Below are 144179 nucleotides of genomic sequence, written 5' to 3'. Positions count from 1 at the left end.
GCGCCGTGCCTCTGTCATAGCTCTGCCGAAGCCAAATAAATCTGCAGAAGACCCCAAGTCATACAGACCAATCTCGTTGCTCTGTGTCCCATTTAAGATCTTGGAGTGGATGATCCATAGCCGCATCGAGCCAGTGGTGGAATCCCAGCTCCCACGGGAACAAGCTGGTGTCCGTCGTGGAAGATCAACAGCAGACCAGGTAACACTGCTCTGCCAGGACATCGAGGACAGCTTCCAGGCCAATGAGAAAGCTGGGGTAGTGTATTTGGATCTGACTGCTGCATATGACACTGTGTGGCTCCGGGGACTCCACCTGAAGCTGCTGAGGACAATACCGGACCGCCACATGGTGAAGTTCATCATGGAGACACTTTCCAACCGTAGCTTTATCCTCCAGACCAGCAGTGGCCAGTGCAGTAGGCTCAGAAGACTGAAGAATGGGGTACCGCAGGGGTCTGTTCTCTCGCCGATGCTGTTCAATGTTTACATCCACGACCTACCTGATACAACATCCAGAAAGTATGGCTACGCAGACGATCTTGCCATCATGCTGAGCCGACCAACGTGGAAGGCGATGGAAGAGGGTCTTAACGAAGACATGGGCACACTAGTAGCATACCTCCGAAGGTGGCGCCTACAGCTCAGCGTCGGGAAAACAGTCGCAGAGAAGCTAGGAGGGAACTTGAGGTGCGCATCGACAACAAATGTCTGGAGGTCCAGCAAGCCCCGAAGTATCTTGGAGTGCGTCTGGATCGGACATTGTCCTTTAAAAAACACCTGGAAGAAGTCAAGGCCAAGGTGACATCCAGGGTCGCGCTGATCCGCCGCCTCGCTGGAACAACCTGGGGAGCCTCCGCTAAGACGCTGCGAATATCCACTCAAGCCCTGGTCTTCTCTGTAGCGGAATACTGCGCCCCAGTCTGGAGCAGAAGCCCTCATGCGAAAAAGGTCGACGTGGCTATCAATACCTCCCTCAGAATAATAACTGGATGCTTAAAGCCTACCCCTGTGTCCCTCTTGCCAGTCCTCGCGGGAATAGCACCGGCCGGCCTCCGACGGGAGGCTGCCACCCTCGCCCTGGCCAGGAAGGCACAAAAGTATGACTGGCACATCCTGCACAACACCACAATAACTCCAGCACCTCCAAACAGACTCAAGTCCCGCCACCCCTACAAGATAGCAGCTCAAGAGATGCTCAACTCCACCTCTGAGGACATCTCCAGAGATGCATGGTTGGCAGCAGCTTGGAAGCAGGAGTGGGAGTCAGCCGGGCCCTCCCGAATCCACCGTTACATCTGGGACCCAGGAGATGGCACCATTGGAGGAGACGAACTACCACGCCGGCAGTGGACCACTCTGAACCGTCTACGAACTCGGGTCAGTCGCTTTAAAACCTCTATGAAGACGTGGGGCTTGGCGGACAGTGCGGCATGCGAGTGCGGTGACCCTGAGCAGACCGCTGTCCATATAATCACCATCTGCCCCTTATATAGACCACCCTCGGAAGCCAGCCTCTTCGACCTAGGACCAGAGATGCGGGCATGGCTACACGACACCGAGTTGGAAACGGTATATGATGAGATCTCAAATGTCACGTAGAGCTGTTGAGGCATGGACCGGTGATATACAAGTAAAGATTGTCCATTGGAGTTAGAGCGACATCATGTTTTAATGGCGAGGGATGCGTTGCCATGGCAACGCCAAATTATGTAACATTAGATTTGACGTAGAGCAATGTCAACCATCTTGTGAAGTTTGGTGGCGTTCTGAGCATGTCAGTTGGAGCTATGACATCATCGTGTTCCATGGCGAGGGATCGCCTAGCATCGAGCGAACGCAAACTTTGGCTCCAAATCACGGCTACGCCGTGCGAAAGAAAAAAAGTTCCGTGATATCGTTTTCTCGCCCGTGTCTCGAGACGCTACCCGACGAATTTGGAGTCATACGGATAAAGTCCCTAGGAGGAGATAGTTATAGTATGGAGGACGAAAAACGCGACCTAAACAAGAGACGTTGCCAGGGCCGCCCCTTCAGCACGAGACCCTTCAGCACGCCTTCGGCCAGGTGGTGAGTATTGATGGCGCCCAGCTACACCCAAACGCAGCACTCACTCACCCACACTTTACGTGGTTAGGGACAGGCTGTATCGTGTAAGACGTGACACACAGACAGGAGAGATAAATACCCAGTTGTTGGTGCCAAAAAGCCGTCGGCTTATTATAACCCCATGTCAGGTCACATAGGGTACGACAAATCACTACACCGGATAATGGCCCGATTTTATTGGCCCGGGCATTCGCGCAGATGTGAAGCGGTGGTGTGCATCTTGCCGTGAATGTCAGCTGGTTAACCAGCCGGCCATCCCCAGAGAGCCTTTGCGCCCGTTACCATTGATTGAGGTGCCTTTTGAGAGTTGGTATGGACCTCATCGGGCCATTAGACCAGAGTGCACGGGGATATCGCTTTGTACTAGTCCTAGTGGATTATGCAACACGATATCCTGAAGCAGTGCCGCTGCGTAATATCTCTGCAAAGAGCGTCGCGCAGGCACTGTTTCACATTATCTCCCGAGTCGGGATCCCGAAAGAGATCCTGACCTACCAGGGCACACAGTTTATGTCACGCACACTACGCGAGCTGTATGAACTACTGGGCGTCCATTCAATACGGACTAGTGTTTACCATCCGCAGACCGACGGCCTGGTGGAACGGTTTAACAAAACACTAAAGAACATGGTTCGTAAGTCCGTTCACGAAGATAGTCGTAATTGGGATAAAAGGCTAGATCCTATGTTGTTTGCAGTGCGGGAGGTGCCCCAGTCCTCCACAGGATTTTCTCCCTTTGAGCTGTTATTTGGTAGGAAGCCCCGGGGTGTTTTGGACCTAGTTAAGGAAAACTGGGAGGAGGGTCCAAGCACCAGTAAAAACGAAATACAGTACATTATGGACATGCGAGCAAAACTCCACTCACTGGGGCAGATATCACGGGAGAATTTGCTCCAGGCTCAGGAACGTCAGCAGCGCCTGTACAACAGAGGGTCGAAACTGAGACAATTTTCACCGGGAGATAAAGTGCTTGTATTACTCCCATCCTCTAGCTCTAAACTACTCGCCAAGTGGCAAGGACCCTTCGTGGTCACACGACGAGTGGGGGATGTAGATTATGAGGTGGTGTGTTCTGACAGGGGGGGAGCAACAGAGATTTACCACCTTAACCTCCTGAAAGCATGGAGGGAGGTGGCGTCTGTTTCTCTGGCCACCACGGTGATTGAGAGAGATGAGTTGGGACCGGAGGTCATTAAAAGCAACAAATTAGCCCCGGTCTGTTGTGGCGACAATCTCTCATCGGGCCAGAGAGCAGACGTTGCTTCGTTGCAAAGGCAGTTTGCCGACGTGTTCTCTCCGCTACCAGGGCGCACCTCTCTCATACACCACCGCATAGAAACGCCCCTGGGCGTGGCCATTCGTTCACGGCCCTATCGGCTGCCTGAACACAAGAGGAAAATTGTTCAGGCGGAGCTTCAGGCTAAGCTAGAGATGAGAGTGATAGAAGAGTCCACCAGTGACTGGTGTTGCCCCGTCGTCAATCCGGTTCTGTGTGGACTACCGCAGGGTGAACGAGGTGTCCAAATTCAATGCTTATCCAATGCCCCGGGTCGACGAACTCCTGGATCGGCTAGGCACTGCTCGCTTTTACACAATGCTGGATTTAACCAAGGGCTATTGGCAGATTCCCCTTTCTCCAGAGTCTAAGGAAAAAACGGCCTTCTCCACTCCGTATGGTTTATACCAATTAATCACACTTCCTTTCGGGTTGTTCGGAGCTCCAGCCACCTTCCAGCGGCTCATGGACCGGGTTCTGCGTCCCTACTCTGCATATGCTGCTGCTTACTTGGATGATGTCATCATTCACAGTGAGACATGAGAGCAGCATATGCAGCAAGTGGGGGCAGTGCTCGAGTCCCTGAGGCAGGCGGAGCTCACGGCCAACCCGAAGAAGTGTGCGGTTGGACGGAGGGAGGTACGGTACCTGGGGTACCACTTGGGCGGCGGGCAGGTGCGGCCACAGGTAGAGAAAACAACCGCCATTTCAGCCTGTCTGGCGCCCAAGACGAAAAAAGAGGTCAGGAGGTTCATGGGGCTGGCCGGCTACTACAGGCGGTTCATCCCGTCCTTTTCGGAGCTGACCAGTCCCCTGACCGACCTGACCCGAAAGGGTGCTTCAGATCCGGTCCAGTGGACGGAGCGGTGTCAGCTAGCGTTTGAGAGGGTTAAAAAAGCCCTCTGTGATAAGCCGCTTCTGTATTCTCCTGACTTCTCTCTCCCTTTTGTGTTGCAGACCGACGCCTCGAACAGTGGGCCGGGGGCCGTTTTGTCCCAGCAAGTAGAGGGGGTCAACCGCCCCGTACTGTACATTAGCCGTAAGCTCGCCCAGAGGGAGGTGAACTACAGTACGGTGGAAAAGGAGTGCCTCGCCATTCGGTGGGCGGTCGGCGCCTACCTCCTGGGGCGTCCTTTCACCCACTGGTCGGACCATGCCCTGCTCCAGTGGCTCCACCGCATGAAGGATGCCAACGCTCGGATCACTCGGTGGTATCTGGCGTTACAGCCTTTCAACTTCAAGGTGATCCACAGGCCGGGTAACCGGATGGTCGTGGCTGATTTCCTCTCTTGCTCAGCGGAGGGGGGGGGGGGGGGGGGAGAGTCAGCTTGCGGCCGGCGGGATCCCGGCCTGAGTCGGGCGGTGGGGGTATGTGGCAGCGAGGTGTGGTTAGGGCGCCGGCTGCTGGAGTGAAGGGAGTGGCTCGGCCGGAGGCCAGACAGCTGATCGGAATCAGGTAATCAGTGCCGGAATAAAAGCATGTCGTAACCTGGTTTTGGGCTGTTTTTGCAGTAGGCGGGATCCTGGAAGGTCGCCAAAGGACCTGTGAAGGTTCCCACACGGGCAACGTTGGAGACCCGTGTATACTTTGTTTGGAGCTAATAAACGCCTGTGATAAACCAACCTGCTCTTTCCGTCCCTATTTGAACCCTGTGTGAGCGGAGAGGCTCACAGAAACAAAGTAGGCTACTTTGCAAATATAATTCCTGTTTATTATTATCAACACAGTTACTTGTTTATACAGTGAGGTACATGGTAAATGTGCATGTATGTCGTTCAGTATGCGTTTACAGGTGAATGCGTCTGCATTTCCTGCCAAATACTAGCCTCAAAAAGATTAAAATATAATGAATGCAAATAAATTACTTCTACTAATAATAATAATCATAATCAATTCAATAATATAAACTTATATTATTTTATTATAATATAGTTGTAATATAGTCAAGACAAAACATGCTTATGACATGCTCAAAAACTGATGTTTCTTAAATCTGTATTCAAATGTAGTTCCCTCTGTCAGCAATGTATCAACAACTACACACATTTCTATCAGTATTTCTCTGTGTTGTTGTTGACATGATGATGACTGCAGGAGTTAAGGGGAGAGGCTGAGCGTCACCATGAAATGTGCAAATTGACATAAAAATGAATAAAAGGGGAAAACATGCTCCATGTCTTTTAGGCTGTGAACGTTAACTGTTATGTAAGCCAATAGACAGACAGTGTATCACTCTTCCTCCTGTACGTTAGCAGATAAAAGGCATCACATACTTGAATGAATGGTAAATAAAGAATGCTGGAAATAACTGCATCTCCATTAGCCTGTATGCTCTGCAGAGACTGCCTTCCTCGTGTCGTGAAGCAGCTGATGTTTTAATATGACAATTGGCAATTTGACTTATACAACATTCGCAAGTTGTACATTTGACTCATACAATAACCCTCCTTCAAGTGATGCTCTAGTTTCTTCATGTTTTGTTTGTTTTCCCTCTTGTCTTTTCGCCGACATCTCTTCACCTGCACTAGTGGCCGTATCAAAGCCGTGATTGGTCAGATGTGGATTCATTGCAACCAGAGTTGGGTGTAACGCGTTACTTTGTAACGCGTTACTGTAATAATATTACTTTGTCGGTAACGGAGTAGTGTAACGCGCTACTTTTATAATCCAGTAATCACACTACAGTTACTAACATTTCCCCGACACGCGTTACTTCGTTACTTTCTAAAATCAGTCATAATCAAACCTCAACAAACACCTGCAAAGAACACATGCTAGGTGAAGCTAACGCACATAGCTGTTGTTTATTTATATCACACACACGTAGTTCTTCTTATCTGTTTTCCGGTTGTTGCTTGTTTTGAATGACGAATACACACTACCGCTGCCTGCTGGTAAGGAGAGTTATTGCCACTCACGCATGCGCAGTTCGTACGTGCTCGGCTGAAGTCTGGCTCCAGTGCAACACATGGCCAACACGCAGGAGAACACGCTGACGCAACAGCGTGAGCAGAGATAGACTGCGCAAAATATACAGATAGCAGGAGACAGAGGACAGCCACGGTCAGATAGCAGGAGACAGAGGACAGCCACGGTCAGATAGCAGGAGACAGAGGACAGCCACGGTCAGATAGCAGGGGACAGAGGACAGCCACGGTCAGATAGCAGGAGACAGAGGACAGCCACGGTCAGATAGCAGGAGACAGAGGACAGCCACGGTCAGATAGCAGGGGACAGAGGACAGCCACGGTCAGATAGCAGGAGACAGAGGACAGCCACGGTCAGATAGCAGGAGACAGAGGACTGCCATGGTCAGATAGGAAAACATTCAGGAGCTATCTGGATCAGTCTTATGCGACAATGGACTTTAGCAGTCTGCGTGATCTGCCTGTAGGGAGGGGCGGGCCGGCCCTGCGAGTAAAGTAACGAGTGAAGTAACGAGTAAAGTAACAAATTACTTTATGTAGATAGTAACGAAGTAGTGTAATATATTACTTTTTTTTAAAGTAATATGTAATATGTAATATATTACTTTTTTTTAGTAACGACCCCATCTCTGATTGCAACGGTGTCGGGTTACAGACGTGCTCCCCTTATCACCTCTCACTCTTGCCCCTTTCACACCAACGCGTTTTCAGCTCCGGCTCGGAGCTGGAGCCTGAAAAGTGCAGTTTTTTCCTGTTCACACCGCAGCGGCGCCGCCTCTTAGCTCCGGAATCCGGTTCACTTCAAGCTCCAAAAAATTGTCGATCGAGAGCAGGGGTGCCCACACTTTTTTGGCTGGTGAGCTACTTTTGAAATGACCAGCTCACCGAGGTCTACCAACCAAAAATAAAATCCCAAATTGCAAGGGTTGCTGAATAACACGTTTTATTTATACATGGGATAACTACAATAGGGCTGCGATGTAAACGACTAATTTGATAACCGATTAATCTATCGATTAATGAAACGATTAATCGACTATTCGGACTATTATGCCTTGCACAATTTCTCAAACGCTCTTATTTAGCCATCAACTTTTAGATGTAGCTTGAGGTTGTTTTAGGCATGTGGAAACTAACAATGAAGACAATAAAGATGAATACTTGTTTCAAAAATACACATATTATTAAATTAACTTAACAAATTGTGAACAAAATTAACATTGCTTTTTATTTAAATTAAATAAATGGTTTGTTTGTTTGTAGCCTTTATTTAACCAGGTGAAAGCCCCTTGAGATCAAAAGATCTCTTTTTCAAGGGTGACCTGCAAAAAATATATATATATTTCACATCAAAAGAAACAACAATGTTTTAACAAATCGTATTAAATAATGTGATGACAGAACTGTAAACAGAATAGCTGAAACGTTAACAAAATAAAGAGTAACTCTGTTACCTCTCATCATTAACCCATGTTTATATAATTGAGTTAACTCGTGTGTTGCTGCTAGCATACATAACACCTGACGTGAAAACGTTACTCGTGGATGGGGCGACAGAGCTACTAGAAAGACAGTCGAACCCGGTGCATTCCTCCGTCTGAATATGGTGCACTTTTGCTAAATGTTTAGACAAATTGCTCGTGTTACCGCCCTTACATGATAAACTCTTATTGCACTATTGGCAACGAGCATTGTCCACCTCAAGACGGGTAACATTTAACCACACCTTGGAGCGCCTCTCTCCGCCATCTCCTCCATGTGTTGCTGCATGTAGCAGCTGCGTGTGTGTAAACGGCCCCGCCCCCTCGCACACAGACGGGGGAGAGAGATCTCGTCTGGATTGGAAAGATCAAAAATACACCGACCATAGACGCATTTTTTTGTCTTTTTGCATATTAGAAACGAGTTGGCGACACTAACGGCCCGTCCACACTACAGCTTCAAAAAAAGCTTAGAGCTGGGCTTGTCTGAAGCTCGACCAACAACCAATCACATGAATCTCCCGCCTCTGACACACAAGCAGCGGTTTGATTGGCTAGAGCTCGTACTGGCATATGATTTGATTGGCTGACGCTTCCACCGAAAGCTTCAGAAGCTTCAAAAGTTGAACATTGCTCAACTCTTGCAGCCTGAAACGCCAGGAAAGCTCCGCTCTTCTTCCCACAATGCAGTTCGGTGAAAAGTGACGTCACTCCATTCAAAGTGAATGGGCAGACGCGTTGGAAACCGTTTTTGAAGCTGTCGAAGCTGTAGTGTGGACGGGCCGTAAGACTGCGATATAATGTTTTTGTAGCAATAATACATGACCTTTCTCTTTCTCAACTCGCTACTCGGAGGGAAGTCGCTGTCGTATGCCTTTGATACACTCCGATAATGCACGTTACCTTTTTTGGCAGAGCGACCAAATAAGGCAAATAACCTTTGAATGTGACATCACAAACAAATATTCTTCCTCCCATTCTGGGTGGAAGTGGTATGTTTTTAGCTTTTTGCTCGGTCCCGCACTCCTTTTGTTGTTTGTCTCTTGTTTGTCTCTTTAACTTAATTTGAGTTTTCCCGACACTTGACTGATTTTGTATCGACTGGAAAGCGATAGGTTGCTTTTTCTGTCAATCAAGTAAACTCCTGAATTAAGTGGCAGGGAGGCCAAGGGAGGAGGGATCAAAACCAGTTTTGTCTATTTTAACGGAGCTGGATTTTCTTTTTTATGAATGACTCACGATCTACCAGCATTCCCCCGACGTACTGGGCACCTCTGGTCTAGAGGCAAGAGCTTCGGAGCTAAGAGGTGGCGTCGCTTACGTCGCGTGCAGGAAACTAAACCCACCTCCCCTGAACATGGCAGACTGTCATGCCTGCCTACAAGCAGTAGTGCCTATAAACACACTTTATAAAGTCAGGCAACACTAACCAGGCTTCGTGTGATTCTGTTTATTTGTACCTTACTTTGACCATCCCATATTTGGTTTGTCAAACAGATCACATGGTGTAGTCCTAAACGATAGCTGGGGATTCTGGGTAGTGTAGTGTCTTCTGCCATCCTTTACTCCGAAAAAATATTTGTTTCTCCGAATCGAAGGGGAAAAATACAAAAGCATTGCACACAATTTAAACCAATCAATGTTGTGTAATTAACAAGGATAATCTGGTGTTTTTTAGTCGATGAGTAGTGCAGATATCACTGTAAAATCCATCGACAGTAAGAGGAATACTTACTTCCGGGTGTACAATTCTCCGTTATCCAATGGGAATGGACGCTCACATTGCCTTTAAGGGCAGCCGACACAAACGAATGCCGTGCTTCCATGAGCGTCAAATCCCGCCGCAGATGGGAATACGTCTGTCCGTCCTGGGAGAGGGATCCCTCCTCTGTTGCTCTCCCTGAGGTTTCTCCCATTTTCCCTTTAAACTGGGTTTTCTTTGGAAGTTTTTCCTTGTATGATGTGAGGGTTTAAGGACAGAGGGTGTCGTATTGTCATACTGATATTCTGTACACACTGTGAAGACCACTGAGACAAATGTAACATTTGTGATATTGGGCTATATAAATAAACATTGATTGATTGATTGAATACATTGCAATCAGTTGAAAGCTATTTGCGTCCCTTTATGAAGCTGAAGGAGCCTAGGAGCGTCACAACTGCACGCCACGGACACTGACCAAACGTCGCTCCTGGACGATTATGGAGTGAGAGTGTGTTGACCAAATAAGTAGGGTAATTTTTTTTAGACTTCCATACCATCACATTTATATTTGCAACCACTGTAGTCGCTCCCTGCTGGCTGTAAAGCTGCATTCACATGATAAGTAATTTTCTCTCAGCTCACCGCTACGTGAGAACAATCATACAACACATTCCCTCAGCGTTGGCCATGCCACAGGGAGCCAGGGTGAACTGGTACACTCATTTCTACCAGTCCATTCAATATCTCAACAGACACATGTTTTTTATAGTCTAATGTTGGCCAGGGGCTTGTGAAAAAGGGTGTCAGTGTCAGTATGTTGTCTGTGATATGTTTATGTGCAAACTGTGTACATGTAGTGTAAGTTAAATCTTATCTTATCTTATCTTAACTCATGTGAATATGCTATTTTCTTTTTACGTGAACTATGTTGTATTTATGATTTTTAATCTGGTGTGCAAGTGCAGGATGGAGTCCAAAGCAAATGTCCTCGTAAGCACAATAAAGTGTATGGCAGCGTTGACTCTGGGTAAAGGATGTTGACCGTGATACATCGACATGCTGATTGCACAGGGCTGGGGAACTCTGGTCCATCTGAACTTTGAGCTCTGCGACAGTTCTAACCGGTGCGCTTTGGCCCAGTCAACTCTCCGTAGAAACACAACGGCAATGTGAGCGCAGGGAAGTTTCACTGCTAATTGAGTGAACTTTAGATATGCACTTTATCATTAGAATAAATATACTGTAGCTGTAGATATTTAGTTTGTTTGCATTGGCTTGACTTTCTAAACGTTAAACAACAGGGCTCGCCTCGTCCTCATTGCCCCTGATGAGGTGCCCATGAGCAACTGATTTGTTCCTGTACAGTTTAGCTGCTGGTGGCTAACAGATTATGCCTGCTTGTGGTGGGCTGCTTTCATGTGTGCATTTCTGTGGGAGTGAAGCAAAAATCACAACGTGTCTATTTCAGAACAACAGAAACACATTTTATTTGATTACTCTTTAATCAGACACATGTATGAATGGTAATGAGAGCATTTTGTGAATGTCTGCAGCACCAGGTGCAGCGTCATAATTAAACATGTGAAGCAGGTGGGAGCTGGTGAGTCACGCAGAACGTTCTGTGTGTACAGCGCTGAATTAGAAAATGTAAAAATGTTTGATGGAGGACATTTAGTGCAGTTCAGGATGATGGGGACTCTCCCTCTCTTCCTGTCCCTCTGTCTCTCCGGCTTTTCTGGCTCTCTGCCTTGACACAATTACACTTCAGCTCCTATCAGCTCCCAGGATGCTCCACTGCACCCCAGGAATGGAGACACACACACACACACACACACACACACACACACACACACACACACACACACACACACACACACACACACACACACACACACACACACACACACACACACACACACACACACACACACACACACACACACACACACACACACACACACACACACACACACACACACACACACACACACACACACACACACACACACACATCACCAGATTCATTCTCTTTTTGCTAAGACATACCATGGCAGAATTTAGATTTGATATTTATTAGATGCTCTGTGATTCTTCCAACTGAAAATAGATTTCTGAATGTACACTGCATGCTTTCAGTGCTTTATGAAAACAGTGATAACCTTTGCAGCAGTTTCAACTACACAAATCTGATTTAGATTAAATCAAACTTTGATGATTCGTACTGGGACTTTGGAATTGATGTAATGAAAACACATCTCGTCATGAGCAATTAATGATCATTTTCATTGGCAGTCATCTAAACAAACAGATTGGATTCAGAATGTCACAAACTAAAACAACTATTTACAGTCATTTCTGACCCAGCGCTAGATATATATACAGAGGGGCAAACAAGTATTTAGTCAGCCACCAATTGTGCAAGTTCTCCCACTTAAAAAGATGAGAGAGGCCTGTAATTTTCATCCGAGGTATACCTCAACTATGAGAGACAGAATGAGAAAATCACATTGTCTGATTTTTAAAGAATTTATTTGCAAATTATGGTGGAAAATAAGTATTTAGTCAATAACAAAAATGTATCTCAATACTTTGTTATATACCCTTTGTTGGCAATGACAGAGGTCAAACATGTTCTGTAAGTCACAAGGTTTTCTCACACTGTTGCTGGTATTTTGGCCCATTCCTCCATGCAGATCTCCTCTAGAGCAGTGATGTTTTGGGGCTGTCGCTGGGCAACACGGACTTTCAACTCCCTCCAAAGATTTTCTATGGGGTTGATATCTGGAGACTGGCTAGGCCACTCCAGGACCTTGAAAGGCTTCTTACGAAGCCACTCCTTCGTTGCCCGGGCGGTGTGTTTGGGATAATTGTCATGCTGAAAGACCCAGCCACGTTTCATCTTCAATGCCCTTGCTGATGGAAGGAGGTTGTCACTCAAAATCTCACGATACATGGCCCCATTCATTCTTTCCTTTACACGGATCAGTCGTCCTGGTCCCTTTGCAGAAACACAGCCCCAAAGCATGATGTTTCCACCCCCATGTTTCACAGTAGGTATGGTATTCTTTGGATGCAACTCAGCATTCTTTCTCCTCCAAACACGTCTAGTTGAGTTTTTACCAAAAAGTTCTATTTTGGTTTCATCTGACCATATGACATTCTCCCAATCCTCTTCTGGATCATCTAAATGCTCTCTAGCAGACTTCAGACGGGCCTGGACATGTACTGGCTTAAGCAGGGGGACACGTCTGGCACTGCAGGATTTGAGTCCCTGGCGGCGTAGTGTGTTACTGATGGTAGCCTTTGTTACTTTGGTCCCAGCTCTCTGCAGGTCATTGACTCGGTCCCCCGTGGGGTTCTGGGATCTTTGCTCACCGGTCTTATGATCATGTTGACCCCACGGGGTGAGATCTTGCGTGGAGCCCCAGATCGAGGGAGATTATCAGTGGTCTTGTATGTCTTCCATTTTCTAACAATTGCTCCCACAGTTGATTTATTCACACCAAGCTGCTTACCTGTTGCAGATTCAGTCTTCCCAGCCTGGTGCAGGTCTACAATTTAGTTTCTGGTGTCCTTTGACAGCTCTTTGGTCTTGGCCATAGTAGAGTTTGGAGTGTGACTGTTTGAGGTTGTGGACAGGTGTGTTCTATACTGATAACGAGTTCAAACAGGTGCCATTAATACAGTTAACGAGTGGAGGACAGAGGAGGCTCTTAAAGAAGAAGTTACAGGTCTGTGAGAGCCAGAAATCTTGTTTGTTTGTTTGTTGGTGACCAAATACTTATTTTACCGAGGAATTTACCAATTAATTCATTAAAAATCCTACAAAGTGATTTCCTGGATTCTTTCCCCTCATTCTGTCTCTCATAGTTGAAGTGTACCTAGGATGAAAAGTACAGGCCTCTCTCATCTTTTTAAGTGGGAGAACTTGCACAATTGGTGGCTGACTAAATACTTTTTTGCCCCACTGTATATATATATATATACATATATATATACAAATATACATATATAACTATACCCATAGGCATATATACGTATATACAGATATACATACATATATAACATACATATATGCACATATACCTATATACAAATATACATATATACCTATATACCTATATACATATATATATATAACATACATATATATATATATATATACCTACTTACATACATAACTTACATACAGTACATATATACCTGTATACATATATCAAATACATATACATATATACACATATACGTCAGGGTTTCCGCTAGGATTTTTTCTCGCCGGTCAAATGTCCGGGCAGAATTTATTTTACCGGACAAATTTGAAACTTACCGGTCATATTTCAATAATAATAATAATAGTTGTGTAGCAGAGTTTCCGTAAGCAGGTAATTTACCGGACTATGAGCGGATATGCTGATGTTTAAAACTCAGTTCACGGGGCTCATTTTTATATTGCTTCAGTTTATAATCGTAACAGATCGAAAAAATTCAGATACATTTTTCAATAAATGATTCCACAAACAACAAACAACATAATTATTACATTCAAACAAACTACTTGTAGTAGATAACGTACATTATTCAGAAGTTTACATCAACTTTGAATAATAACACGGGAGAAACGGAGCCTCTCTTTTCCCCTCTCCCTCCCTCTCTCTCCTGACAGCCCGTCAGTTTCTCATGCAGCTCCTGCAGCTCGCTAAACAGAGGGCGGGGCTTCAGGTGATTATGCAGAGCTGCGTGTCTCGGTCAGACTCAGCAGCTGATCTGATCTCTCTCTCGCGTCCGGTTAAACTTCACTCGCGTTTATGTCCATATCGATCAGATCCAGCTCTCCTGATCGGCCTTTATAGAGAGCACCGATCAAACTATTAAGAGTGAATATCGGCCGAGTAATATTATACATTTTACCAGCTAAAAAACGGTAATTACCGGCTAACGGAAACCCTGATATACCTATATACATATATACTTATATACATATATAACTATATACATAAATACATATACACATATAACTATATGCACACATACAGACATATAAGTATATATACCTTCATTGTCACAAGTTAGACACTTCTATTATTGTTTGTTTGGTGGCTCATCTAAACTCTCCTGTCATTTCAGATGCCGCCTTCCTCCAGGCCCTTGTAATCAGCTCATTTCCCTCACCTGGTCTCCCCAGCCCTTCTCCTCACCTGTTACTCATTCCCTCATCACTCCACAGTATTTATACCACCTCACTTGTCCTTTGCCAGATTGTCTTGTCATTTCCACCAAGCTCTCCAGTGAGTGTTGTGCTCTAGCCTAGATTTTTGTCCTGCCCGGTTTTTGATCCCTGCCTGTCTGTTTACGGATCTCGAGTTCCTGCCTGCTCCCTGTCTGGTTTTGGTTGCCTGTCTGACGGATTTCCTGGTTTTGACCCTGCCTGTCCCTAACCTGAATAAACTGAACATTGCTATACACTGGTTGTATCTGAGTCGTGCTATTGGGTTCTGATATGTACCTGTGATCGTGACAGTACAATCTGGCCAACATGAACCCAGCCGACTCAGCAACAGAACCGCCTACGCACGATATCATGTTACAACGCCACGAGCAGCAGCTTACCTTCATGGCTGAAGCTATGCAGGAGATGGCCGCTCGTCACGAACGGACCTTTGTGAATCTCCGTGATCATCTTCAGAACCTTCCTGCTACGGTCCAAAGTCCGGAACTAACTCCAGCTTCCGCTGTTCGAATCCAGAATCCTCCGGCATCGGATGCATCGGACGCTACTCTGAAGCCCCAGGTTCGTGCAGACCATTCCTGGTCCAATGTTCCCTCGCCTTCGAGCTTCAGCCTTCCGCCTTCCCAACAGAAAGATCCCGGGTGGCGTATGTTGTCTCTCTTCTCATGGGCAAAGCTAAAGACTGGGGTACCACCGAATGGGAGAGACAATCCTCTGCATGCTCGTCTGTAAGCTTATTCTCCGATGAACTGCGTAAAGTCTTTGATCACGCTACACCCGGAAGAGAGGTCGCTCGGGGACTGTTTAACCTGGCGCAAGGAGGGAGATCTGTGTCCGATTACTCCATCGAGTTTCGTACCATAGCCGCCGAGAGTAACTGGAATGCTTCTTCACTTCTCGATGCCTTCTACAACGGTCTGTCGGATCGCCTTAAAGACGAACTGGCAGCTCGGGACCTTCCTGCTGATTTAGATGAGCTGGTGGCTCTCTCCATCCGCATTGACTGCCGTCTGCGGGAGCGGAGGAGAGAGAGGGTTTCCCCCCCCCCCCCCCCTCAGCGCATGCTACTGAACAGGTGAGAGGAGGATTTTCTAACTCTTCTGAACCAATGCAGCTGGGGCGGACCCGGCTCTCCGAGGCAGAACGACAGCGCCGCCTGCGGGACAACTGCTGTCTTTAGGGTCATCTTGCCTTCTCTTGTCCTGTAAAAGACAGGGCTCACCAGTCATCCAGAGGGCGCTGGTGAGCTGAATTATGAATATAGAAATGCCCTCTCGACCCCTAACCCATGCTCAGCTGAGCTGCTCGGGGAAAATGCACACTGTCGCAGTTCTTATTGACTCTGGTGCTGATGCCAGTCTTTTGGACATAACACTGGCCTTTCAGATGGGACTTGGTCGGGAGGCTTTGGAGAAGCTTTGGAGAAGCTGACTCAATGCTACAGCTCTAGATGGTCGTCTTCTCTGCAGAGTGACACACCGTTCAACTCCAGTTCAAATGAGCATGTCAGGTAATCGCAGCGAAACACTCTCTTTTCACCTTATCCATGCACCACATCAGCCTGTCATTTTGGGGTTTCCTTGGTTAAGGAGGCATAATCCTCATATAGATTGGGATTCAGGGACTATTAGAGAGTGGAGTGCTCATTCTCATGCTGTCTGCTTAAGATCTAGTTCCTCAATTGATTCCAGTCAGCCGAGGATCTCTGAGTGTGAAGACCTTTCCGGTGTTCCCAAGGATTACTGGGACCTTAAAGAGGCCTTTAACAAAGTTCGGGCCACCTCACTCCCGCCTCATCGTGCTAATGACTGTCCTATTGACCTGTTACCTGGTACTTCTCCTCCTAGAGGTCGACTTTTTTCTTTATCGGCTCCTGAAACTAAGTCAATGGAGAAGTATATCAATGACTCTTTGGATGCATGGCTTATCCGGCCTTCATCATCTCCTGCTGGTGCAGGGTTTTTCTTCGTGGGTAAGAAGGATAAGACTCTGCGCCCATGCATTGACTACAGAGGACTCAATAACATCACTGTCAAGAACAGGTACCCCCTTCCACTTGTTTCCTCTGCATTTGAACTGTTACAAGGCGCTACTATTTTTACCAAGCTGTACCTACGTAATGCGTACCATTTGGTGAGAATCAGGGAGGGGGACGAGTGGAAGACGGGATTTAACACTCCTAGTGGATATTATGAGTATTTAGTCATGCCTTTTGGACTCACCAATGCACCTGCAGTCTTCCAGGGGTTGGTGAATGATGTTCTGCGGGATCTTCTCAATATCTGTGTTTTTGTATACCTGGATGACATTTTGATTTTTTCCAAGTCAAAACAGGAGCATGTGGTCCATGTTCGCCTAGTCCTCCAGAGGCTCTTGGAGAACCACCTCTTTGTCAAGGCCGAGAAGTGTGTGTTCCACACCACAGAAGTCCCTTTCCTGGGATTTGTGGTCTCCACCGGAAAAATCAAGATGGATCCTGAAAAGACCAAGGCGGTCACTGACTGGCCACGCCCTTCAACACGCAAGGAGCTCCAACGCTTTCTGGGTTTTGCCAACTTCTACCGGAGGTTCATTCGAAACTACAGTTTGGTGGCAGCCCCTCTCACAGCTCTCACCTCTCAGAACATTCCCTTCCGGTGGTCCTCGGTGGACGAAGGGGCTTTTGGTGAGTTAAAGTCACGCTTCACCTCTGCTCCCATTTTGATTTTTCCAGACTCTACTCTGCAGTTTACTGTAGAGGTAGATGCGTCGGACACTGGAGTTGGGGCAGTTCTTTCTCAACGTTCGGCCGAGGATCAGAAGATGCACCCGTGTGCCTTCTTCTCTCAGAAGCTGTCCCCAGCAGAAAGAAATTATGACATTGGAAATCGAGAACTGTTGGCAGTGAAACTTGCCCTGGAAGAATGGAGACACTGGTTGGAGGGAGCAGAGCAGCCTTTTGTGGTCTGGACGGATCACAACAATGTGGAGTACATCCGTTCAGCTAAGCGGCTGAACTCTCGTCAAGCCAGGTGGGCTCTGTTTTTCACACGCTTTGATTTTTCTCTTTCATACAGGTTCTAAGAACATCAAACCTGACGCCCTGTCTCGCCAGTTCCAGCCAGTAAGCTCTCCATCTCATTCTGAGAATATCATCGCTTCTACATGTGTCATTGGTCTGGTGACCTGGGAGGTGGAGGATTAGGTCAAGCGCTCTCATGCTGAACACCCAGCCCCAAGCCCTCCTGTTAACCGTCTGTTTGTTCCTGCCACTCTCCGTACCCAGGTTCTCCAGTGGGGTCATAACTCCCGCCTGGCTTGTCACTCAGGAGTGAGACGGTCCCTAGCCCTGATTCAACAGCGATTTTGGTGGTCTTCCATGGAGAAGGATGCCAAGGAATTCATTGCTGCTTGCCTAGTCTGCTCCCAAAATAAGACCTCACGCCAAGCTCCCTCCGCTCCTCTTCATCCCTCTTCATCAATACCCATCAGAAGCCTGGTGACTGTGGTCATGTGACCTGACAGAGCCTATGTAGCTGAGGGAATGATGTCGGTTAGCAGAGGTGAGAGTAGAAGTAACCTCTATAAGTGGCTGTAAGGGACTACAATACTAAGTACAGTGATTTTTGGAAACTTTCACACCTCAGCCTCCATGTGAAGAGGGTATCTCTGTGGTTTGTTCTCTGCTCCTCTTCTGCACCAGGAAGCTTTGTCAGTAAAAGAAAACTCTAAACAAACAGTTCTTCATGCTGTGTTAAGAAAGATCATTCAGGAAAAATCTTTAAGACAAATGTTTACTAAAGTAATACATCGAATCAGTAGGAAAGTCATTTTCTCATAGACTTCTATACAAGTGAGTTCTCCTTGCAACCAGAGGAGGGGCCCCTGGGGGCCCTTTGACAGAATGCAGGTCGAAGGGAAGGGATTCTTCACATTTTAAGGTTGCGGTCCAATAGTCCATTTAGCTTAGGAACCTTCCTAACCGAGTGAAATGACCCGGAAGTACGTCAGTAGCAGCCATGATCAGTGCCGTTCCAATTCTCTAGATCAGGGGTGTCAAACTCAAATACACAGTGGGCCAAAATAAAAAAATGGGTACTAGTCGAGGGCCGGACTGGTTCAATGTTTATTGCAAAACGTATTGAAATGAACTTATTGCACATATTAAACCTGGAACCAACAAAGCTTAAATTATTGCCTTTAAAAACAACATTAAACATTAAATCATCAGTTGCATTAATTTCTTATGGCTCTACCTGCAGCTTTTCCCGAGTCATTTCTTATGATTTCATTTCTCCACAGGCCAACAACAGCTTCAAAAAAACTATTTCCCTCAAAGAAAAAACAAACATGCCCTGTTGTTGTGAGAGAAAGTGCAGAAGGAAACATCCATTGAAATTCAGTGTGCTGCTCTGTGATGCTAGTTTAAGCCAGAGACTTGGCATCTCATCTTGGGTGCAAGTTCATCAATGTTTGTCAATCCTCAGGATGGAGTGAAGGTGTGCGTGCAATATACCGGCAGGCCAGATCTAATAGTAATTCGAAATTATCCTGCGGGCCGAAATTAAATCCACCAAGGGCCTGATTTGGCCCCCGGGCCTTGAGTTTGACACATGTGCTCTAGATAAGAAAGGAGGTTTCAAACTTCCTTTATAACCTCCTTTAGCTTAGGAACCACTGGACCTCCCTTGACGAAAGGAGAGGAGAAAATGCTGCCCCACAATGCATTGCAGCCGCAGCATTTGCCGTCACTCAACAGTCGGCCGTTCACGGAAACAACCGATTATGACCCAGAAATTATATCATGAAAGTTACGGTGCTTATTAAGCATTTTAAAACATAGGTGGTAAGTTGCCAAAGTGCTTTGTTCTGAACGTTCTCTTATAATCAAAGAGAGAAATATGAACGTTAGTTTTTACTGAAATGATCAAATAAAGTCAACATTTCACAGTCTTTACTGAGCTGTGTGGAGTTTGTTCAACTTCTAAAAGATGTTTGAATGGTGATATACACAGTGATAGATGTTAAGGACTAACGTTTATAATAAATACATTTGTTTTGATTTAAGATCTTTAGTTCATACAATCATACGTATTGGGATCATTTGTATTAATGTGGACCGGAGGGAGAGGGGGACGAGCAGAAGTTTCACTTTCCTTTTTTATTTCAATTCCAACTTTGGTCCTGAAGAATATGTTTCTCTGTTGTTCATAAAGCAAAGCAGCAGCATCAGAGCACGGTGCAGAGTCTCTAGAGGAGTTCACAGTAGTCCCTCGTTCTTATTAAACATCCATGTTGTAGTCCGCTGTATAGAAAACTGTAGTTTCCATGGTTACCCCACAGCAGCAAACGCACATTCAGGACGTCCGCTGGCGCATCATAAACACGTCGGATAGTGAAAGTGCAGTCGATTCTCTAAAGTACCGCAGTCTCTTCTCCTAAGTCCTTTTGAATTCTCCTGTCCACTATCCCTTAACCCCGTGACCTTTCACTCAGAGGTCAAGGGATAGAAGATTTATCTACAAACGGATTTGTCTACAAACTCACAGATTGATGCTAACTCGTCGTTGCAGTGTGTGTCTAAATCTTCATTTTCTCCCCTCCTCCACTTCTTTCTCTCCTTCTTACCCTCCTTTTATTCTCTCCCACACACTCCTCCTCTTCCTCATCCTTCACCATGTGCTGTGGTCATTCAGGAGTTAATGATGTCTGTGCTAATGTGATCTAGGCCAAGGGCGCAATGGAGACACGCACACACACACACAAACAGTAGGTCAATAGTGCAAGAGGGTCAGACAGATGGTCAAGTTAACAGCAGGGGAATTTAAACCATAATGTGTGAGCGCCCCACACACACACACACACACACACACACACACACACACACACACACACACACACACACACACACACACACACACACACACACACACACAATCACACATTAAACTTGTGAGAAATTTGTTTTATAATTTAAAACAAATCCAATTATATTGTTTAGTCTCTATCTATCCCATAATAACTAAACTCCACCATTGGCCTAGCTCGACCCATCGACATCCTCTCTCTCCTCCTATCCATCATCCATCCATCTGTTCAGGGATCAGTTCATATGGAAATGGCCGATTGTCAGACAAACACTCAAACAGACATGGTGTATTCAGGAGTGTTCTGTACAGGCACACACGTGGGGGACTCTTTCTTCAGGTTTAAAAACCACTGTATTTACAATGCCTGCAAACAATACAAACATACTTATGTAGTGTTTTAAACAACTAGTTCAGTAACTATGCTGCTGCTACGCGGGAGTTACCATTGCTTCACTATTCTCTATTCAAGTATCACTCATATGAAACGGGTCTCAGGTCCACTCTGTGTTAGGAACCTTGACTCAACAGTTTAGAGGACTCAAATGCACGACCCAGAGACAAAAAAGGTTTGAAGAAAAATAATCTTTACTTGCAAAAACAAAATCACTCTTTTAGAGGAAATAACAAAATGACAAAAGTAAAGCGCTCACTATATTTTAGAAGCAAATGGCTTTGTGAAAACTAAAAGTCCTTTATTGGGATGAACCGATGTTTCTCCTGAGTCTGTGGCTCTGAACATTGTGAGTTATTTATGCAGCAGTTCCATTCAATTCATTCAGTTCCATTCAATCGTCAGATGAGAATCAGTCACGTTAGAATCAACTGATTAAAATTGAATTAAGTTAGCCATGCAAAGAGTCATTTCATTTTCAATTATCAGACTAATTCTAATGTTGGCAGAAAACTGTGTTAGTGTAAACACCCATCATTCATAGTGAAAGGGAATGAGACATGTTTTCAACACAACAGAAACATATTGAACAGCACAGTACTGACACGTTACTCAGGGGAGAGTTCACAGTGCTTTGAGGTGCACTCGAGATGAAGCACACACACACACACACACACACACACACACACACACACACACACACACACACACACACACGTGCATACACACACTTAGATTTGTAATTACATGTTATTGTTGCCGTGTATGATTCATGAAAAATATATATTTTCAATGATTGCACACAAAGTACAATGTACATTTACTCAAGTACTGTACTTAAGTACATATTTGAGATACTTGTACATTACCTGATTATTTGTATTATATAATACTAACACTTGTACTCTACTACATTTTGGAAGCAGATGTTGTACTTTTTTACTCCACTACATATATTTGACAGATCTATTTACTAGTTACTTTATAAATTCAGATTCTGACACACAACACTTACTAAAATACTAACACTTTTAAAATAGTTAGTTTGAACCATCCAACATAACATTTAAGTAAAATCACGAGTGTTAGCAGGAAACTTTTTGGCAGCAAACAAGAAGACGTTTTTTCCTCAGAAATATTTCTCAGTTCCAGCTTCTCAAATGTAGATTTGCTGCTTTTGCCTTACAATGCAATCAGCACTACTAATACTTTAAGTACATTTTTCTACTCGCACTTAAATACTTTTACTTAAGTACCATTCTTGATGCAGTACTTTGACTTGAAATTGAGTATTTGTTTCTGTGCGGTATTAGTACTTTTACTGTAGCAGAGTCCTTCTATCTATACGGCGCTGTACTGTAGTAAAGAGTCTGAATACTTTGTGTCCTCTGCAGGCTGGGGGCAGGAAGCTTCGTGGTGTCACCACAGCGCCCCCTGCTGGCCCCCACAGGATATGTCTGTGTCCAGCACGAGAGAAAGCCAGACAGGAGGGGGTCAGAGAGGGGTTCAGCTCCCAGATGAGATAAGGTCAATATAATGTACCATTCATTATATTACAACACAGAATACCTTTACTTCCCATAATGCACTATGATTGTGTGTCTTTTGCAGACCCTTGCCTTTAACAGTGCCTTTCTTCTCTTCATACAGTCTATGTTCCTAACACATACTCCTGTTTGAACAGCAGAGGGCGGCAGAGTATATGAAACATCATGTCCAACAAAAGGCAGGGTTCGTGTAAGAAAAACCTTGTGAGAACACACACTTTTATTACATACTTATATGAGTGAAACATATCTCACGTTATAGCTTTACATTTCAGTATAAACGTATCTTCATGTATCTGAGAAATGTATTACTACAACAGTATTTTGTTAACATATGATATATGTTATAGTATATGCTATATCACTGTACTCTCTTTCCTTTCTGTCATTTAGAAGAATTTACTCCTTTCATTTAAATAAGTTTAAAGAACGACTAAAAGTAGTTATTTAAGTAATACTGATTTACATCAGTTTTGATTTGACTCAACTGTTAACTGAAAATACTGAACAGAATGTTAGGGGAACACACAGACGTCTGGAATATGAGACGTCTCTGTCTGCTCTCTGTCACTTTTCAAATGTACATTTTCTTTATGCTAAATGTCTGTCTTTAGTCACTTTTACTGTTTCTTTATTACTTTTCACAACAAGTCATGCTAACATGCACACTCTGAAGCAATTCCACATTTGTAGAGTCTCACAGAATCAATGCTACTTTCTTAAAAATGGTCAAACACAAGGTGAGGATCATCGACCACTGGATATTGCCACTAACATGTTGTCACTAAAAATGATGAATGTATTAACATGCAACACACATAGAAAGGAAACATATGCATCTCTAAGTTAATAACATATATATCATTTACATGTAATAAATAAGAATTACACCTGTACTAAGTTAAAGAGATATTGCACCAAACGTTTGAACAAGTGATAGTCTTAAATGATCCAGGTCCTGTCTTCACGCTGCCTGACAGATACACAGCGAGGACATGTGATCCCAACAGATGAGTGTACTCGTCCTCCTGACAGCAACCACACCTCCAAGAGACCTTGACAGGCCTGAGATCAGCTTGTCCTCTGTACTGACTGGAGGGTAAGGCTGCTCTTTGTGTTGAGTCATCTGATGAAAGACCAAAGCAACAGTCCATCTGTCAACACTCTGATACCCAGTCTGTGACCAAGCACATTTACTACAGATGTAAATCCTTAGCTCACAAATAAATGATTGTGTTTAAAAGAAGGTCCAGTGATTTCCCAGCAGGACGGTGAGATGAAGTCAAACTGAAGTGGTGTGTGTTGGTGCTGATGAAGGAGCAGTGTGGCTTGGTAATGGGGTGTAATGGTTTCTTTGGACACTGGAGCTCCATGGCGGAGAGGAAGTGTCGGGTATACAGCAGACATTCTGGGTTTCATGTGAACGCTGTTTGAAGGAAAGGAACATTTTTAACAACTGCATCAAACTGATAAAAAACACTGGATCATTCAGTGTCTTAATAAGTCAGTGCTTCAGTTTATTGTGGCTTTGCAGTAACCGTCATGAGTGCTCACAGTTGATCTCAGCTTCATTTGTCAGACACAGTCCCTTCACATTTACACTTGGTATTAACAGGATCTGAAGACTTTATCCAGACGATGACCTCTGATCTATCGTCTTTGTTTTTCTTTATAAGAACGTGGTCATTGGCCTACTTGATTACACTTATCTTCTAGATGTGGTCAGGTGTAAATAAGGTAATAGAATGGGAGGCAACACGGGGATGTTAGCCTGTGCAGACCGTTCACATGCAAACAAACACAACACCCTACAGGTGAGGGAAGCCCCCAAAGCAGAACCACCCCTTTAAGAACATTGATGTGAGTGTGGCCAACTGAAGCTGTTCTGAGTGCAAGATGAGGAGGTGGAGTATGATCAGTGAGCAGCTGAAGTCAAATGTTAGACTTTAACACCAGATCATAACCTAACCAGTCTTACAAATATAACACTATACTGTGCACGTTAATAGTTGAAAAGAATGTAAACCCATCCTCATACTAACTGTTCATCTCCTGCTTATAGCACATAACACATACTATCAATCTACTGGGAAGTAACGGCACCACATGCAGTCACATGACTTCTGACGATGCCTGCTGTTCACGTTCACCCGCAGGTATATAATGCCTGCATTCTGTCACTTAACTTCATGAACACTGACAACGTTTTTGGAATTGCTAACAACTTAAAATACGCTAGCTAGCTATCTCCTAACTAGTGAGCAACCTACAGCAGCGGTAAATCATCTGCCTAATCGTAGCTAAAGCACACAATACTGTTGACATGTCAGAACGTAAATTCTATGCACTTTACACGCTCAAATGTAAAGAACTGTCAAGTTTCTCTCATTGGTAAAGACTAGCAACAACTAAACAGCTGATAACACACAACTCGTGTGAGTATCTCTGTGTGTACCTCTCATGTTCCTGTCAATGTGTATGCATGCATGTAAAACTGTAAGCAGTGAGCACTGAATAGTACTCTGCGTCTTTTCTTGTTGTAAATACTGTCTCTAGGAGAGCTAGTTAGCTGTTACACTGAAACAGATTTCACACAGCTGTATTAGGTTGGTTGAACACAATAATATTAAGTTGAACCTAATATTTTGTATTTAAAGTTAATATTATTGCTTTTAACTAACCTAATACAGTTATGTGAAATCTGTTGACATATTACATTTCATTAAAGTCAATGTTTCAGTTTTCTCAGTGTGGCAGCTTCTCAGTGTCTCGCAAGCCTGGGGGCTCACTGGACCGAAGTTGAATCCCCCTGGGCCTAAGAATCCAGGATTTTTGTATTTTGTAATTTGTATTTTTAACTGAACACAAGTAGCAACTCTGAAACTCATGGTGTAGTTTGTGTAAAGCTGGTTGAAAGAAAGCGACAGTGTCACAGTGAGTATGAAGAGTGTCTCCTTCTGAACAGCACACGGGGGTTTGTACAAGTTGGAGCGTTTGAACCAGGTACCAGGAATAGCGGAGGACAAGAGCCGGGGCGCAGGTGAGATTTTTTAAATGGGGGGGACGAAACAGAGAAATAATTTTCCCGATATTTACTTACTATTTGTTTTATTATGTGTTTTACAATCATAACATTAACCCCTGGGTGGGCACATCAGAATTATCTAAGATGATTTAATTACAACGATCATATGAACAAATGTATATATTGAAAAAAATAATTAAAAAAAATAGGGGGAAGGATCAGCATCCCCCCCGTCCCCCCCACTATCTGCGCACCTGGACAAGAGTAACCAACAGTTTAATGTGGTTCTGATGTGAGCTGCAGGGCACCCGATGACCACACAGCTGCGGATTCAAGTGTTGCGCTCTTTAGCCCCCCAGGAGGGGAACTGAACATTCAAACGGACATGTCATTAACAACAGTCTGTGTACATGTGGATATGCTTTATAGTCTCAAGACATTGAATACTATAAAGGGGAACAAATCCCATTATAAAATAGGCTAGTCATTTGGAATGCATCTCCTTGAAAAGTTTCTATACAACCTTCATTGCTCGAGCATATACCAGCTAAAAAGGCTCCATTGGACAAATGACTTGTCAAAGGGCTCATAACATGTAACAATGCGGCATGTACAGTGGTACAGTGTTACAGTGTTACAGTGGTACAGTGGTACAGTGGTACAGTGTTACAGTGGTACAGTGGTACAGTGGTACAGTGGTACAGTGTTACAGTGTTACAGTGGTACAGTGGTACAGTGTTACAGTGTTACAGTGGTACAGTGTTACAGTGGTACAGTGGTACAGTGGTACAGTGGTACAGTGGTACAGTGGTACAGTGTTACAGTGGTACAGTGTTACAGTGGTACAGTGGTACAGTGTTACAGTGTTACAGTGGTACAGTGTTACAGTGGTACAGTGGTACAGTGTTACAGTGGTACAGTGTTACAGTGGTACAGTGGTACAGTGTTACAGTGGTACAGTGGTACAGTGTTACAGTGGTACAGTGTTACAGTGGTACAGTGGTACAGTGGTACAGTGGTACAGTGTTACAGTGGTACAGTGGTACAGTGGTACAGTGGTACAGTGGTACAGTGGTACAGTGGTACAGTGGTACAGTGGTACAGTGGTACAGTGGTACAGTGGTACAGTGTTACAGTGGTACAGTGGTACAGTGTTAAATGAGGTTTACTGGTCGGGCCACCACAGAAATAGTCTCATTCAGGTAACACTCGGAATCAAAAGTTTATTTCCCTTTTAGATTTAATGATTCATAACAAAATATTAGAATGTTCTAAATACAGTTTGTAAAATGTGACATGTCTGTAGCACATGATGTACGCAGCAGAGTACATACGTGTGTGTGTGTGTGTGTGTGTGTGTGTGTGTGTGTGTGTGTGTGTGTGTGTGTGTGTGTGTGTGTGTGTGTGTGTGTGTGTGTGTGTGTGTGTGTGTGTGTGTGTGTGCCTCTTGTTTTGACAGCAGAGAGAGCAGGGCTGGTTGTGAAGTCTCCTATCTTGTAATCAGGACACAGACACGTACAATAATATTGAAACAGTACACACACAACCGCATGGAGGATGTTACACACACATTCACACAATAGTTATGCAGAAAGGAAACACCCACACACACGAACACAAGCACTCAGTGAAGATGTAAGTCAGCAGTCTCTCTGTCCCCCTTCAGTCTGAAGCTGGTCCAATGTCTCTCTCCCTGTGTGTGTTCCTCCCTCCACCTCTTCATCCCTCTCTCCTGTAATGAGAGAGAAAAATGGATCAGATCCAAAAAGAGAAAAGTTAAACCAGATGTGTCCTGAGTGAATGGGGAACTTGTATTGCTCCCTGTTTCTGAATATTATAAACAAGCTGTTAAAGAGAAACGAGCTGCGCTGTACAAGTTGATCACATGTCCGTCTGCAGTGCCATATAACACAACGCAGCTGGGCCCTCAGCATGAGTCAGGACTGAATGGATGGATGGCTCGAAAAGAGGCTGGGATTAAAAATGATTTTTTGATTTAGCCAGGTGTGCATGGGTCTTACTGTTGAAGCTGCAGACAATGTTATAACTGGGAAATCATTCTTTAAATGACTTCAATCATTTCCTATAGGCTTTATATTTACATATAACCTGCAACACATCAAGTACAAGGTTCAAATAATCATTCATCTGAAAATCCACTATAGTGTTTAAGCCATTTTTATAGTTCCAGTCGTGTTGTCCATTGTAGTGGAGAACAAATAAAGATTGAATAAAGACATGAAACAAACAGATGAAGACAAATGTCTCTGGAAAGGCATCGTCTGAGTAGAATCTGATCCTCCTCAGAGATCTGAATCATCATCATCATCGTCACATGAGGAAGTTGCTGAGTCTCTGTAACAATGTCTGCTTTGATTAGAAACCCTTGATCACCACGCCCAGCAGCACGGCGTAATGCTACTGTGGCTCTGTCCACTTTGGTCCAGACTGAAGTGTTTCAACAAAAATGTAATTTAATTAAAATAACATTTCAACAAGTGAATTTGGAATGTATACCGACCTTCACTAAGAATGTAGTGATCGCTCGACTTTTCCTCTGACACCACAATAAGGAATACGTTTGAGGAGTTTTCAGATGATCCTACGGTGGCCGACTCGACTCTTGGTGTTTGGTTCGTGCAGCTTTTAGTACACGCTGCGCATGTTTCCTCAAGTTTGTGGAGATGTTTTGTCGTCTCGTGTTTTGGCACATTTGTGTTAATTTGTGTTTTCTAATGGAAATATTTTACAACACGCCACTTTTACTTTTGGTACTTTAAATATATTTTGATGCTAATACTTTTCTACTTTTACTTGAGTAACATTTTGATTGCAGGACTTTTACTTGTAAAAGAGTATTCCTACACTCTGGTACTTCTATTCTACACAAGAACAATATCTACTACTACTTTTACTAAAGTACCAGATCCAAGTACTACTTCCATCTTTACCCTTGCTCTTCTTCTATGCCAGTTCTGTGTCTGACCTCTTCCCAGCCCCCCCCCCCCCCCTCTCTCGTTCACTGGTCTCAAGTGGGTTTCTGCATGGGGGGGGGTCAGATCAGCATCAGATTACATTGTAAACAATAGTCCTCTGTTCCTTCTCTCCTTTTTCATGCCCTCCTTAGCCTCCTCCTCTTTTATCCCTCTGGCATCCTCACCTCCATTCCCCACACAGTAACCTACCTCCCCACCCCCCAGCTAACACACCTCACTCTGTTCCCTCTCAGTTCTCGTCCCTCAGGATTTCATCTCAAGTCTTCAGTGGTGGCACAGGGTTATGAGAATCACTTCTGTTTGACCTCTACAGGGTAAACACTGTTTAGTGTTGGAACTATCTATGTTTAGGCAGACCGTGATACATGATGTCATAAAGTAAACCAGAGCAGCTGCATAACTCATTTTGTGATCTAAACTTATGCATACACGATATTAGGACTAAAACAAATCCTGTATTCCATTGGCTATAACAATCCCACACACACACACACACACACACACACACACACACACACACACACACACACACACACACACACACACACACACACACACACACACACACACACACACACACACACACACACACACACACACACACACACACACACACACACACACACACACACACACACACACACACACACACACACACACACACACACACACACACACACACACACACACACACACACACACACACACACACACGTAAGCCCCCTTATCATCCTCAAGGATCTTTCTTAGCACATTCTGCCACCAACGCCATCCGCTAATACTGCTGTCACGAAAAGGTGCGTTTTTATATAGCACTTTCTTTCTGAGCAAACGGACTCAGCTCTGTGAAGCCATTGTGTTCTGCATAAAACAGTTTGTAATTGTGTCTGGTCTGTGGTTGTCATTTACCGTAGCTGTGCCTTGGTACTGCAGGCCAGGAGGGGGCACATGCATAGTTAAGTATGCATGTTCTTGCCACACAAAGTTAAATTGAAGCTGTGTTATAAAGTGATGTGACAGTTAATAAACCAGTTCAGCCTTTAAGTCTTAAAGTAAAGAAACAAACATTCCCAATATTTCAACCAACATAATCTAGACTAGATCAATTTATATTCAGTTAAATGCCTAATACAGTTATGTGTAATCTGTTGACATAATACATTTAATTGAAGTCAATGTTTCAGTTTTTTCATTCTTAAGTACTTCCCACTTCTGCTAAAAACTTAGGAAGCTAAAAAAGTCTTGTTTGTGGTTCTCTACTCTCCTCATCTCCTCTGAGCTGAATCTAGATCCTTCCGTATATAGGCCTGTCCCAGATTAGAAACTGAACTGGGTCAGTTCTTCCAGGGCTGGACCCGCTGCAGGGACAGCGTCCAATAAAAGCCTGTCCTCTGTGAGGAAGTGTGCTGAGAGTACAGAGAGAAGTTCATTCTCTCTTATTTTACTTATCACTTTCAGTTCTTGTCAGGTATATGCAGAGGTGGAAGAAGTACTGAGATCTTGTACTTGAGTAAAAGTAGAAGTACCAGAGTGTAGGAATACTCTGTTACAGTAAAAGTCCTGCATTCAAAATGTTCCTCAAGTAAAAGTAGAAAAGTATTCTCATCTAAATATAGTGAAAGACAGTGAAAGTAGTCGTTGTGCAGATTGGTCCATTTCAGAATAATATATATATATGTTTTATAATGATTGATCATGAAAGTGTTCTCAAAGCTGGTGAAGGTGCAGCTAGTCTGAATGGCTTTGGAGACTGCAGTCTGATACTGTCTGATTTAACACTTGATTTCTCCAGATCTGTAAAGTAAGAAGTACAAAGTAACACAACTTGAAATACTTAAGTAAAGTACAAGTCTCTCACAATTGTACTGAAGAACAGTGCTTGAGTAAATACACTAAGTTACTGTACACCACTGTGCTTATGTTAGACCTGCACAAATCAGTGTTTAATATGACAAATGGACATAATTACATCGTGTAAAGTAACCAGAGTAATTCACTTCTCAGTTTCAGTCAGCTCTAGTTCTCATTCATCTCATTATTACAATTATATTCATCGAGTGGAGATCAAATGAGTCCAAATGAATGCTACATGTTCTCGATGTCTTCAGGATGTGTAACGTGTTTTCTGAATAAAATAATGACCACTGCGTTTTAAGACCCATTCATAAATGTATAGGTCACCAGAGGTGAAAAGTAACTAAGTACATTTACTCAAGTACTGTACTTAAAGGTGGGGTAGCTAAGTTTGAGAAACCGGCTCGAGATACACTTGTTATATTCCATGGAATGCTCTTAACATCCGATAGCAATGAATATCTGAAGTGCTTTGACAAAAAATCCATAAAGAAATGTCATCTGTGGAAGCCGTGGTACTGTAGAAAGCACGACCAATCATCTGAGCCGGCCCGGCTAAAATAACTGGATGGCCTACCTGCCTGTCAGCCTTCCATCTGGGCACACACTTATCTCGTGCCCTCATTGGTCATGTGCGCGTTGGTGTGTGTTGGAGGAGGGGCTCTGTAAGGAAGTGGCAGATTTTCTCCGGTTGTGTATTTTCAAATTCTAGCGCACTTGAGCTGGTTTCTCTAAAATTACCTACCCCACCTTTAAGTACAATTTTGAGGTACTTTACTTGAGTATTTCTATTTTATGCTACTTAATGCTTCTATTCATCTACATTTAAAAGGGAAATAATATAATTGGACTCTTTAACATTTATAAACAGCTTTAGCTAATTTATGGCGGGACGCGGCAAGGGTGCGGCGAGGCTGTGAGTCTGTGTGTGAGCACGCATGGTGTCATTTGCTGGTTGCGAACGCCACTGTAACACATAATCACTGATGTTCCGCTGTAACGGTGGTGGACTCATCAGAACAGAGTGGGCGAGCTGACCAATCAGAGCACAGTGGGCTCACAGGGAGGGGGGGGCAGGAGCTCCAACAAGGCATTTAGGACAGAGAGTGAATACACAGACTAAGAGATGCTGGATGAGAAACCAATGTGAGTTTGGAACATTGAGCAATATAAATCTATTCTAGTAGACCTCAACAATGGAATTATGATCAGTAGAAATGGCCATGTCATGGGACCTTTAAGTACATTTTGCTGATAAAACTTTTGTATTTTTACTTAAGATTTTTACAATAATGTATACTTTTCCTTAAGTAAAGCATCTGAGAGCACTTCCACCACTGAGGGTCCCATGTTTAAGGGATTTACTGCACAGTGTGCTGCAGACTAAGGCGTTGCACGGTGGATGTATACCCCTTGAATCAAACTGTTGTCCTTACACCAGGAGGACCGGGGGGAGTGTTCTGAGTGGTGATGAAGGTGCGGGTCACTGGAAGGCAGCGCGAACCGTCCGGTCACTGAGCGGCTGCGTGGGCCGGAAGTTGTCCCCCAACATCCCATCATTCCCTTCTTGCAGCTCCGCCCCTTTGAAATGGGATCGCAGCCTCCGAAACTCCTCGATCTGAGGAGGGAAGATTTTATTTATTATTAAGAGGCCAACATGTTGTCACAGCTCCAGATATCAAGGCTCCACACTACAGATCAATGTGGTCAAAGGATCTGAGTTTGCATACCAAAGGATTCCCCAAAACCTCAAACATCCCATACAAGTACGGAAGCCCTGAGAGGCAAGTAAGGTAAAACAGAATCTGATAAACCTTGATGTGTGTGATTCTCCCCTGTGTTTAAAGAACAGGTAAATACATGTGTTAAAACAGCCTGAAAAAAAGGGTTATGTGTAAAAACAAGTGTGTGTTGTTATAGACTCATATCCATTTTGTTACTAGAGGCTGAAGTTGACTTTCTCCATACAATAAATATAAATTAGCTTACATATTACTTTCATAAAAATAAATTAGAATGATTATCCAACGATTTTAACATAGGCAAGGCAAGGCAAGTTTATTTATATAGCACTTTTCAACACAAGGCAATTCAAAGTGCTTTACAAAAAACGAAAGACATTAAGAAAATGGCATTTAAAATCAGTCATTAAAAAGAAAAGCTAATAAAAACATAGGACATCATATATGCCACTCAGGGCTTCCATATACAGTGTTTTAAGCTTGTACAGTGCTTTGGAACAGTCTGGTCTCTACAAAACAAGACAATATGGTTTCCTCAGCTCACCACTTCTGCCCTTTGGCTTTCCATAGATACACAGGATCATTGGAGTACTCTATTACCTCATTCACACCAACGGTGTTTCAGGGCCAGTTCGGAGCTGGAGCTTGAAAAGCACCGGGTTTTCCTGTTCACACCGCAGCGGAGCAGCCTCTTAGCTCCGGAATCCGGTTAGTTTCAAGCACCAAATAATTGTCCGGCTGGAGCAAAAGCACCGCATGCATCACGCTTACGTCGAGGCGGGGGCAGGGGCGGGATCAACTCCTGAACAACAACAAAAAGCCCGCGTTTTATCCCGTTTATACACAACGATGGAGAAACTTAACAAGCAGCAGTCCATTAGGTCCACTGAAGATACCAGCTACCTGCTGGGAATCTGGTCTTCCGAAGAGGTACAGAGGAAGCTGGAGCACAATCGGCCATTGTTGTTGTTGTCGGTGTGAGCTGTGAGGGGTTTCCGCGCGGTTTGGCTTTATGAAGCAGGCACGCAAATGGTTACGTCATGACGCAAACGATGACGCAGCACCAGATGGACTCTGGGCGGTGGGAAAAGAGCCGGAGCTAAACCGAAGAACCGGTTCTCAACCTGAAAAGCTCTAGCACAGAGCTTGAACCGGAGTTGCGTTGGTGTGAATGAGGTATCTATGGCGCTTTTCCACTGCAGGACCTAGCACGGCTTAGTACGGTATAGTTAGGCCTTGGTAGGCCAGGCTCACTTTATGCTGCGTTTCCAGTACAGTTTAGGAACTGGGGTAGTAACTATAGTAACGCAGTGTAGGCGGGGCGATCGGTTGTTCGGTGGGCGGAGCGATGCTGCGTAAACCTGCCGTGACGTCATCTTCAATGCGAACAAAAACATCAGCCGTTAGCTGTTAGCACTCAGAGCTCACAGATCCTCTTATCTGTTCAGAAACTAGACACAAGTTAAACAAGTACAAACCACAGACTCATGGCGAATACAGTCGCTGGTTTATTTATGTCTGTAGGCCGTTGTTGTGAGTGTGGATGGAGCATATACAACGTTAGCTTAGCCTGATCGATCCAATCTTCATTCAGAAAACACGCATTTTAAATGATTTTTCGCCTGCTGTCTTGTCTGCAGACCGGTATCAGTATGTTGTTATTTCGGCATCATTTTGAAACGTGTATTACAATTAAATCATGGTAAAATATGTTAATGTTGTTGTTTTTTCTGTAGCCCCGGACAATTCTCCCTCAATAATAATACATTAATCGTGCTTTACGTGAACCTCATCATGACACAAGAGAGGACGGCAGGACTGTAATTGCCCGTGTTCAGTGAATGCAACAGAGGCAAGACACCAGACTAATCAGAGAGTTGCATGGAAATAAACGTGTGCTTGTGTCATTCAAGCTCGGTTCTGGCCCCGTCTCAGGTCGGTTAAATTAAATCCTTGCTTCCCTCACTTGCGTCGTTTCCCTGCATCTAGTCCCTCCCACCAGGGAAGCATGGAGGGACACAAGGAAACCACGAGAAGCAGGGAAATGAGTTTTAAGAGCAATGGGATGTCCTTTCCTCCGGAGCGTCACGTGAAGCGACGTCCGTTTGTGATGACGCCGCACAGCTGTTCGTCTGACTCTGACAGCAGCCAGCTCTGTCCCCGTTATTTTCACAAACACCCCTGCCACACATTTACCGACACAAACATTTGTATCATCTGTTGTAGACCCCAATAAATAAAATAAAATAAGAACTCATTCTCAAAAAAGATAAACGCCATTCTTAAAATGTATAAACTGTGGTGACCACTGTATTACATAATTCAATCTCGGAACTGTGGGGTAGGGGCATTGTTTCCACACGGACATATGTGTTGCTACCTATATATGTTGTGTGCCCTCCTGGCTCTCTCTCTTGTCGTCCCGGGCTGCGACTTGACAACACCTGCATTTCTGCTGCTCATTAAAGCCAGCTTTGTACCTCCATTGCACCGCCTCCTACTCCCTATCTCTCGGCACTACATTGGTGACCCTGACAACGTCTCGTGAAGTTTCCGGGACGGACCCGAACATGGCGAAAAGTGCTGTTTTTGTCGTTATGCCGGAGATTGTTGGAGACGTCCGTGGCTGCCACCGGCACGCGGACTGAGGCTCGGTGCGCCCCCAGCGGAATGGCTGAGGACGTCTCTCGCCATTCCCGCATCGTCTCGGCACTGGAAGACAGCGAGCCTTCCAACTACATGGTGACGATGCACGACCTGCTGGGTAAGAACCCGACTTCTACCACATGGGGCCGTTTCTTCTGGACGTGCGACTGCACGTCCAGGCTGCACTAGCTAACGACAACTAGCAGCTGACCACGTTAGCTAACGACGGCTAGCAGCTACCGATGGCTGCCAGCTAGCAGCTAATGGCAACAGCTAACGGCTAGCTGCTAACGGCTAGCTGCTAACGGCTATCGACCCTTTTGAGCTTTTCCCTGGTGCCTGAGAGGAGGTTCGGCCATGCCTGGTCAGCCTCGTGTGGACCCTCTCGCCTTTTCACCACCTCGACCGCGGCTTCAGACGTCGCCCATGCCTTCATCGGCCCGTGGGTTGCGCACTTCTGGACCCCGTCTCGCCTCGACTCTTCGGTTTCAGACGTCGCCCATGCCTTCATCGGCCCGTGGGTGGCGCGCTTCGTGACCCTGTCTGGCCTTTTCCCTCGCCTCTGCAGTTTCGGACGTCGCCCATGCCTTCATCGGCCCGTGGGTGGCGCGCTTCGGGACCCTGCCTGGCCTCTCCTCTTACCGCGGCTCACGGTTCGCCTCAACGGCGGCTTCGGGCGGCGCCCCGTCTGGCCTCTTCCTTGTCCACGGCTCCTTCCTCCCGGGGATGCTGCTCCTGCCCCCCGGGAACCCTGATCCTTCCTCCCGAGTACTTCGTGCCCACCGCCGCTGTGCCCTCGCCTACGGCCGGGCAGCGCTCCTTCCTGCTGGGGACCACCGGGTTATTCACGCCCGTCGCGGCTCAGCGACCTGGCTTTCTCCGACTGGCGGGTGAGTTCTTCGTTCGCCACGACGCCTACTGCGGCTCCCTTACGACGGTCCGCTCCGGCCCGCCTCCCACCCCCGGTTTGTTTGTGTGGATATGTAGTACATTAACATTTGAATAGCACTTAATGACTGACTGAATGGAAATGACTATAAATGAAAATGTAAAACGAAAAAAGCGATCATGAAAATGTTTCCAATAAATGAATAAAATGATTTTTGTTGTTCAGATATATCACATATTTGTAACTAAATGATACATTAATTGAAACAAAACACAGTATAGACTGAGGAGTGACTCTCGTGAGTTTCATAAGAGATACACAGTAAGGGGGCGGAGCGAGTATCTGAGGATTTCATCGGAGGATGGTCTGGTGGTTCCTCGGTTATCGCTCCTCCATTATCACTCCTCGATCCTCCGGCAGAAATAAGAGCCATGGGACGCTACTCAAGATGGCACAGACAAATCAACTTCCGGTGATACCGATGACCGAGGACCGAGGAAATGAAAATAGTCGACCTGAGACGCAGCCTCTGTGTGTGTGGCAATAGAATGAAGTCCGGCCCATCTACTTCCGCCCCATGAGACCTTATTTCTGAAAAATTATGTAATGAAGTCAATGGAGAGAGAAAACGTATCTTTCGATCCCGTTTGAATTGTGCCATGAATTACACATATGATGTTTGTCAATCTTAAGAAATAATTTCCTTACAAAAAGTTACAGTTTGTCTTAAGACTGTTGAAATATAAGACTATGAAAAATACGCAACTAGAAAGACTACAAATCCCAGAGTCGCGTACATTACCGTTACACATTACACTTGTGTTACTCACCAAAACCTTGTAAAGCCGGTCCCGCATGCTGGCTCTTACGGAACCGACTAACTCCCCTTTTGTGTATGTGCAGTTCTCAACATGGCCAGACATGTAGTGATTTTCACCTCTCTTAATACTTTTCACTTCATTCTGAAAGAAAGAGGTGAAATGTGCTAACGTGACGGCCATCTTGGTGTTGGTGACGTATGCAAGACCAGAGTTGTAGTTCATTGAGCGCTTCACACAAAAAAATGTGTTACTTCACAGTTTTACGACAAACATCATATGTGTAATTCGTTGCACAATTCAAACGGGATGAAAAGATAATCTTTCTCTCCCCATTGACTTCAATACATGATTTTTCCGAAATAAGGTCCCATGGAGGTCCACCGGAAAGGGAGGGACTTCGCCACTCTATAGCGCATTTAGAGAGAGAGAGAGGGAGAGAGGGAGAGAGGGGGAGAGGGGGACCGGTGCCATCAGGGACCGTGTTGTTAGCATCTGGTTAGCTAGCTGCACTAATGGACATAAGGACCTGTTTGTTCCACAACAAGCTGGAGGAGAGTCCTCTCCTCTCAGACTGAGAGACTCAGGTGAGCTCAAGGACTCTCTGAGTGTTTAGATAGTTAACTTTAGTCTACAGGGTTCGCACGGTCATTGAAAACCTGGAAAATCATGGAAATTCAAAATGCAAATTCCAAGCCCTGGAAAACAATATTTTTCCCAAAGTTTTGGTAAAGTCATGGAAATGTAACTAAAGTTGCGTCAAATATAATTTACATTTGATCTAATCGCCGAAATAATCTGCGGTCGCAAGCTGTTATGTGCCATCATGACGCGCATGGTGTTATTTTTTAATATATGAAGCGCGAGCTCGAGTCTTCCTGCCTGTCGGCTGAACTCTGCTGCTCCGGGATGAGGGTCTAACTCCAGCAGCTACATTACCTACGGGTGCGTTCGTTAACAGTAACTGTGCGGTCCGGAGTCACTGTTGCACAGACTGGATGGCTGGTGAACAGCTGTTAGAACGGGCCGTTCAGGTGTTCAGAGCAGAGCTCCCTGTCGGAGCGGCAGAGCATGTTCTATTTCGTATATGGCTTCGCCCTCTAAGGCTATTGCTATTGGGTAATCCCCCTGCGCCCCCGTGCAGCACTGAAAACTTGTAGTCCACGCCCACCCGCAAGGTGGGCCCCACCCTCGGGCCTCCTTCCGGTATAAATAGGAAGGAGGCCCGGCAATCTGGTCCCTCTTTTCTTCAGCAAACCAGCACAGTTACTGAAGCACAGCATCCGTGATTGTCCCTCATGTGGCTCTGGGTTCATAATGAGTTATGACCAGCAGAGATAAAAAGTAGTATGCAAATCCTGCCTGGGGTCAGATTACGCGTACGCGGCTCTAAACCAGCAGGTAGCATGCACACACTTCGCCCGTCTCCCCTCGGGCGACAGGAAGCGGAGAGCGGACGCTCTTGCTGCTGCGGCCGAGGAGGACGATTGGCTTACGAGCCGTGGACAGGACCTCGTGTCCCTGGGGCCGAGTGCCGGGCAGGAGTCCGAAGAAAAGCAACTCCTGCCCCGCCTCCCTCCACGGTTCACTGTGCGGTTCTCCCCTCCCTCCTCTCCTCCGGACGGGGGAGACAGAGTCCGAGCAGGGTGCCAGCTTGGCGGCCGAACATGCTTTCCCCCTCTCCGTCACCACAGCGCGGCGGCGAATAACATCGCGCTGCTCTCCAACTCGGTGGTGACACTGGTAGAGCGGTCCACCACCGAGGCAGAGGAAATCAGCAAGGTGGCCAGCACGGCGCTCATTCTGTGCGCGTCCGTTGCTGTCTCCCAGGCGAGGATTTCCGCGTGGGTGACACAGATCCAGCGCCACCTCTGGCGGAAGCAGGCGTCTGTTACGGAGACGGCCAGAAAAGTGCTACTGGACGCTCCAATCAGCCCGGACAGGCTGGTCGGACCCCAGTTCCACGCCATGGTGGAGTCCATGAAGACGGCCGCGGAACAGGCGGACGGCATTCGCCAGCATGTAGGCTACAGCTGGCGCCAGCCTGCTGAGTGCCCACAGCGGCACCAACGCCCGCAGCAGCTGCGGCGTCCACGCCGGCCACAGGAGGCCGCAAGCGGAGAGACGCCCACAGCAACCGTCTCGGCATCAGACTCGCCCTTCTGCGGCTGCAGGGGCTCCGTCCCATGTCTCCGCTCCCCCACCACCCCAGAGACAGGGTCTCCCGGTGGCGAGTCAAAGGGGAGTGAGGCTCCCCCGCTCCTGGTCTGCTCCGCGAGAGCCTCCGAGGAAGCAGAGCCGGTAATTAAGCCAGCTGCCACTCATCTGTTGATTATGTAGACAGCAGGGCTCCCAATCCAATCCAATCCACTTTATTTGTATAGCACAGTTTAAAAACAGAGGGTTTGCCAAAGTGCTTCACAATGAACATAACATTATAATAAAATATAATATTACACGAATAGATAAAAAAAGCACACAAGAATAAAAACAAGGCACATAAAGGCCATGGACAGACAGTGAAAGCATACAAATAGGTATGACATAGCTCAGCTCAGACTGACTGGTAAGCGAGGGAAAATAGGTGGGTTTTTAGGCGGGACTTAAAAGCTTCAAGAGTGGGCGACAATTTAACATGAGGGGGCAGGTCGTTCCAGAGCCTGGGGGCTACCGATGAGAACGCTCGGTCTCCCCTGGTCTTTTTCTTTGTTTTTGGGACTATCAGCCGCAGCTGATCAGCCGATCTCCCTGCAGAAGCCTGCTGGTTTTAACCTATCGGTTAATTAACTGCAGAGCTCGCTTATTAAGCCGGCTGCCACTAATCTGTTGATTAAGTAGACACCAGGGCTCGCGGCAGAAGCCTGCCGGTTTTAACCTCGGTTAATAACCTGCAGAGCTCGCGGCATTCCTCTGTCCGTGATACGCCTCCTACACACGGTCATAATAAACCCATGAGCGCCGTTATAACGCCTCGTGTGGACAGCACTGCACACACCTCCATCCATCCATCCCCTGAGCGTGTACGCGCCTCATGATGAGAGCCGGAGTGAGACGCAGCGTGTGGAGGCCCCCGCGCAGCCCTTTCAGTCCAAGCACACCTTGGGTTGCCTCACGGGCAGCGCAGGAATGCATACTTCCACGTACCCATCATCCCGAAACACAGGAAATAGCGTTTGGATAATTCCTGGCTCCTCGCATTTTTTGTGTATAGAAGGCTGGAGCCGCTACACAGAGGAGGGATGAGAGTGTGTTTTCATCTGGACGACCTGCTATTTGCTGGCTCGCTCCAGGGAGGAAGTCGCTTTACAGACGTTACATTCGTATCGCATCTGTCAAAGCCTGGGTTTCATAATGAATTGGAAGAAAAGCTGTCCTCTTCCCTCTCAGACAATCGTTTATCTGATAGTGGAATTAAACTCAGCCAGCAGAGCCCAGCTCTCGCGGGAGTGAGTGGAGAAACTGACCCCCTGATCCCACCGGAAGCGTCTGCGACCTCCTCCTGCATCACAACCCACCAGGCGCGTTTCAAAACGTTGCGGAAGCGGGGCGTCGTGTGTGCAGCCTCGCAGTTGTTGGATGAACGTTCCACTTCCTGCCTGCGCTGCGCCGCGTCAAAAATAGGATTCATCCTATATTTTAGAAATTCCTTGCGGCGAGGAGCTTCTGGGACGCTTCGAGCCGCGGCGCAGCATGGCGCAGTGGGTCTGGTGGAATAGCACCCATTGACTAGAGTGGCCGCGATCGCTAAAAACGCTGCAGCCGCAGCGCAGCGCAGCGCAGACGCTCCTGGTGGGATTAGGGGGTAACAGCTCTCCTCTGGCGTGTCACAAACCCGCACAGCCCTCTCCATGAATCAGCTGCTCGGCGTTGGCGTCAGCTGGTCACGTGGGGATTCCCCTGGGTCTCCCCCACAGGTGGAGTCTCCAGAGGTGGTTCATTCGTTGCAGAAGCCTGTTGTTTTAACCTATTGGTTTATAAACTGCAGAGCTCGCGGCATTCCTCTGTCCCAGATATGCCTCCTACACACAGTCATAATAAATCCACGAGCACCGTTATAACGCCTCGTGTGGACAGCACTGCACACACCACTACTCATCCCCTGGGTGTGTACACGCCTCATGATGAGAGCCAGAGTGAAATGCAGCGTGTGGAGATTCCCTCGCAGCCCTTTCGCCTCAAGAAGCGCGAGCGGAGAGGGCAAGGCTCGTCACCATGACGACCATTACAGCATATCTCAGACTAGACCATGTGCCCTGTTTGACAAACCACGTTTTTTTCATCATTCATTCCAATGGCTGGCGTCTATGTCATGTGATCTTCAAATTTCTCCCTGCAGAAAAAAAAAACATAGCCGAACTTCGTTTTATTCTCGGTGGAAAATGCCTATTTTAAAGTTAGTTTGGCCATTAAAATGTGTTTTGATGTCATTTGATGCGAGAAATATGAGTTGTTATTTCAGATTATGTGTGCAGTGGATGTACATGATCTTTAGTTTGCTAGTTATTACGAAGATTACTTCAGGAAATGGTGTCCATAGAACGTTTTCATTGTTACCAAGGTGGTTGCTCGGGACGCTGCTATCGATATTATTTCTGTTATGTTGTGTAACTGTTTAATGGTGTTATCTTTATTGCTACCCCCTTCCCCGTCAATGTATAGTGTTGGTCCACAGTGCAAACGTATTAGTTTAACAAAATCCCCATCTAAAGATACGTTATTTTCCCCTGTGCAATTCCAGTCTCACATCTCACAGCACATCGTCATAAACAAATACCGGAAACAGACCGAAAACATTTTCAAAAAATAAAATAATACTTTATTCCGAGTGTGCTTGCTTTTCTCTTTGAAAGTCATCACATAACGGCATTGTAATACACGGTTCGGCTGCATTACATATTACATATCTGCCGTAGTTCTCTATTTATAGAGCCCTGATGAGAAGACTTCTAGACAACTGAGGAACTGCCGCCAACACTGAATACGTGACGTGGATCATAAATGTATCAGTAGTTAAACAACATCTTACATTTCTTTTCACACAATATGTCTCCTTGCAGTATCAACACTAATAAGATGGGCTGTATTTAAACCATAAAGGTGCACAGCTGATTTAACCTAGTGGTTAAAGCATGTTATTGAATTTCATTATTTTTATTATTAGATATTAATAGGATCCCTATAAAGTATATTCATTACTCGTTATTCTCAGCTAATAGTTAATTAAAGACTGTATATAATGACTATTTTGCACATCCCTTTCAATATTTAAAGATTTTCTAAGGTTTATTGACATATCATATTCACAAACGGTGTAGTTATGCATTGAATGAAAAACTTGGGTCGCAGGTTCCTCAATAGTGCATTACAAGACATCTATCAATATTTGTGCATACCTCCATCAATGTTAACTATGTTGAAGCACTTATTTTAACTGATATTATACATATGTATTATACTCTTATAAGATGTATGTAGTTATTTAATCTCCGACCTTGTCAGGTATTGAACAATCAATAAATAAAGAACACAGAATTGTTAAATATAAAACACAGAATTTGTGTGATTATACTAAATGATGTAAATAAACACCACTGCATATTTACAACTGTTACAGATGTAACGCAAATGTTTCCAACTTGGGATCAATAAAGTATATCTAATCTTAAGCTGATCGATGGCTACTGCCATATTTGCAAAATTTGCCTCTGAACCTTGACAAGTGCATGTTTCAGGCTTATCAATTAATGTAATGTAATGTTATCAATTAACAACAGGAGGGGTCACAAACATAAGACCAGCTGTTAAATAAAGCTCTTCTGACCTTAGCTGGCATGTGGGTATATATATTAATGCTGCCCATTATAAGCACAAGCAATTTTCACCCATTTATCAATTATATGTTTTAAATTTGAGTGTTTCCTGTCCCCTAAACCTCCAGGGATGTACACAGTTTAATACTGGCAACTTCTTATTATGGGAAATACGAAAACGTCTTTTAAAACTACTACTCCCAGTAGAGACGTGCCAGAACATGCCAGAACATGTTGCAAAACACAATAGCCAGCATGTGTAGTTCTGGGGACGCGGTGGACCCGTTCAAATCCAGTTTTGGACAGTCTGCTGTGGTTCCATCCCGTTTCAAGTGCTGTTCGACACTCTGCGTAACCCTCGGAGCACACTCTCCAATCACAGAGCTTGAGGACTATCACGGGGTTTGTCAAGCGAAAGCGGAGAGAATACTTACTTCCCGGTGTAATATTCTCTAAAGCAAATGAGCTGCTCCGACCCTCGGTCCTGACGGACACCAACTTGTGTTTATTAATCAAACAAATATATAAACACAAGGATAATAATGTGTTATTGTTGAGTAAATGGAGAATTGCACAGGGGAAAATAACGTAGGCTATCTATGCCACAATTTTAGATGCGGATTTTGTTAAACTAATACGTTTGCGTTGTGGACCAACACTATTCTTTCACACACAGTGACGTCACGAGCTACCCACAATGCAACACGCGCCATATATATATAAATACGCCATTTTCCTGGAGGTGCAAATATCCTGGAAGTGCAAATATAAACAGCTAGCTAACGTAGCCAGGCAGAGCGCACTCGGTTTTTTCTCTGAATTAACGACCGAAGAAATTGCTGCATGTCTTCGGATTACATATCTGGACTTGAGGGTGCTCTAGGTCATTACCAGCGTAAACTAGAGCTGTGTGGGTTGTCGGATTGCCCTTACAGACTGCCTGCAGATGTATGGAAAAACGACCCTCGAAAGTGGCCTTCGTCGATTTTGGCTGCATCTACGTCTAATTTCTGGAAACACCAGGTGAATACCCCACTTGTCACAATGATATTATCATGCCATTGCATATATTTGGTATTTTAGAGTTGACAATAGGGATGTCCCGATCACCTTTTTTTGCACCCGATCCGATTCGGATCATTTGATTTTGACAATCTGCCGATACCGATTGTTCCCGATCCGATCTTTATGCAATGCATTAAGAGAGAAAAAAGGTAACAGATAACGGCTGGTCATCCAACGTGATGAATTCAGCTATCTTGGCTGTTATTGTGTTGGCCTTTTCACTGTTCTGGGGCAGTTTCTCTTTCCTTTTAAAAGTCTCTGAAAGTGTCGGTTGTTTCAGTGCCGTTACCTGAGTGGCCGCTGTGTACTCGCTGTGTTGTTGTTGGTGTTTGTTTCTCAGGTAGCGTATTAGATTGGTCGTGTTGAACGTAGCTCTGTTCTTTCCACCATGCAGAACCTCTGCCTTGCAAACATTGCATCTGGCTGTTACACTGCCTTCACTTTAAATTTTATAATACTTCCAAACTCCTGACATTTTCTCTGTCCCGACTCCCGAGTCACCAGCTGAACGTAGCCTCTCGTTAGCTTACTGCTACTATTAGACACTGCGCCCACTCTGTTGCCAGATTTCAGAGAAATAAGCAACCAGGTCTATGAAAACAAGCCCAAAGAAAGCAACACATACATGATGTTGTGTAATTTTAAACCAAAACTAAGTCCTCAGGATGACTTTAAGACGTGAACATGGTCATTTTTGTTTTGTAACATTAAATAATTTAAAAAAAAATTATAAAAAAAAATAAATAATCCCGATCCCCGATTTTTTTCTCCCGATCCCCGATTTTTTTAAATCGGGACATCTCTAGTTGACAAGATATTGATTAAGGCAATAGACTATGATATTCAATACAGGAAGCTTAGCAACACCTAGACGGTGTACGGCTGCCTGCTTGCACCTCGCGTAAAACGGCGGATACCAGAAGTACGGTGTCGCCCTCGGCCCAATACCCGTATGTGTGTGTGAAAGAATACATTGACGGGGAAGGGGGTAGCAATAAACATAACACCATTAAACAGTTACACAACATAACATAAATAATATCAATAGCAGCGTCCCTAGCAACAAGTAACAAGTAGTTAATAATAATAAAAAACATTAAGAAAAAGGCATTTTAAACAGTCATTAAAAAGCAACACAATCTACCTGCATTGCATTACTCTAAACGTGTAATAATGTGCTTTAACCAGTAGGTGGTTTGCGTTAAAAAGCTGTCAAGTTTACAGTGTTAACAAAATAAAATATACTGCTGTTTCTGGTTTAGTTTATGACGGATATATTTTGTTATTGTTTTGATATTTGTAACACAAAAGCGATGGAAAAAAACCCACAGCAACACAGAAAAGATGGTCTTAACATGACCCGGCGGTCTAGTAGTTAATAACAAACAATAATATCAAAACAAAATATTACTACTAACTTTATTGTGAAATTCGAACTGAACGGTAAAAGAATAGTTTCCGGTCTATTCTCAGCCCGATCTCTGTAGATAAATAAAAATAAAGAACTACGACAGATGTGTAATATATTTAATGCAGCCGAACCATTTATTCCGATGCATTCATGTGATGATTTTCAAAGAGTAAAGCAAGCACTGCTGAATAAAGTATGATTTTATCTTTTACGAAACTTTTTTTTTCATATTGAATGCAGTGGAGGTCAACCAATCACAGAGCTTGAGAACTAATTACGGGGTTTGTCAAACAGAGCACATGGTGTAGTCCTAAACGATAGCTGGGGATTCTGCGTAGTGTAGTGTCTTCTGCCATCCTTTACTCCGAAAAAATATTTGTTTCTCCGAATTGAAGGGGAAAAATACAAAAGCATTGCACACAATTTAAACCAATCAATGTTGTGTAATTAACAAGGATAATCTGGTGTTTTTTAGTCGATGAGTAGTGCAGATATCACTGTAAAATCAATCGACAGTGATATCTGGGAATAATTAGGGAATAATTTTGTCTTTACTTAAGATATTTGACCTTTCGGCCTGTTGACATTTACGACGAAGCCTAAGTCTGTTATCTGTCTTAAGGAATGGGAAGTCTCAGCTATTGCTGACATTATCAGTTTTATGACCGGTCAACTCTCGGTCACAAGAGCCATAGAGTCAGATAAGTGATTCAGTGTCTCCAGGTGTTCACGTATACCTTCCCCCAATATGCTGATTATCTCTCTGTAAACTAGTTTAAAAGGTCTATCAAGAGATAGGCTGATCAGAATTGACATGACAACCCACCCGCGCAGTCAGAACCTTTTGCTGCTGTGACTTGTGATATGAATTCTCCGGCCGATGCTTGTAATAAACTACCAGTGTTTGACATCAGAACTCCTACTCGTAGAATACTTACTTGTGTACAATTCTCCGTTATCCAATGGGAATGGACGCTCACATTGCCTTTAAGGGCAGCCGACACAAACGAATGCCGTGCTTCCATAAGCGTCAAATCCAGCCGCAGATGGGAATACATTGCAATCAGTTGAAAGCTATTTGCGTCCCTTTATGAAGCTGAAGGAGCCTAGGAGCGTCACAACTGCACGCCACGGACACTGACCAAACGTCGCTATTGGACGATTATGGAGTGAGAGTGTGTTGGCCAGGGAGGAGTACGATCTGCGCAGCTTCTGAACGCAGCCAGGCGGCTGATGTTCTGGGCGCGCACACACGTTGCTCTCCATCAGAGCAATGTATATTCCCGACGAAATTAACAGAGGGGCTCGCAGAACGCAGCAGCCGTTGTATGCGAGGAGTATGGAGACTCAGACCTGTGACACGCACACTGGCGCCTCAGTGGGATTTGGCTTTGGTGTTGCGCGCACTAAAGCAAAGCCCCATTTGAACCTGACCAGGTTCCCCTTAAACTGTTGTCAGCCAAAGTAGTACTGCTTTTGGCTCTATCAGAGAAAAGGGTGAGTGATTTGTCTGCTCTCTCTGTGGCTCCGTCATGCCTCCGGATCCAAGGAGATGGCAGTTCAGCTGTTTTACGCCCTAACCCGGCTTCATGCCTCAGGTCATCACAACTCTTCTAGGTCAAGAGTGATCACCCTGGCTGGCTTATTCCCCCCTCCTTACAGGTCGGAGGAAGAAGCCACGTCTCATCTCCTCTGTCCTGTGCGCGCGCTGTCTTGCTATGTGGCGCGCACAGCGGCCTGGCGCCGTTCTCAGCGCCTGTTTGTGCACTAAAGAGAGCGCTCGATCTGGCAGCCTCTGTCTGCACAACGGCTGTCACACTGGCTGTGTGAGGCGGTCTCACAGGCGTATGTCTCCTCTGGGGTGGAGCCCCCGGAGAACATCAATGCGCACTCCAGAGGAATTTCCTCCTCCATGGCTTTGCACGGAGGAATGTCAGTGGAAGATATTTGCACGGCTGCATCTTGGTCTTCCTCCTGTTCATTTATTCATTTTTATTTGAGAAATGTCTCCCATTCCTCTCAGACACACCCTGTACTGGGTGTCCTGACGTCGGAGTGAGTGACGTCAGGGAGCCAGCTGTGCGCCTCTCTCTTGCCTCTCGGCACACAGAGAGCGGCCCTTTCCCCCTCTTATAGGAGGGATGTTCCCCTCCCGCAGTGCTTCTCAAAGTGTGGTCGGCGGACCACTGGTGGTCCGTGAGCGCCCCCGAGTGGTCCGTGAGTATATTGGTAACATTTCACATAAATTAATTAATTTGAGTTTTTCCGCACTCTCCGCAAAGGAGCGAGCTTAAGTTTCACTTTAAATTGCATGATATTACGGAGCCCCTAAAGGGACATGAAAAAAAAAAGTCAGGATAACGGGTTAGTATCTCGTGCGCACGAGAAACGAATCCGTTATCCTGACTTTATTTTTTTTTGAGAAAGTTACCGATGCACCTAGGAGGAAGTTGAACACGAGACAACCATGTCATTGCAGACTGTTATGTTTACGTGGGGAAATGACAGTGCATACATTATTTGAGATATATTTTGAAGTGAGACTTAATTTTATGGACATTTCGGCCAGGGGTGTAGAGCTATTGGTTTAAGCACCGGATTGGCAAAAAACAGGAGAGTCTGTAAACCAGTCTGCTTTGATCTATGAATTAATGACACACACACACACACACACACACACACACACACACACACACACACACACACACACACACACACACACACACACACACACACACACACACACACACACACACACACACACACACACACACACACACACACACACACACACACACACACACACACACACACACACACACACACACACACACACACACACACACACACACACACACACACACACACACACACACACACACACACACACACACACACACACACACACACACACACACACACACACACACACACACACACACACACACACACACACACACACACACACACACACACACACACACACACACACACACACACACACACACACACACACACACACACACACACACACACACACACACACACACACACACACACACACACACACACACACACACACACACACACACACACACACACACACACACACGCGCGCCGGTACCGAAGTGGGCCGCCCGTTGACAGTTTACGTGGGCTGGGCTGGGTGCGAGTCCCGGGGCTGATTTGTAGTCCCAGTCCGCCCATGATTTATAGCTGTTCAATGAAGGTAAACACAGTGTAGGCGGTACGTAAAAGCTCTTTGAGCTCTGGTTCTGCTCTTCTCTGAGTTACACCTCCCGCTGCCTCCTGGAGTGACCACACACCCCTGGCCGAAATGTCCTTAAAGTGAAGTCTAAGTACGATATATATCTCAAATAATGTATGCACTGTCATTTCCCCACGTAAACATAACAGTCTGCAATGACATGGTTGTCTCGTGTTCCACTTCCTCCTTGGTGCATCGGTAACTTTCTCAAAAAAAAATAAAGTCAGGATAACGGATTCGTTTCTCGTGCGCACGAGATACTAACCCGTTATCCTGACTTTTTTTTTTCTCCCTCTGTTTTTTTTTCTTTTTTCTTCATGTCCCTTTAGGGGCTCCGTATGATATAGCCCAGCGCAACACCTTCATCACACATGCTGCCACTTGTTTGTCCCATTTTCAAGCAATTTGTAATCTGTTCTAGAAAAACGATGGGATTTTGGATATTTGTGGAGTTAGGTGGTCCGCGAGTGTTTTTTTATTGGTTAAGTGGTCCTTATATGAAAAAGTTTGAGAAAACACTGCCTTAGAGGGCTGCGCCATTTACTCATAGAAGCTGGGGTTACAGTAGGTAACCTCAGATGTGCACTGAAAAGTTTTTTTGTCGCATTATTATTTAAGGAATCGTTGAGCTAGCTAACTAGCATACATTGTCACTATCTGCTAGCGTTAGCTTTAGGCTTCGTTTTCTGATAGTCTTTTTCATAGGCTATAAACAGAGGTCGTATAAGTATAGATCTTGTACTTGAGTAAAAGTAGAAGTACTCAGATCTTGTACTTGAGTAAAAGTAGAAGTACTCAGATCTTGTACTTGATTAAAAGTAGAAGTACTCAGATATTGTACTGGAGTAAAAGTAGAAGTACTCAGATATTGTACTAGAGTAAAAGTAGAAGTACCAGAGTGTAGGAATACTCTGTTACGGTAAAAGTCCTGCATTCAAAATGTTCCTCAAGTAAAAGTAGAAAAGTATTATCATCAAAATATAGTTCAGTCAGACAACTCACGTGTTCCTTTAACATGTTTATTAGAAGCAGCATATAGTTGAGTTTGGCAACTAGGCTCGGGCATCATCACTCCATAGATATACATAGCACGATGAGTGATGATTAAATAACTAACCCCCGAGCCTACAGGTGGAAGCTGGGGTGGAAGCTGGGGTGGTGGTGGGGCAGGCAAGCAGCAGCGACGTAGAGGTAGCTGCAGCAATAGCAGCAGCAAGCAATGCATGGAGAGAGATCTGGCAGGTTAAATAGAGCGGCATATTAAGGAGACTCTGTTTGGTTGGTTGTAGAGTGGCAAGGGGGCGTATGCAAATACGAATGCAGCATAAGTGCTCGAGTTGACTGCCTGAACTAGCTCGCAGGCTTCGCTTTCGTAGTCGTTGTGCAGATTGGTCCATTTCAGAATAATATATATGATATGTTTTATAATGATTGATCATTAAAGTGTTCTCATAGCTGGTGAAGGTGCAGCTAGTTTGAATGACTTTGTATACTGCAGGGTAGCTTGTGGATTTACTCCAGGTGGAACTAAAGTCTGATTTAACACTTGATTATATTTCACATCATTCATCCAGATCTGTGAAGAAACTAAAGGGATTAAATACAATTTACCTCTGAACTGTAGAGGAGAAGAACAAAGTAGCAAAAACATTGAAATACTTAAAGTACAAGTATCTCAAAAATGTTACCCAAGTATAGTACTTGAGTTTATGAACTTGGTTACTTTACACCTCTGGCTATAAAGATAGAAAGACTAAGCCTTGCACAGAGGCATGAAAATACATTTTCAAAATGCTCAACAGTGCTGCAAAAATTATAAACTGACTCCTACACAATTAAAATAAATGCTTTTAAAAATAATAATAATAATAATACATTTGATTTATATAGCACACTTTAAAGACAAACGTCATCTCAAGGTGCTTCACAAAGCTATAAGGAAAAATAAGTAAAAAGATATCTAAAGGAGCATATTGGATAAATATATATATTTATATTAGATGTGACTCTTTAGCGTTTCTGTTATTATTACTTGCTGCTTTAGTTGTTCTGACTGCTAAAATCCTCTGTTATTCCTCATTTTAAAGCCGATATTCCGGGGGGCTCGGATGCTTGTCACCTTTTTCATACCTGATGAGTTTGCCTCCCTGACTACAGTTGCTTTAGCGTGTAGAAGCTAGTAAGCCTGCTATTTGATTTGTTTTAGATAGGCACTACAGGTTTCATATGCAGACCTTATTTTCCTGTTCCATGTTAAAATAAAACATTTTCAGATGGTACCACTGAGAAAGAGTAATTTTTTTCGGTCATGGAAAATTAGGTAAAGATCATGGAGAAGTCATTGAAAATCATTGGTGAAAAAGTGTATGAACCCTGAGTCTAAGTTATCTCAGTGGGTCTCAAACGGTTTGGTCACAAATTATTCAAAAGATTATTTCCGCGGCACACCTAGATCATTATAGTTATAAAATAAGAGAATAAAGGAAAAACAGTTATGAAATACTATATGGCAGTAAAACAAGAATACAGTTTAAAAGGGGAGTGATTTGTAAAATATCCATAAAGAAATATCTGCTTACAGTTCTGTTTCATATGGGTGTTGAGAGATGTATCCATAGATCTCTTAATGTTGCTCTCAAAGTGCACCAGATTGATGCATTTAACTTAAATATTTTTAAAAAAATCTTCCCGGGGGGGGGGTGAGGAGGAGGAGGAGAGGAGGTGAGGTCCCTCCTAGAGGAGGTGAGGTCCGCCTATATCCGTGAGCTGATTATCGAGCGTTCATTGTAACAGTCACGGGTGTACTGTGTGTGTGTGCGTGTGGGGAGTGTTGCGGTAGAAAATTCCACTGTAGCGCCGCGGCCGCCGCCACTGAGGGCTAAGCCCCGAATGTTTTCAGGTCCAGGCGACGCCCCTGGTTGTAGCTCCCTTGCCAGCGATTCTCTCTGACCATTCAGCACTCAGCAGTCGAGAGTGTTTACGTCACTAGTTTAGCATATTCAGCCCGGTTGTTGGCCCGGTAAGAACCTCGAATTTTGAGGGCCAGAATAAAGATGAAAAAGTAGCCCTGAACCGGAACTACCCCTAGTGGAAAAGCAAAAAAAAGTGTGCGTGCTGCAGTGGAAAAGCGCCATATGTCTTCAAATATGTTCTCTACTAACAGTTAGAGTGTGAGAAGCTCAGCTGATAAAGCTCTCAGTTACCTGGCTGCGCAACAATGAGAAGATTGAGACCCGTGTGGAGGCCCTGATGGCAGATACATACTCTAATGATGTTGTTGTAATGGCGTGTAATAATATATGATTACCTGAAGACAGCTGACACTGTGTAAACTTTCAGTACTCTCAGCAATCGTTCCTGCTGATTTCAGCTCCTAAAAGCACTACATTGCATACGGAAGGTCTTTACCTAGCTTTACAACCACACACATAAAAACAAAGACTATAACCCCTGTGTTGTGCAATATCACTAATGTATAATAGACATGAGCTGTACAGTGTAAATCTCCCCTCTGTGGGACGAATAAAGGTATTCTGATTTTAAACATTTCTGTGACATTTAGAATAGCCTCTGACTTCCTGTTCCTGTGTTAACCACGCAGCAGATGCTATCGATCCGCTTTACTGTATCACAGGGCCAGGCAGGAACACACATGACAACAGTGTGCTGTCAAGCTGCCGGATTAAAGAAGGGGGGTTTATATCCCACTGTCAAACACCTGTTAGCATAGAAACACTTAAATACCTGCATGCACACACATGCTGTGCACATACACTCTTTAACGGTCAATAACAGGCAGATGTTGGGGGGGTTTGGTGTAGGTAAACAGGACCTGCGGTTTGAAAGCTCTTCTGCTGTTGTTGGTATCTACCTGTGGGACCATGGCACTAACATGATACAGACACACACTTGCACTACTGCCGATATGAAAAATAATAATAATGTCCACTGAGTCATTTTAATGTGGGAAAATGTATGTCAAATGAAAATTGAATTTACATTGAAATAATGCACAAATGTAAAATAAAGCTACATTTTTTGCATTTACATTTTCAAAATAGATTTTATATTAGAATATTGTCTATGTAGCAAATGAAATCTTTTCATAATGAAAAGTCAAATGCTGTTTTCATTTTGTTATTGTTAGAAAATTGTATACAATTTTAACTAATATTGACATAAAAAGAAAGTCAAGTTACATTTTCTTTGCATTACATTTTCCAAATTTGATTTAATATTTGAATATTGTCTGCTTTTCAGCATGGAATATTGCACTTTAAATTTCAATTTTATTCACATAACATTTACAAAATGTATATTTGAAAGACAAATGTAACATACATGACACATTTGATGTCATTGTGGAATTAAATTTGAATTTTCAAGTTAATATTAACTTCGAGCTTCCATACGGAAGTTTATCAACAGCAGAGAAAAAACGAATGATGTTGTGTGCTTCTTTTGGTTATGTTAGTTTTGCCTAATGTGGATGGAATTAAACAATTGTTTTATTTAAATGATGTTTCCGCCCAAAATATGGCTCCCGATTTAGAGGGAGAGAAGCCCCTGTAATGTTTAGAGCAGTGGTTTTCAAAGTGTGAGGCGCGCCTCCCCGGGGGGTGCCAGAGAGCTTCAGGGGAGGCGCAGCGTGAGAAAAAAATAAGAAACAGTGAAATGTAGCTAGTTAACTTCAGCTAAATGTATGCGAGCGGCAACATGGATCGATTTTTAGTGAAGCTACCTAAAGTGAGAGAGGAGACAGCGTCTGGCATAAAACGTCACTTGCACACTTTTGGCTGTCTGTGGAAACCGAGTTCCCCCACCTCGCCAAAAAGGCTGTAACAGTGCTCATTCCCTTCACCTCCACCTACCTGTGTGAGTGCGGCTTTTCCGCATTGACTTTGATCAAAAGCAAGTACCGGTCAAGCAGGGGCGGATCTACCGGGGTGGCTAAAGATAGCCTTGCCACCCCAGCTTTGTTTTGAAATAAAAGTTGTGGCTCATCGGACATTTATGAGAGAAAATCCCTAATGTCCGAGTGCAAGTGAATGCCCGACAAGACGCGAGCCTTGTAACCCATCCCCCGGCCCTGGCGTGAGCGTGGAAATGTGATTGTCGGCGATTTAATTTGAACGCAAAGCGAGAAGCATTCGGACCCCAAGTAGACGGAAGGAATGAGGTATTTGCGGTCTACAATGACAGAGAAGAGACTGTCAAGTTTGGCTGTACTCAGCATTGAATCAAAACGCACTAAAGCTGTAGATCTTAATAAGTTTGTGAGGCGTTATGCTGAACAAGATGGTAATCGCCGCAGTCAGCTGTTATAGGCATGCCAACTTGATGCTCTGCTCACGGATGACTCGATGAGCATAAAAACTGTCAAAGGTTCCATGTCATGCTTTTCCGGTTATTACCCGTCCCCTTGTGTATAGTGACCGCCGGAGCCTTGGCGGCGGGTGCGGTATCGGCGCAACAGCGCTGTGAAAGTCCACGGCCTACCTATGCCAGAGCCAGTGGCGCACCGAAGGCAGCAGCCCACCAACAGCAGCGGCCCACCAGGAAAAGTCCCGAATCTCCCGATGGCCAACACACACACACACACACACACACACACACACACACACACACACACACACACACACAACACACACACACACACACACACACACACACACCACACACACACACACACACACACACACACACACACACACACACACACCACACACACACACACACACACCAGCACACACCCACACACACACACACACCACACACACACACACACACACACACACACACACACACACACACACCACACACACACACCACACACACACACACACACACACACACACACACACACACCACACACACACACACACACACACACACACACACACACACACACACACACACAACACACACACACACACACACACACACACACACACACACACACACACACACACACACACACTCACACACACTCACACACACTCACACACACTCACACACACTCACACACACTCACACACACTCACAACAGCGTTGCAGTCGGGAAGAAAAGCAATGTGGAGCGGCATCTCACCACTTGATAAGGAGTTTAACCGTGACACTTTTCGAAATCCCGTTTGTGTCCCCCCACTTTACAAATAGGCCTATGTTTATTATTATTTTGAACGCAAGCCGTCATCGCCACGGAGGAGCACACAGCCTCTGTGAGCGAGCGAGACAGAGAGAGAGAGAGCGAGAGAGAGAGCATACCTTTATCTATTTAATATAGATGTAAAAAATAAAGTAAGAAATCATTCCAATGTGTACTATAGGACAGTAAAAAAAAAAACAGTTTAAAAGGGGAGTGATTAGTAAAATATGCATAAATAAAAAGAAAGAATGCTAACTAGGTAACATAAGATAAGAATAAACAAGTTTAAATTATTTTGTATTGGTTGTGATCATATTCTAAAGATGTTTGGATTATTAAAAAGTATACAGCTCCCTTTCATCTGAGTGCTGAGAGCTGTATCCATAAATTCATTTTGTGCTCAAAGTGCACCAGATTGATGCATTTCACTTCAACATTTAAAAAAACATCTGAAAACGGGTCCCACAGACCCAAACAGCACACAAAGGTTAAAGGTCAGCATATCATAATGTTAAAATGTGCTACATATATACACTGCAAAAAAACTGAAAAAGAGGAGTAAAAGTAGCTCACGACTTGTTTTATTTTTTGAAAGTAACCCTCATCCTAAAAAAGGTTGGAGACCCCTGTTATAGAACGATACATTTGACCAATTTAAGTTTGGCCTACCATTTTATTGGAGCAATGAGGAACAGGTGGGGCTTGAAAAGGCCCACCCGTTCAAAGCAGGGAATGACAGAAAAAGTTTGAGAACCACTGGCTTAAACCAAAGTGGTAATATTTCAAATGGCTCTTAAATACACGCAATATAGTCATCGTAATGTTTGTTTCTGTGAGTTTCATTTTCCCTTTATGTAGCACATGTCCTGTTTCAGTTGAATCAGTGTGGCTAAATAAAAGACTCACATAATTAGGGATGCCCCAATCGATCGGCCGCCGATCGTTATCGGCCGATATTCACTCTTAGTGTGATCGGTGCTCTCTATAAAGGCCTACCCCTGGAACAACCTGAGCTAGTTATAACAAGCCGTGTAGGACAGAGTGAATACACATAGTTTACAGAGATGCTGTGTGAGAAACCAATGTGAGTTTGGAAAATTGCACAATATAAATCTATTCTAGTAGACCTCAACAATGGAATTATGATCAGTAGAAATGGCTAAGACATGGAACCTTTAAGATGATGACCTTACGCATGTAGATATATATAAAAAATATATATAAAAAACGGTTTTAAGTCCTGAGAAATTGATGAGAGGATTAACATCATCAGCCTTAGAAGAACCTGCTGGAAAGAGTCAGGCAGGGGCTGAGTTACAGCCAGGGGCCACAGCTCACTGGCAGGCAGGGGGTATAAAGGTTTCCTGTACTCTACTGAATGGACTGATCCTCAGGTTCATTGGATCTGTGTGGTATGAAAGCTTGCTGGGCTCTGATTGTATCTATACCTGTGATGTGATGCAGGAAGAGAGAGAACAGTGGTTTAAAGCACCTCTTTTCACCCTCTGTCTGAAACCATAGCCCAGTCTGCTCTGGTTAGTTAGCTGGCCGACTCTGTTGTAATTGGTCACTAGTCTTGGATGTTAGTAGAAAGCAATAATATTAAGTTTAAAGAGAGTCCACTTAATGATTGTTTTCAACTAACTTTTTGTGACATTTTGGACATAATGCATTTAATTAAAGTCAACGGTTCAGTCTTTTCAGTGTAACACAAGTGCTGACAGGAATATATTTGATCACAACGGAGTCGGCCAGCTAACCAATCAGAGCAGACTGGGCTCTGGTTTCAGACAGAGGGTGAAAAGAGGTGCTGCAGCACAGGCAATATGAGAAGAATAAATAGATTTTTGAACATTAGAGCATGGAGACATGTCCCAGTAGAGACACTAAATACTAATATACACCTGAACATCAGCAGGAGAGGACTCTTTAAAGTAGAGATACTACATACTGATATACACCTGAACATCAGCCGGAGAGGACTCTTTAAAGAAGAGACACTACATACTGATATACACCTGAACATCAGCAGGAGAGGACTCTTTAAAGTAGAGACACTACATACTGATATACACCTGAACATCAGCAGGAGAGGACTCTTTAAAGTAGAGACACTACATACTGATATACACCTGAACATCAGCAGGAGAGGACTCTTTAAAGTAGAGACACTACATACTGATATACACCTGAACATCAGCAGGAGAGGACTCTTTAAAGTAGAGACACTATATACACCTGAACATCAGCAGGAGAGGACTCTTTAAAGTAGAGCCACTACATACTGATATACACCTGAACATCAGCAGGAGAGGACTCTTTAAAGTAGAGACAATACATACTGATATACACCTGAACATCAGCAGGAGAGGACTCTTTAAAGTAGAGACAATACATACTGATATACACCTGAACATCAGCAGGAGAGGACTCTTTAAAGTAGAGACACTACATACTGATATACACCTGAACATCAGCAGGAGAGGACTCTTTAAAGTAGAGACTCTACATACTGATATACACCTGATACATCAGCAGGAGAGGACTCTTTAAAGTAGAGACACTACATACTGATATACACCTGAACATCAGCAGGAGAGGACTCTTTAAAGTAGAGACACTACATACTGATATACACCTGAACATCAGCAGGAGAGGACTCTTTAAAGTAGAGACACTGCATACTGATATACACCTGCACATCAGCAGGAGAGGACTCTTTAAAGTGGAGACACTACATACTGATATACACCTGAACATCAGCAGGAGATGACTCTTTAAAGTAGAGACACTACATACTGATATACACCTGAACATCAGCAGGAGAGGACTCTTTAAAGTAGAGACACTACATACTGATATACACCTGAACATCAGCAGGAGAGGACTCTTTAAAGTAGAGACACTACATACTGATATACACCTGAACATCAGCAGGAGAGGACTCTTTAAAGTAGAGACACTACATACTGATATACACCTCATAACTCAAAGACCGCACCTACAGGGTTACTTGGAGAGGGTCCGAGTCCGACCCTTGTCAATTAAATACAGGGGTCCCTCAGTGCTCTGTTCTTGGTCCCCTCCTCTTCTCCTTGTACACAAACTCGCTCTGATCAGTCATTAGCCCGCATTCTATTTCATACCACTGCTACGCTGACGACACCCAATTAATTCTGTCCTTTCCCCGCTCAGAGACCCAGGTCGTTGCACGCATCTCTGCTTGTCTAGCTGACATCTCTCAGTGGATGTCTGATCATCACCTCAAGCTCAACCTTGACAAAACTGAACTGCTTTTCCTTCCGGGAAAAGATTGTCCCACTCTTGACCTAACAATCAACATTGGCACCTCTGTTGTTTCCCCGACCCAGACTGCAAGGACTCTGGGTGTGACCCTGGATAACAACCTGTCCTTCACTGCAAACATCGCTGCTACAACCCGCTGCTGCAGATACACGCTTTACAACATCAGGAGGATGCGTCCCCAGCTGACCCAGAGAGCCACACAGGTTCTGGTCCAGGCTCTCGTCATCTCACGCCTAGACTACTGCAACTCCCTCCTGGCTGGTCACCTGCATGTGCCATCTGACCTCTGCAGCTCATCCAGAATGCAGCTGCTCGCCTGGTCTTCAACCTTCCTAAATTCTCCCACACCACTCCGCTCCTCCGCTCCCTCCACTGGCTTCCGGTAACTGCTAGAATCCACTTCAAGACAATGGTAATTAAGTACCATGCTGCGAATGGATCTGGCCCTTCCTACATCCAGGACATGGTTAAACCGTACACCCCAGCACGTGCACTCCGCTCTGCATCAACCAAACGGCTCGCTGCACCATCGCTGCGAAGGGGACCCAAGTTCCCATCAGCAAAAACACGTGGGTTTGCTATCCTGGCTCCAAGATGGTGGAATGAGCTCCCATTGACATCAGGACAGCAGATAGCTTACACACCTTCCGGTGCAGACTGAAAACTCATCTCTTTCGACTCCACTTCGAGCGATAGAACTATTAACAAAGCACTTATATACTAATAAAGGGCTGGCTTAGCTAAAGCCAGTTGAGTAGCACTTGAAATGTTTTTGCTCTATGAAGCCTGATGTACTTATATGATTCTGTTTTCTTCAAGTTTGTATTTTGTTGGTCGAACGCACTTATTGTAAGTCGCTTTGGATAAAAGCGTCAGCTAAATGCAATGTAATGTAATGTCATGTAATATACACCTGAACATCAGCAGGAGAGGACTCTTTAAAGCAGAGTCACTACATACTGATATACACCTGAACATCAGCAGGAGAGGACTCTTTAAAGCAGAGTCACTACATACTGATATACACCTGAACATCAGCAGGAGAGGACTCTTTAAAGTAGAGACCCTACATACTGATATACACCTGAACATCAGCAGGAGAGGACTCTTTAAAGTAGAGACCCTACATACTGATATACACCTGAACATCAGCAGGAGAGGACTCTTTAAAGTAGAGACACTAAATACTGATATACACCTGAACATCAGCAGGATAGGACTCTTTAAAGTAGAGACACTACATACTGATATACACCTGAACATCAGCAGGATAGGACTCTTTAAAGTAGAGACACTACATACTGATATACACCTGAACATCAGCTGGAGAGGACTCTTTAAAGTAGAGACACTACATACTGATATACACCTGTGTTGTGACTCGACAGATATGTTAGGTTTGCCTTTGTGTGTTTCCCGCCCGTGAGATTGCTTGGCCCTGCCCTGATTGTTTTCACCTGTGCCCATCCCCCTCACCTATATATAGCCCTGGTGTTCCTTTGTCAGTTCGTTATGTTTCATGTCGTGAGCACCCAGGCCTTTTGACTCCTGATACTTACCTTGGGATTTAGACCTTTTGTCAAGTGAGTTTTTGTGTTGCTGTACAACTTTGTTTTGGCTTTTTATCTACTTTCTATTTTTTGTGAAAGTACGATTTAGTTTGTGATTAAAGGAATGGTATGCTCATGACACTCTTTTTTTTAAATTATCATCCGATAAAACAGACCAGTCTCTGCCAGTCTCTCTCTTTTTTTTTTTAATCCGATGACATTATCAGTGATTTTAAACTGATTATATACGGAAATAACATCAACACTGTGGGCGCCGCCATTTCCCGGACGTGACGTAATCCATGCGTTTGGTTTTCGAAGACACGTTGATCTCCATGTTATTTACTGTAGTTTCTCTCTTCAAATATGCCTCACTGTATCGCCAAATATTGCCATAATTCGGATAGGAACAATCCACGGAATGCTCGGTTCCATCTGTTGCCAAAAGGTAAGCATAAGAAGTACATTCGGAGGCAGTGGCTAGCGAAATGTGGCCGGCCCGAACCGAGAGATTTACAGGCTCATGTATGCAGCGAACATTTCACATTTCCGGACGACTACTCTGAGAGTATGATAAAACATAACATGGGATTTAAAGAACAACCATTACTCAATGGAGATGCAGTACCATCGGTCTTTCTGGTGTCATCACCGACCAGGACACCAGTTCGGCCAGTTGAGAAATCGCCCTCTGCAAGTGTGAAGCGACGGAGGAGCAGAAGTAGTGCTCGGAGTAAGAATAAGGTATGTTATAGCGCATTTCCATTGCAGCGGCTAGCCCCGTTTTAACGTCCAGGCCAGGACAGTTTTTGGTGGCCTTTCCATAAAGCGTAGTACCGGCTAGTGTGTATTTCCCCCCAGTTTTTCCGGCCCCATAAAATCGTGATTCTATGGCCAGGGACAACGAAGCTGAGTATGCTAAACTAGAGAGGGAATCGCTAGCAAGGGTGGTACTACATGCATACATATAGTATCTTATATCATCTTCCCATTATACACACATGCATTTCCAAACATCTGGACTACCTATGTTGCAAATGTATTATCTTTTCAATTTACACACGGCATCTATTGCACGTCTGTCCGTCCTGGGAGAGGGATCCCTCCTCTGTTGCTCTCCCTGAGGTTTCTCCCATGTTCCCTTTAAACTGTGGGTTTTCTCCGGAAGTTTTTCCTTGTACGATGTGAGGGTCTACGGACAGAGGGTGTCGTATTGTCATACTGATATGTATGGCTGAATTCCCCCATCCAATCTCTTCACATTGGTCAAAACTTGTTCCTCTGCTGACGAGTCCGAACTGAAATACCCCACCATGTTTCCGTGTGTTGACAAAGTGAACGCATGGATGACGTCACGACCATCACGTGACTACTGAAAATGGCAAACATGGCGGCGGCCAGACGGAATATACAGGTCTTGATCAAAAAGAGCTATAAAATCATTATTTACCGGGGAATATCGCTGATTTCTTCAGGGTATGGTTTAAACATAACGTTTCACTAAATACTGAAGTTTTGATTAATTATCTAATGAGTGGACCATTCCTTTAAAGAACATTCTATTTTTGGACATCTGTCTCCGAATCCTGCTTTTGGGTCCTGCGTCCTGTATCTCGGTTCATAACAACCTGAACATCAGCAGGAGAGGACTCTTTAAAGTAGAGACACTACATACTGATATACACCTGAACATCAGCAGGAGAGGACTCTTTAAAGTAGAGACACTATATACTGATATACACCTGAACATCAGCAGGAGAGGACTCTTTAAAGTAGAGACACTACACACTGATATACACCTGAACATCAACAGGAGAGAACTCTTTAAAGTAGAGACACTACATACTGATATACACCTGAACATCAGCAGGAGAGGACTCTTTAAAGTAGAGACACTACATACTGATATACACCTGAACATCAGCAGGAGAGGACTCTTTAAAGTGCTGCATAACTTATTCTGAATAGCTTCATGTGTTCTCATGATGGGTTTATAAAACTCCAGAACAAGAATTAACGTGCAACAATTGTTTTCCTTGTCTTGATCAAATGATCAAATGAACCGAACGACAGGTGTGAATCAATGATGCTGGACCATTGATGATTTAAATTAAAAATATACATTTCGATGCTTTTAGAACTATGTATTTTTGAAACCATACTATCTTGTGATAACCTGGCACCCTCATTACCCACAATGCAACCCTACCAACAACAGTTCTGATGGAGTTGTGGGTGTCATGCTGTATAGCCTCCAGCTGACAGAAGTGGGTCTACAGCAGTCTGGTGGACTTTCTGACTCCACACTTATTTCTTCATGTTTCAGACTGAAGTCTTCAGACTGACAACACACACATACACGCTACATACCTGGAGCTGGGAGATGGTGAGGGGGTAGCGGTAGAGGATCCAGGTCACATTTTCACTACAGGGTGGAGTGGTCAGAGACCCTTCATACACCCAGTAGTCTCTCAGCAAAGGGTCTGAGGGTGAATTCAAAGTGTGTTAGTGAAGGCTGCCCATAGAAACAGGCAGGTATAAGAAAAACATGGCTGCCAAAGAGAAGCGGTGATGCCAGCAGTGTGGAGGAACTGGAGAGTTCTAGTTCATGTTCAAAAAGCATATTGTGTCCTTGTAAAGAAAACATGTTATTCTTGATTTTGTTCAAATTGTTTAGGAACATAACAGTACATTTCAAATATATATATGTATGGATAGATGTCCAAAGCAGCATTTACTCTCATGTACTAAACAAACACCGTTCTCGAAATGACGAGATAATCTTATATATGCACACTGATCAGATGGTCCAGTCAAAGGCTGGTAGAGTGGGTGCTTCACTGCATACTTTACATACTTTGTATATGATATCATATAGGGGATTCTGATGGTCCATTTGATTAAAGTAGGCCAGGTTGGTATAATAGCAGATTCCTTAGGCTCTGCGGCCACACAAATCCATGATTAAACCATGTGTGAGCTCTCTCTGATCTGTCCTGTTTCTGCGTATGCAAAGTCAAACAAACTGGTGACGTATAACAGAGGTGTAACTGAGCCACACATCTGTCAACAGTGACTGACTGAACTCAAACGCTCCACAAGGTCAACCAAACAAGAGCCAAATGCAATATTTTCAGGAAGGACCTCACGCTTCAATATGTATGTATCTGTTCATGTTTGAGTCTGATTACTTTAGATTGAGATGAGTTAGGACAGTTCTATCTGAGCTAATTGCAAAGTATTTTATAATTATATTGTTATGTTGTAATATGTCACTATTGCTGCGCATTTTTTTGCAATTATCATAGTCTATAATAAGTCCAATAGTCTATAATGTGATTAAAGTTTGTTTTAGAGTCAAATAAAATGTTTTGCAGTGTTGTATGTGTTGTTCTTTTATTATTATTTTAACTTTATTTAATTTAAACAATAACCACTAGATGTACTTATCATCCCATTGTAATGTTTCACAACCATTACAATTATAAAAACATTAAGATCCTTGCAAAAACATCTTTAGTAAATGAGCAGTGATTATGATGTAATATAATTAGGGCTGTCAAACGATTACAATTTTTAATCAGATCAATCACAGCTTAAAAATTAATTAATCATGATTAATCACCATTCGAACTATGTCCAAAATATGCCATTTATTTATGTATATTGTTGTGGGAATGGAAAGATAAATGAAAGAAGGCGGATATATCCATTTAACATAAAGTATCTATGTTTATTATAACATTTTTCTGCATGTCAAAATGAAAGACAGCCCACACACCTATCAATCATCAAACCGTGGGGTCTTAATTCATTACGTGTTGATTTCTATCAACGGGGGAGTACTTCAGGAAAGTCGACAGAGGGGGGGGGGGGCTAGTGGAGTACATCGTGACCACAGAGTGTGAACGTTGTGATCAGCTGTTTTAGCGCAGTTCTCCAGTGAAGGGGGGAGTCTCCCTCCGCAGCCGGTTGGCGTAGTTTTGGCACAGTTCCGTTGTACAGACCGACGTTAACAGCAGCCCTGTCTGTGCACACGGAGACCGACTCTGTCGTCCGGTGATCTAACCGCCTTCTGGAAAAGCTTCACAAGTACGTCGGTACGCAAATGCGCTTTGTGACACAAGTGACGGTACGCATTTCAGATTACGCACATAACCTGCGTACCAGTTATGTGCACCCCTGTACCAGAGCCATATTATTACTATTATATGGCTCTGCCCTGTACTACAGCAAAAGTATTCTGCGTCGGGACTTCCTGCAACAACACCACGCCGTTTTCAAAGATGTTCTATTGAGAAGACGATCACTACGTGACAAAAGTTTTCAAAACCGTGGCTACCGAAATCAATCTTACTAACTGCTGTCTGTGCAATTTACTCCGCGCGAGTTGGCAGACTTTATTTTGCTTACTTTAACATCATTTTTCATGGTGGGGCTAAGCCATTTCTTGGTATGGGTGTAGCCTACCCCAGCCATACCCTGGCGCTGCCACTGGTGGCACGTATGGGGCGGGCCATTCTTCACATGCGTTAAATATTTTAACGCAATTAATTCAAAAAATGTATTACCGCCGTTAACGCGATAATTTTGACAGCACTAAATATAATACCTATAAAGTCATTATAAAATGCTTTACAATGTGTGATGAATATTTAGAAATGCCTATAAGCAAAGTTGCACAGGACATCGAGCTCATTGCGGCTCATTATCAGTACGTTTATAACCCGGTATGGACACAAGAGTCAGAGGGTAACTGATAACACTAGTAATACAGTGTACGCTGGCATAAAGAATGAAACAGTGGACAGAATGATGGTGATCCAGCAGGCTACAACTATAGCTATATTATAAGTTGTTGTTCTTTCAGAATGTCTAATATATTGATTACACGTTGAAATCTGTGTGTTTCTGCTCACCGGGTAACAGAGTGTTGGGGTTGAAGCAGGGGATGATCTTGCTCTTCTCCTGGCGGTAACAACAGAATGATTGTATTCATGCATCGTTGGTGAAGTGATTATTAATCATCTGACCTGATGATGTCAGACCCCTGCTCACCTTGTACTGCAGGTCCTGCAGAACCTCGGTGATGGCCTTCAGACCCAGGTGCTCCTTACCGATCTGATGAACAACATGTGAGGGTTCAGAGGCCTGAGACTTATCAATGTGCCTTCTGAAGATGACAATAACAGAGGTAAATACTTCAAAGTTCAAGGAAGATTTCAGTTTATATCCGTACAGGAAGTAAACAGGAAATGGAACCCTAAGGAGCTGTGGCTTTGGGGGGTCAGGGCTGTCTGCGGGGGGAGAGGGGGTGTCTACTAACTGAAACGTTGACTTTAATTAACTGTAATTTGTCAACAAAATACACACAACTGTATTAGGTTAGTTAAAAGCAATCATAAGTTTAAATAAAAAATATTAGGTTAAACTTAATATTATTGCTTTCTACAAACCTAATGTGTAATTTGTTGACAAAATAAAGTTGATTACAGTAAAGTCAACGGTTCAGTTTTTCTTAGAGGAAGCTGTTTGTAAGAGAGGGGTCGCCTTCTTTGAACCACGATGTAAACATGTTTATTTCTGCTGTAAAGTTGGTCATTTCAACATGGGGGTCGATGGCAATTGCTCCCTTCTGCAGACTGCTCCTACTGGCCACTAGATGAACTGCAGTTTGAGGCACTGCCCCAGAGTTTGCTGCTTGGTGCAAAACGCGTTACAACGGCCTAAAGAACCTTCATTAGGACAAACGAGCTACACTATAAGAAACATCTTCAATAACACATGCCCAGAGTTTACAAAAGATGCGGCATAAAATAAATGCATACAATTTCTTTTTTACGTGCAGCTTTTTTTATTTCCAGTGATTCCTTTATGCAGATTATTTTTTTTGCCGCATTTTTGAAAGTGTATACGTGTTTCTCGACTCGGGCCACTGTAGTGTGGTTGCCCTTGTCGGCCTCCGCACAATGGGGATATCTCCTCTGATCCTATGTGAAAGATTACCTGCACAAACAGAGCTATGATGACGACTCCATTCTTCTTCCCAAGAGCATCCTCCAGAGAGTTGAACAGAGTGCTGTTCCAGTGAATCAGATGGAGCTGCAGACACACACACACACACACACACACAAACGCAGACACACAAGACAACCTGTGTTTGAGAGGTTGTTGTGAACAGATGTAGAGAACAGAATTGAGGGCTCTTATGTCAACCTCATGTGAACATGGAGAAAGTAGTGCTAACTTCTGCCCTGAAACCCTGAATATCCCAGTCCACAGATCAGTCATGTGTCAGCTCAAAAGCTGTCATATTTATCTTACTGGAACATAGAAACAGTGAGATCATTCATTTACTTTAATTCATTATTATGTTTCTTATTGAGCAATAAATGTGTGGTTTTCAAAAGAGTTCAAAAGCTATCTTAATAACAGAGGTCAACACTTCAACGTTTAAGGAATATTTAAGTTTATACCTGCTGTATCTGTACAGGAAGTGGAACTGGGCTATCTAAATATGGAGTGTTGACTTGTACTTGGAGAGGTCCCAGTTCACCTCCTTTGAGCAAGGCATCGGACACCCCCCCACCCCAAAACCTACATCCAGGATAATGGCATATCATTTCCTCTTTATTGTTTACAGATATATGGATTGGCGCAACTAAATATAAAGGTTCCCACACACACGCAAACTCACAGAAACACGGATGTTAGAAGTGTTATTTGTTAGAGAACATTAAACACGGTCTGTTCAAGGACTCTGCAATGATAACACTATGTTATTTGAAGGACGAATGTCAATGCCAGAAGTCTCTCTGTGTGTGTGTGTGTGTGTGTGTGTGTGTGTGTGTGTGTGTGTGTGTGTGTGTGTGTGTGTGTGTGTGTGTGTGTGTGTGTGTGTGTGTGTGTGTGTGTGTGTGTGTGTGTGTGTGTGTGTGTGTGTGTGTGTGTGTGTGTGTGTGTGTGTGTGTGTGTGTGTGTGTGTGTGTGTGTGTGTGTGTGTGTGTGTGTGTGTGTACCTCCATAGGGAAAGCCTTGAAGTTGACAGTGTGTTCGGATCCTCTCTGGTTCTCTTTGCCCCAGTGGAATCGAACCTCATGAAGCTCATACTCATGATCACTAGGCAACGGACCACCGGTAACCACTGACAACAGCACAGGAAACCCAGGGCATCGTGGGCAAGCACAAACAGGAAGTATAAAACAGGTCAGAGTAAAAATGAAAGTGAGAAAACGTGCACTGAAAAAACTGAAACATTGACTTTAATTAAATGTATTATGTCAAAATATGTCACACTACTGCTGTTTCCCAATAGACCTTAACCAACTAACTTATTATTTCTTCTTCTAAACTGTCACCTGTGTCTTAGACCCAATTCCATCCAAGCTGTTTAAAGAAATGTTACCCCTAATTAGCACATCTATAATACCATTTCTTAAATATGTCATTATTGTAAGGCAATGCACCACAGTCATTTAAGTAAGTTGTAATTAAACCTCTCCTTCAAAAATCTAACCTTGACCCTGAGGTTATGGCCAACTGTCATGTCTCGGAAACTATTATGAAAGTGTATTCTTTACATTAGTTTTATCATGTCCCTTTGTCCTGTGCTTTCTGTTTATTTGGAAAAGTAATTCTCCCTCTCGTTTCAGGACTCCATGCTCCCCGCCCCTATGTGTCTCCTGCGTTCGTGATTGTTTACCCCGCCCTGATTGTTTCCACCTGTGCCCCTCACCTTGTGTATATATTGTGTTAGTCCCCACCTGTCCAGTGCCAGTTCGTTTCTCATTCATTACTAAGTTCAAGCCTGCTCCATGGTCGTAATCTGTTTTTCATGCTCCTGATTATAGCATTTAGTTTTTCCTCGAAAGAGTGATTTTGTGTTTCCTGTTTCATTACTGTGTTAAGTCCAGTAAAGTCTTTATTTTTGAAAACCAGTCTGACTCTGAGTTGTGCATTTGAGTTCATGCCTCTGAGTTCACCCCTTGACACCAACTATAGACCAATATCTAACCTTCCCTTAATATCTAAAATCCTTGAGAAAGTAGGCCCAACAGCTGTGCGAATACATACATAAGAATCAATTACCTGAGAAATGTCAATAAGGCTTTAGAATCCGTCACAGCACAGAGACAGCACTAGTGAAAGTCACAAATGACCTTCTCATTGTATCTGAAAAATGACTTTGTTCGATTCTGATACTGTTATGGCGCGTTTCCACTGCAGGCCTCGCTCGGTTTGGTTAGGCCTTATTAGGCCCGGCTCACTTTAATGCTGCGCTTCCATTACAGTTTAGGAACTGGGGTAGTTACTATAGTAATGCAGTGTAGGCGGAGCCGTGACGTCATCTTCAATGAGCGCCCCAAAAAACAACACAGCCGTTAGCTCTTAGCACTCAGAGCTCACAGCTCCTCATATCTGTTCAGAAACTAGACAGAAGTTAAACAAGTACAAACCACAGACTGCCTGTGTCATGGCGAATACAGTCGCTGGTTTATTTATGTCTGTACGCCGTTGTTGTGAGTGTGGACGGTCGGAGCATATATAACGTTAGCTTAGCCAAGCTCCATTTAGAAAACATGCATTTTAAAAGGGTTTTTCGCCTGCCGTCTGTCTGCAGACTTGTCAAAGCATTAATTAATGGTTTTTACTAACCGGTATCAGTATGTTGTTACTTCGGCATCATTTTGAAACGTGTATTACAATTAAATCACGGTCAAATATGTTCATCTTGTTGTAGTTGTAGCTCCCTTGCCAGCGATTCTCTCTCTAGTTTAGAAAACTCAGCCTGACTCAGCCTGGTTGTTCCTTGCCCTAGAACCACGATTTAGTCGGACGAGAAAAAAGGTGAAAAAGTAGCCCCAGGCCAAAACTAGGCCAAGTGGAAGCGCAACCAAAAATGGGCCCCGCACGGCTCGGCACGCTTAAAGCGAGCTACCCGCTGCAGTGGAAACGCGCCATTAGACCTGAGTGCTGCTTTAGATACCATTGACCACAACATCTTACTACAGAGATTAGAACAGTCAATTGGCTAAAAGGGTACTGCACTAAACTGGTTAAGGTCATATCTCTCAGAACGGCTTCTGTTTGTATCTGCTCATGATGAATCCTCAATGAAAACCAGATTCAATCATGGAGTACTGCAAGGTTCTGTCCTTGGAACCATTTTGTTCTCTATATATGTTGCCATTGGGCAATATTAAAAAGGAAATATTCAATTAATGTTCATTGTTATGCTGACGATACACAGCTGTACCTATCTTTCAAGACAGATGAACAGTTTAAATGATCAAAACGACAAGAATGCCTGTCAGGTCTAAAAGCATGGATGACCTGCAACTATTCATTATTAAACACTAACAAAACTGAAGTGAAATCTGGAATGAAGCATCAATTAACATACACTGAACAAAAATATAAATGCAACACTTTTGTTTTTGCTCCCATTTTTCATGAGATGAACTCAAAGATCTAAAACATTTTCTTTATACACAAAATAACCATTTCTCTCAAATATTGTTCACAAATCTGAAAAAATGTGTGATAGTGAGCACTTCTCCTTTGCCGAGATAATCCATCCCACCTCACAGGTGTGGCATATCAAGATGCTGATTAGACAGCATGATTATTGCACAGGTGTGCCTTAGGCTGGCCACAATAAAAGGCCACTCTGAAATGTTCAGTTTGATGGCAATGTTGTGAATCGAGTGGCCCATGGTGGTGGTGGGGTTATGGTATGGGCAGGCGTATGTTATGGACGACGAACACAGGTGCATTTTATTGATGGCATTGTGAATGCACATTTCACATCCTGACTCAAACCGATGCAGAGAAACTCCTTGATGCTTTTATACCATCCAGGCTGGATTACTCCCTTTTAACAGGCTGCCCCACCACGCGTGGGGTCTGTCTCGCAGACCCCACGCAGCAACCAGGAAACGACACCAGTAATCCAGCTCACACTGTCCGCTCCTCGAGCCTCAAAGGGCGCAGCAGCGAGCCCCGCAATGTCCCGCCAACACGGCACCCAGACCCCATGTAGCATTCTCATCTGTTTGTCCTTACTGGTGTCATTTTCTGGTTGCTAACAAATGCCATTGTAACACATAAACACTGATGACCAGATGTAATGGTGGTTTACTAATCAGAACATAGTGGGCGAGCTGACCAATCAGAGCACAGTGGGCTCATAGGGAGGGAGGGGGGGCAGGAGCTCCAACAAGGCGTGTAGGTCAGAGAGTGAATACACATACTATACAGAGATGCTGTATGAGAAAACCAATGTGATTTTGGAACATTGAACAATGTAAATATATTCTAGTAGACCTCAACACCTCAACAATGGAATTATGATCAGTAGAAATGGCCATGTCATGGGACCTTTAATTAAAGTCAACGTTTCAGTTTTCCAGTGTGGTCATAATGACTGAGAGCTCTCACTCAACATGCATAATGCCTCCTCATCACTTCTGTAACACATGAATGAGTAGATCTGTTGTCATGTGACTCACCTGACTTGGACTTGAGAATGATGCGGACTGAGTGTCCATCGTTGATTACCTCACAGTCTCGACAAACCACATAGTTTGGTGATAAGCCGACAACCAGGAGGGATGGGTCGTAATGAGCCTCCCTGGAGTTCAGGTTGATGGGAGACTGGTACTCGCCGTTGGCTGCTGGGAAATGGAGTCCCCATTCTACACCTATGGGTGGAACAAGTCACACACTCATTACATGTACCATCCCTGTTAAGGTCTCGCAGTTAGTGAACATTAGACAAATATCCTTAAAGCCAGTGCAGAGAAATGTCATCTATCTAATGATAGCTTATTTATCATCAGAGGTCGAAAGTACATACTCGCATTACTCAAGTACTATACTTACATGTTGTACTTTTTACCACACTACATTTATTTTTTCAGATTGGTTTAGTAGTTAATTTATTAATTCAGATGTTGACACATAATACCTAGGAAAAACTTGAACCATCCAGCATTATATTTAAGTAACTATACCATAAGTGGTTTCACAAAATTAATTGACAGCCGTTTTTTCTGCAATGAGTGTCAAGGAGAGACTCTGAGGCATGAACTCAATTGCACGACTCAGATAGTGTTTTCAAAAATAAAGACTTTACTGGAATTTAGCACAGTAATCAAAACAAGGAAAACAAATATACTCTTTCGAGGAAAACTAGCAAGTGATCAATGAGGTAGATCCGTGGGAAGTCCGTGAGGTAATCAGGAACGTGGGTCATAGTAAGACAACGAACTGACAATGAACAGGAGGAAGCTACCACAATATATACACAGGTAAAGGGGACACAGGTGGAAACAATCAGGGCGGGGAAAAACAATCAAGGACGCAGGAGACAGAAAGGGGCGGGGAGCGTGGAGGCCTGAAATGAGAGGGATGATTAATTAAGGGAATAAACATAAAGCACAGGGCAAAGGGACATGACAAAACTAACATAAAGAATAAACTTTCACTATTAGTTTCCTAGACATGACAGTACCCCCCCTTCTAGGGACGGCTCCTGACGGCCCAGGCTCCTCTGAGTTGAGGCGGTCAAAATCCTCAATGAGGCTTTTATCTATGACGAAGCGGGAAGGAATCCATATCCGCTCCTCAGGACCATAACCCTTCCAGTCAACCAGTAGCTGTCGCCCTCTACCCCTTTTCCGACTAGCCAATATCTTCTTGACGGTGTAAACCGGACCTCCATCAATCATCCGGGGGGGCGGGGGGGGGGTTTGGCGGTGGGAACCATAGCGCTCTCCTTCAAGGGTTTTAGTTTCCCTACATGGAAGGTGGGATGTACCTTTATGGACCTGGGAAGCCGTAGTCTCACTGAAACCGGGTTGATGACGGGAAAAGGACCCACAAACCGGGGAGCCAATTTACGGGAGAGTACGTGGAGGGGAAGGTCTCGTGTAGAAAGCCAGACTTTTTGGCCTGGCTGGTATACAGGAGCTGGTCGGCGTTTTCGGTCTGCTGCTCTTTTCACCAGTTGTGAATTCCTGCAGAGGATCTTCCTAGCCGCAGCCCACACGCGTCGACAACGCCTGACCAGCGCGTGGGCAGACGGGACCGTGACCTCCCTCTCCGTGGCTGGGAACAGTGGCGGCTGGTAGCCATAAACACAGTGAAATGGGGACAGGCCCGTGGCAGAAGTAGGGAGGATGTTGTGCGGATACTCAACCCAGGTGAGGTGCTCGCTCCAGGAGGATGGATTCTGGGACACCAAGCAGCGCAAACAGGTCTCCAGTTCTTGATTTAGGCGCTCTGTCTGGCCGTTAGACTCCGGATGGTATCCTGACGAGAGACTGACCGTGGCACCGATGAGGCAGCAGAACTCCTTCCAGAAGCGTGACACAAACTGGGGGCCCCGGTCGGAGACAATATCCTTTGGGAAACCATGAAGCCGAAACACATTATGCATCATGACCTCAGCCGTTTCCTTCGCTGAGGGCATCTTGGGCAGAGCAATGAAATGTGTCATTTTCGAAAAACGGTCCACTACCGTAAGAACTGTGGTTTTACCTCTAGAGAGGGGCAGGCCAGTGACGAAGTCCATGGAGATCTCTGACCAGGGTCTGTTGGGAATAGGGAGTGGTTGTAATAGTCCTATTCGCGCCCTGGAAGAGGTCTTGTTTCGAGCGCAGACAGGGCACGCCTCCGCATACTCCTTCACCTCCTTCTCCATGGATGTCCACCAGAAACGTTGTTTTATGATGAACATAGTTCTCTTGACTCCAGGGTGACAGGTGAGCAGCGAAGTGTGAGCCCAGTGGATCACCTGTGGTCGCTCGGCCTCCTGAACGAAAAGCCGGTTAGGCGGGCAACCCCTTGGTGCAGGAGCTCCAGCATTGGCTCGTATTACCTCCTTCTCTACTGACCAAGTCAGCGCTCCTACCACCCGGTTTAATTGGATGATGGGTTCAGGCTCCTTGACTGCAGGCACAGGGTCAAACAGACGGGACAGAGCGTCAGGCTTGACATTCTGAGACCCCGGCCTGAAGGAAAGAACAAAGTCAAAACGGTTGAAAAACAAGGTCCACCTAGCCTGGCGGGAGTTCAGTCTTTTGGCCTTTCTTATATACTCCAAGTTTTTGTGATCGGTCCAAACCACGAAAGGATGCTCGGCTCCCTCCAACCAATGCCTCCACTCTTCCAGTGCCAGCTTCACGGCCAGCAACTCACGGTTTCCCACGTCGTAATTTCTCTCTGCTGGGGAGAGCTTCCTGGACAGGAAAGCGCAGGGGTGAAGTTTGTTGTCCTTCTGTAGTCGCTGGGAGAGGACCGCTCCCACCCCTTCGTTGGAGGCATCCACTTCTACCACAAACTGACGAGTGGTGTCCGGCAAGGTGAGTATGGGAGCAGAGGTGAACATTCCTTTAAGCCGAGAAAAAGCCTCCTCAGCCTGAGGAGACCACAAAAAAGGCACTTGAGGGGACGTGAGGACATGAAGAGGGGCTGCAATAGCACTGAACCTCCGCACAAAACGTCTGTAAAAATTTGCAAAGCCTAAAAACTGCTGCACTTTCTTACGAGAGTCAGGGGTAGGCCAACAAGCTACTGCGCTAACCTTCTCTGGGTCCATCCTAACCTGACCTGGCGAAATGATGAAGCCCAAGAAAGTGACTGTCTCTGCATGGAATTCGCATTTTTCTGCTTTGACAAACAACCTATTCTTGAGCAGCTCTTGTAGAACCTGGCGGACATGTTGTTTATGGGTGTCAAGGTCAGGGGAGTAGATCAGAATGTCGTCAAGATATACAAAAACGAAACGGTTCAGAAACTCCCTCAACACGTCGTTGATCATAGCCTGGAACACAGCAGGAGCATTTGATAATCCAAATGGCATTACACGGTATTCATAGTGGCCTGAAGGGGTGTTGAAACCCGTCTTCCATTCATCGCCCTCCCTGATCCTGACTAAATGATAAGCGTTACGCAGGTCTAACTTGGTGAAAACCTTGGCTCCCTGAAGCTGCTCGAAGGCTGACGAGATGAGAGGAAGGGGGTACCGGTTTTTAACCGTAATGTCATTGAGAGGTGAGTAGTCAATACAGGGCCTAAGAGACCCATCCTTTTTCCCAACAAAAAAAACCCCGCTCCTGCTGGTGATGAGGAAGGGCGAATAAGGCCTGTTTTGAGGGAGGCATCAATATAGTCCTTCATGGCCTCTTTCTCAGGTCCTGAAATAGCATATAGTCGACCCTTAGGAATTGTCGACCCAGCAATCAGGTCGATAGCACAGTCATAGGGGCGGTGAGGCGGAAGAGTCAGAGCCTTGGATTTACTGAATACTTCACTTAAATCGTGGTAGCAGGAAGGGACTGAAAGAACATCAGGAAAATATATTTCTGGGATAGTTCCCTGCCTAACCCTCCCAGTGTTACCTCTTCTGTCAATCTCCGCTACCCGCTTAACACAGTGATCTCTGCAATTCTTTCCCCACCCCTCCACCCTCCCAGATTGCCAATCAATGTGAGGGTTATGAAGTTTCAACCAGGGAAACCCCAAAATGAGTGGATGTTGGGCTGAATTAAACAAGTGAAATGACATTGTCTCGTGATGGTTATCATCACATCTTATTTCTAAAGGCTCTGTTTGGTGAGTCACTTTAAACAACAGCCGCCCATCGAGAGCACTCGCTTCCAGAGGCTGGGGTAGAGGTTTAGTTGTTATGTCCAATCTTTTAACTAAACCCCAATCCATCAGACTTTCGTCTGCCCCTGAGTCAATGAGTGCACCATGAGTAACCACATTGTCTCTGATTTTTACCTGGATGCGGGTCAGGGTGCGAGGAGGAAAGTCAGAGGAAGAGATCCGGCTCACCAACGTACTCCTCTTTATTGGTGAGCCTCCTCTTTTACCGGACAAGCCGCTTGTGGATGTCCGCGCTGCCCGCAGTAGAAGCACAGGCCCTCCTTTAATCGACGCTGACGTTCTGCCATCGAAAGCTTGGCGCGGCCCAACTGCATTGGCTCCTCCACGGAGCCAGGGGGCGCTGTTGTCCGGAACGCAGGTGAGGGGTGACGGGGCCTCCAAGAAGAAGTAGTATCCAGCGGCGAGCGTCTCCTCTGGGGAGGCGGATCAACCGCATCCTTGGATTTATTCCTTCTCCTCTCCGTCAAACGATTGTCTATCCGTATTGCCATGGATATGACAGAGTCCAAGTCAGCGGGCAGATCGAGAGGCGCCAGCTGGTCTTGTAGGGAATCCGAGAGACCGCTGACAAAAGCGTCAAACAATGCAGCGGAGTTCCAGCCGCTATCGGCTGCCATAGTCCGGAACTCGATGGTGTAGTCAGCCACACTCCGCTGATGTTGTTTCAGCTTAATCAGAGCCCGAGCTGCTTCCCTGCCCGGCGTGGTTTGATTGAAGATCTTTCTCATAGTGTCTATGAAGTTTTCCAGAGACCCGCAGATGGGGGAGCCTCGGGACCACTCTGCCGTAGCCCACGCTGCTGCTCGGCCGGAGAGATGGGAGATCATGAAAGCCACTTTGGAATTGTCCGTGGGAAAAGCAGCCGGTTGGTGGTGATAGTGTAACTCACACTGCACAATGAACGTCCGGCAGCCCTCCGAGTCTCCGGAGTATTTTTCGAGTGGAGCCAGACGCATGGAAGTACTGTGCGGCTCAGTAGACCGGTTAGCATCGGAACCGGTCGCCGCCGGAACCGGGGGAGTCGTGGGAGGAGAAGCAGCCTGCAGGTGAGTGAGCACACGCTGGACCTCAGCTGCCAGCAGATTCACCTGGGTTGTCACCGATGATTGTAGTTCCCCGTGGCTGTTGGATAGGTGCTGCACTCCGTGCTGTATGGCGGCCATCTGCTCTTCTTGTTGCCCAAGACGTTGGCCCTGAGAGCGGATGGCGTTCTTTAGCTGGTCTGAGTCGGCTGAGTTCATTTTAATGGTCAGTTTGTACTGTCAAGGAGAGACTCTGAGGCATGAACTCAATTGCACGACTCAGATAGTGTTTTCAAAAATAAAGACTTTACTGGAATTTAGCACAGTAATCAAAACAAGGAAAACAAATATACTCTTTCGAGGAAAACTAGCAAGTGATCAATGAGGTAGATCCGTGGGAAGTCCGTGAGGTAATCAGGAACGTGGGTCATAGTAAGACAACGAACTGACAATGAACAGGAGGAAGCTACCACAATATATACACAGGTAAAGGGGACACAGGTGGAAACAATCAGGGCGGGGAAAAACAATCAAGGACGCAGGAGACAGAAAGGGGCGGGGAGCGTGGAGGCCTGAAATGAGAGGGATGATTAATTAAGGGAATAAACATAAAGCACAGGGCAAAGGGACATGACAAAACTAACATAAAGAATAAACTTGCACTATTAGTTTCCTAGACATGACAATGAGTACTTCTACTCCTAATACTTTAAGTACATTTTCCTGATAAATAATTTGTATGTATTAACTTTTAGTTAAATGGTTAAGTACCATTCTTGGTGCAGTAGTTTTACTTAATATTGAGTAGTTTTATAGTGTGGTATTAGTACTTTTACTGAAGTATAGAATCTGAATACTTTTTCCACTATATCATAGTTCAAAGTCAAAGTCAACTTTATTGTCAATCTTCCAGTTTGTGTGTACAGACCAAGCGGCAAACTCTGGGGAAGAGCCGGGACGCCAATACGGAAGTGCCACACACTGCAGTTCATATATTGGCCGATAGGGACTGGCTGCAGAAAGGAGCAATTTCCATAGACCCCCATGTTAAAATGCCCAACTTTACAGCATAAAAAAAACAAGTTTCTACCCATGGATGCAATAAATATTATTATGAATATAGTTAGATTCCACCTTCATGATTATGGATCTGTGAGTGAATTGTTTTCTAACACAACCCTTTTTTTTATATTAGGTCTTAAAGTTTGTGTATAAATTAGGGCGTGGTCACATTGAGTGACTGCTGCTGCTAGCTTCTTGTCTCTCTGCTAGCTGCTCCGTGAAGCTACAGGGACTCTGCCTGCTCAGCTCATCCAGGGAACACAACTTGACCCCGGACGTGTTTGTTTGTTCTTCATGCTTATATATCGGAATATTGTGACTCGCTCTGCGGTTGAAACAGACGGTGCATGCATGCGGTTTTGCGGTAAGTGAACATCGATTACTTATTTATGTGTTGTGGTGACCACTGTATAATGTCATAATTCAATCTAGGAACTACTGGCTGGTATGGTTCCGCAAGGACACATTAGTTGGTACCTCCTGTGTATATACTGTGTCCTCCTCCTTTTCTCTCTCTCTTGTCTTCCCGGGCTGCGACCCAACAGCATCTCCTTTTCTGCTCCAAAGTAAAGTACCCTTTTGCATCTTCATTGCACCGCCTCCGACTCCCTTTTCTCTCGGCACTACATTGGTGACCCTGACAACGTCTTGTGAAGTTTCAGGGACGGACCCGAACACGGCAAGAAAAACTCAGGTTTTTTTCTCGAAATGCCGGGGATGATTGGAGACGTCTGTGGCTGCCACCAGCACGCGGACTGAGGCTCGGTGCGCGCCCCGCGGAATGGCTGAGGATGTTGCTCGCCATTCCCGCATCGTCTCGACACTGGGAGACAGCAAGCCTTCCAACTGCACAGAGACGATGCTCGACCTGCTGAGTAGGGAAGAACCCGATTCCTGCCACATGGGGCTGTTTCTTTCGGGGCGTGCGGCTGCACGTTTGGGCTGCGCTAGCTATCGACGACTAGCAGCTAACCATGTTAGCTAACAGCTACGGCTAGCAGCTACCGATGGCTGCCAGCTAGCGGCTGAGGGCAAACGGCTAGCTGCTAACGGTTATCGACCCTTCTGAGCTTTTCCCTGGTGCCTGAGAGAAGGTTCGACCATGTCCGGTCGGCCTCGTGTGGACCCTCTCGCCTTTTCACCACCTTGACGGCAGCTTCGGACGTCACCCGCGCTTTCTTCGGTGTGTGGGTGGCGCGCTTCTGGTCCCCGTCTCGCCTCAACAGTTTCGGACTTCGCCCATGCCTTCATCGGCCGTGGGTGGCGCGCTCCGGGACCCTGCCTGGCCTCTCCTCTTACCGCTCACGGTTCACCTCGACGGTGGCTTCGGACGGCGCCCCATCTGGCCTCTCCCCTGTCCATGGCTACTTGGTCCCGGGGACGCTGCTCCTGCCCCCCAGCTCCTTCCTCCCGAGGACTCCTCCTTCCCGCCGCTGTGCCCTCGCCTGCGGCCGGGCAGCGCTCCTTCCAACTGGAGACCACCGTTCCATGGCCCCGCCCTCACCTGCAACCCCGCCCTCCTCGGCCCCTGTGGTGCTTCCTCCCAGACGCGGGGATTGTGCCATGTTTGAATTCTGGGGGGGCTTGTGTGGTGACCACTGTATAATGTCATAATTCAATCTAGGAACTACAGGCTGGTATGGTTCTGCACGGACACATTAGTTGGTACCTCCTGTGTATATACTGTGTCCTCCTCCTTTTCTCTCTCTCTTGTCTTCCCGGACTGCGACCCAACAGCATGTCCTTTTCTGCTCCGAAGTAAAGTACCCTTTTGCATCTTCATTGCACCGCCTCCGACTCCCTTTTCTCTTGGCACTACAGTGTTAATGATTTTAATCAGCTGCGTAATGAATGTTAAGGCTTGGGTAAGCAAGTGGTAGCTACATCGGTGCTAACGATGCTAATCGTAGTCTCCAAGTTAAAATCATAGACTGTATATATAAAGGTTAAAACGAAATAGACAAGTGTTAAGCGTTAAGTGGGATAATACTGTAGAACAACGGCTTCTGTTTGAGGTTGATAAAATAAGGTCATCCTTGTGACTTAGAAAGATATTTTATTATGTAGGAGGAACTGTATGCATCGCTAAGGTTAATTTAAATTGGCTATGCTCAAGTATGTAGACAAGCTAACGTCGAAGTAGTGTATGTGAAATCAACCTCACAATAAGATGTGTGTATATTACAATTATTAATGTCATATTTCAAGATGATTACTTAGATATTACAATATGGTTGGTTGAGCTGGAGTTCATTATTGAGCTTACACGTTAACGTCACAGTCATCTGAAGAACGAACCCAAACCTTGTTGTTTTTATTAATTGTATTACAAATTGATATCAAATAAACAGTAAGCATTGGTAACACAACTTCCAAAGTTACAGTAAAATAAAAAGGACCCTGACTCGGACAATACACAATCCAACATGTTCAACAGCAGAGAATCAGTTATATTGTTTGTACACATGGTACTTTACATATATATCTGTTTGTTTAAGGTGTCCAGGTGATGCAGACAGGCTGGACCAGAGAGTGAGAGACAGAACTGGACTCCTCACAGCAGTGAACTTCAGCTCAGGTACAAAGACTCTTTTTTCATACTGTACAAAGAATCAAGAAAGATATTGGTTTAAATGAATGAAGTATTGACTTGAATACACTGATATACATTCCAATAAACAATACTAAATACTAGATCACCTAAACATCAGTTAAGTTGAGGGGTTTTTCCATGCAAAAAGTTACATTTAGATGTTAACAAGCAATATGATTGTGTCAGCTTTCTAATTTAATGTATTGAAGGCAAAGATATTTAACACATAGTGAGAACTGCTACTATTTATCTCTCAATATTGTCTGTAAAAACGTGGTAAAAGTTATTCTTTCAGTGAGACAACAGAGCAAGCTTCTACAGTTGCACTACGTTTTGATAACAGTTAAATATTATTTTGATAATAACATATATTTCAATGTTGATGAACTTCATACTGTTCATTCACTGTTGAAATAAAAAAAAACATTACAATTACAAAATAATTATATCTACAGCCCCTAAACACACCGCTTTCATAAATAACACACTTGTTCTGCAATAATATGTTTTATGTGTCCTGTCATTTTTGTTAGGAAAGGACATGCCTGAAAGACACGACATTTTCTCCTTCTCTGAGGGTCATTTTTCATTTCATTTCAAACCTTTATTTATACAGATAAATCCCATTGAGATCATTGATCTCTTTTCCAAGGGAGACCTGCTCAAGTAGTTCCACATGAAACATAAAAACATAAATAGAACAACAAAAGGACATCATCCAGCATCATCTACATAATTATCCACATAAACAGGTACCAATAGCTTCCGATTGAGTAGCATCCAACCGAGCTTTAAAAACATTTAGTGGCACCAGATTGTTCAGTTTCCATTTAATTTGCAGACTATTCCAAGACAGAGGAGCTGCGCATCTAAAAGCTGTCTTCCCTAAGACAGTCCTAGCAGTTGGCACATTTAATAAAACCACAACATGCGATCTCAGGCAGTAGCCACTTACAATTCTCCGTGAGATCAGGGAGCAGATATAAGATGGAAGTTTCCCTAACATGACTTTGTATATAAAAATGTACCAGTGACTGAGCCTCCGTACAGTTAGTGAAAGCAAACCAGCCCTTGCATACAGGGTACAGTGATGGGTTAATGCTTTACAGTTTGACACAAATCTTAGTACACTGTGATACGCAGCATCTAACTTGACCAGGCAATTGGCAGGTGCATTCATATAGACCAGATCCCCATAGTCCAGCACAGGTAAAAAGGTCACAGTGACTAGCCTTTTCCTGGCCTCAAGCGAGAAACAGGACTTGTTCCTGTAGAAGAAACCTAGCCTAACCCTCAGCTTTTTAAGCAGGTTATTTACATGACGTTTAAAAGTGAGACAATCATCAAGCCAGATACCAAGGTATTTGTAACAGGCAACAACTTCAAGTTTTGTTCCTTGCGTAGTTACAATATCTAAAACAGGCTCTGGTGTCTTTTTAGCTTTAGAAAAGAGCATGACCTTGGTTTGATCCACATTTAAAAGAAGCTTTAGTTCAGAGAGCTGAGTCTGAATAGTGTTAAAAACAGCCTGTAATTTAACACCAGCCTCCTTAATGGAGGGACCTGCACAGTACATCACGGTATCATCCACATAAAAATGTAAAGTAGCTTCATCCACATTTTCACCTAAACTGTTGATGTAGATGGAGAATAAAAGTGGACCTAAAACAGAACCTTGGGGAACACCATTTGCAATGTTCAACCACTCAGAAGACAGCCCATCAAAATGAACACATTGGGACCTTTCAGAGAGGTAGTTCACAAACCACCCCACTGCATGGCTGGATAGGCCAATACTGAGTAGCCTCTGCTTTAAGATGCGATGATCGACGGTGTCAAACGCTTTGGAAAGGTCAATAAACAGAGCTGCACAACTCTGCTTATTATCTAAAATACTAGTAATGTCATTTACCACTTTCATTGTGGCAGTGATGGTGCTGTGTTTCTTTCTGAAGCCTGACTGATGTTTACACAGGATGTCATTTGTACATAAAAACTCCTACCTGTTCACTCACTAGGCGTTCAAGAACCTTAGCCAGAACTGACAATTTAGAGATTGGCCTATAGTTATTTAAAATAGTTGCCTCCCCTCCTTTCAGTAAAGGCAAGACATAAGCAGACTTCCATACTTTTGGAATTGTGTTCGTGCTGAGGGAGAGGTTAAAAAGAGAAGTAAGAGGTGGAGCAATAAAATCTGCAGCTATCTTTAAAAAGAAAGGTTCTAAGTTGTCCGGGCCAGCCGGTTTCCTAGGATCTAGTTTAGATAAGGCTTCATGAACAACATTGACAGTAAAAGGAGTAAAACTGAAAGAGTTTTCCAGACCACGTTGTTCAGAGTCACAGACTGTAGTGTTCACAGAAGCAGAGTTAGTGACAGAATCAAACATAGAACCGCAGGACACAAAGTGCTCATTAAAGCAATTTAGCATAGTGGCCCTGTCCGATATAGAGCCAGATGCTGTGGTAAGGCACGGAGGTAGCTCATTACGGATCTCACCAGTTGATATCGATTTTATTGCTTTCCAAAATTTCCTGTTGGGTCGCAGCCCGGGAAGACAAGAGAGAGAGAAAAGGAGGAGGACACAGTATATACACAGGAGGTACCAACTAATGTGTCCGTGCAGAACCATACCAGCCTGTAGTTCCTAGATTGAATTATGACATTATACAGTGGTCACCACACAAGCCCCCCCAGAATTCAAACATGGCACAATCCCCGCGTCTGGGAGGAAGCACCACAGGGGCCGAGGAGGGCGGGGTTGCAGGTGAGGGCGGGGCCATGGAACGGTGGTCCCCAGTTGGAAGGAGCGCTGCCCGGCCGCAGGCGAGGGCACAGCGGCGGGAAGGAGGAGTCCTCGGGAGGAAGGAGCTGGGGGGCAGGAGCAGCGTCCCCGGGACGAAGGAGCCATGGACAGGGGAGAGGCCAGACAGGGCGCCGTCCGAAGCCACCGTCGAGGTGAACCGTGAGCCGCGGTAAGAGGAGAGGCCAGGCAGGGTCCCAGAGCATGGCTGGATATGCCTATACTGACCAGCCTCTGCTTTAAAATGTGATGATCGACGGTGTCAAACGCTTTTGAAAGGTCAATAAATAGAGCTGCACAACTCTGCTAATTATCTAAAATACTCGCCACATCATTCACCACTTTCATTGTAGCAGTGATGGTGCTGTGTTGCTTTCTGAAGCCTGACTGATGTTTAGACAGGATGTCATTTGTACATAAAAACACCTTTACTTGTTCACTCACTAGGCGTTCAAGAACCTTAGCCAGAACTGACAATTTAGAGATTGGCCTATAGTTATTTAATAAGGTGGCCTCCCCTCCTTTTAGCAAAGGCAGGACATACGCTGACTTCCACAATTTTGGAATTGTGTTAGTGCTGAGGGAGAGGTTAAAAAGAGTAGTGAGAGGTGGAGCAATAAAATCTGCCGCTATCTTTAAAAAGAAAGGTTCACGTTGTCCGGGCCAGCCGGTTTCTTAGGATATAACTTAGATAAAGCTTCACGAACAACATCAACAGTAAAAGGGGTAAAACTAAAAGGGTTTTCCAACACACGTTTTTCAGAGTCACATACTGTAGTGTTCACAGAAGCAGAGTTAGTGACCGAATCAAATAGAGAACCACAGGACACAAAATGCTCATTAAAGCAATTGAGCATAGTAGCCCTGTCCGATATAGAGCCAGATGCTGTGGTAAGGCACGGAGGTAGCTCATTACGGATATCGCCGGTGGATAACGATTTAATGGCTTTCCAACATTTTCCAGGATTATTCAGATTATTTGTGGTTACTGACAGATAGTACTTTGATTTAGCACTTTTGATATGTGAAGTGAAGCTATTTCTTAGCTGCCTAAAATGCAGCCATTCTACCTCTGAGCCTGATTTCCTAGCCTTTGCCCAGGCCTTGTTTCTCTCATGAAGGAGACTGGACAGATTAGCAGAAAACCAAGGATTGTCTCGTCCCTTTACTCTAAATGTACGCAAGGGTGCATGTCTATCAATGATCTCCATAAAACCAAGATGAAAATAAGACCATGCGGTTTCTACATCAGCACACAGATCGATTTTCCCCCAATCAAACCCAAACAGATCATGCACAAAACCCTGCTCCACAAAATGTTTTTTGTCTCTCTTAATGATATTGCGAGGTTTAACCTTTTGGACCTTAGTGTCCCTGATTGTGGCTACAACACAGTGATCGCTCAGATCATTTGCAAATGTTCCCACAGATTAATATGTATGGGGAACATTAGTTAGAATGAGATCAATTAGGGAGGATTTATTAGGGGACTTAATGTTAGGGCGAGTAGGACTGTCCACAATCTGAGTAACATTTAAAGAGATACAAAGGTTTTTAAAATCCTCTGACACTGCAGTTAACCAGTCCCAGTTAAAATCTCCAAGTAGCACTATTTCCTTGTAGTCTAGTTGTAATAAAATATTTGCTAGTGAAGACAAGGAGTCTTTGACAGCTGAGGGGGGTCTGTAACGACTCACTACCATGACCTGTTGACCCTTTGCCACTTCTATATTTAAGGCTAAAAATTCAAATTGCTTACTGATCGATTTGGAAACTAATGTGGTGACACTGAACTTATTCTTAACATAAATGGCAACGCCAGCACCTTTATTAGGCCGGTCGGTACGATACACATTAAAACCATTTAAGGCAATGTCAGAGGCCAAAATAGAGTTATTTAGCCATGTTTCTGATAAAACAATGACGTCAGCGTCAGTCGAGCTCGCCCAGATACGGACAAAATCTAGTTTACCTAACAGACTGCGCACATTCAAGTGGATGAAACCCAACCCAGACCTAGCTTTAAAATCAGCAGGAGTAGCGATCTGACTACTACTACTGGGCGGACCAGGGTTAGGTTGTACATTTCCTGACAGTAATAACAACAACAAAAAACAGGCATATTTTCCTCTTAAACGACACACATACATTGTCATCTACTTTAGAAACACCGTAAAAGTCTGCGAGAGTGTGATTTGAGCTTCAGAAGCAGTCCTGAAGAACCATCATCGCAGGAAAATAAAAAAGACAAACATATTTTGTCTAGCAGATTGTCTGTGACAAGGCAACCGGTAATTGTTTGAGCAACACATCCAAACCTTTGCAGGGGATGCCCACTGCGGGTGGCAGAACAGACCTGAATCCAGTAGACTTCTCAGAATGACTATAGATCTTCTCATAGTCCAAAACAGTTAACAGGCACAGCAGAATCCCGATATGGGCCATTTTCCCAGACCAGCACACAGTAACCGCGATGTTCCTGGAGCAAGATCAGCACAGCAGCAAAGGACAGGCGAAAACAGCAGCGTGGAAGCGCTCCGGTCCCTCCGTGGCGCCTCTTCGCGACGAGCAGGCCTCCGTAGATCGCATGCAGCAACAGGTGGAGCCGCTCCATCTCTTCGCGACGTCTCCGGAGGAAAAACACCTCAGTACAGCCGTACTCGACAGGTGGGAGTAGGCCTCCGCAGATCGCAGACAACTAAAACTACTACTTGTATAAGCAGGGATGGCTAAAAGTTTGTAAGCAGGAGAGCTAGATGCTAACAGATGCCAGATGCTAACAGGTAGTGCGAGCCTGTAGAAATTGCAACTGCCTCCAATGACGATTGCGACTGCCTCCAATGACGTTGGATGGTCAAGAAGAACATCCAAGAGGAACATTAAATGCTGATGTTATGAGATTTTAAGACCAGTACAGGATATTCAGTAAGAAACTACTTTTATTGTGAAAACACAGTCAGCTGATCGAATGCACCTATTTCCACATCTACACTCCATCAGCTGATTATTTCTATTTGCCTCGCTTTATGAGCTTCACATCACTTGTGCCTTGTACCGCAGAGTTTGCAACGTCACAAATAAATGGGGCCAATCTTCAGTCAGATGTGAATGTGTAATCTAACATTTTCAGTAAGAATAATGGACGAAAGGAGTGCAGTGTTTATGATGCGTCAGCGGACGTCATGAATGTGCATCTGCTGCCGTGGGGAAACTATGGAAACTACAGTTTTCTATACAGCGGACTACAACATGGATGTTTAATAAGAACGACGGACTCATCGAGAGACTCTGCACCGTGCTCTAATGCTGTTGTTTTATGCTTTATGAACGTGGACAACAGAGAAACATATTCTTCATGACCAAAGTTGGAATTGAAATAAGAAAGGAAAGTGAAACTTATGCTCGTCACCCTCTCCCTCCGGTCCACATTAATACCAATGATCCCAATACGTATGATTGTATGAACTATGAAAATATCTTAAAATCAATATAAATGTATTTATTATAAACGCCTTTTTTTAACGCACCCCTTTTTGTTATATTAGGTCTTAAAGTTGTTGCATAAATTAGGGCAGTGACTGCTGCTTCTAGCTTTCTGTCCCTCTGCTAGCTCCGTTAGCTCTGTTAGCTCCAGGATGCTACAGGGGCGAGGCTGCGAGGCTGATCCGGGGAACACAACTTGAACTCGGACGTGTTTGTTGTGCCTGGTGGAGTATTCTTCATTTAAATATCCGACTTATCTTATGCTGCCTCGGCTCCACCTCTTTGCCCTTATTTGGATCAGGCTGGAGCAGGCGGGAGTTAGACTCTGATGGCCTGTCAACACGGTGGCGTGCGTTGAAGCTTCAACGCTTCTGCCCATTCACTTTGAATGGGGTGACGTCACGTTTCGCCGAACTGCATTGTGGGAGCGAAGCGTAGATTTGCTTGCGTTGCTCGCGAAGAAAGTTGAGCAATTTTCAACTTTTGAAGCTTCGGCGGAAGCGTCAGCCAATCGAATAATATGCCAGTACAAGCTCTAGCCAATCAAACCGCGTGCTTGTGTGTCCGGGGCGGGAGATTCATGTGATTGGTTGTTGGGCGAGTTTCAGCCCCCCCGCCGGCAAGCGACAATGCACGCCGCCGTGTGGACAGGCCTTGAGTTCACTGTTGAGACGGCAGCGGCCGACCCCGCCTACTGAGGGCTTCTCAGCAACTATGCAGAAACCTATGGGTGACGTCACAGACACTACAGTCTATGGACATCCCTCATATCCCTCTATTCCAGCCCTCTTAGAGAAATCCGGATTTTGGTTCCTTAGCTTGAAAAAAGGCGGAGCTAATGCCTGATCAGAATTCTACCGGAGATAAAGTTAAATTCTGCTGTGATAAAACGCCATCCTGTTCTAAACCACATCAAGGATTATTTCTGAAACAGTATGGAGCTCAAATGCTTTTTCTCTTGCGGGTTTATCACAAGGTGAGTTCCTTTTTTTATTTCCTGCTATTTAAACACAAGTGCTCTCCAGTACAGTATTAGCGAGGCTTGCTAATGTAAACACAGACCATATTACGTCCAAAACACGTCAGCCATTGTTTCTGATAGCAACTTTCTGTGGGTCCACCATCCGAAATTACGTCATATCGGCATTTTAAAAGTAATTTAAAAAATGTTATGTTATGCAAAACTAATGTATTTTTATATCAAGGTTTTTCCAATGTAAAAAAGAAAATAGAAAAATGTGTTTGAATGTATATGTTTTGTGAAAAACGAGTGACTTGTTCTAATGGAACCATTATCTGTAAGAGGTGAATAACACAATTGCACTAAATATTGATTTCATTGATAGTTATAAATGGTACAAACTATGTACAAAAAAAATCTGGATTTTGGGGCCTCTGTACATTTTTGGATAATTAAACATGCACTGGGTCAAATTGACCCACGAATATTATTGCTGTTATAAAAAACGAATACAACAGGAGGGTTAAGTGGCTCCTCAATAATGTAGGATAATGGAGTCATTACAATAAAATTGCTTGATAGGTTAACTTGCCCAGGCATTTAGACAAAATATTAGAAATTCAATTTTATGTTAGATGCAGTAAACGCCTTAATGCAAGCTCTGCCTCCACAAACTTCCCAACTCCTGACCCAAAGCAGCTCTGTTAGACAGAGTGACACTCCTCAATGAGGAACAATAAAATACAAACAAACATAGATTTACACAACAGATTAGTCTGACACACCCAAACTGACAAGCTCTTTAAATACAGATTCCAAACAGTTAGAATATACAGATACCTTTAACGAAGACAAACAATCTGTAGGAGTGTGGAGACAGATTTGTGTATTCAGTATTCAGTATTAACGGTTTTCTGCAGTTTGTCACAGCATATCCTGATTTTATTCTCCTGAACTACTTGCTCTAGGTGTGAAAATCTTTTCTATATTAAAATATAACTGTCACCCTCTGTTAACACAGTGTGGCTCTGCCATTACTACAGGAAGGAGTCCCTATGTAGAAATTCATATTTTCTGTTTAGGATATGACTCTACCACACGACGTGGTAATACATTCACTAACTGTGTCTGCCATAGCTGTAGTACTCAGGGATTTGTTTTAAACATATTTCATTGGTAAGACATGACAAAGACATTTTGAGTCGCTTTAACAATAAATGCACAAAAATAACACACAAATATATTCATAGCTCAATTAAAATATAAAGTAATCCTTCAAACAGCCATACATGTCAAATTAGTTCAGCCTACAGGAGAACAGATAATAAGAACATATTCTAACGAGATCAACATGAATACCTTACATGCTTACAGTTCTGAAGGTGCCTCAGCAAGGTTGTATAATACTGTCTTGAATGCTCGTTGCTAGTACATCTAACAGTAACAGGAAGTATTCCAAACCAAACTGCTGAGAGGCTGCATGAGGTCAGAAGGACCTGTTATGCTTGTTGAATAGTGGTTTACTGCTTGTTAAATCACAATGTCTCGTTTTTTCTGTTATGTTAATACAACCATAAAGTGCATTGTTAAACTAAGTAAGCATTGTGGTCGCTAGCACAGCTAGCTTCAAGTGTCAGAGTTAGCTATAGTCTACATATGTCACAGAGCCTCTCTGCTGCATTAAACACACACAGATTAAATTGTGCTCCAAAAATGATTTTTTTTTCTGTGCAGTACAATTCATGTGAAGTAAACCATTGATTACTAACGTTTGAAACATTTATAATTTATTTTAAAATAGTGAATGCTGTAGTGCTGAACACAGTTTTCTTGCACTAGAAAATAAACTCAGACCAGAGAAACTGATTCTAAAGGTTCAGTTCAGCTTCCTGCTGACCACATCTCTCTCACTGCACAATGACAACAGTGTTCGAGGTGTGGAGCCCAGAGAGTGTTTGAGAGGAGGAAGAGAACACATACGGTGAGGTTCATGTTCCAGAAGCCCAGAACACTCATGTCCCTCCAGGAAAATCAAACTGAACTCCTCATGGACTGTATGACTACCAGGCTGTTCTCTCACATTCCCTCTGTCCTCAGCAACTGAAGCCCTGACAACAATTGACTGAGGGCAGGAGGCTTTCACTGCAGCGACAGAGTTTAGCTTGGCACTAGATCACATTAATAAATCATCTGTAACAAGAATGATTTATGTTTGTTAATGTGCTTGGCAACACGTTGTAAATAGTAAATAGACTGTATATATAGCGCTGTATCTAATCTTTAGTTCTCCTCAAATGTCTTTACATTTACATGTCATCATTCACACACTGAAAAACTGAAATTATTAATTTAATTTAATGTATTATGTCAACAGATTTCACATAACTGTTTTAGTTTAGTTGAAGACAATACTGTTAGTTGAACATATTGTATTATTTAAACGTAATAGTATTGCTCTCATCTAACCTAATACAGTAATGTGAAAACTGTTGACATAATACATATAATTAAAGTCAGCGTTTCAGTTCTATCTCACACAGGCTCTGCCCTCTACTGGACACTATGGGTATTACTCTCATCAATGATACGCTGAAGTTGTATAAACATAGCCGGCCAATCAGGGCGAGCCTACCTGAATGTGCGCGCAGGCTCACAGTATATAACGCAGCTACACCTTCTGACTGTCATCCTTTTCTCTTCAGCGAGCGGGACAACACCTGACCAGAAAAGCATTCGAAACAAGTAAAAAAAGTATCTTACCTCCAGGCAAGCGAATGGAGTCGCCACTACAGGAAACCCGGGCCTGTCCCTTAACCTGTTTAGCCCTGAGCCTGTTTTTCAGGTCTCAGGCTCGAAAATGACATTCCCAGAACAAATGACCATATCTTCCCTTCTAAAAGTGTTAAGTTAATAATCTTTTTTCTCAAAGTAATGATAAACCTGTGAGTTGGAGGTAGAAAAGTCAGAATCAATATAGATGTTTTTTATTTTCAAAGTAAATTCAGATTGAACATAGTAAAAAACTGTAAATTATAGTGTCTGTCCAAAAATTGTTTTTTACTTATAGTGAAAACTACCCTTGGAGTAGACTAAAAGCTTTATGAATCCAAAGTACAACATATAATAAGTACCCTGTATCAAGATTGATGCAAAACAAGTGAAATCTGACCTTTTTAGAGAGATTTAGGGATGGATGGAGGCGTGTGGTTTAGTGGGTTGTGCGTTGGTGTTCGGATCAGCGGGTCACAGGTTCAAACCCCACTGCAGTCAGCATGTCGTTGTGTCCCTGGGACACTTCACCCCAAATTGCTCCTGTGGGGATTGCCCACAGTATTGAGTATGTAAGTCGCTTGGGATAAAAGTGTCTAACAAGTGACATGTAATGTAATTTAGCACAAAAAAAACACTTCTGGGGTCATTTGGGTGGATTTTCCATATCTCTGGCCCCCCTTTGTCGATTTTGCTGATTGACATCTCTTTCTGACCGTTAGAGCCAATAGAATCGAAGGGGGATTTCCCCACACACACACATGGTAAAACAAAAAGGTCGGGGCTTCGCGCATGCAGTTTTGCATCAGAGTGAACCTATCTCTAGCTCTGACATCTGGAAACGGAAAAGCAGGTTTATTTCTTATGGATTATCAGAAATCATTTCAAAGGGACACAGACACATTGGAATAACCTATGGATTAACTTCAGCAGTGTTTTTATCGTTTTAATGCCATTGAAGACCACTTTTGACCAGACTACGACACAGGTAAGCCATGTTAGCGTTTTTAGCTACCTAGCGCCACATGTTTTGATGTCTGTTTTTGTTTATAAAGTTACGAGTTTGTATCATTGAGTTATAATGTCTGTATCCATCGATTCTGTGTCATCTCACGATCAGATCGATGGGTTGGATGTGCAGAAAGGATAAATAATAAGGTTGTATGAGTGAGTTTCGGTACAGTAAATATGTTAGCATGTTTCGCTCGTTGCTAATTCAGAGGCTCAGCGTTAGCATTGTGGGTTTTTAAAAAAAAAAGGAAAAAAAAGATCAGTTAGATGAGTTTCTTCCCGTTACATGGATATAAAACATTCATAGTTTATTAAATGAACATGCCCTCAGACACTGTGTCCTGCAAGATGTTGCGGGAGGGCCCCGGTACCGGGGTCTCTCGGGCTTAACAGGTTAATAGCGGGCGCCGATCCCCACCAGCTCTGGTTCGAGTGCCCGGGACCAGATCACGCCGAAGACGAGCTGGTGGACATGGGAGACCAGGATATGGCCGAGGCGACGCCACCAACGTTCGCCATCCCAGCCGTGCAGGTTATGGCTCTGTTTGCTGACTTATATTGTGAAGAGAAATTCAAGATTTTGTTTAATTGATATATTTATGATCCACGTCACATATTCAGTTTCGGCGGCAGTTATTCCTATTTGTCTAGAAGTCTTCTCATCAGGGCTCTATAAATAGCGAACTACGGCAGATATGTAATATTTAATGCAGCCGAACCGTGTATTACAATGCCGTTATCTGATGACCTCCAAAGAGAAAAGCAAGCAAACTCGGAATAAAGTATTATTTATTTATTTTTATTTTTTAAATCGGATTTCACATCAACAGGAAGTCCGGTTAACTAAAATGTCCGTGCGGAACAATACCCCAACCCAGAGATCCATGGGTGAATAATGTCAATCACCACATTACACACATCCCTTCACATTTACATTTTAATTTACATTAAAGTATTTCGTGAGGCCTTCTAAAATGTTTTTAAATATAATTAGGGCAACGCAATCGCACAACGGCACGTCCATTAATTCCACAACCACACACATGGATTAACATCGATTTAATACATTAATGTAGCCTTTGTTTCTGCTAAAAGAGGTGTCAACCAGCTGGTGCAACAAGAAAATCGGCAAGATCGAGTGTGACTATTAAAAAATAAATCGTTATTATATTAATATTGACAATAACAACCGACCGTCGGGGTAGCATTTGCCGGGGAGCGTTCTCATGGCGTCTATTATCAACGCTATGGGAGGTCTATGAAGGTCTATGGGACGCCCTGCCCGTTGAAAAGTTAAAGTTAAAGCCTTTTATTGTCATTATACACAGAGTATAACGAGATTCAGAGTGCAACTCTGTCCCGGTGTGCAAATAATACAAACAAATAATACATAACACTAAAAAACACGGCAATAGGACAGACAACATACAATCATACGGGGGAATAAATAGTTAAAAATATTGATATCAAAAATAGTATATAAAGTGCATTTAAAAGTGTGTGTATGTGTCAGAATGGTTACAGTTATTCTGTGTGGTGGTTGAGCAGCCTGACGGACCAGGGGTAGAAACTGTTTTTGAGTCTGTTTGTCCGTGACTTGAAGCTCCTGTCTCTCCTCCCAGAAGGCAGGAGAGAGACCAGTCTGTGACCCGAGTGAGAGCTGTGCTTTAGTATTTGATTTGCTCTGATGAGGCAGCGGGAGGTGGAGATGTGTTCCAGAGAGGGCAGGGGGAGGTGGAGATGTGTTCCAGAGAGGGCAGGGGGCAGCCGATGGTTTTCTCTGCCATCCGTATCACTCTCTGCAGGGCTTTCTTGTCCGCAGCTGAGCATCCTGCATACCACCCCGAGATGGAGTATGACAGCACGCTCTCGATGGTCGCCCGGTAGAAGGACACCAGCAGCTTCTTGTTCAGTCGGTTTCTCCGAAGCACCCTCAGGAAGTGTAGTCGCTGCTGGGCCTTCTTAACTGCTGCAGTGGTGTGTGCTGTCCAGCTGAGGCTCTCCGAGATGTGAACCCCCAGGAACTTAAAGGTGGAGACCCTCTCCACTCTCTCTCCATTGAGGTGAAGGGGGCGGGTTCTGGACGGTGCTTTCTGAAGTCTATGATGAAAACTGACTCTCAAGGGGTACCCTGTGCGTAATAGAGTGACGGTGAGGGGCCCTGACCGACCGTCAACATGTGACGGGTTGGGAGTAAGAACGTGTTGGTATTTCAGCAGGAAATGTGCAACGTAGATGACATTTACCAACACAGACTGTATAGAAATATTTGTAAAAGTTGTTCATGCCAAAGTTGTCACATTTTTACATTTCATCATTGCATCACTAATTTAAGTTCTATGTTTTGCTTGTTAAGCAGTCTGTAACCCTACACACCCAACATATAACTTTTTATGTATTTTTGTATAAAGGTTTCCTTTAGCTTAGCTTCTTAGTCTGAGCTAGCTCTGGAACTTCCAGCTCGGTGGCAGCAGGTCCCGCCTCGGCTCTGCCTCTTTGCCCTTATTTGGATCAGGCTGGAGCAGGGGGGAGTTAGACTCTAACGTCACTGTCGAGACGTTAGTGGTTGACTCCGCCTACTTAGGGCTTCTCTGCAACTCTGCAGAATCCTATGGGTGACGTCACGGACCCTACGTCCATTTATATATACAATCTATGGCTAGAACTAGCTAGATCTGATAGATTTGGACATAAACGCAAGTGAAGTCTAACCGGACGTGAGAGAGAGATCAGAGATCAGATCAGCTGCTGCTGACGGAGAACACGCAGCTCTTCCGGATCACTGCTCCGCCGCTGTGACGGACCCTTGAGCGGAGCAAAATACACTAAGAGTTAGACCCAGGGCCGTCCCTGGCCAACTTGGGGCCCAAAGCGACATTGTGAGATGAGGACGTAACTGTATTAGGACGTCTGCATTTAGGACGTCTGCATTTAGCACGTCTGCATTTCCTGCCAAATACTAGCCTCAAAAAGATTAAAATATAATTAATGCAAATAAACAGTGGCGGCTGTTTTTAGGTGGGGCTGTGGAAATGGTGAACAAAGAATACTAGGGGGGATTTGGGGGGATGTTCCCCCGGTACATTTTTTTGAGAAAAGACCCCTTAAATTATGACTTCTGGTGATGTTAGAGGGAGGGGGGGAAAGGACAAATTGAGGCTTAAAAATATGAGAAGACTGATCAATACCTCCATAATCTTCAGTGTGGTTAGCTATGAATCTTCCAAAACTTCCAAACAACAGTACAGTAGGCCCACACAAACTGCAGAACACCGGGGCTTTGGGAACACTCAAAATTAGTTAAAATGATTTCATTCCCATTTAACCTGTTAAGGGGCTTTTTTTCCCCCCGTTTCTGTGTCTTAGGGCTTCTTAAAATATAATAAACTATTCATGTGTCCTACTAATTTAACGGGAAGAAACTCAGGTAACTGATGATATGAACCATGTTTACCAAAACAAAACACAAGTCTCACAAGAAGCGTCTAAATGAGCCCTGAGCGAAAAAATGCTAACGCACTCTAGGTATAAATCAATCGATATACTTATCGGATATGCAAAAACAAGCTTAGCTAACAAGCTGAGATTCCACAGATTCTAGAAATATAAGTATCATCACTGAGCGATCAGAACTCGCGACAGGGGAAGCAAATACAGACATCACACGACGTAGCTTTAGGTAGCAAAACACGGAGAAAAAACGAGGCTGAAGGTTAATCCATAGGTTAATCCAATTTGTCTGTCACTTTGAAAAAATGATTGATAATCCATAATTCAATTTTTATATCAAAAACTGAGTTTTCATAATAGCTGCTAATGATAGCTTCCAGAGTGTATGACAGCTTCCTGTTTTGTCTCCTTGGATACGAGTCCAAACAACACACAGATTGCACCGGGTGCTGGCGTAGGCGCCCCTGTGACCATCAGATTTGACGACGCTGATTGGCTGAAATTATGTTTCGGCGGCATAGTTTAAAGATAGCAACAGTTGGCTTCTGCTGCACTTGCTGCACTCTCGTCTGGGCGCTGTGCATAGCGCCCAGACGAGTGAGGTTAATGATACACGAGCAAGGCCAGGCAGGAAACATGTGACTTATCTCAGACATCGTAACACAATTTTAAATGAGATTTTAGATAGATAGATAGATAGATAGAATTTTATTTGTCATTGTACAAGTACAACGAAATATTGCAGATTATACATTTTACTGATACCAATTATATAATATTTACCTTGTTTTTTTTTTTAATGTGGGAAGAGGGGGGGCGGCGCCCCTATGGGCTGGCCGCCACTGCAAATAAACTACTTTTACTAATAATAATAATCATAATCAATTCAATAATATAAATACTATATTATTTTATTATAATATAGTTGTAATATAGTCAAGACAAAACATGCTTATGACATGCTCAAAAACTGATATTTCTTAAATCTGTATTCAAATGTAGTTCCCTCTGTCAGCAATGTATCAACAACTACACACATTTCTATCAGTATTTCTCTGTGTTGTGGTTGACATGATGATGACTGCAGGAGTTAAGGGGAGAGGCTGAGCGTCACCATGAAATGTGCAAATTTACATAAAAATTAATAAAAGGGGAAAATATTCTCCATGTTTTTTAGGCTGTAAACTTTAACTGTTATGTAAGCCAATACGTTACAATACTGTACGTTAGCAGATAAAAGGCATCACATACTTGAATGAATGGTAAATAAAGAATGCTGGAAATAACTGCATCTCCATTAGCCTGTATGCTCTGCAGAGACTGCCTTCCTCGTGTCGTGAAGCAGCTGATGTTTTAATATGACAATTTGACTTATACAACATTTGCAAGTTGTACATTTGACTCATACAATAACCCACCTTCGAGTGATGCTCTAGTTTCTTCATGTTTTGTTTTTTTCCCCTCTTGCTTGCGCCGGACTGAAACTGTCTTTTCACCGACATCTCTTCACCTGCACTAGTGGCCGTATCAAAGCCGTGATTGGTCAGATGTCGATTCATTGCAACGGTGTCGGGTTACAGACGTGCTCCCCTTATCACCTCTCACTCTCGCGTGTCAGCGGGGATGGGGGGTGCGCGGAGAACTGCGTTGAGAACTGCGCTGAGAACTGTGCACAAGCCGAGCTCATAAGCCGAGGCCCCCTGCGCGAGGCCCCCTGCGCAATGTGAGGCCCCATGCAGCCTGCATGATCGGCCTGTAGGGAGGGACGGCCCTGGTTAGAACTAACACACTTAGCTAGTTTATCTACTCTGTACTGTAACTAGCTAAACTAGTTATAAATATATGTATGCTTTACTGTCGGGTCACTTATTACAGGTTCAGCGAGCTGCACGAGACTGACGGGCTGTCAGGAGAGGGAGAGGAAAAGGGAGCACCCCGTTTATTTTTCCCATTTTATTATCCAGAATTACTGTAAACGTTTGAATAAAGTAGTTAATCTACTATTAGTAGTTTGTTTAAATGCATTACTTATGTTTTTTTTTCATTATCATAAAATAAATCGCACGTACCCCCTGCAGTACTCCAACGTACCCCTAGGGGTCCGCGTACCCCCATTTGAGAACCACTGGTCTAGAGAACAACAACTGTAAACCGAGAGCAGCAGGAAGCAGCTTTGATTTGCAGCCTTGCATAGCTATTCTATTCAGTTTACATAAAAAAGGGGAACGTGGGACATTGGATAGGAAGTGTGTTATGGAAACCATCATTTTCTGCAAAAGAAATGTGTAAGATATAATATTAGACCTTATAAACTACGAAGTGTCCTGCAGAAAGTCTCTGATCTTCAAATGCACAGACATCTTCTCTGCATGATTCCAATAAAAAATCATGTATTTATTTTCAGCACTCAATTACTTTTCCTGTATTTAAGATATTACACTACGTTTATGACACACATTTTTCCACAGGACACTGATGGTAGTGCAGGCCTGACTTTAGTGTGTAATTCAGGCATACAGAGCTCTGAGTATAGTCACAGTGTCCCCGGCAGAGTTGGGTAATAATATTACTGTTGTCGGTAACGGAGTAGTGTAACGCGCTACTTTTATAATTCAGTAATCACACTACAGTTACTAACATTGTCCCGACACGCGTTACTTCGTTACTTACTAAAATCAGTCATAATCAAACCTCAACAAACACCTGCAGAGAACACATGCTAAGGTGAAGCTAACGCACAGCTATTTGTTGTTTGTTTATATCACGTAGTCTGTTCTTCTTCTCTGTTTTCCGGTTGTTGCCTGTTTTGAATGACGAATACACACTACCGCCGCCTGCTGGTAAGGAGTTTTATTGCCACTCACGCATGCGCAGTTCGTACGTGCTCGGCTGAAGTCTTTGCGGTGTCTGGTTCCAGTGCAACACATGGCCAACACGCAGGAGAACACGCTGACGCAACAGCGTGAGCAGAGATAGACTGCGCAAAATATACAGATAGCAGGAGACAGAGGACAGCCACGGTCAGATAGCAGGAGACAGAGGACAGCCACGGTCAGATAGCAGGAGACAGAGGACAGCCATGGTCAGATAGCAGGAGACAGAGGACAGCCACGGTCAGATAGCAGGAGACAGAGGACAGCCACGGTCAGATAGCAGGAGACAGAGGACAGCCACGGTCAGATAGCAGGAGACAGAGGACAGCCACGGTCAGATAGCAGGAGACAGAGGACAGCCACGGTCAGATAGCAGGAGACAGAGGACAGCCACGGTCAGATAGCAGGAGACAGAGGACAGCCACGGTCAGATAGGAAAACATTCAGGAGCTATCTGGATCAGTCTTATGCGACAATGGAAACTGAACTAAAGAGAACATTTGAAACTTTAGCAGTCTGCGTGATCTGCCTGCAGGGAGGGGCGGGCCGGCCCTGCGAGTAAAGTAACGAGTAAAGTAACGAGTTACTTTATGTAGAGAGTAACGAAGTAGTGTAATATATTACTTTTTTTTAGTAACGACCCCATCTCTGGTCCCCGGTGCTCAGTAAGCAGCAATAAAAAGAAGACAGAGTGAACCAACACAGCCTAAATGAAGTCTTTAAATCAGAACTGCATGACAACTGTAACAATACTAAACAAGAGATGTCTCGGACAAGAGAAGTTCATTTTAGAATTTGAAAGTAGGCATGTAAGCTTGTTAGTGTCTGACTTTTATCTTGTTTTGTCAACAAAAAGGGGTCACTCCACCAAGATCAACTTCTATGTTATGGGAAGTATTGCTTTGAAATACTGTAGTTGTATTATGTCTACAAAAACACCATGATGTCAGCTTGTATGTACAATAGAAATCCCTCGTTACAAACAGTGAGCGGTGAGTTTGAGGGACATGAGTAGAGTTACTGAGTGAGAGGAGTTCAGACCAGGGGTTAAAGTGCCTACAGGAAACCTGACTGACTGACAGTGGGAGTATGTCCCCGGCGTCAACGGCAAACCTCACTCCTGGTCCAATAAGCATCAGAACAGATGATGAACAGCTGTTTAACATATCTAGCCCCAGCAGGAAGAAACCTGAGGGTACAGATCTGTTTCTTTTTGTACATTTTGCAAATCAATAGCATTTGTACTAACTTTGCAACTGTATGTCCAAATAGTAATTAGATACATTTCTGTAATTGCCCTTTAATTCCATCACACATCAAGGAGATGCATGGTTATTAATGAATAGTTTTAATGATCCTCAAGACTGTCTTAATATTCACACCAGCTTTGTGGATATGGTGACTTTTCCTTTGGACATTTTGCACTCTGTGTTTTACATCATGTTGAGGTACGTATTTTTATTTATATTCCAAACAAACTAATGCTGCTGCTTTGATATAACGTGCATCCTGTACAGCTGAAGAACAATTCTATAACTGTTTAGAAGTAAAACATGAATGAGTGAAAGTTACCTAAAAGAGGGAGGAGCAAATGAGACAAATATTAGATTTGTCTCATTTCCGTCTTCTTTTAACAGACATGTTGACAGCGTACCAACCCAACACAGCATCTCCAGTGTGTGTCCCCACGGCAGCAGGCGGCACAGTATACAGTAGATAACACATCAATTGCGTTCGGGATTAGACCCTGCACTGTAAACTACACTGTGCTGTCTAATGGAGTCCTGTTTGATGGAAGCTGAACAGACGTCAGTTACTTCTGTGCAGACCAATTCTGGCAAATGTAGTAAATGCACTGAAAAAACTGAAACGTTGCCGTTTATTAAATGTATTATGTCATCAAAGTACACATAACTGTATTAGGATGGTTGAAAGCAATAATTAAGTTTAAAAATATTAGGTTCAACTTAATATAATTGCTTTCAACTAACCTAATAGAGTTATGTGAAATGTGTTGACATCATACATGTAATTAAACGCTTCAGTTGTTTCAGCTTGTGTTGTGTATCTGCTTTCAGTGAAGCTTGGGTCAAGACCCCTTTAAGATCTGGACCCTCAACTCTTGACACCAGCGAGCACTGGATGTCCCCAGCATGCCTCCTCCTGTAGATAGACCCCCTACCTTCCTCGTAGCCCCAGTCCAGCTCGTCTTTCCCCGGGGTATAATCAGACTCCTCGCTCACGTTGTCGGCCATGGTGCTTTGCAGTCTGCTCGTAAAACCAGTCTGTCCTCCCAGTCCTCTCCCAGCCTCACTAGTTTCTCTCTGCAGTGTGCTGGATGGATTCCCTCTGCCTTGTCTTTACTCTTTCTTCAGTCTTCTTACTCTTTGTATTTCCTGCATCCCTCATCTACTGTCACTCACTGATGTGTGTGGAGCTGTGTGTATCTCTCTTTCTTCTGTTGCTCCTCCTCTTTCTCTCTCTCCTTTGCTCTGCTGTTATCTCTCTCTCTCTCTCTCTCTCTGTCTCTCTCTCTTTCTCTCTCTCTGTCTTCCTCTCCTCATACTTCCTTTCTTTCCCTCTGTCTCTCTCTCTTTCTCTCTCTCTCTGTCTCTCTCTCTTTCTCTCTCTCTCTTTCTCTCTCTCTGTCTTCCTCTCCTCTTACTTCCTTTCTCTCTCTCTGTCTTCCTCTCCTCATACTTCCTTTCTTTCCCTCTGTCTCTCTCTCTCTGTCTCTCTCTTTTTCTCTCTCTCTCTCTGTCTCTCTCTTTCCCTCTCTCTGTCTTCCTCTCCTCTTACTTCCTTTCTCTCTCTCTCTCTCTCTCTCTCTCTCTCTCTGTCTCTCTCTTTCTTTCTCTATCTCTGTCTCTCTCTGTCTCTCTCTTTCTCTCTCTCTCTCTCTGTCTCTCTCTCTCAATTCAATTCAATTCAATTCAAAGGGGCTTTATTGGCATGAAAGTTAAATTAAACAATGTTGCCAAAGCATCACAATACAAAATAATTAACAACATTAACATAGATTTCAAATGTTTACATATTATTGATGATATATATACAGTGATATAATTACATTTCAACGTGTGTGTGTGTGTGTGTGTGTGTGTGTGTGTGTGTGTGTGTGTGTGTGTGTGTGTGTGTGTGTGTGTGTGTGTGTGTGTGTGTGTGTGTGTGTGTGTGTGTGTGTGTGTGTGTGTGTGTGTGTGTGTGTGTGTGTGTGTGTGTGTGTGTGTGTGTGTGTGTGTGTGTGTGTGTGTGTGTGTGTGTGTGTGTGTGTGTGTGTGTGTGTGTCTCAGGTTGTGGCATGTGTATACATATTGGGCAGCAAGATGTGCCTTGTCTCCTTCTCCTAGCAGTACTTACTCTCAGTCTTGAGAGGTCATCAACCTCCTTGAAACCTGGGATTACAGAGTTCAACTTGTTCCAGTAAACGCTCCTTGGAAGTGCATCTCTGTCTCGGTCTCACCTGTCGTACAGTGACCACATGTTCTGTTCTCTTTTGGTTGCCAGGATCTTTTGAGTCTTCCTGTTTCGATTGCCAGTCTGTGGTCACTGAGCCTGTACTTGGTTAGGATCTGTCTCTGCTTTCTATCTCTGACAGTAGAGAGATATTCTGCCAGCTCGTACTCTCTGTTCAGAGCCAGGTAACATTCTAATCTGCTTTGGCTTCTCGTCTCGTCTTCCCAATGTTGTAAATAGTTGTCTTTACATTGTGCTATAATGCGTTTGACTGCGATTGGTGTTTGGAGAGTAGTGCTGCTGAGAGACTGGTCAGAGTGGCTCTGAGAGGGGGCAGCTAGCCTCAGCACCAGCTGCCATAGGGGACTCTTCTCTGGGTCAGCTCTTGGCTCTGAGAGGGGGCAGCTAGCCTCAGCACCAGCTGCCATAGGGGACTCTTCTCTGGGTCAGCTCTTGGCTCTGAGAGGGGGCAGCTAGCCTCAGCACCAGCTGACATAGGGGACTCTTCTCTGGGTCAGCTCTTGGCTCTGAGAGGGGGCAGCTAGCCTCAGCACCAGCTGCCATAGGGGACTCTTCTCTGGGTCAGCTCTTGGCTCTGAGAGGGGGCAGCTAGCCTCAGCACCAGCTGACATAGGGGACTCTTCTCTGGGTCAGCTCTTGGCTCTGAGAGGGGGCAGCTAGCCTCAGAGCCAGCTGCCATAGGGGACTCTTTTCTGGGGTCAGCTCTTGGCTCTGGAGGGCTTTGGAGTGGAGGGTGTCTCGGGGACTGGATCTAAGGTGGTTAAAGAATGTTAGTGCTCTCTTTTGAGTGTTGATGATCAGTGGGTATCTGCCTAATTCTGCTCTACATGCATTTGTTGGTGTTTTTCTCTGAACACGTATATGTATATATATGTATCTGCAGAACTCTGCATGTAAAGACTCTGCTGGATGTTTGTCCCAGCGGGCATAGCTCTGGTGACTGAGTGGACCCCATACTTCACTACCGTACAGCGCAATGGGCTGGATCACACTATCAAAGATTTTGAGCCAGATTTTAACTGGAATTTGGACATTATAAAATGTTCTCTTAATTGCATTTAGAGCTCTCTGGCTTTTTCTTTGAGTGCATTCACTGCCATGTTGAAACTTCCCGATGCTGTTATGGTTAACCCGAGGTAGGTGTAACTCATACTATGTTCCATGATATGATTGTTTATGGTAAACTGGTATTTGTTCTCCTGACATCTGGGGCGTTTTTGGAAAACCATGACATTAGTTGTCTTCATATTGACTGCCAGGGCCCAGTCCTTACAGTACTGGTCTACTATGTCCAGCTGCTGTTGGAGTCCTTGTTCAGTAGGAGACAGCAGAACAAGGTCATCAGCATAAAGCAGACACTTCACCTCTCTCTCTAGGAGGGAGAGGCCAGGAGCAGCACATCTCTCTCTCTCTCTCTCTCTCTCTCTCTCTCTCTCTAGGAGGGAGAGGCCAGGAGCACTCTCTCTCTCTCTCTCTCTATCTAGGAGGGAGAGGCCAGGAGCAGCACAGTGATCCAACTGAACAGCAAGTTCATTTATATATATATTAAATAAAGTGGGACTTAAATTGCAACCCTGACGAACGCCTCTTCTCTGGGTGAAGAATTCAGTTTGTTTGTCTCCAATTTTAACAGCACATTTATTCTCTAAATACATTGATTTAACCAGATCGTACATTTTGCCCCCTATACCACAATGTAGAAGTCTATAATAGAGCCCTTCGTGCCAAATAGAGTCGAAAGCTTTTTTGAAATCAATGAAACAAGTGAATATCTTACCATGTTGTGTTTGGTGTACATGTTTGTTAACTAAAGTGTGAAGGGTATACACATGGTCGGTGGTGCGGTGTTTTGGAAGGAAGCCAATTTGATTTTTACTCAAGATGGATTGTTGGTTAAGGAAATCTTGTATTCTTTTATTTAGAATGCTACAGCATAATGTCCCCAGACAGCTGCTGACACAGATGCCACGGTAGTTATTAGGGTCTGATTTGTCTCCACTCTTGTGAATGGGGGAAATGAGCCCTTTGCACCAGATGAAAACATCCTGACTGCAATACGATGCTGAACAGCTTGAACACTGTCCCTGCATCTCTGGGGTGCTGCATCGGAGCATTTCCTTTTTAATGTTGTCTGGGCCACAAGCTTTCCTTGGCCGGAGAGATTGTGTCTGTGTGGTCAACTCTTCCCAAGTCATTGGGAAATCAAGAGGGTTTTGGTTGTCTTTAATAGTTTCTTCTAATGTTTGGAGTTTCTCTTTTTTAATACACTGATTTGAATTTATTAGATTTATTGGTATGTCTTTGTACAAACTTTCAAAATGTTCTCTCCAGATGTCACCGTTTTGGATGGGTAATGCTTGTGGTTGTTTTGTGTTGAAGTTGTTCCACAGATCCCAGAATTGATTTTGATCAATGGCTTTCTCAATATCCTCAAGTTTCATGTGGGTATAATTTTGTTTTTTGTTCCTTATTGTACATTTATATTTGTTTAAGACGTGTGAGGAAATATTTGTATGTATTCATGTTAGTAAACTATCAAGATGCTTAAAAAGGGAAAATGATTTGGGTAAGAAAACTGTGAACTGTTTTTGGGGCCTGTGAACATTTGGTTTTGTGAGGACAAAGGAAGAGGGGGAAGGTGTGGAGTTAACATACAGTCATCTCAGATCCCTGTGATAATGAAGCTGAGCCACTGGGATTGGGGAATTTAAGCAGCCAATCACTGGTCTGGAAGGGAGGCGCAGATAACTCCTCCTTTGGTCAGCGAGGTATTTAGACAGGAACCCCGCTGTGTGCTCTCTCTCTCTTCTCGTGCCGCTTGGACTGGAGGTCGTGGCGGCCTGTGGGCAGGAGCCAGGAGTAGGCCAAACTCCTGACATTACACATATGATACGATATGGTTGTGTATGGTAATGTATTTGATTGTATTGCATTGTATATTACCATTAAAGTGGATTATTGTTTAACGGTTAAGTGTATGCTCTGGATTTCCTTCATGTAAGATAACAGCTTGTTTAGGGACGCGGGGAGATTTGGAAATGCGGCCTAGTTATCATTAATATCTCCTAACAAATGGTGATCTCGACGCCGAATAAACATGAGCTGTGGAAGGATTCAGGCGACCAGACTGGGTCGGGAACAAACACTTTTAGACGCCTCGGACAATAGCAGGGCCCTGCGCCACTACAAATAAGGTAACGAAACTGTAGGATTGTCTGTAGGCGTTTCAGAGTGTTTTTGAAGTTTGAATGGAGTATACGATGCATATTGTACCATGTTAGGAAAGTAGGAAACACGTGAAAGTTGATCGTAAGGTACAGAGAGTCCTGCGTGACGAGATATAAAGCAGTTAGCGTGGATCTCAGGTAGTTTATTCCTGAAGTGGCGTGGAGACGGTGCAGTTCGTGGGTGGTACGGTGTAATTCCTACACGACGAAACCTGGATGCTCGATATTTTCAGATCGAGCCACCGTTTAAAACTGGGGGTAAATAACAGTCTAAGGCCAAATAAGCGAAAGTGTCAGCGGACTGGTATATGTTAAATCCTTGGGAGAGAGCGCTAACGTCACCTACATTGTGACGAGACCGGCTCTCGTTTCCCTTGTCTGTAAAAATTAATTTGAAAGGCTGACGTAAACATAACGTTGATCGCAAGGTAGGCAGAGAGTCCTGCGTGACGACATATGAAGCACGTTATCAAGCTAGACAAACTGTACGGGGAATAAATCTGTGTGATTTTTACCTGAATAACCTGTGTGAGCATTGTCTGTGGAAATCAGACGTTCGCTCAGAAGAGTGAAGCTCATTTGTGCTCTGCTGCTGCCATCTAGTGGCTGAAAGGGGGGGAAGCACGTTAATTAAGTCAGATAAATAAAAGCGAAGTCAATATATTGCGTATATTTAAATAAATGAGCTGTCTGTAGGTTGTCATTGTTGATTAGTACAGACCTTGTTTTATGTTGGTAAATGTAATGGTACAAAAGCAAGCTATTCATCACAATTGTATTTTTAGGTTATGAATAAAACAAAAAGTAGTATCCTATGGGATAAGCAGAAAGGTTTTTGAATGCTTGTCAGTTATGACAGGGGTGCTTATGCCCGCTTAGGTTTTCGATGTGCGCCATCACGTTAAAACAGGATTGGTGGCATTTTCAGTTCATTGCTTGCTTCCACACGCCTTCCCCCTCCTTGTCTCTTTCACGACTATAGTTAATGCATTAGACCGATTGTCAACTTGCCGTGTTTCTAGAACTCGGACTCGCTGTTCCGGAACGGCCTTTCAAAATAAAAGCCAAAGGCCGCTGTTCGCCAGAGATGCCTTCACAATAAAACAGTAATTACCTTAACAATATATTTAACTTATATTGCGTCTTTAAATATTGATTTTAATTCATTACATATCTAACCTGCTTGTAACACAACTTTGATAAACAATTTCAAAAATAATAGGATAAGCAAGTGGTTAAAGGAGGTTTCCTGTCTGGCTCATTTGATTTAGAACTGAAGTAAGGGAGAATAGTGTTTTATGAGTCATTCCTCATGGTTTCTAAAGATAAATCATCAGTTTGTCTGGACTTTGATATAGAGATAGGATCATGGTGGACCTTTTTTGGTTTCAAATTAGAGAAGAGTTTAAAGATGAAGTAAGCAGGACTTCAACTGGCCAAAAGACATTTTAAAGTTTAATATTCTTGGTTAGCAAACAAGACATCTGATTATTATGTCACACATGATAATCTTGTTATAGAAACTAGCTTAAAATATTGGAGAAAATATGTAGATGTTCTTTCGTAGTGTGTGGAATATGTGATGCTGGAAACATGTACGTTTTTCAATGTATAGGAGAAAATGGTTTCCTGAAAGAGTTATGTTGGGTAAATATGTAGATGAAACAATTTTTAGAGTGAGTTTTTGTAATATCATTTGTAGACATCAATTATGTTGTTTAGATGGCATTTAACAATTAAGACAGATAGTATGATTACAAAGAGTCAGAGTGGAAAGGGTTGGATTTATTTAACCTCAGTGTGGTAGATTTTTTATAGGTAATGCGTCCCGAGACCTGGACTCCCCCTCTGAGTTAGAAAAGGCTACGATCCCGACCCTCCAAGCAGACAAAAGACCTAACCCAACGGGAGACTCCTCCTTCTCCATCGAACAGACAGAGAACCAGAGCTGAAACAACAACAACAAGACTGCAGCCAGAACTATCTCCACCTGTGGCATCCAGAACCAAACAGCATGCTGACGGGCAGAAATCTACGCTCATCAGTCCCTCAGACGGGACCATGAAGTTCCAAGCTGAGCACAAGAGCAAAGTGTGGGACATGAGAGCAGAATCCGCCCTACATAAAACAGCAGGGAGACTGTAAAGGAGGAGATGAAATGCAAAGCAGTGCAAGAACATTGGCATGAGGGGGCATGCAGATGTAACTGGGCCAATGGCTGACAGCGGATGAAGTTACAGCTGATGGACTGAAGAGAACACAGAATCAGAGGAGTTGGCATGGTCGATTAGAAGTGAGGAGGCCGGGGTCACGGCTTGAGAAAACCAGAGGAGGGGAAAAGGAAAACGGGAATGAGTGAGTTTACACATAAACACACTTATTCACAAAACGCACATTTAAAGCATAAATACGTAAAGACAGAAAGATTTATTAAATAAAAAATAGCAGTAAACTATTAGAGTAAAATGAGAACACACTGAGGGTTAAAGGGGGCCACATGACAGAGTACAACCATATTCTTCAATCTTTTCATCATGTTAACAAAATATTCTTTGACATTTTTTATTCACGTGTGAATAAGGTAGTGGGATAGTTTTAGGAACCACTCTATAAGACAAATCTTTATCTGTATGGATAATGTTAAAGGGAGAGCTGGTGCCAAGCCAGATATCGTATTCCAATCTAAATAATTGATTTCACCATTGTAGCATAGTTATTACCATAGGAAATATGAAATGACTTCTGTTTTTAAATCCTTGATAAAGGAGGGAGTAGTTGTTGCATGTTCGGACATCCAGGGTTCCACACACTGCTAAAGAGTTTAACATTGATTTTTAGGTAGACCAGAATTGAAGACGTGTGGTTGTTATACCATTGTTATCGTGAACAAAAGATAAATATAAATAAGTGAAGATAAGAAGATGTATTGACCATAAATTAGTCAATTGGTAAATAAAAATAGCGGAAAAGAGGAGAACTATTAAAGTGAAGTGGAAAATCAGTCTAATACACACTGATAAAAAAAGGGGGGGGCATGAAGGAAGTATGCACTGGACTTTTTATTCGTGTGTGAATTTGGTAGTGTTTTAATTTGTTACAGTATTGATCAGTTCAAAGGGAGAGTTTTAGTAACAGCTCTATAAGATCAGATACATATTTATTTATATAGGTCATGTTGAAGGGAAAGCTGGTTCTAAACAAAATATAGTATTTCAATTTGAGGTACTGGTTTCATGTTCAGACACCCAGAGTTCCACGCACTGTTAAAGAGGGTAACATTGTTCTTTAAGTGCACCAGAATTGAAGATAAATTGATAGAATGAGTTATGGAATACATAGCAGATCTTTACAGATCCTAGTAATGTTTTGACACAAGATAGTGATGTACACATGTTTCTGAAATAGATCTTTTAGTCATTTTAATACTAATTAGGTGTAAATGAATTGCAGTAATAGTAATAGTACAATAAGGAAGTGACATTTTTTTGGCTAGACACTTTTCAGGGAATGTGGGAAACAGCAAGGAGGGGTTGGAGATATCTTGAACATTATAGTTGTAATTGTGAATTAATAAATGATGGCGCTCCATATATACAGATTTGTATAGACGGAGGATGCTGGCCTGTGCTGGAACATCAAAGTCTCTGCAGAGCACGACACATGGCCACAAAGACTGAGACCAACTGACCGACAGGGTAACTTGGGAAGGCACTGTCAATTACTGACTCTGCGGTGAACCTGACCAAACCTGACTTTACAACCTGACAGTGTGGGTGTGTGTGAGTGAGTGTATGTCTGCACCTGATCAGTGCAACTGCATGATTTAAAACGATGACTAATCAAGCATGTTTTGGACTAACACATTATTTTTGGGTGATAATAATGTGTGAAATGAGAGGTTTCCTAACATTGCACAAAAGGGGAAACCGTATCTAATCTGCTTGATGATGTTTCACTCCCACAGGAGGTGGCGGTTTGAAGAATGTGAAACTCAAACTATGACATTTGGAATTCTGTTTCTTTTAGGACTGAATGATGGAGAGAAACACTCTCAAGTGTTTACTGTGGGAAATGATGGATGTACATTTGGGAAAAAATGTTGGTATTGTCTTATAATCCATTATGACCTGAAGGTTTTCTTCCCATACAGGTTTTTGTTTACACATGAGATAATGTGTAAAAAAGGGGGAGTGTAAACTTTACAATGTACATTTTTCATTTAGGGACTGAAAGGAACCTGCTGGCCCAACTCCATTGTTCAATCTGATCATTGATTGACAGTTTTAGAATTGACCTGCTCCATATTTGGGGATAAGAGGCTGTTTGATGAATGTTGACATGTCTCTAGTATTGATTGAGTTATAGCGGGTAACACAGATAAAGAATCAGTGGCCAAGGGGCTACCAGAGAGATGTAAGTCCAGAATGAAATACTGGAGAGGCTGACCGGTGAGTAATGTTTCAACAGACAACATCATGTAACTAGCCTGGTAAAGAAGTAAGAGCCATAGACTTTATTGTTTAGGTCATTATGGGGATATACATTTCATCTACATTCATAATAGAAAGACATTTGATGACAGTTTGTTGGAATTCTGTATTCATTTTTTCAGCGGGATAATATCTAAGCACTGACGGGTAGAAGCAGTATCACCAGGAAGCCATTCACTTTGTTAGTATTGTGATTTTGGTTGTTTTTGAATCCATAAAATTAGTGTGTTTCTTTACCAGAAACATTAGCAGTTCAAATCATATTTTTAGATTTTTAATGGGATCTCAGGGATTTTATTTTTAAATAAACACAGACGCTTGTCAGAAATTCAGAGCTATTGAAATATGTTATTTAGTTTACCTAAAGATGTTGGGGTTCTTATTTAGTTGGCACAGTCCAAGTATTAAGATTCTGAAGCTGCACAATTAATTTAGAAAACCTGTTCACAGACGTCTGTTTTAAGACACCCCACCAACAGGCTCCAAGTGGCCTACGCACTGGTGGGTCAAACAGCCGAGGGCCCCGGAGCCCTGAGCGTAGGCTTGAGGGATTTGTATCAGATTTCTCCACACAGGTTGTGGATGCCAAAAGGGGGACCCGAGACGCAGGAGGCTGACTGTCAACCCCAGGCTCTCCGGCCCCGACCGAGTGACCCAGAGGACATCCATCCAGCAGTCGTCCCAGGAGGCATCATCATCGGAGCGGAGAAGGAGGATCGAGAGGACATCCATCCAGCAGTCGTCCCGGGAGGCATCATCATCGGACCGGAGAAGGAAGATCGGGAGGACATCTATTCAGCATCGACTCGGAAGCCGCCATCAGCAAGCCGGAGGAGAGGGAAGACATCTCTCTAGCAGGCAGCCCAGAAGCCGCCATCAGCGGATCAGAGGGGACAAAGACACGGCAAGCCAGGACGGCACAGGGGACTCCACTCTCCGCTGAAACAGGAGTGTGTGTTAAGTACAACAAGACGGTGTATGGAGCCAGCCAGGCCTGCCAAGCTATGGGCAGCCTCTACCATGACAGCTGCTTCACCTGCAGCGCCTGTAGTCGAAGGCTGAGAGGGAAGGCGTTCTACTATGACGCAGGAAGGGTTTTCTGTGAAGAGGACTTTCTGTACTCTGGGTTCCAGCAGTCTGCAGACAAGTGCAACGCAGGTGGACATCTAATCATGGACATGCAGGCCGGCAGGCCCTGGGGAAGTCTTACCGCCCCGGTTGCTTCCGCTGCGTCATCTGCAACGAGAGCCTGGACGGAGTGCCCTTCACTGTGGACACTGAGAATAAAATCTACTGTCTGAAAGACTACCACAGGGTCCTGGCGCCTAAATGTGCTGCGTGTAACCAGCCCATCCTGCCCTCAGAGATGGTCTGATGAAACCATTCGAGTTGTATCCGGAGAGGACGAGTATGGAGACTCAGCAGACAAGGATGCAGTTTTTTGCAAGTGCCTTGTGTAAATTGCACTCTTTTTTAAGAGTGCAAAAGGGGGAATTGTGAGGAAATATTTGTATGTATTCATGTTAGTAAACTATCAAGATGCTTAAAAAGGGAAAATGATTTGGGTAAGAAAACTGTGAACTGTTTTTGGGGCCTGTGAACATTTGGTTTTGTGAGGACAAAGGAAGAGGGGGAAGGTGTGGAGTTAACATACAGTCATCTCAGATCCCTGTGATAATGAAGCTGAGCCACTGGGATTGGGGAATTTAAGCAGCCAATCACTGGTCTGGAAGGGAGGCGCAGATAACTCCTCCTTTGGTCAGCGAGGTATTTAGACAGGAACCCCGCTGTGTGCTCTCTCTCTCTTCTCGTGCCGCTTGGACTGGAGGTCGTGGCGGCCTGTGGGCAGGAGCCAGGAGTAGGCCAAACTCCTGACATTACACATATGATACGATATGGTTGTGTATGGTAATGTATTTGATTGTATTGCATTGTATATTACCATTAAAGTGGATTATTGTTTAACGGTTAAGTGTATGCTCTGGATTTCCTTCATGTAAGATAACAGCTTGTTTAGGGACGCGGGGAGATTTGGAAATGCGGCCTAGTTATCATTAATATCTCCTAACAGACGTCATTGTATCTAATGCGTAAGGCATTAGATACAATGACGTAATGGCATCTCTCTCTCTCTCTCTGTCTCTCTGTCTCTCTCTCTCTCTGTCTCTCTGTCTCTCTCTCTCTCTCTCTCTCTCTCTCTCTGTCTCTCTCTCTCTCTCTGTCTCTCTCTCTCTCTCTCTCTCTCTTTCTCTCTCTCTCTTTCTCTCCACCTGGAGTAAATCCACCAGCTACCCTGCAGTCTACAAAGTCATTCAGACTAGCTGCACCTTCACCAGCTTTGAGAACACTTTCATGATCAATCATTATAAAACATATCATAGATATTATTCTGACATGGACCAATCTGCACAACGACTACTTTACTGTCGCTACTTTCACTATATTCTGATAATACTTTTGTACTTTCACTTGAGGAACATTTAGAATGCAGGACCTTTACTGTAACAGAGTATTCCTGTGATCTGTGTACTTCTACAGCCTCTGAGTATAAGCTTTATGACTACGTTCTTTCTATCATCTATCTACTATTTGTTTCTCTCAGTTGTCTGACTGTTTCTGTTGACCTGTGTGTGTGTGTGTGTGTGTGTGTGTGTGTGTGTGTGTGTGTGTGTGTGTGTGTGTGTGTGTGTGTGTGTGTGTGTGTGTGTGTGTGTGTGTGTGTGTGTGTGTGTGTGTGTGTGTGTGTGTGTGTGTGTGTGTGTGTGTGTGTGTGTGTGTGTGTGTGTGTGTGTGTGTGTGTGTGTGTGTGTGTGTGTGTGTGTGTGTGTGTGTGTGTGTGTGTGTGTGGGGGGGGGGTGGGGGTGTGTGTGTGTGTGTGTGTGTGTGTGTGTGTGTGTGTGTGTGTGTGTGTGGTGTGTGTGTGTGTGTGTGTGTGTGTGTGTGTGTGTGTGTGTGTGTGTGTGTGTGTGTGTGTGTGTGTGTGTGTGTGTGTGTGTGTGTGTGTGTGTGTGTGTGTGTGTGTGTGTGTGTGTGTGTGTGTGTGTGTGTGTGTATGCTGGCAGGAAAGTCATGCTGGTGTTTCTGTTGGAGGCCACAGACCCACCCTGAAGGACACAGCAGTGGTTTGGAACAGGCAGAGAACAGCAGGGAGGACACAGTGAACGGCCAATCTCTTCTCCAACCTTGATGACTTCAAGATGGACAGAGAAACTCTGACACACACACTGAAACTATGAAACACACTCCACCTTTGGCTCAGGTTCTCTCAAAGCTCAGTGGACTGTGCTGGACGGCTCTGATACACTTCAGGGTTTTAAAATGTGCACTCGATTCAAATAAAAACATGGCTATTTGGGTTGTATGAACAAAGTCAAGAGGGACAATAGTTCATGTTCTTCCTGTGCTTCCTTTTTTGTTTCGTAATCCATATCCTCCAGGCTGCTGATGATAACTGCCCTACATTCCTTATCAGGAAGCTGTCCTCGCAGCATCTAAATGAAGCCGAGCTCAGTTCATGCGTACGGGGACTGCTGGGCCCCGATCACCCAATTTGATTAAGTTCCAATTATTTGAAAGCTGAGTGAATTATAAAATGCATGAATGTTAGCTCAGAAAGCGCCAGCGACCAATCAGATGTCTCATCCAAGGGGCAAACTCCTGCTCTGAAAAGTGCCCTAACCATAGTCTGAATTTGCTATAAAGGCCAGAAGAGGTTTCAAAAAGAAGTCTGGTGGTATGGAAGTGTGTATAGAATACATTTATGGTCCCATATGGTAGTCTCACGTCTTCTTCACGACAGCATGGTCTATTAATTTAGAATGAAATAGTAATAAGGAACCGTATGCTCAGCCACCTTGTAATGACAAGTCGCTACCATGACGTTGCTATTACAGTGTGGTGTGATTGTTCTCTCCTCTATGAAAGCATCCTAATTAATATCCTAGTTACCCAAACTAGGGATGAATCTTGCTAACCATGTTAACTTAGTGTTAAAATGTATGTTTGAATTCAGTTTAGGGTAATATTAGGCCTAATGCTAACAATATGTGTATTAGGGTCGATAGTAGGCGTATTAAAACTGAATTAAGTAGGATCAGATGAGAGGTTTTTTTTATTTTAAGCATTACCTCACCTAACTTTTATTTTCATCTATTGTTACTATGGATCACCAATGAGATTCAGCTGATCTTTAAATCAGCTCCTCCATGAACTTTTCCTGTAAGATTGCACCATGCAGTCCTGACTTACTGTTTATAGTTCTTGAGTATCTCCTGAGAAACCAATGATTACTTGAACAATGAACACACACACACACACACACACACACACACACACACACACACACACACACACACACACACACACACACACACACACACAGAGACCTAACAATCAGCTGTAATACAGCACTCTGCTTCTCTCTGCAGGCTGTGATGAGCCACTACGGCGGAGCTGCAAGGATGCTTTAACCATCACCTTGTTTTACTGTTGCTATATCTGCCTTGAAGAACTCCTTTTAATATGTTCAAATATTGTTTCTGTTGTTGACTTCCTCTGAGCCTGTGTTAACCTAACGCTGTAAACCTGCTGCCAAGGGGCTGGCGGAAATCGCGCTCCATTTAGGGCGGGGCCTCGCATATGACGCACACCTGCACACTTGTTAGCCTGTTCCACCATTCTTCATTTTCCGAGGCTAGGAAGGATTCTTGCCTCGCTTCTGATGGACATGACTCGGAAGACATGTCCTACCAAGGAAGCGTCCTCGACATTGAGAAACATCCACATGTGCACTGTGCAGCCTCGAAACAGAAACACAGTAACCAACAATGTACTGTAGATATTCACAGTAAACGAAAAACCCCATTTCTAGAATAGCTAAAATATATTAAATAAACCAACATATTTCTCTTATTATACATAATCTTGATGCAGTGTAATTACTAGTTTGGCTATACTAGATATTTTATATACTTAGTAGATATATATTTGTAAGACCCTATTTCTTTGCAAACCGGAAGAACTACAAATGTCAATAGTATGAAGCTGCAGCGTCGGAGACAGCAGTTACAGAACCGCAGTTACAGAACCACACACACAGGTCCTGCGTCACGACCGCACACACAGGTCCCGCGTCACGTGACGGAGCACGTGACGGCAGCACGTGACGGTCAACGCACGTTCACATGAATGTTTATAGATATATTCTGTTAATTTAGTTGAGAATTTCAAAAATATAGTCTTTTATGTCTTTTATATGTATATTAAACAACACTGTTAATTTAGTTTTGGGTATGTTTATAATTCTCATTTCATTATTATTCAAAAGAAAACAACACTGTTAAACACTGTTCCTTCTACAGTATCATAATTATCGTTTCATTATTATTATTATTAATAAATCAAAGGTGTCTTCGAAGAGGTGCTAGATTACTGAAAAACAACTGTTAGTGTGTTCATGCAAAAGATAAACAAGCAGTTTGACCGAGAGGCATTTCAGTTCAGAATACATTTTTATTTATTTGTATTGCGGGGTCTGCTGTTTCTTCACTGGGGGTGAGGCGGGTCTGCTGTTCCCTCTCGAGGGAGATAACCTGTCGTGGCACTCTGAATATTGGCTGAATGGTTCCCTCCAGCAAGCTTCTGGCCTCCAGAGTCCAGAAGGCAAACCTTTGGCCATGCCTTTGAAACAATAAGAACAAGACGTCATCTAAAGTATTGCATAGGGAAAGGCATTGGTGCACAATTGATATGCATTAATAATCTCAACAATAACTGACTAAAACACCTCATGCAATATTACAAAACATGTCAAAATGATGACACTGTCTGATAAATGGTAAACAGGCAGTCAGCACAGTAAAGATTATTTACAATGAATTCAAATTGTAATACAATGACTATTAAAGAAGCATTTACACTGAAGACAAAACTTAGGCTACTGCTGATTTAATGTAGAGGACATATTGACATGCTTTTGTCATCCGTTGAAGTTTAATTAATTAGCTGACTATAATTAATCATTAGGGTTGGGAAGTTTACTTTTTTTAAATGTAGTAGGTTACAGATGAGTAATTACCCTGTTAAAAATGTAATAGGTAATGTAACTTGACTATGTAACTATTTGTATTGAAATTCTAATGTTAATTATGGTTATTTTATGTTTTTTGTGAGTCACTTTGGATAAAAGCCTCAAATAACATAACCATAACATACAGTTTCATTAAACAAAATGGTTGGTTTTGCAGCGAGTCATCATAGGCTAACAGATTACATTTAGCACTTGTTGCTTGTATGGCTGTTCAATACAACAGAATAGTTGTTAACTTTAAAAAAAAAAAACATGATTCACATTACTCACACTCTTACTGTAATTAGTGATTCAATTACTCAACTATGACACCTAGTTGGGCTTGCCAAAATCACGCTAGTTTCATTAAACAAATGATCAAATATGCTAACGAAGCTAATGCTTTTGGTAATGCTTTTGCCGAAAGCTATAGCTAACGAATAGTTGTTTTTAGAGACTTTAATACGGTTAGAAGCTATCATAAGCAAACAGATGTTTGTTTGTATTGCCTTAACACTATCATAGTTAATGTTAGCTAATCACACTTCATTTCAAGACACCGGAATTGTTATTAATGTTAAACAAATAAAACTGTAAAAGCACTTCACATTACTCACATTCTCTGCGTTGACGTTCACATTCATGTGAACGTGCTCCATCACGTGCCGCCGTGACGCGGGACCTGTGTGTGTGGTTCTACAAGTGCGGTTCTACAAGTGCTGTCTCCGACGCTGCAGCTTCATGCTACTCACAAATGTGGTGCTGTTTTATATAAAGAATGTGTCTTGGCATTGCACCTTAAAAACGCAACACAGAGGAATAAAAACAGACAAAAGTAAGGTAATAATCATAATTTTTATTATTATTGTGGCGGCTCGAAACTAGACAAGAATAGCCGATTGCAGCTGGGGGAGGTCTCAAAAAGCTTGCCTGAAGTCGGATTGCAAAAGCTTGACTCGGTTTGCAATGGCGTTGGCGTTCTTCGTTGCAGATGAAGTGGATGCAATAGAAATCCCACAATTATTATATCACTACAAATGAATGACTCAAGTGTCTGTTCATTTAAAAAAAAAAAATCAATACAATCCTACATGTAAAAGACAGAACCACTACTTTGCAAAACTACTTCCGTCAGTGGTCTTGACCAGTTGCATTTATAAAGAATGCACAAATGTGTTTAATCGTTAATGTCAGATATGTACTAAGTAAATACATTTGTTCCTGCTCAAGATTAGATTCAACTTTATTGTTATTGCACAGATTACAGGTACTGAGACAATAAAATGCAGTTTAGCTTCTAACCAGGAGTGCAACAAGCAGTAAAGTGAAAAGTAATGTACACAATCTACAGAATGAATTGAATGATGAATAATCAGTGAGGGGTATGCACAACAGGACACAGGAGTGGTTTAAATAAACTGCGTTTTTTATTTACCCAAAAGTCCACAGAAAACATCATAAATCAATAATGTCTAATAACTAGGCCTATAAAAGAGGTCAACAGAACATACCTCAAAGAAACATGGCATCAACTTAACACTTACAGTGGGGCAAACAAGTATTTATTCAGCCACCAATTGTGCAAGTTCTCCCACTTAAAAAGGCCTGTAATTTTCATCCTAGGTACACCTCAACTATGAGAGACAAAATGAGAAACAAAAAGTCCAGAAAATCACATTATCTGATTTTTAAAGAATTTATTTGCAAATTATGGTGAAAAATAAGTATTTGGTCAATAACAAAAGTTCATCTCAATACTTGTTATATGTTATATACCCTTTGTTGGCAATGGCAGAGGTCAAAAATGTTCTGTAAGTCTTCACAAGGTTTTCACACACTGTTGCTGGTATTTTGGCCCATTCCTCCATGCAGATCTCCTCTAGAGCAGTGATGTGTTGGGGCTGTCGCTGGGCAACACGGACTTTCAACTCCCTCCAAAGATTTTCTATGGGGTTGATATCTGGAGACTGGCTAGGCCACTCCAGGACCTTGAAATGCTTCTTACGAAGCCACTCCTTTGTTGCCCGGGCGGTGTGTTTGGGATCATTGTCATGCTGAAAGACCCAGCCACGTTTCATCTTCAATGCCCTTGCTGATGGAAGGAGGTTGTCACTCAAAATCTCACGATACATGGCCCCATTCATTCTTTCCTTTACACGGATCAGTCGTCCTGGTCCCTTTGCAGAAAAACAGCCCCAAAGCATGATGGTCCCACCCCCATGTTTCACAGTAGGTATGGTGTTCTTTGGATGCAACTCAGCATTCTTTCTCCTCCAAACACGTCTAGTTGAGTTTTTACCAAAAAGTTCTATTTTGGTTTCATCTGACCATATGACATTCTCCCAATCCTCTTCTGGATCATCTAAATGCTCTCTAGCAGACTTCAGACGGGCCTGGACATGTACTGGCTTAAGCAGGGGGACACGTCTGGCACTGCAGGATTTGAGTCCCTGGCGGCGTAGTGTGTTACTGATGGTAGCCTTTGTTACTTTGGTCCCAGCTCTCTGCAGGTCATGGACTAGGTCTCCCCGTGTGGTTCTGGGATCTTTGCTCACCGTTCTTGTGATCACTTTGACCCCACGGGGTGAGATCTTGCGTGGAGCCCCAGATCGAGGGAGATTATCAGTGGTCTTGTATGTCTTCCATTTTCTAATAATTGCTCCCACAGTTGATTTCTTCACACCAAGCTGCTTACCTATTGCAGATTCAGTCTTCCCAGCCTGGTGCAGGTCTACCATTTTGTTTCTGGTGTCCTTTGACAGCTCTTTGGTATTGGCCATAGTGGAGTTTGGAGTGTGACTGTTTGAGGTTGTGGACAGATGTCTTTTATACTGATAACGAGTTCAAACAGGTGCCATTAATACAGTTAACGAGTGGAGGACAGAGGAGGCTCTTAAAGAAGAAGTTACAGGTCTGTGAGAGCCAGATATCTTGTTTGTTTGTAGGTGACGTGTGTATACATGTAGTATACTATAATAAATTGTTTTACAGTTACAATACTGATACTGTAACTTAAAATTATAGCATTAAAGTTTCTATTTTACAATTGAAACACTATTACCGTAAACAAAAATACAGTACTTTTTAAATGGCAGTGTTTTATTTTATAGTTAAAATACTATTACCTTAAACAAAAATACAATGCTTGGAAATTACTGTTTTATTTTACAGCTATAACAAAAAATAAAGCAATTAAATATTAGTGTTTCATTTTACAGTTAAAATACTATTACCGTAAACACAAATACAGTACTTGGAAGTTACTGTGTTTCATTTTACAGCCAGGGGCGCCGTCAGGGATTTTGGGCCCCATGAAAAGATATCACATTGGGCCCCACCACCAGGCACAGGCTACGCCAACCAAGCACAATTGCTGTAACCACACCTCCAGAACCCAACCGACTCATTTATGCTTTAAATAACTACCTGTACAGGCTTGCATCTATCTTAGTCCAATACTAACTGCACAATATTTACTGACACTGAGCGGTGAACATATAACACTGTGCAGACGTGCAACATTCTACTGCAGTAGAATTCACTATTTGATATAAGACTAACATTCCTGACAATAGATCTCAATAGTAATCTTTTATGGTGCCACATTTTTAATAACATTTTTGAATGGAACTTCATGAACCTAAATAAATATAACTTAAATATACATGACCTCTTAAATAAAAATAAAGTGAACATTAACACCAATATTATCATTTATAAAATGCTATAACAAAAAAAACAACATAAACAGCAGATTTTTTATTAAATATACATACCAACTACAAAACAAGTGGGTATTAAAGTGTAAATGGACCACAACACGGAAATGGAAGTGAAAAGGCCTGATGGTGGTGCTAAATCAGAGCCTATTACCTGTTCTCAGTCTTTTTCTCATCATGCATCTTGTGTGTAGTGATCCAATATCATTACCATAGCAATAGATGCGTTCACACCGCAGTACTTTTCCCACTTTAGTTCCGATATAGTTCCGAAATGTTGCGTTCACACCAAAAAGAGCCGGAACTAAAATTAGTTCATGGGAACCTTTTCACCCCCTTTTCCGTCCCTGCTAGAGAGCAGGGACTTTCGTGGGAGAAAAAGGTTCCTATGTCTGATTGGCTGGGCAGATTGCAAACCACGCCCCGTAAAACTCCCAAAAGGTTTTGTGAAGCCGCCATTTTATTATCCTCGCATTAGCATTATTAGCATTAGCATTAGCCCAGCGCAGAAACGCAGAGAGACTAACTTATGGCAACACAAAATAAAACATGGGAGCGGTGGAGAAGAGGAGGTGTCGGCGTTCTGGCGATTTACTCGGAAGGCTTCAGTTGAAGCTGCTGGGAGTCCCAGCAGCTTCTACTGAAGCCAGTCCCCAACTCCGGGGACTTCCGGCCGGCGACTTTGGGCGGCAGTATACGCTGTGAAGTGGTTTGCGGCCTGCCAGTAAACCCAAAGCAGAAGAAGAAGAAGAAGTGACGTCAGCGGCTTTATTTGTCTAATCCACCCCCAGGGACTTATTCCGGTGTGAACGTGATCTGTACTTAGTTCATGAGAACTAAAGAGTTCTCATGAACTAAATTCTCATGAACCTTTGTGGGAAAAGTATGGCGGTGTGAATGCGCCTCTTGCCCTTTAACAGTTATTACGAGCCCTGGCTCAGCCTTACTCACCAAGAGCCCAGCACCTAGCCTTCTTACAGGCAAAGTCACTGATCAAGTCCTTGAAGTCCAGCTTTATAGCCAACTGGCTTTCAATGGAAAGCATGGCAAGACTGCAAAGCCTTATGGGGGGACAGGGCTGCGGAGCCTAGAGATGGATCTGTTGGTCCTGGCACCAGGGGGAGGGACTGATTTAGTATGAATAGCTGCTGAAAATGTACCTGCATTTCATTTCAGCTAAAAGAGGAGTGAAATGAAAAACCTCAGCATTTTCTGTGAATATATTAACAGTAGTTAATGTCAGCAAAACATTACAATTATTATTTACAATGGACTAAGCTTAGCTAACAGACTAATTTCCACCACTCATGGACCACACCCACCTTTTCTTTTGAAAAACTGGGTGACATACTGTCGCCCTTTAGTCCCTCTCTCTTGTCTTTCTCTCCTTTCTTTTCTTCTTTGAAAGCCTGACTTTGTTAGTCGTTGAGACATGGTGCACAACACACGTAAGTACTAGCATCCCTCCTCACATGCTCTCACTCTCTGCCAGAAAGTGCCGGTGCCGCACAGTGTTTGGAGGCAGGACCAAACCATTACATGTAAATAGAGGAGGCTGTACAGAGGCTTTGGATAATTAACTTTTGGAAGAAAAAAAGTGAAATGAATCGTAGTTTAGTGAGTACATTATCAATTTAAGGTTATATTAATGTTAATTATTGATGATTGATGAAAGGTTACTTAAACATTTGTTCTTAATGTTCTAAAAATGTTTGGGGCCCCTGTCAGTCACGGCCCTTAGAATCGTCCTAACTTTTCACCCCCTGTTTACAGCTATAATACTACTACTGTAATACCAAATAAAGTAAATGCTATTTACTGTGTTTCATTTTACAGTTAAAACACTATTACCGTAAACACAAATACAGTACTTGGAAGTTACAGTGTTTCATTTTACACTGTTACTGTAATAAAAACTTGTAAATACTGTGATTACCTTTACAGTATTTAACTGGCAGCAATTGACTAGTTACTGTAATTCAGTAAGTAACTTGTCAATTGCTGCCAGTTAAATACTGTTTATTTCACGGTACGTTTCTTACAGTGTATAATAACAAATGAACCTTCAACCTTGATATACTGTATATCCATCACCTGTTTTTTTGCATTAAGCATTACTTGTATTAATGTAATTACAATTTGTAGCTACTGATAATGCTTTCGTGCTTTTATTTTTAATACATCAGATAACATTGTAATGATGGATATAATGACTTTTACTTATAAATATGTTGTGTTAATCATTTCAGGCCTAAGGCACTAAAAAAACTGAAAAGCTGACAATCAGGAGAGACTTCATTTTTTGCGGAACATTTATTAACACATGCATGCACCTGATATAAATGTTAATAGTGATTAGACCCCGGTCCTGATATCGTATGTTAAGTCGGAAGTGCAGCCGTGAGTATAATAGAAAACCCCCCGGGGACTAGACACTGGTGCTGATGTTGTATCTGGATTTGTTGAGGAAGTGGGATGAAGAGGATGCTGAAGATCTGGATTGATGAGGGGCAGGGATGAAGATCTGGATTTTATCAGGGGAAGGGATGAAGATCTGGATTAATGAGGAGATGGGATGAAGAGGATGCTTAAGGTCTGGATTTGATGAGGAGGTGGGATGAAGATGAGGTGTGATGAGGTTTTTGGATTAGCTCTCCTGGCACTGGACATGATGACAGGGCTGGATGGGGTGGAGGCGGGCCGCAGCATGAACACCTGAAATCACAGCTGACTGCAGGAGAGAGGAGAACCATTTTAAAGTTTGACTGCAGCACGATGATTGCTGCTGGAGATTATGGTGAAATGTAATTGGTTAAAAGAGAACGCCCAAGATGAGCTGGTTAATGCAGCTGTGGAATGAATTAATACACCCAGTGTCTCTGCTTGACTTTACGCTGAGCTGAGCTTCACATCATTTTATTAGGTTAGTTGAAAGCAATAATATTAAGTTTAAATAAAACAATTAGGTTCAACTTAATATTATTGCTTTCTACTCATCTAACACAATTATGTGAAATCTGTTGACATATTACATTTAATTCAAATCAACCTCTCCGTTTTTTCAGTGTGTGGATATTTACACATTTCTCCACACTCCACACAATACTTCCTAAAGCACTTGATATATTTTAAGTGTTTATCAAGGATATAATAATGAAAACCATATAATATGTGGTTTGATCATGTTGATTGTGGGGTTTCTGGACAGATATGATATATAAAGAATTAGCAAATATCGTGCTTTGCACTGACTATTTACTGTGCCACCCTTTTTGTCAAATGTAAGCAGCACCACACTTGCTAGTTTAGGAACATTATTTCTACAGCATAAAAGCACTTGTTGTCTTCATCATTAAAGGAGCTGATACAGGATCAATGCGTGTCAGATCTCAGGTATTTACTTCCAACACAGCCCTGCTTGCTTCATGGTTCATGCATAGCCGTGGGAAGTAGGGGTGCTGGGGGTGCTGCAGCACGACCGGTCGCCAAGGGCCGTTGACGGACGGCTCGGTTCGCTCACGGCCGGCACCGCCCTTAATGTGTTTTTAAACGGCATCATTGAATTTGCAGCGAGGTTAACCCCCCCCCCTCCGTTAACAATTCACGGGCACTCAATGTTTATTTATATAGCCCAATATCACAAATGTTACATTTGTCTCAGTGGACTTGTTTGTACAGAATATAAGTATGACAATACGACACCCTCTGTCCTTAGACCCTCACATTGTACAAGGTAAAACTTCCAGAGAAAAACCCACAGTTTAAGGGAACATGGGAGAAACCTCAGGGAGAGCATCAGAGGAGGGATCCCTCTCCCAGGACGGACAGACGTGCAATAGATACCGTGAGTAAATTGAAAAGATAATACATTTACAACATAGTCCAAATGTTTGGAAATGTATGTGTCTATAATAACAAGATGAATCCACGAGGATATCAACAATCCTGTGGGAGCCATCAGGGAAGTAGTATGATGAGAATCAGGCAGGACCGCAGAGACAGGTTCAGCCACGACTCGAAATCCAGGACTCAGGATTCAGGACTCAGGATCCAGGACTCAGGATCCAGGACCACAGCAACAGGCACTTCCACGACACAGGATCCAGGACTCAGGACCACAGCAACAGGATCAGCCACGACTCCGGATCCCGGCGTAGATAGACACCAACAATAAATGTTCGGGAAGCTGGTTTATTCGGAACATGAGAGTACACACAGAGAGAAGGAAGAAGTAAGGTGTCCCCCGACAAACTAAGCATATAGCAGCAAAACTAGGGGCTGAATCTAATCAGCCCTAACGATAAGCTTTATCAAAAAGGAAGGTCTTAAGCGTACTCTTAAAAAACGGATAGGGTGTCTGCCGCCCGAACACAAACTGGAAGCTGATTCCACAAATGTGGAGCTTGATAAGAAAAGGCTCTGGCTCCCATTGTACTTTTAGAGACTCTAGGAACAACCAACAACCCTGCATTCTTGGAACGCAATGCCCTAGTAGGACAGTAGGGTATAATGAGTTCTTTAAGGTAAGATGGCGCCTGCCCATTAAGGGCTTTGTAGGCGAGAAGAAGAATTTTAAATTCTATCCTGTGTTCTATAGAGAGCCAGTGTAAGGCAGGCAGGACAGGAGTAATGTGGTCCCTTTTCCTAGCTCTGGTTAGTACACGTGCTGCAGCATTTTGAATAAGCTGAAGCGACTTAACTGACTTCTTGGTACACCCTGATAATAAGGAGTTACAATAATCCAGCCTTGAAGTAACAAATGCATGGACTCGTTTCTTTGCATCGTTTTGAGGCAAGATATGCCTGATTTTTGCAATGTTACGGAGATGAAAGAAGGCGGTCCTTGAAAATGATTTTATGTGGGGGCGTTAAAGGATAAATCCTGATCAAATATAATACCAAGATTCCTTATAGTCCCCCTGGAGGCCAAATTAATGCCATCCATAGTTAGTATATCTGGGCCAAGTACAATAACTTCAGTTTTGACGTGTTTAATATAAAAAAAATTAAGGTCATTCACGTTTTTAAGTCCTTGAGGCAGTCTTGAATTGTATTTAGATGATTGGTTTCATCAGGCTTGATTGATAAATATAGTTGAGTATCATCCGCATAACAATGAAAATGTACAGAGTGATTCCTTATAATATTGCCTAACGGAAGCATATATAATGTGAACCAAATAGGTCCAAGCACTGAGCCCTGTGGCACTCCATGGCTAACTTTGGTTTGCATGGAAGATTCATCGTTGACACACACAAACTGAGACCGTTCAGATAGATAGGACCTAAACCAGCCTAAAGCAGTTCCCTTTATGCCAACTAAGTGCTCTAGTCTTTGCAATAGGATGTCATGGTCGATAGTATCAAATGCAGCACTGAGATCGAGCAAGACAAGAATAGAGACAAGTCCTTTGTCTGAGGCTTTTAGAAGGTCATTTGTGAATTGAACCGACTGTCTCTGTGCTATGATGTGTTCTAAAGCCAGACTGAAAATCTTCAAATAAATCATTGTTTTTTAAAGTAATCACACAACTGTTTTGAGAGGAACGGAAGATTCGAAATAGGTCTATAGTTGGCTAAAAACCTCCGGATCGAGGTTGTGCTTTTGTATTAAACCCCATCCCCCGTAAAAACGCATCATCTGCAGGAAACAGCGTCTGAGGCAGTGGCGGCTGGTGGAACATATTTTTGGTGGGGCTATTGATAGAGTGAGTAAAACAAATTTTTTTGGGACAAATGACCCCTTAAATTAGGACTTCTGGTGATGTAATGGCGCGTTTCCAGTGCAGCGTGGAGCTCGCTTTAATGCTGCGTTCAGACCGGACGCGATGCGAATATTCGCTTCGCTCTAAACGCTCCTATCGCATCGCTCTAGTCGCTCGAGTTTCACCGCAGCTGTCAGCTGTGTTTACTCGCATCATTCAAACAAGACGCGCTGGCTCGGGAGCTACAACAACATGAACATATTTTACCGTGATTAAATTGTAATACACGTTTCTAAATGATGCCGACGTAACAACATACTGATACCGGTTAGTAAAAACTATGAATTAATGCTTTGACAAGTCTGCAGACAGACGGCAGGCGAAAAACCTTTTAGAATGCTTGTTCCCTGAATGGAGCTTGGCTAAGCTAACGCTATATATGCTCCGACCGTACACACTCACAACAACGGCCTATACAGACATACATAAACCAGCGACTGTATTCTCCATGACACAGACAGTCTGTGGTGTGTACTTGTTTAACTTTTGTCTAGTTTCTGAACAGATCGTATCTGTGTCCCCGGCTGTTTGAAGAGCAAGCATGTGAAACAAAAGATAGCATTTACCTGTTTGCATCCAGCTAGCCATGTGAGAAGCCTTGTTGATACGTTTTGTCTTTTTCACGAGCCTGCTGTGATATATACAAATCGGGTTGGTCCGGTCCAAGGTCTTTAAGTATCAATTTATCTCCCAAACTTCTCCTTTCAAAAGGATTGGAGAGTGGCTCTTGCACGGAATTGGGTGCGGACCGAGGTGCGGCGACTCCACCTGCACACCATTCTCATCCAAATACTGCGTCACCTTGGTTACTCACGAGTCAACATGGGCGCCAACATGGGCGCCAACATGGGCGCCAACGTGAGCGCCCACGTGACCAAAATATTTGACGGCGCTGATTGGCTGAAATTATGTTTCGGCGGCACAGTTTACTATTGAGACTTTTGCAACCTGCTGGTTGCTGCTGTTTCGCTCGGGGGCTCTGCCCCGTAATGATAAACTAATGCCATGGGCAAGGCCAGGCAGGAAACAGGTGACTTATCAGTAACTTTAGACATCGTAACACAAATTTAAACGAGATTGTATTGTAGATTATACATTTTTGTGATACTAATTGTATGATATTTACCTTGTTCATTAAAAATTAAAATATAAAATATATATTTTTTTTAAATATATTTTTTTTAAATATATATTTTTTTATTTAATTTTTATTTTTATTTTTTATTTTGTATCTGGCAAGAGGTGGGGCGGCGCCCCTAGCGCATGGGCCGGCCGCCACTGGTCTGAGGGCTCCTTAAGATTGAATAAACTATGAATGTTTCATATCCATCTGACGGGAAGACACTCAGCTAACTGATGCCATTTTTAGCACAAAAAACAACACAAGACTAAAGCTGAGCCTCTGAATTAGCCCCGAGCGAAAAAAATGCTAACACCGTTAGCACAGAACACACGGTATAACACCCTTATTACTTATCGTAACTGCACATCCAACATATCGATTAGCATCGTGAGAATACACAGAATCGATAGGTATCTATATCATCACTCCATGATCAGAACTCGCAACATTATAAACAAAAACAGACATCACAACACGTGGCATAGCACTTTGTCGTTGTCTGATCAAAAGTTGTCTTCAATGGCATTAAAACGATAACAAAGCTGCTGAAAGTTAATCCATAGGTTAATCCAATGTGTCTGTGTCACTTTTAAATGATTTCTGATAATTCATCAGCAATAGACCTAGTTTAAATGTTCAGATTTCACAGCGTAAGATAGGTTTAGCTTTTGGCAAAAAATCAGCTCCTGTCTAGTAGACGAGCTTCTTTAATTTAACCCTTCACATTCCAACAGAAACTGAATAGGCAGATTCGAAGGATTTATTTCTTTGGAAATGTTATTTTAAATACAATTAAATCAAGTTATTTTGGTAAAAACTAATGAAAAATTAAAAATATATTTTGTAAAAATATATTTTAAAAGAATATATTTAAAAAAAATGTTTTTAAATATTATTTTGTAGAGAGGGCCTACAGGGCCCTGACGGCTCACCACTGTTCAAAAGTTATTAAGAAATGGTCGGATAAAGCAGGATTATGCAGTTCGACTAATAGTTGCTCAATTTCAATACCATAAGTCAGAACAAGGTCGAGAGTGTGATTATAACAGTGGGTTGTTTTATTTACACTCTGGCAGAACGCAATAGAATCTAATATAGAGTTAAATGCAACAGTAAGGCTATTTTTATCGTCGTCAACATGAATATTAAAGTCACCGATGATAATTACTTTATTTGTTTTAAGTACCAAAGTTGAGAATTCTGAACTAGAGAATGCAATTCCTGAAGAAATTGCTAGTGGGAATGCTTTATGCTGAAAAGCTGACGCTAAACTGCTATGCTGAAATGTAATGTGTAAGAAGAAAGTGAAGAATTTAGATTGAAATTTGAAATGATATATGAACACTGGGGGCTTGAATGTGTGATAAGAGAAGAAAAGAAAGTAAAAAGGCTTGGAAAAGCAGCAGAATATTTGACCTCCAAACTTTTGAACTAACTTGATGGCAAATGATCTGTCGCAATTGGCAACGGCATTTGATTACACTTCATAATACGCTTAGATAATAATAATAATAATAATAATAATAATAATAATAATAATAATAATAAAAATAATAATAATAATAATAATAATAATAATAATACATGTGACTTGTATAGCGCTTTTCTAGAAACTCAAAGACGCTTTGACAGAGAATTAAAAATATATATATAAAAACAACAAAAAAACTAAGAAAAATACAAAAAGAGATAAACAAAACAGAAAATAGGGGGTCAGTGGTTGAATGCAGTGTTGAACAGGTGGGTTTTGAGTGATGTATTGAATGCTGTGAGGGAGGAGGAATCTCTGATGGATTGGGGTAATGAGTTCCAGAGGGTGGGTGCAGCAACGGAGAAGGCTCTTCCGCCCAGGACTTGAGGTTGGTCCGGGTGGGGAGGGACAGGAGGTTGGCAGTAGCAGAGCGGAGGAAGCGAGTGGGAGTGTGTCTGTGGAGGAGGTCAGTTAGGTAGGATGGGGCCAGGTTATGGAGAGCTTTGTATGTCATCAGGAGGATCTTGTACTGAATTATCTGGGGGATGGGGAGCCAGTGGAGCTTGATGAGGACGGGGGTGATATGGTCACGGATTCGGGTGCGGGTATAGACGGGCGGCGGAGTTCTGGATGTATTGAAGTTTGTTGAGGATTTTTGCAGGTGAATAGTCCAGATGGGAGGTGATGAAGGTGTGGATGAGGGTTTCTGCAGCAGTGGGGGAGAGGGATGGACGTAGACGGGCGATGTTTTTGAGGTGGAAGAAAGCTGTCTTGGTGATCTGTTTGATGTATTTGTTGTAGGAGAGGGTTTGGTCAGATATGATGCCTAGTTCCGGATGTGAGGGGAGGTTTGAACTGGGAAGCCGTCTATGTTGAGGGTGAAGTTATGGATAGGTGTGGTGAGCTTTTTTGGTCCAATGATTATTATCTCAGATTTATCGCAGTTGAGTTTCAAGAAATTGAGTTGGAGCCAGGATTTTATTTCAGTGATGCAGTTTGTCAGGATGGAGTGGGTAGCAGTGGAGATGGACATGGTGGAGATGAGAAGCTGGATGTCATCGGCAAAGCAGTGGAATTGAAGTCCATGACGGCAGATTAAGTGACCGAGGGGAAGCAGGTAGAGGATGAAGAGGAGGGGGCCGAGAACTGAACCTTGGGGGACACCTTGGGGGAGGGGATCGGTGGGGGATTTGCAGTTATTGATGTAGAGGAACTGCTTTCTGTCCGACAGGTATGATGTGAACCAAGAGAGGGCAGTGCCGGTGATGTTGAAGGTGGTTTCAAGACGGGTGAGCAGGATGGAGTGATTGATGGTGTCGAAGGCAGCGCTGAGGTCAAGGAGGATGAGGATGTTGAGGTTACCGGCGTCAGAGGAGAGGAGAAGGTCATTTGTGATTTTGAGGAGTGCAGTTTCGGTACTATGGTTTGAGCGGAATCCGGATTGAAAAGTTTCATAGAGGTTATTGGCAGAGAGATGATGCTTGAGTTGTGACGCTACAGCGTGTTCCAGAACTTTTGACAGAAAGGGTAGGTTCGAGATTGGTCTGAAGTTATTAGGGTTGTCAGGGTTGAGTTCGGGTTTTTTCAGAATAGGGGTGATAGCAGCTATTTTGAGGGATGATGGGACGGTGCCAGAAGACAGGGAGGAGTTGATTTCTGTAGTGATGAGTGAAGAGAGAGTAGGTAGGCCTTAACAAAGCTGGAGGGGATGGGGTCCAGGATGCAGGTGGCAGTTTTCATTCATTTGAGATGTGTTGATGGCTGCATCGTTACCAAACCTGTGAAGTTTTGGGCCATTTCGAGCATTTGAACTGAAGTTGTGAGAAAATTGTGTTTCATTGACATTTGAAGAAATCTTAAAACTGTCAAATAGATGTCTTCATGGTTTATTTTTTAATTATTTTAAGCTACGGGATGTTTTTCTACGTTTCTCATGAAAAATTATGTCTCTCTTATGGCAGGTTTAAAAGAAAATATGAAGGCAAAATTAAATCTGTCCTCCATTCTAGCTGTGACATCACACACTCTATCAGGCATCTTTACCAAGGTCTGAACAATGTTTAATATCTCTAAAGGTATGAATCCGATTTAAAAGTTGTGTTACATGAATAATGTCAGAAAGATGTGTAACATTTTAAAGTTGGAATGAGGCTTCTGAGTGAAAGTATGAAGGAACAATTAGCAGTTGAAGTTGCATGAAGATTTTTCAAGTCTGAAGAGTTTCTCCATTGACTTCCATGTTAAAAGATTGATGAATTATGGGATGTATCTCTGGAATTATGAAAATTATGAATAATAAAAGTAATAGCCATCAATTCCCGACCGAGCTGAACGTTTTGATGTTTGAACGGAGTCTCTGCGATGTGGAATGTGGGAGAAGAAGAGGTGCAGAATAACGTGCGTAGCATAACAGACAGCATTCCCACCCTAAATAAGGACCTGGTGCACGGTAGCCAAGCCCGGACTGGCCATCGGGAGGACCGGGAGGTTTCCCGATGGCCTGGCCTGTTAAGTGGCCTGCTGGCCTGAGGATTTTTTTTTGTATGTATGTATTGTGAACGCAACGCTGCGCAAATGTGGGTCTGACTGACTCTGCCTCACAGAGGGTGACTGGCTGTCTCCATGATGTGGCCTGCCCACATGGCCACTTTCATACAGATCATACTAAAGGCCCTGACACACCAACCCGATTTTGGGAGTCAGAGGCCGTCAGAGGCTGTCGGGCATTCGGGGCGCCGTAGTCAGGTTGGTGTGTCCCGCACCGTCGACCGTGACACGCCTTATTTGGACTGCCAGACCCGATGCATGGCCGATTCAACATGTTGAATCGGCCATGCAGTCGGACCAAATAATCACTCTGATTGGCTGTTCAGCTAGCAAATCAGTGCATGAGAAGCGAAGCGGAAGTGAGGGACGTAAACAAACGATTTAAGAAGGCACATACAGACTGCTATTCATTTTCATCTCATCATGGCGATCTGGAATGATGCAAACGAAGACCTGCTCATCACCTTGATCCAGGAGAGGCCAGCTCTGTATGATATTACGGAGAAAAGATACTTTTCTTCTTCTCTGTCTTCCGGTTGTTGCCTCTTTTGAATGACGAATACACACTACCGCCGCCTGCTGGTAAGGAGAGTTATTGCCACTCACGCACTGAAGTCGGTGCGGTGTGTTCCCGTGCGACACATGGCCAAAACGCAGGAGAACACGGCCAGGCAACAGCCGACTTCAGCGTCGGCTAGTCCTCTGGTGACTGCTTGCTGTGTCAGGGCCTTAATGCCCTCGATTGGTCTCTGTGTGTCATTCAAGCTCGGGAGGGTGTGTGTTAGTGCATGTGTGGCGCGAGCGAGTGAGATAAAGCGCGCGCACCGGTTACGTGTATTGTTGTTGTTAGCATCTGGTGCTAGCTAGCTGCGCTAACGGATATAAGGAGCTTTTTCAACAACAAGGTGGAGGAGAGTCCTCTCCAGTCAGACTGAGAGACTGATAACTACAGCTCAGGTGAGGTAAAGGACTCTCTGAGTGTTAGATAGTTAACTTAGTCTAAGTTATATATGTGGGTCTCAAACGGTTTGGTCACCATTTATGTAAACACATATTTCCATTTGAGGGGGGAGTGATTAGTAAAATATGCATGAATAATAAAAAAAAAAAACGTTAACTAGGTGAAAAAAGGCAAGATAAACTATTAAAACTTGTTGAGAGCTAAAACTATAGTCTTTGCTGCTGCCTCAAAGAGGAGCAGGGGCAGAGGAGGGAGACAGGTGAGGCTGGTTCAGGAGCACAGACACACTCACAACTATAAATGAACCAAAAACAATAAAATAAACAAGTTTCAATGTTTTTTCATATTGGATATGGTATGTTATTGTTATGGCCATGTTTTTATGATGTTATGATTATTTAAATGTATACAGTTATGTTTCATGCTGTAGTCTCTTTATTTCCCCCTCAAAATGCACCAGATTGATGCATTTAAGTCCGACATTTAAAAAAAAAAAAATCTTACCGGAGGGCATGCCCCCGGACCCCCGTATAGGATTTGAGGTCCACCCCCACTTAAAATATGTTCACATAGGTTCCTAAATAGATTTGCAATTTTTTTTAAATAGTAACCCATGTCCATATGTTTATTTTTGGGTAGCAGATTTAGAGGGCTATCACTACGGGCAACGCTGTAAAAATTGACAAATAAATCCAGGAAAATGGCACAAAAGAAAACTGGTAGTGGCCTGGCTGGGTGTATAATTCCCGGCCTGACTTATTGTCCCAGTCCGGCCCTGACGGTAGCCACACTGTAACAAATAAGATGGGCTGCAAAGTTTTCCAGGTCGGATGCGTAAGACTAAAAACAAGGCTTTCAAATGAGGTATAATTTAATTTTGGTTTAGTATTGATAAGTAAACTTGAGTCAAAGATGGCTGCAACTCCACCTCCTCGGCCTGTGCCTCGAGGAATATGAGTATTGATATGGCTGGGTGGAGTGGCCTCATTTATGCTGACATATTCTTCATGTCTCAACCAAGTTTCAGTGAGACAGCATATCAATATTATAATTTACCAATATTGCTTTAAATGCTAGAGATCTTATGTTTAAGAGTCCACGTGTAATCTTCCTGTTTTGTGTGTGTTTCTTTCATCTTTAATATCATCCCTGAATTTCAGATGATATTTGGTGTATTTTCCCTGCCTCAGTAAACAGCTGCTCTGTAAATGACATGTCTTAAGGAAATAACTCTATAGGTAGAAATGTGCCTTGTCTGTGTATATACCTGTAGGCTTTCTTTATTAATGTACATAAAAACGCTTTTTTGCATATAAAATGTCTAACAATTTACCCTCTGCTCTGTCCATCAAATTTGACTTGTTGGATGCGACGATGATCATAACAGCTACAAGCGGCCACCAAAGTTACTTTACACTTGTCTTGTAACAGTTTCACAATAATTTATTAACAATGTATTTTTAAGTGTATTGTCCCTTATGCACTGTATTGTCGGAGTTTGGCTAAGCTGGTAGGTTCACCCGTAAAAAAGCGCCACGCCAAAAGACTTTGTTTTAATAGAGCGGAGTATTCAAACGCATCATGCATTCTCCGAGGAGTCCCTGAAGACATCATACTGTAGCGTGGCGAGGGCGGACCGTGTGACGTAGAGCCGAGGCTCTGGCTGTTTATTGTTCCTTCCTCAACACCGACAGAGAAAAACAGGCTAACAAGCTGTCAGCTAGCTTTTCACACTGCTCACTGTGGGTTTAACGAAGGTGTAACGGTCGAGACAACTGACTGCAGAAACCAGGGGCCATGGCGTACGCGTACCTCTTCAAATACATCATCATCGGAGACACGGGTAAGCTCCTCCAAGTTCCAGCTAGACAGCCAGTTAGCATTCAGCTAGCTCTTAGCTAGCGGTGTATTTCCGCAGTGTTGGATAGTCCAATGACGTGGTTAAAGCAGAGACGCAAGGGGTGGGATGACAGCTCCGATTCTAAAACGTTAACATATTTGAACAACATATTCAACACCTTGACACTATCATACAATTATACACACATACCCTAGCACAACATTTGCCATACTACTTTGGTGTAGCAGGTGTTGACACAGTTGGGCCTATTGTCCGTTTGCGTCGAGGGTTGGGGTGTTAGCCACAGATTGCTAGTCCGGCTAACTGCCTAGCTAACATTAGCTTTTTTCACAAAATATTTAGCAAATAGCCGTCAGAGCACCATATTAACAGATCATTTGATGTGGAATGTATATGTTTTAATATGATTTTATTTCTGTTATGCTTGCATCATCAAATGACACAATTTACATGAGCTTAGCCTCTTGTCATCGAAGGCCAAAACGTCAAGCTAAAGCCTCTAATATTGCCTAAAATGGCGTAGAGCACTTATTATTTCTGACTAAATGTAAACGTTAGCTGGCTGACAAATGAGCGCTATGCTGAGTTAGCTTGCAGTATGGCAGCAGGTGCATATGTATTACCGCTTTATTATAAAGATGTAGCACACAGTTTTTTCACACACAGTTCAACAGCAGTCATCTCAGTTTGGGTGAGAAATGTATTGGGATGATTCTATAGAGAAAACCAAAGACATGGTTCAAGTAAACAAACAAGTGTTATGGAATATACGTTGTTTTCTTCTTCTTGCAAACACTGTATAGAAGTCGAAACCAAGATTGTCATTAAAGTTTAGTCTAATGGAACATATTTTCGAGAGATTCATAACGTGTGTTTGTGTTAATTAATTTGAGATGATCAATTTGGTGGGATGCAAGTTAACTACAGTGTTGTTGCGAAACATCTCCTGCCTGCTGCTGTTTATCTCTAGAAGGGCAGAGATGCTGCCAAGCTCCCAGCTAGATTACATGTGTGTCTTCATCAGAAATACCCTGCAGTCTATCTAAAGCAGGGTTTGTTGTTCTCATTTGATTTGGGCTTTACAAGGGTTTTAAAGGATCCTCAACGAAATAAGAGGGTACAGATGATCATAGCAATGCCTAGTTAATCCTAAACATTGTTGAATATGAAGACCTCCAGTTTGTATGTTTTTGTCATTCAGAGACACTTTATGTAAAGTATCTGATATGTGTATATATTTTTGACATTTTAACACCTGTTGTCTTCTGTGATTAGAAAGTAACTCAAAAAAAGGAAAGACTTTTTTTTTTTGTGGACCATCAACGATTGGCTTCACAAACATGTTGATAACAAAACACTACTGAAACAGTACAGTGGAGCTCAAGTTTGATGTCCTGGGAAGAGGATGAAGCCTAAAGTTCAGGTCCTTCAAAACAGATATATTCTTGACATATAATTCAATATTCTTGCTGTGTGATATCATCATTTGGGTAGGGAGTATTGGGGAAATTGTCAGAAACCTTGCATGCTTCAAAACACGTTTAGTTTTTTTCCCCAAAACCAATTGGCTCACTCATTGGTCCCAAAGTATATCTGATTTATAAGGTTACATTGGGGGATTATACCATAAACAGATCATCATGTAATATGTATTGTATATGTATTTTCTCATTTGATGAAGGTTTTTTGGGCAAAATGAACATACTAGTTTCAAGTAAATATATAGAAAACAAATACATTTTTCAAGCTATACACTGACTACATGCATTCACACATTGATTTAACTGAGTTTCTTGATTGATATGCTTGTGATTGCCTTAGATGTGACTATATATCTCAGATAAACGTTTGCCATATCATCCCCCACATTGGACAAAGAGACACGTCGAAAGTTCCACTCACTGAGATATAGTTAAAGCTTAGATATTACAAATGAGCTCATTTTGATGATGAATGTGTTTTAAGGATAGATATCTGTCTAATTGTTTATTCAGGGTAATTTAAGCTTGTGAAAGCAGTCAGTCAGGTTCTGTTAAACTAATTACTTCATTTATTGAGGGTAAAGTGAGTTGATTATTCCATCAGGGTAGATAAGCTATTGAAGTTTTTTTTTATGACTTTACTTTTTTTATTGATTCTTTTTATTTTGTCTGTTTTTATACTATTTTTGCTCTAATTTTGCACATGTACATTATAATATTATCTGTCAGGTCTTTATCTCGCCCTGCAGATGAATGGAGATGTACCTGTTGTGTTATCTGTGTTATTCATTATCTGAAGCTAGTCCTGGTCCACAGTAGTTTTACCTGTCAGTTAGGTGTGTCAGTTTTTACCCTAGTAACTGCCATGTTGAGTCCTGATACACCAAAACAAATAACAGTATGTCCTACATTTACAAGACCAGCAGCTGCTTCCATTAAAGATTCTGGTCCCCCCATGCTGTTCCTGCTGTATGGCAACAGATGCTTTATCACAGTGTTGTAGTCAAGTCACCAATTCACGAGTCCAAGTCACTCTCGAGTCACCACTCTTCGAGTCCAAGTCCAAGTCACCAAGGGAGAGTCGTAGTCGAGTCCGAGTCACATAAGGAGTGTCCGAGTCGAGTCCGAGTCATCATTACCTGTGTCCAAGTCTGAGTCACCTAAGAAGAGTCCAAGTCCGAGTCACAAGTCTTCATGTATTAATCTTCGTGGATATGTTGAAATGTAGCTGCTCCTCTACATTGCTTTTATCCTGTCATGTTATACTAATCTGTCTATTGAACTGCTGTGAAGCGAGTTTGGCTACTATTCTTGTAATAGGTGCTATACAAATGTATAAAGCGTATTACTAATATTATTATTATTGTAAATGACCTTTTTAATATGTCTAACTATATTTAAAATGAGTTGAGAAGTGATTATATTTGTATGCCAATATTTTCCTATGATAAAGTTTTCGTTTTGCACTTTTATTTTGATAGTAATAAGATCGGGACTCTTATTTTGAAGGAACTTTTACCGGTTAAATCGGTTTACTGATAAAGATTTAGCCCGTCATTCTGCATGCTAAGTAGCCATGTGCTTTCGTGTTATCAGCTGAATCTTTATTTATTGATTAGATCACGTTACTCTGATGATAGTGTTCAAGACAGCCTATATGTCTGAACTCGATCCTTAGAGTAATGTGTTACGGAGCCTTCTCTTCAATATTGTTTCCACATAACGAGCATTTTGCTCTTTTCCAATGTGGAAGCAGAATGTGTGAAAGCATACAGCACGATGCGGGGTGTGTCTCTAGACATCTCTAGACTGGTATAGTGGGGCCCAGTACGTGAACTCGCCTCGCAGGTGCACACGCCAGGATAGAGGACATCAGACTCCAGAGAAAATTAGCTCGAGTCCAAGTCGGAGCATCAATGTACAAGTCGAGTCCGAGTCATCGTGGGGGGAAATATTCACGAGTCCGAGTCATCGTACGCAAGAATTCACGAATCCGAGTCCAAGTCATCGTGCGCGAGAATTCACGAGTCCAAGTCCGAGTCACGTCAATCGGTGCGCGAGTCGAGTCACGAGTCCCCTGAAAATCGGCACTCGAGTACTCTAGCTCTGCTTTATCACACAAATAATTTTTTCTCAGATTTCTGCTTCTAAAGGCCTTGGTTTTTACCCTAGATCGCCCTCCAGGTCACGACTTACTGTCAGCATTTTTGAATTGTCAGAGGAAAATGTCATCATTTGACTCATCCAGTTGTGTTAGATGTGATAAGCAATATCCCTGCACGAGTGAATAGGGTAGACCAGCCTTTCTTTTGAAAGGAAACCAGTCAATAGTTCAGCTAGGATTTGTCAATGGAGTCACAAGTTTGCAAGGTTTTGTTGAGACGTCCTGGAAGTCTAATGCTTTGAGACGGTCGCAATGCAATCGCAACGCCATTTTGTGTATGGCTGGTGAACTTTGTTGCATCATTGCCACTCTTTCTGTCGTTCGTGTCTGATTTGAGAAAAATAATACGTTTAAATTCCCCCAATAATACTTGTGAAGATGTAGACTTAAGCAAGCCTTTTGTACCAGATGAATTAATTAGCTGTAGCCCAGAGTTATAAGTAATTATTGATAGGACTATCCAGAGGTCTGTAGATGAATCCAGTTTAACGTACCCCAGATAAGGAAGTATATGATACATTATGATAATAATTGATGATGTGATATGAATGATAATGGGACACGTTGGCGTCTGCACTCAGTGTCGTGGACTGTACGCAATACTTTGCTCTGGTTACTTGTGTTGTGGCAGATATTTAAGTAAGCTTGCTTGCTGCAAATGTAATAATAGTCAGATTGCTCTGAAGATGGGAGGTGATATTCTATTAATTTTCATGTTCACACAGTCGGTGATTTTTGCCGCCCGTCTTTCCTGCATATGGTAGTCTAAACTGTATTTCCTTTCCTTTCTCCTGTAATATGACTTGATATCGTTAAACTCCGCACACTGAGCTCTGATTGGTCAGCAGGTGGTGCTTTCACGGAGTTGATCTCTTATCTGGAACATAACCTGCCCCAGAGCAGGTTAGCCGTTCAGCATAAGTTACCATGGAGATCTACCCTGGTAAGAAGTGAACCAGTGTCATAGGACCGGAAACCCAGAGCTAACCCTGAAGTTACCTCGCTAACAGCAAATCCTGCTTCGTAGTACAGGCCACTGGTCAATAGTAAATGTGTGACATTTATTTGAGGTAGAATTGTCTTTCTTTTAGCCAGTGGACTCCATCCAGCGTGTCCACAGATCTGGTTGGAACTTGGCAGACTTACTCTGAAAGCAAATTAAAGTCCCTCTGTTGAAGTTTAAACCTCCAGAAATAGACTGTTCTATGGAAAACTGCCAATTGCTCTGCACATTTCCAGATATTTTGAAGAGGGTTGGCAATATTTTCAGAGTTTTGAGGTGCATTGTGGGTTATTGAGACAAACGCGAGTGTATTCATTACCAGGGTTTCCCACACATAGACTATACTTGGGCGGGCCGCCCAGGTATATTAACGGCCGCCCAAGTATATTTCGCGACCCATTTAGGTTTTTTTTTTTTTTATATAATTTTTTTTTATAATTTTTTTTTTTATTCGTCCGTGATCACGACGCCATCTGCGATCGATTAACTTGTGGACAATGATCCCTCGCTCCCTTGCACTGATCTCACCTCCTTCTGGCCTGTTAAGTGGCCTGCCTCACACAGGGTGACTGGCTGTCCACATGATGTGGCCTCCCGACATGGCCACTGTCATACAGATCATAAATCAAAGCCCTTGATTGGTCTCTGTGTCATTCAAGCTTGGGATAAGCTCAGCTCAGGTGAGGTAAAGGACTCTCTGAGTGTTTAGATAGTTAACTTAGTCTAAGTTCTCAGTGGGTCTCAAACGGTGTCGTCACCAGTTATGTAAACACATATAAAGGTGAAAAAAGGTAAGATACACTTTTAAAACTTGTTGAGAGAAAACTATTCTTTGCTGCTGCCTCAAAGAGGAGCAGGGGGGAGAGGAGGGAGACAGGAGAGGCTGATTCAGGAGCACAGACACACTCACAACTATAAATGAACCAAAAATAAATTAATAAACAAGTTTCAGTGTTTTTTTCATATTGGAAAGGGTATGTTATTGGTTATGGCCATGATTTTATGATTATTGAAATGTATACAGTTCTGTTTAATATAGGTGTTTCATAGATCTAGTCTCTATATTTTCCCCTCAAAATGCACCAGATTGATGCATTTAACTCCAAAGTAAAAAATAAAATCTTACGGGGGGGGCAAGCCCCTGGACCCCTGGACCCCCATAGAGGATTTGAGGTCGACCCCCACTAAAAATCACATGGATAGGTTCCTAAATACATTTATAAATACATTTGTTTAAATAGTAACCCATTTCCATATGTTCATGTGTGGGTAGTAGATTTAAACTATAGGGCTATCATTATGGGCCCTGCCTGTACCTGTTCGCTCTGCCATCGCATGAAGGGTCTGCTAACAAGCGACCAACAGAAAGGTTAATGTTGTTGCACGTCACCTCACCCTCACTTTTTAGTAAACAAGTAAAGGTTGATTGCAAGTGCTTCGTTCATGCCCTGACCCCTACAGACAGTACTACTGTACTAATAAACAGTTACACATTGATCTCTGGCTCCTACATAGTGTTACACTGAACACTCGCATGTTAGAACCTCTGTTAAGGTTAACATCAATGTCTGTCATCTTAGACACTTTGTTTGACTGAAGTGTCTATTTAGACATGCTCAAATAGTCAAAACTTTCGACATGATAATAAGGCATCACTTATGTTCAATTTTTATAGCATTAAGGTCTAGCTATGTGTTCTAATCAGTTCTCTTGTAGTATATGTGTTTTGCTGAGCGTGCTTCACTAGTAATAATCAACAGGAATCTAATCTGGGGCTCAGTATCTGTCATATGACCTGCCTTAATCAGATCAACCATGCTGGCTGCCTCTTAGACAAAATGGTATTCTGACTAGTCAGACCCACAGGATGTAACATATGTTAAACAGATTTTACAAGAATGTGGCACAGTATTGACGTATTTTTGAAGGCTGACCTGGTAGTACAGTCTTAATGGGATTTTTTCCATTGGATTATGGAATATTGCAGAAAATGAGTTCTGTGGCAAAGACATGTTTATGATATTATGTTTGTTCAGCAGGAAAATCAGTGCTATAGTGATAGATCTGGCTATGCGAGACTATATCTGACTTCTCTGATAACTAATTGTTTGAGGGTCCAGAGTGTCTTACTGTGCATTTAAACAGGGCAGGTGGCTTCAGAACATAGGTTGTTGCCAACTTTTCAGAACAGGTAGCCCTGTGGTTAAGACTGGAAGTTAAAGTACTTCAAGTCTCCAGTCCCAACTGTCGGCCTTCCTGTTCGATTCCTCCACAGGGATTGCAGTGTGATATGCTAACCTTGCTTAACTTCGGGTAACTTCTGTGAGTGAGCAGAGCAGTATCTTGCTAGTGTCATGACACTCTGAATACAATCACCTGGAACACTGCCAACATTATCCTTATTTTATTAATAGGAGAGGCAAGATTGTCATCATTGACTGTGTAGCCAGAAAACCTCACCTGTATAGTACAGAACAGGGAATAGTCTTCTTTTTCTGTCACAAAGTGCTTCGACTGATATCACCACTGTGTTTAAAGACAAGAGTAGACACACCCCATATAGGAGCTCTTCAAACATAGCATATGGAAATTCCCTCAGTCTATATGATCTTTTCTGCAAACAGAAATTACAACAGCAATGATAAATGGATGTCTGATGGACTAGCCTGCTTTTTACCCGGTTGGAATTAAGGACTTTCCATCTTCCCACACCTGACAAAATCCAGGTTCCAGTATTATTGCATCACCATCACATTTACCAGGTATCCTTGTATAAAGATTTCAGCTTGTTTGATTAGTCTCTTGTTGCCATGTCCTCTTTATGTATGCGCTGTTTGTCCACAATATCTTTCTAAGTTGTTGTTAGGGATGTCCCGATCACCTTTTTTTGCTCCCGATCCGATTCCGATCATTTGATTTTGACAATCTGCCGATACCGATTTTTTTTTCAAATTTTTCCAATCCATTGAGAAAAAAAGCATTCAAATTGTCCCTTAAGGTTATTTTTTTATTTAAATGACAGTACCCAACTACCCATTCTATCCAACATGGATATAGCTTCTTTTTTTCACAGCAGCATTGGATCAAAACTAAATAAAGCTTATCAGTGGTCCACCACAAAATAACCATGTAAACAAATTGAGTGCAGATAGTGCAGTAACAAAACAAAAATAACTCTACTGGAAAGAGGTAGCTTGACTAGCTTCACAAGTTCACATTCAGTCACAATTAATAAAATAAAATAAAATTGTGGCTTAGTGCAGAATTCTAGCCTTAAGACTAACTAGTCTAGTATTAATGCAAAGAACAACAGCAGCTTAACATAACATGAATAAACAAAGTATTATACTTCCATATCATCCATGGCTTTCACCATATTTCGCACGTTGTCCCGCAAAATGACATGGACCCGTGGCTTATCTATTTATTCCCCAACTGTTAAGCATCCCCTCGATCGCCTCTCTCACACGATCTGCTGTGTGAGATCCGCGAAAGTTCTGAGCTTGCAAGGTCGCATGTTGTAAATTAAACTGGGAGTTGATCCACTGTGCAGTGAAGCTAAGGAGTGACATTGGACACACAGAAGAACTCCATATGTCTGTGGTAGGGATGCTCCGATCGATCGGTCACCGATCGATATCGGCCGATACTCACTCTCTACCGATCGATCGGTGCTCTCTAAACATGCCGATCGTGAGAGCCGATCGCATGACGTAAAATACATGACACTTTTCTCTGTGTGCGGCAAAACAAGCTCGCGAGAATGGCTTCACCGGTCTGGCATTATTTTAAGGTGTCCGAAAAAGACAGTAAAATAGCGGTATGCAACGTGTGTGTGAAGCAGAAAATCTGCAGCTCCGCCCGCCGGACCGGTAAGCAGAGCGAAACACACAAGAGTTAGACCTAACACACTTAGCTATTTTATCTACCTCTGGAACAAGCTAAACTAGTTATTATAAATATATTTATTCTTCACTGTCAGGTGACTCATTACTAGATCAGTGAGCTGCATGAGATACTGACAGGCTGTCAGGAGAGAGGAAAAGAGAGCGCTTCCGCTCATTTCTCCCGTGTTATTCTCCAAAGTGAATGTAAACTTGAATAATGAACATCATTTCAATGTAATAATTAAGTTGATTGTTGTTTGTGGAAGCTCCAGTGAATGAGCCCCATTAACTGAGTTTAAAATCGAGTGGGCAGGGCCTAAATGGAAGATTTAAACATCACTTTAAATCTTCCATTTAGGCCCCGCCCACTCGATCGGATCGGCGATCGGTATCGGCCGATACTGATTCCGGCGATCGGCCCCGAAATTGGCGATCGGAGCATCCCTAGTCTGTGGTAAATCCGAAAGCAGGCACGTCTGTTAACAGGGCTTGCAGGTGGCCACGAAGCTTATTGTGAAGGGCAGGCAGAGCTTTCTCTGTAACATAGTGACGAGAAGGCAACTCATAACGTGGCTCCAAGTGCTCCATGAGACGGTGAAACCCCACGTTCTCCACCACAGATAACGGCTGGTCATCCAACGTGATGAATTCAGCTTTCTTGGCTGTTATTGTGTTGGCCTTTTCTCTGTTCTGGGGCAGTTTCTCTTTCCTTTTGAAAGCCTCTGAAAGTGTCGGTTGTTTCAGTGCCGTTACCTGAGTGGCCGCTGTGTACTCGTCGTGTTGTTGTTGGTGTTTGTTTCTCAGGTGGCGTGTTAGATTGGTCGTGTTGAACGTAGCTCTGTTCTTTCCACCACGCGGAACCTCCTTCTTGCAAACATTGCATCTGGCTGTTACACTGCCTTCGCTTTCAATTTTATAATACTTCCAAACTCCTGACATTTTCTCTGTCCGACTCCCGAGTCACCAGCTGAACGTAGCCTCTCGTTAGCTTACTGCTACTATGAGACACTGCGCCCACTCTGTTGCCAGATTTCAGAGAAATAAGCAGGTCTGAAAACAAGCCCAAAGAAAGCAACACATACGTGATGTTGTGTAATTTTCAACCAAAACTAAGGCCACAGGATGACTTTAAGACGTGAACATAATTTTAGTTTTTTAACATTAAATAAAATAATACAAATATTTTATAAAAAAAAGAAATCCCCGATCTTTTTCTTCCGATCTTTTGAAAATCACGTGATCTGCTCCGATCCCCGATCACGTGATCGGACCGGGACATCTCTAGTTGTTGTTTTTATCAAACCAAACCTTTTTAAAAGGATAATGTGCTATTGCTATATATCATGACTGATAATGAATACTTTGTGAAAGCTTTCTAATAGTTAGCATTAACATTTTTAACATACAGCAGAGTTGGAGGAAAGGAGAATGATGACCTCTTATTTCATGCCTCCAGTTCTATTGAATCAGACTGATGATTGCTTAGCCAGGGCCTACAAATGCCTTTCATTCAGGCTGTCAATCATCCACTGTTCTCCAGCGACACCCTTAGTCACCGATTATACATTTTATTTGCTCGGCTTTTTCCAAATTTTAAAATGACCTCTGATTACAGGTTCTGCTATGGTGACGTGTTATCGCCTCAACCAGAAGCTGCATGAATAATCCCTGCACTGCAACATATTGCTCAGTTCTCCACTAATCCTGACTGATCTCCCATGTCAAGTTAACTATGTCCTGCAGATCTATAGGTTTGATGACAACTATCGAATCATCCGGACAGATGTAAGACGGCTAATGCAATGCTACCTGAATGCTAACAAAACACTGTCATATCATGTATAATTCATGTCCCAGTATGTACGTATACTGTGATATTTCTTGTTTTAAGTCATATTCCCAGTTTAGTGGTTTGTGTTCCTGGAGTTCAACACATTCAGCGTCTCTTGCTGATGCTCGCTACGTCTCCCTCGTCTCTCTGTTTGAAAAGAATAGAATCCCGTAGTTCTTTTTAGTTTTGCTCATTGGTCATAGGAGTGTCTGTTTACAGAGCCTACTGACCATGTTTAAAACGTTTAAAGTGAAACGGCTATCTTGCTGTACAGGTTTAGTTAACTAGTTGCAGTCGTATCCTCCAGAGATGGACGACTTGCCGTTAGTGACGTCACATTCCCTATATCCAGATTTAGGAAGTTTTCTATGCTGAAACAATGTGTTGATTGTAATGTAACTCATTTAGCTACTTTGAAAAAATGTAGCAAACAGCAGCTACATTTGTTAGTGTCTTCTGTGATAGTCATCGGCCGTTGGTATCGGAAGAGTGAGCAGGTGTGTGTTGACTGCATATACACGTTTAATAACAAGATTGTGACTCCTATATAACTCCCATCCTCATCCCTCCGTACTTTCCTACATCTTTTATCTTCATCATCACTCAATGATCTCGCCTAGCAACGCCGCTGCCTGGCAATGGTAACCCTTGGAAACCACGAAAGAGGAAGACCATGTCCCTCTGTGTCAGCTTCTCTCCCTGGCCTTCTCATTAGCATCCTTCTCCTCTCTTCTCCCTCCCCCTCCTCCCAACCATCTCTGTTGAGTGAATGTGCCTCTTAACCTCAAACCTCTGATGCTCATCCTAGCATAGACCCACGTCTGCAACAAGCATTCAACTGCAATGTTCTTTATCTACACTCTTTCTTAGAAAAGACCCTGTTGAGTTGAAGATGAGTCACTTAACTTTATACAAACAAAAAATACATCTTGTCTCACTTTAAACATGATTTCTTAAGCAACCTCAGTACTGTGCATTAACCTCAGTGATGAATGCAGGGCAGTCAGAACCATTGGGTGATCAATACATCTGTGTGGAATGCTCACATCATGGTTCGCAGATTCATTTATCTCCAGTTAAGTTCCTCTTCTTGGTGACTGTAAATGGTTGATTCCTTGCTTCTACAGCAACTGATTTATTAAAGCTTGTCTTGTCACAACACTCACATGTCCACATGTGAGTGTTGTGACAAGACACATGTTTGCTTGCTATAATCATAGAAAAAGAGAACAAAATTCAATTCTCAATTCTTTGCAAAATGCATTTACAGTCAGCCAAAACTAATAATAGCTATCGTACTCGACAAAAACAAGTGACAGTCTTGTAGGTAAAAAAAAAAAAAGGGCTAATGTCTTCACTTCTTGTTTTGTCCAACCAACAGTTTGAATCAAAAGATATCAAATACACAGAGTAACAGATTATAGCCTCTGATTCGAGCAGGGATGGGCAAATGGCGGCCCGGGTGCCGCATGAGGCCTCCACCTCCTCTTTTTGCGGCCCTCAGATCAATTTAGAAAACAATGTAATTAATTTAAAAAAATGTACTTGTAGTACTGATACTACATGATTTCGTTTGGCAGCCAAATACCGCGAAATAATCTGTGACGCGTTTGTGTGTATTGTGTTTGTTTCCCGGGGAAACAAACACAATACACACTGGCTGTTGTTATGCCTTCCGTGCCTTCAAAGCTGTATTTATCATCTGAATTTGGCAAAACAAGTTTAATATTCTGAAAGCTAAGACTTAGTTTATTTGAAACCAGAGGAAAACAAACTGTAACGGACCCTGCCGTGTTATCTATGATTACTATATGCCTTGCATTCATAATATCAGCGGGAGGGAGGGGGGCGGCGCTGCGGAACAGCAGAGTGTGAGTGAGAGCTGTCATCTTCCCTTTACAAGCTTCAAAAATGTATTTATCGTGTGATGTTGGCAATAAAAGTGTCATATTCTGAAAGCCAAGACTTTGTTTATTTAAAATCAAACAAAACACCCGAACCCCAAAAACTAGTTTTTTTTTTTTACACAAATCCACTTTTAACATTTCAAACGAATCTTAATGAGGAGGATCCCCCCCAGACCCACTACAGGGGTTCGTTATACAGATATCTTTTTCACAACATGTCAGTTTACAGGTATGCCGTCACATGTAACGGTTCCTACCACAATAGTCTGTAGCCTGACTGTAACTCCTGTGTCTACAGGTGTTGCTAACGGATAGGGAAACTATTCTTCAGACAGATGTTATCAAACAAGTAGCCCTCCATGGAGGTCCTTAGCCTCAGGTAGCTCTCAGTCTCAAAGGTTGGTGACCCCTGATGTACTGTGTCACAGTAAAAGTGGCAACAGGTCAAAAGGCAAGCAATAATTGAAAAGAATGGTAGACATTAATAATAAAATAAATAAGTGCACAACCATGGCTAGAGAATGAGTAGCAGCCGTTTAGAATAACTATTAAAGTATCGAGATCTTATACAGAATACATTTAAATAATAATAAAACTGCGCTGTTAGTTCGTCCTTGTTTGTGTGGATGTGAGGCAGTCATGTAGAGCAGTTGTTAATGCTGACCAGAGTAGCTTCACACACACAGCCTGCCACCTGGTGCGTTGGCTCAGGCTAACTGAAGCTAGCTGGGGAAACGTGTGTAAGCGTGTCGGGCTGGTTTGAAGACGCTGATGCTCCAATGTGTTCTATGTATAAAACGTTCATTCTCGTTGTATATCTGTAGCTTCCTGCAGTGTTGTCAACTGGAAACAGCCGGATCCTCTGCACTGTGTGGGAGTTCAGTCATTGATTTTATAATGATGTGTGGTATTTTGCGGAGACACCTTTGGAAATGCATGTGAAGGGTGTTCATGCTTATGTGTGACTCTATAATCAGACTCTAATGTGCTGTGTTTGTTTTGCAGGTGTGGGGAAGTCATGTCTATTACTACAGTTCACCGACAAGAGGTTTCAGCCAGTTCACGATCTCACCATCGGTAAGTCCTCTACACGTTCAGCTCTGCAGCAACACCAGCACTAGAAATACATTCGTTAATGCATCACTTCATTTAGCTGTGAATCCTCTGCTACTAGGGCTGCACCATATATCGTTTCAGCATCAACAATAGGACTCCACAATTGATTCATGTGTTATCAAAATCGCAACATGGTCATGTGCAATGTTCAAATCACAGGATGTGCAATATTTCTTCCACGCTTGATATGTGAAAATAGTATTTATAATGTAATATTGTGGAGCTGCAGAGAATTCCAGTCCTACAAAAAGTATTGGAGACCTAAAGGAACATATCTGTTCAATACAGACCCTATGAAAAACTGGAAGAGAACACGTCTGCTCTGGGATTGCACTGGGCAGGTC

At 43.3% G+C, this 144179-nt stretch overlaps 2 protein-coding genes across 3 annotated transcripts in view; one reads left to right on the top strand and one right to left on the bottom strand.

Moving 5' to 3' along the window:
* Positions 1 to 26738: 26738 nt before the first annotated feature.
* Positions 26739 to 98472, bottom strand: ca8 (carbonic anhydrase VIII). 2 transcript variants are annotated; one of them, XR_004553755.2, is made up of 9 exons: positions 97922 to 98472; positions 69550 to 69741; positions 66058 to 66182; positions 65045 to 65140; positions 64097 to 64159; positions 63958 to 64006; positions 61409 to 61521; positions 31796 to 32003; positions 26739 to 27267 (listed from the first exon to the last, which is right to left on the bottom strand). XR_004553755.2 is itself a non-coding variant. In XM_034103797.2 (9 exons), the coding sequence occupies exons 1-8, from the start codon at positions 97992 to 97994 to the stop codon at positions 31869 to 31871; spliced, it is 846 nt and encodes a 281-aa protein (XP_033959688.1). In that variant the 5' UTR covers positions 97995 to 98471; the 3' UTR covers positions 26739 to 27267; positions 31822 to 31868. The 2 variants fall into 2 exon arrangements, 1 of the variants encoding a protein (XP_033959688.1); XM_034103797.2 differs by having other exon boundaries at positions 31822 to 32003; positions 97922 to 98471.
* Positions 98473 to 130203: 31731 nt separating this feature from the next.
* Positions 130204 to 144179, top strand: part of rab2a (RAB2A, member RAS oncogene family) — a 38678-nt gene continuing 24702 nt past the window's right edge. Inside the window, exons 1-2 of the mRNA XM_071206308.1 lie at positions 130204 to 130428; positions 143725 to 143796. Of these exons, the coding sequence (XP_071062409.1) occupies positions 130383 to 130428; positions 143725 to 143796 (118 nt within the window). The 5' untranslated portion in view covers positions 130204 to 130382. The remainder of the gene's footprint in view (positions 130429 to 143724; positions 143797 to 144179) is intronic.

The sequence above is a fragment of the Pseudochaenichthys georgianus genome, chromosome 17 (assembly GCF_902827115.2).
Source record: "Pseudochaenichthys georgianus chromosome 17, fPseGeo1.2, whole genome shotgun sequence".
NCBI classification, from domain to species: Eukaryota; Metazoa; Chordata; class Actinopteri; order Perciformes; family Channichthyidae; genus Pseudochaenichthys; species Pseudochaenichthys georgianus.
Note: the sequence above shows the minus strand (reverse complement) of the source record. Positions and strands in the feature narration are given on the sequence as shown.

Bases quoted from the DNA above. Each gene is read 5' to 3' on its own strand.
- ca8 (XM_034103797.2), bottom strand. From the start codon at position 97,994: ATGGCCGACAACGTGAGCGAGGAGTCTGATTATACCCCGGGGAAAGAC. The intron at 65,141-66,057 runs GTACACACACAC...GTGTGTCTGCAG, and splicing joins TCAAGGCTTTCCCTATGGAG to CTCCATCTGATTCACTGGAA. The intron at 64,007-64,096 runs GTGAGCAGGGGT...TGTTACCGCCAG, and splicing joins TGCAGGACCTGCAGTACAAG to GAGAAGAGCAAGATCATCCC.